Source organism: Armigeres subalbatus, chromosome 3 (assembly GCF_024139115.2).
Source record: "Armigeres subalbatus isolate Guangzhou_Male chromosome 3, GZ_Asu_2, whole genome shotgun sequence".
Taxonomy (NCBI): domain Eukaryota; kingdom Metazoa; phylum Arthropoda; class Insecta; order Diptera; family Culicidae; genus Armigeres; species Armigeres subalbatus.
Window position 1 is genome coordinate 122,080,798 of NC_085141.1, and position 116,926 is coordinate 122,197,723.

The 116,926-nt window shown below is 40.9% G+C and overlaps 2 protein-coding genes across 2 annotated transcripts; one reads left to right on the forward strand and one right to left on the reverse strand.

The window, feature by feature from the left end:
* Window positions 1-13,361: 13,361 nt before the first annotated feature.
* On the reverse strand, window positions 13,362-67,251 carry LOC134227985 (bumetanide-sensitive sodium-(potassium)-chloride cotransporter-like). The gene is made up of 9 exons (XM_062709717.1): window positions 66,891-67,251; window positions 35,435-35,540; window positions 34,584-34,962; window positions 33,980-34,518; window positions 32,941-33,917; window positions 32,617-32,870; window positions 14,006-14,228; window positions 13,659-13,929; window positions 13,362-13,590 (listed from the first exon to the last, which is right to left on the reverse strand). Exons 1-9 carry the CDS (start codon window positions 67,076-67,078, stop codon window positions 13,477-13,479), a joined length of 3,051 nt encoding a protein of 1,016 aa, XP_062565701.1. The 5' UTR covers window positions 67,079-67,251; the 3' UTR covers window positions 13,362-13,476.
* On the forward strand, window positions 51,851-55,127 carry LOC134228034 (uncharacterized). The gene is made up of 2 exons (XM_062709796.1): window positions 51,851-53,038; window positions 53,094-55,127. Exons 1-2 carry the CDS (start codon window positions 52,517-52,519, stop codon window positions 55,125-55,127), a joined length of 2,556 nt encoding a protein of 851 aa, XP_062565780.1. The 5' UTR covers window positions 51,851-52,516.
* Window positions 67,252-116,926: the final 49,675 nt, after the last annotated feature.

The following is a 116,926-nucleotide window of genomic DNA, read 5'->3' on the forward strand; positions in this document are numbered from 1 at the left end:
AAATTAGTAAGTTCTTTTAGTGGAATGTCTTCACCTGTCACAAGACGAGTTTAGTACTATTGCATTTGATTCCACCACATACTAATCTTCACAGATACGTAGTTTGATCTCCACTATAAGGACGTCCTCAGTGTCTCGTACTTGACTCAAGTCGAGTTACGTACGAGACACTAAAGACGGCTTTACAGTTGAGGTCGAAATACATAGCTGATAAGATTATTACGAGATGGAATTAAACGGAACAGTTCTAAACTGGTCGCAGTGGCACTTCCGAACAGGAAAAAAACTCGTCTTATGACAGATGGCATTTTTAAATTTTTTTTCTTACTACGGAAAATCATTCATTTTATAGGGAAACTGTACCGGTTTGGTCATGTTCCTAATTTGGCCAATTTTGCGAATAACTCCAAAAATCAATTCGCAATGGGTTTTATTAAAAATAACTAGGGGTAATGACGGGTTTGGCAGGTTTTGTTCTATTATTGGCAGGGGGTTTTTTATGACTGATTATGCTCAAATTTGCCCTAAACATTCTTTGCATATCAAAGAATATTGTGGCCAAATTTCATAAAATTCGGTCGACAAAAACCCCCTGCCAATAATAGAACAAAACCTGCCAAAGCCGTCTGTTCCCCTAATAAAAATAAATATTAAAATAACCAATTCGCAAAGGGTTTTATTAGTTCCAGCAAGAAATATATCCCTCACCCTTCAACGCTGATTTCAACTGATCGATTATTTTGGGAAAATTCAGTCACTCTCAAAATTGAGCGTACACCAGGATTAGATGAATATATTCGAAAATTTCAAGGGTAATTTAATTGTTGGCTCGGTTGTTTTTAATGCATTTCAATATTCATCCCTTTCTTCAATGTATGCGTACATAAAATGGTTGAAATTTTTGCTCTAAAGTTCATTAATTTGAAAATAATCTCAAAATACGCCTATTAGATTTGACAAAATTGAGCGTACAGCGAATTTTTTTCTACAAAATTTCTTATTATAAACACGATTAATGTATTTTAATATTGTTTTTTCGTGATTATATTTATAATAATAAACATCCGCTACTTCAACATTCAATTAAACCATGTTTTATTCAAAATGGCGAACAAGTAAGATGTATAAACAATGCTATTTAACAATTCAATGCTGCTGGGCAAAATAGATGCTTTAAGATATGGATTTCACCGGCATCGTGTCTTATATATGAAAGATAATCGAAATCGGTCTCGGTACGATCAATTTGGGAATATTCAGTCGGTAAATGATGAAAACAGATGTAAACATACAGAGAAAACGACAAATTTCGGGAATGGCATATTTCAAATTAGGTATAACTTTCTTTAAAAGTAGATGTATAGGTAGCTTATAAGCTAAGGACACTCGTTAATAATAATATTAATAAAAGAGCAGCACACGGATACATTATAAGATGTCATTTTATATTTGAAGACTCAGTCACCGTAGGAACAGATTTGGTTGAATAATTTAAATTCACCAAGAATCAAGATATCATTAAATAAGCTGCCGAACTCTTGAAAAAGTTTATTTTTACTCGCCACATGGCAATCATTCAATTGTATCCCTTATGGTAACAGATTGTGGAGTTTAATCCAAATGTAATTATGAAATTACGATTTTAAGCTATCTTATCAATATTCAATCAGTAGTGCTCTACGGGGTTGAAAAGCTGTTTTTATGTTCGGTACCTTAACATGCACCTTGTACTTTTAGAATTTGGCTGTGAATGATTGGATTCAATAATATTACTCTTAATGATAGACCTGAGACAATAATCGAGCTTTAAAACAAATTTAAGTTTAAGACATACTAAATTTGAATTATGTCATTCCTAACATTTGTCGTTTTCTCTGTATGTTTACATCTGTTTCCATCATTTACCGACCGAATTTTCCAAAATTAATCGTATGTCTCCTCGAATTCGATTATCTATCATATAAGATACGATGCCGGTGAAACATATAAATTAAAGTATCTGTTACGCCCAGCAGCATTGAATTGTTAAATAGCAATGTTCTTACCTCTCACTTGTTCGCCATTTTGGCCAAAACGTGGTTTAATTTCAAAACATTGAATGTATAAGTAGCGGATGTTTATTATTATAAATATAATCACGAAAAAACAATATTAAAATACATTAATCGTGTTTATAATAAGAAATTTTATAGAAAACAATTCGCTGTACGCTCAATTTTGTCACATCTAATAGGCGTATTTTGATTCTTTTCAAATAAATGAACTTTAGAGAAAAAATTTCAAATTTTTTATGTACGCATACATTGAAGAAAGGGATGAATATTGAAATGCATTAAAAACAACCGAGTCACCTATTAAATTACCTTTGAAATTTTCGAATGTAGTCAACTAATCCATACTGTACGCTCAATTTTGAGAGTGACTGTATGTATTTTTCAGGGTTGGCCAAATTAGGCACTAAGTTGGTCAAAACCGGTGCACTTCCACTATCTGTTTCTTTTTCGCAATGCAAATTAATATTCTTCAAGGACACTCCTCACGGAATCCAAGTTTCAAAGTGCTCGCGTTTTCGGGGGCACCACCACTCTATACGGAGGCGGCACACAACTGTCATTTTTGTTGATTTAGCTTTGCTGCGTCGCAGCATGCGTGAAAAAATAAAAATGACAGTTGTGCGTTGCTTCCGTATCGAATAGTGTGCCCCCGAAAACACGAGCACTTTGAAACTTGGATTCCGTAAGAAGTGCCCTTAAAAAAGTAACGGCCTTGAAAAATAAACATGCCAAATTTTTAAAAGTCTAAGGAATGATGAATGCAAGATTAGCGTAAACTTGCTTGATGTCCGGTCTATAAATTGATCTTGGAATACTCGTATAAGAAAACAAGTTTCATTTATCTGGTTTGGCTTTGTTTGGCCAAATATGTTATATTAATATATGGTAATACAGTATATTTGCTTTGGCAATAGCGCACACTGATTTTTTGACTGCAATAATGTTTGTGCAACGACAAAATCAACTAATTATTGTTGTTGGGAAAACTCATATGTGAATATGTACATTATGTGGAAGATATTGATTTGAAAAATGTATTGGAGGTAACCACTTTCCCTTCGATGGGACTCGAACCCACGACCCTCAGAGTACTTTGAAATTTGGATTCCGCGAGGAGTGTCCTTAAATGGAAAGTACTAAACTCGTACTAAAGTACTAGGAAAATACTAGACAGTACACGCTAAAAATGAACTACTCAAAATTGAGTCGAATCCGACTCATTTTCATTAAAAACGGGACAACTCAAAATTTGAGTAAAAGATACTACTTCAATAAAATGATGATTGCACTTAAACTAGGAGTCTGTTTGTCGTAAAATGCGCTTAGATAGATAGATAAACTTGATTCGCATCTGTCGTATTAAAATTGATGGAAGGCCAAGCTTAACTTTCGCGAAATCATCATTTTATTGAAGTAGTATCGTTTACTCAAAGTTTGCGTTGTCCCGTTTTTAATGAAAATGAGTCGGATTCGACTCAATTTTGAGTAGTTCATTTTTAGCGTGTAGGTATTTTTAATATTTACCAAAGAATTGGCTTACTTCAATAAGGAAGTAGTAGATTTTATTAAACCTTCGCATAAAAGCAGTTCTTCCTTGAATAATCATATCGATAGAAAACGCCTATTATGTAAGCATCTTCATGGAGTTCATCACGGTAATAATAAAAAATCCAAAATAGCATGGCAACTGACCATCATAATACGGTATTCGATTATCTTCATCATGTTTACCCTGAATATACCCACGATCACGTTCCTTTACTACGAACCTCTGGCGCGACAATAACAACTTCCAAGCTCCAAGGTGTAAATTAAAGTGATTTGTTTTCTTCCATCACTCTGAATTTTTACACTTGGGTGATCATTTCTGCTACTGCATAAATAGCACTAATGGAATCAACTTAGTGACCAATCATCTCACTTGGATAGCACAATTCACACATTCCCATGAACTTCATTGACGAGATTTGTCATTCCAAATCGCTAATCAGTATCCCTTACCTACTTCCCGATTGGAAGGCACGGACCGCCCTTGTGCTTATATGTAAGTCGTCCTCGAGAATGGTCCCAATTTGATGTTCGTAGTCGTAGAGATGTTTTTTCTGGAGTCTATAATAGTAGACATGAGTTTTAGAAATGATGCGCCTGTGGGCGAATTCATCGCGGGCACTGTATCGCTCGGGGTCCCCACAAGCATGCACTTTGTCTCCGACGCTTTCACAACCAGTAGGGGAAACCGGACACACATGATCCCCACACAATATAAAAAAACATCATTCGAAGAAATAATTTTCTCATGAAAGTTATCAAAAAATCGAGTTTTCTGCCCGAGCAGCACTAGTGAGTCAAAAATGGTTGCAGCAACTTGATTGTAACCAAATCTGGTCGCATATGAGTTGCAGTAACCTACGTGGAACATGTGTGCTGCTAGGGTGATCCCTTTATGAGTCTGATGAAAAGCCTGATTGGTTTATTTTCAAATCCTAACAATTCTTTATAGTCTAACATAAAAACAATCGTACAAAAATCAGATATTGTTGGTATAAAGTAAGGCAAATTCAAAGACAGTGGTAATGTTACGACAACCATGATGCTTCCAAGAGGATCTCTCTGTGTGGCCGTACAGTTATGGTACCAAAACTGGTTGATCGATACATAGAGGAGACTGGGAGACTTGATCCCCTTTTCTGATTTCCGATGTATCACAACCAAAAATAAATACACATACGCGATTTCCAGACTCTCTAAGAAATATAGTATTTTACACCCAGGTTTTTTTTTACACGGTCTGGTTTTAGTCGTTTAAGACCTCCAGTAGGGTGGCTCAAATTAGTATGGGAAAAACTTTGTTCAATTTTTTTTTGATGGGCCGCCCTCTTATCCGGTTCTATTTTATGCCCTGATGCTCTGGACAAAATTTCAGCCAAATCGGTCAAAGTTTGGGCGGTGCTAAACTCGTTGGATGTTTATCTAGAAAAATATATGCAGAAACATCCAAAACCAGTACATTGCAGCTGACCTACACAACTTACCATGAAGAACTATGATACTCACTCAGATCTTGAAGAATTTAATACAGAATGTTATGCAGAGAATCATGAGAAGATTCGAGTTTGCCCGGCTAAGTTATTAGCATTTCTCTGCAGTGGGGTTTGAGCAAATTTCGTTTCTTTTACCTTTGAAAAGAAATAAATTCACCCCCACAGCACTCCAGTAAAATGCTAATATCTGCGTAATAAACTCTAATCTTCTTGCGGTTTTCAGCATAACATTCTGTATTTTATTTTACAAGAACTGAATGAGTATCATGGTTCTTGATCGTAAATTGTGCCGTCCAACTGCAAATCACTGTTTTTGGATGTTTCTGCATACATTTTTCCATATAAACTTCCAACGAGTTTAGCACTGCCCAAACGTTGACCGATTTGGCTGAAATTTTGTCCAGAGCATCAGGGCATCACATAGAACCGAATAAGAGGGCGGCCCATCAAAAAATTTGAAAAAGTGTTTTTTGAGCCACCCTAACCTCCAGCGTCAACGAAACAATGAGTTAATCCCACGAAAAAATTCATAAAAAATCCAAGAAAATTCAAGGGGTATTTAAAAATCTGTGAAAGTTCAGGTTTACCGAGAAATTATTGAATACCAACTGTATAAAAAAAACCTGGGTGTACTTTACTGATGTATGACAGTCCTTAAATTATTGTTGTTATTGATACACAATAAATTTTTAGGAGTGCTGTTAAAAATTGAATTTTAAAATATTCTGGGGAAATTGATCCCTTTCCAAGAACTTGCTTTGATAAAATTAGAAAGATGCCCTCAGATTTTTTAAAAATATTTTTCCTTCAAAATACGCGATATTCGAATTGCTGTGCGTATACATGAACGATTTTTGTTATTGAATTCGACAGCACATGCAATTTTAAAATTTGGGAGACCCCTTTCATATTTTTTTTAATAATCTTTCGTTTATTTGGAAGGCTCATTTGCCGTGAAGCGTTACGGAGCCGGAATCAGGTTTAACAATACATTTCTTGATTCTTATACATAGTTTTAGTTTTGGGGAACCGAAAGACTCGCGGTTTAGTCGAGGTTAGGGAATACAATAATACGGTGTCAGGCCATTTGGCCGAATGCCGTTTGGCCGAACGGGTCGTGTGGCCGAATGCCGTTTGGCCGGATAGAAAAAAAATGACCATAGTTTACGAGTGGTCCTTTTTACTACTTCCTTCTTCTTTCATCTTCTTTCTTCTTCTTCCTTCCTTCTTCCTTCTTCCTTTTTACTTCTTCCTTTTTTCTTCTTTTTTCTATCCTCTATCTTCTTTCTTCCTTTCTCCTCCATCCCACTTCATTCTTCCTTCCCCTTCTTCCTTCTTTCTTCTTCCTTCTTCCTTCTTTCTTCTTCCTTCTTCCTTCTTTCTTCTTTCTTCTTCCTTCTTCCTTTTTCCTTCTTCCTTCTTTCTTTTTCCTTCTTCTTCCTTCTTCTTTCCTCCTTCTTCCCTCTTTCTTCTTCTTTCTTCCTTCTTCCTTTTTACTTCTTCCTTCTTCCTTCTTCCTTTTTCCTTCTTCCTTCTTCCTTCTTCCTTCTTTTTTCTTCCTTCTTCCTTCTTACTTCTTCTTTCTTCTTTCTTCCTTATTACCTCTTCCCTCTTCCCTCTTCCTTCTTTCTTCTTCCTTCTTCCTTCTTCTTTCTTCCTTCTTCCTTCTTCTTTCTTCCTTCTTCCTTCTTCCTTATTCCTTCTTTCTTCTTCCTTCTTCCTTCTTTTTCTTCCTACTTCCTTCTCCTTTCTTCCTTCTTCCTTCTCCCTTCATCCTTGTTCTTTCCTCCTTCTTCCTTCTTACTTCTCACTACTCTCTTCTCACTTCGTAAGGAAACGTATTTGAACTCCAATTCGGCATTCGGCCAAATGGCGTTCGGCCAAATGACCCTTTCGGCCAAATGGCATTCGGCCAAACGACATTCGGCCAAACGGCATTCGGCCAAATTACCCTAAACCCAATAATACAGTAGGAAAGGAAAGGATTTTAGGGTACTTAAGTAATTACAATGCTGATGTTTCTTCTTTCTTCTTCTTCCTTCTTCTTTCCTCCTTCTTCCCTCTTTCTTCTTCTTTCTTCCTTCTTCCTTCTTCCTTTTTACTTCTTCCTTCTTCCTTCTTCTTTTTTCCTTCTTCTTTTTTTCCTTTTTCCTTCTTCCTTCTTCTTTCTTCCATTTTCCTTCTTGCTGCTTACTGCCTCCTTCTTCCTTTTCTTTTCCTTATTCCTTCTTCCTTTTCTTTTCTTTCTTCCTTCTTCTTTCTTCTTTGTTTTTTCTTCCTTCTTTCTTCTTTGTTTTTTCTTCCTTCTTTCTTCTTTTTTCTTTCTTCCTTCTTTCTTCTTTTTTCTTTCTTCTTCCTTCTTTCTTCTTTCTTCTTCCTTCTTCCTTCTTCTTTCTTCTTTCTTTCTTCTTCATTCTTCCTTCTTCCTTCTTCCTTCTTCCTTCTTCCTTCTTCCTTCTTCCTTCTTCCTTCTTCTTATTCCCTCTTCCCTCTTCCTTCTTCCTTCTTCCTTCTTCCTTCTTCTTTCTTTCTTCTTCCTTCTTTCTTCTTCCTTATTCCTTCTTTCTTCTTCCTTCTTTTTTCTTCCTACTTCCTTCTCCTTTCTTCCTTCTTCCTTCTTCCTTCTCCCTTCATCCTTGTTCTTTCCTCCTTCTTCCTTCTTACTTCTCACTACTCTCTTCTCACTTCGTTAAGGAAACGTATTTGAACTATTCGGCCAAACGGCATTCGGCCAAATGGCGTTCGGCCAAATGACCCTTTCGGCCAAATGACCCTTTCGGCCAAATGACATTCGGCCTAACGACATTCGGCCGAACGGCATTCGGCCAAATGACCCTAAACCCAATAATACAGTAGGAAAGGAAAGGATTTTAGGGTACTTAAGTAATTACAATGCTGATGTTCACAAAGTTGATATTCCTCGCGATGTTTCACATCTGTAACGGGTCAAACAAACTTTTTTTTGGGAGACAACGACGAGAGGAAGTCATACGGAAGGGAATAACGACAGAAACTGAAATGTACAACAAGAGGAAGACATTCGTAATGGGGTTCGACAGACAAGGGAATGGGCAGACAATGATTACAGTGTTACATCAGCAACTTCCAAAAATTGGTGGACCAGGAACATGTAATCAAGATCAAGGCCCGACAACACTTTCCTAATAGGCTTTGGTTGTTTTCCTCGGACCCGGAGATGTTCAGTTAGCGCAGATCTGGGGCCACGATGCTAATCCTCGCCGCAAACACAGAGATTACCTTCCGAGAGCCCCACTCTGAAAAGATGTGCATGTGTAGTGATGTGTAGTGATTGGGCATTAGACGACACATGGTTCGAATGAAGTCTCGTCCCATATTCAATTTTTTGAACCATGAACGCTTCGATACCTGCGGCCAACTCCCCATTTGTCCATTTATGTTGCCAGCTGTTCAAGGTTTCCTGACGAACTAATGTGAAAAATTCATCGAAGGTGATTTTCCTGTCGTAAATATCATCTTCCATAGCACCCACCTTTGCCGAAGAGTCCGCTTTCTCATTTTCCGGGATCGAGCAATGAGAAGGGACGTGAACGTGGACGTGAAAAAGTGGTCAGGAGGTAGGGATGCGATTTGTTCGAGTGAATAGTGTACAGCTGCTAGCTCAGCAGTATACACGGAACTAGGCTCTTTGAGCTTAAAGTAGGCGCTATGAAAAACGTTGAAAACACCGAAACCAGTGGAGTCATCCATTTTTGGCCCATCTGTGTAAAAGCTTCTCTCCTCGTTGGCGTGCCCGTATTTGCTTGCAAATAATGGAGGTATGACCTCCGCACGAAGGAAGTCTGGTATTCCATGAACTTCCTGCTTCATGCACAGATCAAAAGTAACAGAGGAACTGTAAGAGTCTAAGAGGTTAGCACGATTGGTGTCAACCGAAGATGGGCTTACCTCCAGAGTCATATACCAGTGGTAAATACTCATGAATCGAGATTGAGGGTTTTGTTCAAGCAGCTTCTCGAAGTTGACAATGACCAATGGATTGAGAACCTCACAGCGGATGAGGAACCGGAGCCATAATTCCGCGAAGCGATTTGTCAACGGTAGTACTCCCGCAAGTATATCCAGGCGCATCGTATGAGTCGAATTCATACAACCTAACGCGATACGGAGACAACGGTACTGAATCCGTTGAAGCTTCAGCATGTGTGTTTTAGCCGCGGACTGAAAACAGAAACTACAGTATTCGAGGACCGACAGAATGGTTGTTCAGTACAACGTGATAAGATCTGCGGGGTGCGTTTATTGATCGCATGAAGTTAACCCGTTCCTGGAATTTTTGTGTCAGATACACAATATGCTTCCCGAAGGTGCATTTCGAGTCGAACCAGACCCCGAGGTATTTAGAAGACATGCTATGAGTGATTGTCTTACCCATCAGTTGAAGCGAGAACTTAGTGGGCTTATGTTTTTTTGAAAAGACAACCATCTCAGTTTTCTCCGGGGAGAATACGATACCCAGCTTTAAAGCCCAAGCAGACAAATTGTCCAAAGTATTGGTCCTTGCAGATCAACCGCTGTTGGCCCCGAAATGGATACAACACAATCATCTGCAAGCTGTCTCAACGAGAAATTTGGCATGAGACATTCATCAATGTCTCTGACGTAAAAATTGTAAAGTAGGGCGATCAAACATGAGCCCTGGGGGAGACCCATGTAGCTAATTCGTGAAGTTGCCGAGTCACCATGAGAAAAACTCATACGCTTCTCTGAGAACAAATTGTACAAATAACTGTTTAAAATTGGTGAAAGTCCACACGAGTGGACTTTTTCGGATAAGACATCAACGCAAACTGAATCAAAAGCCCCCTTAATGTCCAAAAACACTGAGCCCATTTGCTCTTTTTTTAGCAAAGGTAAGCTGAATTTCTGAATAAGAAATCAACGCAAGACAGTCGTTCGTTCCCTTGCCCCATCGGAAACCAAATTGTGTATCTGTCAAAAAACTATTCGATTCAACCCATTTGTCTAGCCGGAAGAGAATCATCTTCTCCAACAACTTCCGAAGACAGGACAGCATCGCGATTGGGCGATACGAATTATAATCCGTCGCAGATTTTCCGGGCTTCTGGATAGCTATCACCCTCACTTGCCTCCAATCATCCGGAACAATGTTGCACTCCAGTAGCTGGTTGAACAAGCTCAATAAGCGCCTCTTCGCGACGTCTGGGAGGTTTTAAGCAAATTGAACCTGATTCGATCCATCCCTGGAGCGGAATTGGTACATGGAATGAGAGCCAGTGAGAATACAATAATCGAAAAGGGACGATCCATATCATCCCTGTCAGCAAAAGCATCACGTAGCTATTGCCTCACTAGTACCGAATCCGGACAATCTTTCTTTGCGAAGTCGAGTATCCACCGCGACGAGCTTTCACGATCTTCGTTTACGCGTCAAGCATTCTTCTCCCGATGGTCCACAGAGTTTTCATTGAGGTCTCGCGTGATAAACCTTCAACAAAAGTACGCCAATATCCGCGTTTCTTCACTTTGACCAGTTTCTTGAACTGGATCTCGAGCGCAATGTACCGTTTGTGAAGTACGATCGAACGGTTTAGGGTCATTTGTCCAAATGCCGTTTGGCCGAATGTCGTTTGGTCGATTGCCATTTGGCCGAAAGGGTCATTTGGTCGAACGCCATTTGGCCGAATAGTTGAAATCTGCTTTCTTGCGAAATGAGAAGTGAGTAGTGAGAACAAGAAAGAAGAAGGAAGAAGGAAGAAATAAGGAAGAAGGAAAAACGAAGAAAGAAAAATGAATAAGGAAGAAGGAAGAAGGAAGAAGGAAGAAGGAAGAAAGAAGAAGGAAGAAGGAAGAAGGAAGAAGGAAGAAGGAAAAAGGAAGAAGGAAGAAGGAAAAAGGAAGAAGGAAGAAGGAAGAAGGAAGAAGGAAGAAGGAAGAAGGAAGAAGGAAGAAGAAAGAAGGAAGAAGGAAGAAGGAAGAAGGAAGAAGGAAGAAGGAAGAAGGAAGAAGGAAAAAGGAAGAAGTAAGAAGGATGAAGGAAGAAGGAAGAAGGATGAAGGATGAAGGAAAAAGAAAGAAGGAAGAAGAAAGAAGGAAGGATGAAGAGAGAAAGAAGATACCACATCAGAGTACCACATCAGCTTGACCTTGACATCAGCTATCTTGGCTTGACCCTCGACAGCAAGCTTATTTTCAAGCAACAGGTTAGAAGACGGTGACGAAGTGTAACGTCTTGTTGAAACTACTGTATTCTTTAATCAACCGTTGATCGTCAAGCTTCCTGTCTACAAGCAAATCATCCTCCCCGTGATCGAATATGGCATGCCGGTCTAGGAGAGCAGCGCAAAAACGCATCATCTGAATCTCTAACGGGTCCAGAACAAGTTGATGAGGATGATAATGAACACCCCACCCAGGACACGAACATCTGAGGTCCACTGTCTGGCCGGGAAAAAAACTCTGAACGAACGCTTTGGTGAGTGTAAGGACAGGTTTAGGGTTTGTTGCACCTTCTCGGACCATGATGCAATTAGGGCGCTAGTTCCAATTTAGGTTATCAAATTTTCTCGTAGTGTAAATAGAGTAGAAAGGTTATCAAATTATTAGTTTTAGGTTTTATTTTAAAGCAAACCAATGCCTAAATAGGCTGTCATGTAGAATTTTACAATGCAATTGTTTTTTATTACTATAGTAATTCTATAGAATATCAAATCAAACTAACACAAAGATGAAGAACCTTAAGGTCAACCACTTGACATGTAAAAATAATATGTACAACTCAAACTTCATACTCAAAAGTCGTATGGGAGAAATACTCAAACTTCGGACACTCCAATTTGTATGGGAGATTTTCAGAAATATTTCATTGAATTATTTAGGATAGCTTCATTCTAGTAATCCATGTTAATTCAATACGACGAAATAATTTAAAGACAGCCTGAGCTCTCTAGTGATAATTATTTGCAATTATTCTTCACAATATTGTGTAATTTGATGCTCGAAGTTTGAAACGTTGAGTCTGAAATATGAATCCGAAATTTAGCTGCTGTCCAGAGTTTGAATAAAAAAAAAACAAAAATGATCAAAGAGCCCACGATATTTTCACTTGATTGCCTGAGATAGAAATGAGCGCTTTGCCCACTAATGATCACGACCTTTTGTAGTACTGGCAACACTTATTTCCCCTCTCAAGTAACGGTGAAGATAGGCATGGCCAGGAGTAGTAAACCTCATGTGTTTGTGATTTTTGTCCTAGACTGAAATCAAGGACCAGATCTACGTTGATTCTTCTACGAAGTACACCGTAACTTCACAGATGAAAATACGTTGTGATTTTAACATATTTGGATCATGTAAATAAACACAACATTCAATCGATATCACTGTTCTTTTAAATCGAAATAAATTTAAACTGTGCTTGCTTGTAAAATTCAGTTTGATTCAATTGAATATCGAATATTAATTCGTTTGTTGGGATTGGCTGCCATTTTACTTGTCGTTAAATTTCAAAATGATTTGCTTTGTATGCTATGCTATGTAAAGACCGATTCCTGTTGAATGCAGCTTGTTGTCATTTACTTTTATAATGATACTAGGGATCCTATAATGAGAGATATGCGAAAGCGGCCATTGTAAGCCAATCGAGCATTGAGAACTGTCAAAACGTGAGCCAAATGAACGTTGTTATTGTTGCAGATTGAGACGAGGTTGAGAGGTATTGAGATAGATTTTAAGAAAAGTTTCATCGAATAAACAATTTGTTTTACTTTTGCGAGTAGAAGTAATCTAGTTTATGTATCGTGTTTCGCCTATTTGTATTGCACTTTTATTTTAGTGATAATGCTTATTTAGACACTGTTAGTGGACAGACAAACATATTCCAAATTGTTATCAAATGCAAAGTCATATACAAGCTTCAACATTATGCGCTGCGGCAAGTGCTGGAAGCGTTTGCCAACAAAAGTAACAGCGTTGCTAAATCGTCTGGAAAAGTATTTGCATATCTCTCATTATAGGATCCCTAAATGATACTACAAAGTATGTCTCGTCTTCGGTACAGGCATCGCTTCCATTTCATTCCATCATTTCTTGTTGATCATTTAAATAGCGGTTAAAATCTCTGAATGCATTAAGTAAGTCTGGCTGCAATAGGAGATTAGTTTCGTTCAACAGGTTCACGAAGAGAATACAATGGATGACTCGGTTGGCACCAAAAATAAATATCAATAAGGGATCTTTGTCATCCACCACAATACTATTTTCGAAGGCATGTATATGTATCTATATTTGGTTGGAGTATTTTCATTATTATCATCTGTACGAGGCATAGTCAATTGTTTTCGTTATCTTCATGAGACCATTCATGTTTTGAGATGAGTGACCTAAGAATAGAATGTAAGCACTGATGTTTGGTTACCCCTGACAAGTAAGAACGGCGGCATATCCTTAGTAAGCATTTCCAGCCACGACATATAGAGTGGGGCGGATACGATTCCCTGCGTTAAAAGGAAAGCATAATTATTTAATCAGTATTGAAAAAGTATATGAACATAATAAACATTACCTTTCGTGGTACGGGCATGGAAAGCACGATAAGTGCAGCGTTCTTGGAGTGCTGCTGAAGCAGTTCCCGGAGTCGCAGCTGGCGATTGGTTTTCTCCTCCAGTTGGACCTGCTCAGATGCGCTGATGAACACATTCGCTCCCTCTCCATCCATCAGGGTACCGAGCAGCGACCGGTGGGCGTGGATTGTAGCTTCTTGCGGTTTGTCCGATAGGGTGACCATAATCAGCGATACGTAGTTGATGCGAAGTTTTTCAAGCAAAATTGTCATGCTGTTGGGCGAAAGTAACGTGGAAGAACACAATTAGGTGGTGACGAATGGAAAACCGCTAGCAACTTGGTACTTACTTTGCGCGTTCTTCCTCAATTTTACTCAGCTTACTGGCAAGGGCGAATACTCGTATTTTACATTCGGACCACTTTGACCGAGTGGAAATGATGTACGGCAGCAGAACTGTGAGGCCACCGTCATCGTACAGCCACCATACATCGATGTAACCTGCCGGTTGTTTTTCTCGGAACATGCTTAGCTCTTTGGTTAGTTCAGCGGAGTTGGAGACTGGTCCTTGTGCTGAAAAGTTTGAAAAAGAGAGGAGTTTTAACATGAAACATGTTATTGAAAACATTTGCTATCAGAATGAATTTTGAGCGGTTAGAGACAATAGCTTGAACGCAAATAGAATAAATTGTCTTATAGATCACACCGGAAGATAGAAATTGTATTGTTTGAGTTAACGTATCATAGTTGACGGAAAGTATCGGGAAAACTTATGATTCTATTGCAACTGTAAGTCTCCAAAAAGCATTACATAGAATGTTTTGTAATTGTATACATATATGGGAATGGCGTGGTTGCAAGAATTATACAGGGTCCGGTAATTGAACTGCTACATAAGTGAGTAAAAATAATATAATACAAAATACGTATTGGGAATAAGTTCTACAAAACGTCGTCGAACCGTGGGCACGTCGTTATTTTGATACCAGGGGTTGGGTCTTACGATAGGATTAGACGCCGGCTCAAAAAGTGAAGAAAACCTAACTAAGGGTCATTTCGAGCTAAGAGCGGTCAGCGAGTTCGCCGGACCTGAATCCTATGAATTTCACTCTCTGGATTATGTTGGAGGCCGCGGTTGCTCTACATCTGGTGGCCTCTGGTAAAATAACACAAGAGCACTGCGGGCCCCGTACGATGCGTTCCTCGATCGTCTACGACGAGTGGTTAAGCTCAAGGACAAAAAAGATTAACTTGACGTGTAACCTTTCAAAAAGTGATATGTTTTCTTTTGAAATTTATCTCTTAATTCTAATGTAGAATTTCAATAGCCGGACCCTGTAACATTGCTATTACGGACCACCCTTGTGAGAGTGTGATTTTCTGTGCACTCTTAATTTAAGTATTACTACTTTATAAATACTACAAGCGAGCTCGACAAAGAATCCCATGGCGATTCAGATTTGACTACAACTACCTGCCGGTAGTAAAAATATAATATGCTTAAACCTAAATTGACTGATTTGTGTTGTAACTAGAAGTAATAAAGTGCTTGATTGATTTGTGTTTGGCTTAGGTTCGAACAAAGAACAGATGCCCTTAGAGTGTTCGTGATGATGATTTTGCTGGGTTTATGTGCTACGTTTGTTTGTCGGATCTAATATTTTTGCGAAATTCAGGCGTTTTCTAGTAAGCAATCTTAATCCCAAAACGCAATCGAATTACTTTCAATCAGTAGAAACATGTTCGAACAGTAGTTCCAACAGATTCGATTTGCATTTATGAGTTTTATGGCGGTCTGAAACTCTAACGCGTTAAGCAACGGAAATAACTGATTCACATTTCTCTATTGCGTCGGTCATTTGGAACGGTACACAAGATACAAACCAGATTAATCTACTTCTGCCAGATAGTGTATGCTTTGCCTGAAGAAAATTCAAATCAAAGAGCATATGATAATGATAAACCATTGTACATACATAATTACCTATTTCTATAACTCATTCCGGAAACTGTGTGAAGATTTCGGGTGAACACTCCAGTTCGTTCGAATCGCGCCGAGGACTAAGACAAGGTGATGGACTTTCATGCCTGTTGTTCAACATTGCGCTAGAACGTGTCATGCGAAGAGCCGGGTGTAATAGCCGGGGTACGATTTTCCAGTCAATTTATTTGTTTCGCGGATGACATGGACAATGTCGGCCGAACATTTCCAAAGGTGGTAGAACTGTACACCCGCCTGAAACGAGAGGCAACAAAAGTTGGACTGGTGGTGAATGCGTCAAAGACAAAGTACATGCTTGTGGGCGGAACCGAGCGCGACAGGGCCCGCCTGGGAAGCAGTGTGACGATAGACGGGGATACCTTCGAGGTGGTCGAGGAATTCGTCTACCTCGGATCCTTGCTAACGGCTGACAACAACGTTAGTCGTGAAATACGAAGGCGCATCATCTGTGGAAGTCGGGCCTACTACGGGCCGGGAAACTGCGGTCGAAAAAGATTCGCCACCGCACCAAATGTGTCATGTACAAGACGCTCATAAGACCGGTTGTCCTCTACGGACATGAAACATGGACAATGCTCGAGGAGGACTTGCAAGCACTCGGAGTATTCGAGAGACGGGTGCTTAGGACCATCTTTGGCGGTGTGCAAGAAGACGGTGTGTGGCGGCGAAGAATGAACCACGAGCTCGCCCAACTCTACGGCGAACCCAGTATCCAGAAGGTAGCTAAAGCCGGAAGGGTACGATGGGCAGGACATGTTGCAAGAATGCCGGACAGCAACCCTGCAAAGATGGTGTTCGCTTCCGATCCGGCAGGTACGAGACGGCGTGGAGCGCAGCGAGCGAGATGGGCAGACCAGGTGCAGAACGACTTGGCGAGCGTGGGGCGTATCCGAGGATGGAGAGATGCGGCCTCGAACCGTGCATTGTGGCGTCAAATTGTTATCTGTTGTGTTATCAGTGTTATCTGTTTAGATGTTAACTAAATAAATGAAATGAATGAATGAACTCATTCCGGATCCGTAGCGCTTCGCGGTAAATGAGCCTATCAAATAAATGATAGTAAAGTTTTTTTTTCTTTTATTCCCATTAATTCTCAAGAATAAGATTACATTGAATTTTAACACAAGAGTGAATTTTAGTTTGGCATTGAAGTGATACAAGTTTTGACTTTCCTGTCCATTAGCGCGAACTAACTCGTTTGCAATTCCGCAGGAAAGAACCGCGCTCTAGTGCAAAATCTCATCTATATATATAAAAACCAATCTATGTATGTATGTTCGCTAACTACTTCTGAACCACTTGGCCGATTTCAACCAAATTTGGTACACACATTCTCTATCCTCAGGGGAAGTTAACAAAGGGGGGGGGAGGGTCATTTAGGAAAGGGGGAGGGGTTTTGTTTAGAAAACGAACAATTATGTGTAACTTTCATCTCCCAGGACCGATTTCAACCAAATTTTGTACACATATTCACTATAAGGAAACAATCATATGAGAGATTTTGGGAAAGGGGAGGGTCTGGAGGGAGGGTATTGTTCAGAAAACGGGTAATTTAGAGTAAATTCTGAACCCCTGCACCGATTTCAACCAAATTTGATACACATTCTCTACCCTAAAGAAAAGATAACAAATGGGGTGGGGCGGTCATTGTAAAAAGAGGGAGGGTATGGGGGAGGGTTGTCTTTATAAAACGAGCAATTCAGTGTTACTCCCAACTTCCAGTACCCATATCAACCAAATATTGTACACATATTCACTAAGAGAAGTCGATCACATGGAAGTGTAATTTGGGAAAGAGGGAGGGGTCTGGGGAGGGTATTGTTCAGAAAACAGGCAATTCAGTGTTTCTTTTGAACCCCTGGACCGCTTTCATCCAAATTTGGTACACACATTCTCTATCCTAAGGAGAAAATAACAAAGGGGTGGGATGATCATTGGGAAAAGGGAGGGTAAGGGGAAGGGTTGTCTTTAGAAAAGAGCAATTCAGTGTAACACCCAACTCCCAGGACCAATTTCAGCCAAATTTGGTGCACACATTTTCTATTCTAAGGAGAAGATAACAAAGAAGGTGGGAGGTCATTTTGGAAAAGGGAAAGTTATGGGGGAAGGGGTTGTCTTTAAAAATGAGCAATTCAGTGTAACTCCCAGGATAAATTCCAACCAGATTTGGTACACTTATTCTCTATTTTGGAAGATGTTTATTGAAAAGGTAGGGCCAAACAAAGATATAAAAATATATTGATACAAAGGTTCAATTCTATGAGCGGTAGATCTACCTCTGTGGGTTTCGTGCTACAGCATTGGACATTTTAATTCTATAATTTACTTTTCAGTCCCTAGCAAAGCCGGATACATATAGCTATTAGCTATCTATATATCTCGGATACTTATTCAACGTATGTGACGTATGTGATTTTGTAAACAAAAATTTAAACGTTGATTTCTGCAATCTGATAGCACTCCCACGCAAACTATCGCCACATACAGGTAGGGGAGGTTTCGGCTACATGTTCGTTGTATTGGTTTGCGTGGGAGTGTCATCATATTTGACAAATCGACGTATGCATCTTTGTTTACAAAATCACATACGTCGTTTTGAATAAGTTGCCGAGATATATAAAACTCAATGTTTGTATGTTTGTGTGTGTGCTCCAGCCTAACTTCTGAACCCATTATTGTATTGTTTAGTTATCGATCAATTCAACCATTTATCGAAATCATGGTTTGCCCAACGTAAAAAGCAATGATTAATGTGTTTCCTTCTGGATGGTGAATGTGATCCCTTCTTTAAAAATAGACGTTTGCTCGGAATAAGGCATCGGTGGATGTTTGTCCTTCTTTAGAAATAGACGTTTGCCCGGAATATGGCGATTATGGGTTCGCTCCCTTTTCCAAAATCAGTCAATGTTTTCAAATGAAATCTGCCTTCTTTTGATCAAATGATGAAGTATCGATAAGATAACGCAATTATCCTGTTGACCAATTGGTTTATTCATTTTCCGATTGTGAAAAAAAAACTGCGAATCAAACTGGCAATTCCGAGCAAGGCCGGGTACATAAAGCTAGTTAGTTCATATAAAAATCATAACATAACGATAACTCTCTTGAGCAATGATATCAATCGATTTTCAATTTTTGTGAACGCATCGATTAGAAATTTTCGTAAGAGTCGATTTTTTGATCTACCGTTTATTTGGAAGGCTCATTTCCCGTGAAGCATTGCGGAGCCGAAATAATGTTTTTTAAAACAATTTTTCATGATTTTCATACAATAATGTTAGTTTTGGGGAACCGAAAGACTCGTGGTTTGGTCAAGGTTGTAACAATTAAATGCTTCCATTCAGTCGAGGGTACGAACACGTTGGATATCTTCTTGAATTTGGCCGACATTTTTTATAGTGGCTTCGTATTCTACGTCTAAAGTTCGTACAGCCACTCATAGGACTGTCCCCTGTAGTTTGTTTTGGTTGTTTGGTTCCGGAGTGATCTTATGACTTTCTTGTAAGATACTTGATGCAATAATTGAGTGCATCATGATTTGTAACTATCCTATCTATGGATGGCTCAACAATGCCTTATCGTTAAATTTTATCTCTGTCCTTCATTGCGAATAGCTACTTGGACACAGCATAGAATAATTTGTAAATTTACAATTTTAGTTGATTTATTTATGTAAATCAATCATACGTGCGATAACTTTAGATTAAAATAAATCTTCATGATCACGAAAAAATAGTACAATACCATGGTGCTTGAAAAACATATCAAATTAGATTATTTCTGGTTTACTTTTAAAAATTGGTAAATTCCCGATTATTTTTGCTGTGTACGTTGATAGATCCGAATCCAAGCAATAGGGCAATGCACGAACGAATCAGTTTCACTTTCTTTCTTCATCAAAGTTGGAAAACAACAAGGCCAGTTTTGACAGCTAGTGGCCTTGTTGTATTCTAATTTCTGTGCAGTGAGAAAGAGATAAGTTAGTTCATCCGTGCAGTGCCTTATTTAGCGTTTGGCCTACTGCTGGATTTGCAGACGACTATCTCTATTTGACGGTTGATGTCCGGCATAGATGATAACAATAATGCATAGTATTTACCGTTACCGAAATGATAACATGTCTATTTCTGGATATCAATATGAATGTCTGATTGTTATGAATCATAACTTATGATTTTATGATCAAACACTTGTACAGTGCCTGCATTAAAATAAGATGTAAACGTGCATGCACACCATTTGTTCCACTTTCAATAGGCTTATACTTCTGGACAAAACGCCCAAATATTAAACATAATGCGAAGTTTTTTTACCAACTACCAAGTAATCAATTATTAAAAATACTGTTTACCGATTTATATCCATCATTAAATTCGTTGGAAACTTCTTCAGATTTTTTTTTTAATTTTATCCGGGAATTCATTGGAAATTTGTGCAAGCAATTACTTTGGATATTCCTCCAGGAATTCCTTTGGATATTTCTCCATTTCTTGGTAACACATTACGGAGAGCTAAGCGACCTATTCCAAAGAGCGGAGACGAAATCTGCAAGCAAGTGCTAGACTAGAATCCGGCAGGACATCGCAGCCGAGGCAGAGCCAGCCAGGTGGTCAGGACACATGAGTCCAAAAATTTCTTTGAAATTTTTTGTGTTCAATCCTTCTGCTGTTCCTAAAGACATTCTTCAAGAGTTCTTTTAAAAATTCCTTCGGAAATTATTATATTATAATTTGTTCCCTCCTTAGCCGTGCGGTAATACGCGCAGCTACAAAGCAAGACCATGCTGAGGGTGGCTGGGTTCGATTCCCGGTGCCGGTCTAGGCAATTTTCGGATTGGAAATTGTCTCGACTTCCCTGGGCATAAAAGTATCATCGTGTTGGCCTCATGATATACGAATGCAAAAATGGTAACCTGGCTTAGAAACCTCGCAGTTAATAACTGTGGAAGTGCTTAATGAACACTAAGCTGCGAGGCGGCTCTGTCCCAGTGTAGGGATGTAATGCCAATAAGAAGAAGAAGAATTTGTTCAATGTAACGCAAACTCATATAATATAAAAATCCATAAAATTGAAGCATTCTACATCTGGTGTGCCACATACCCAGAAAGTTTGGTATCCTCTGCTTGATAAAGTTCATTTTGAATTCCTGCGGACAATCCTCAAAGCATTCCATCAGAACTTCTTTTATGATTTTTTTCGGTTGTTCCTTTAGGAACTCCTTCGGAAATTCCCTCAGGACTAGTCATACGACGAGTTAGTACTATCCCATTTAACTCCACTACTTGATTGTAACACATGTGTATTTTGACCTCAACAGTAGAGCCCTTTACTTGGTATTCATTAACTACGAAAAAGCTTTCGACCGAGAATATGTGGGGCGCCCTGAGACGCAAGGGGGTTCCTGAGAAAATCATCGGCCTCATCGAAGCACAGTACGAGGCCTTTTCGTGTAGAGTGCTGCACAACGGGGTCCTGTCCGACCCCATCCGGGTTGTAGCTGGTGTGAGGCAAGGCTGTATTCTATCACCGTTACTGTTCCTCATCGTAATCGACGAGATTCTGGTAAATGCGATGGACCGTGAACCAAACCGCGGGCTGTTATGGCAGCCTATAACCATGGAGCACCTAAACGACTTTGAATTGGCTGAGGACGTTGCACTCCTCGCGCAACGGCGCTCTGCTATGCAGAGTAAGCTCAACGAACTGCCCGAGCGCTCCTCTTCGTCATCAACGTCAACAAAACCAAATCGTTGGATGTAAACACGGTGACTCCTTCCAGTTTCACAGTAGCCGGGCAACCAGTGGAGAATGTTGAAAGCTTCCAATATCTTGGTAGCCAAATAGCGTCAGACGGTGGTACCAAGATCGACATATGCGCACTGATCAAGAAAGCAAGGGCTGCCTTTGCAAGTTTAAGAAATATCTGGAAAACAGGCAGATAAGTGAACGCACCAAAATACGAATTTTCAACTCTAACGTGAAATCTGTGCTGTTATACGCTAGTGAAACATGATGTGTATCAGTGGAGAACACTCAACGGCTGCAGGTGTTCATTAACAGATGCCTGCGGTATATAATTCGGGCCTGGTGGCCTCACAACTGGATCTCAAACAACGAGCTCCATCGTCGTTGTCACCAGAAGCCGATAGTAACAGAAATTCGGGATCGGAAGTGGGGCTGGGTCGGCCACACTCTACGTAGGGGCGGAAACGAGATCTGTAAACAAGCATTAGACTGGAACCCAGCGGGACATCGCATCAGAGGCAGACCCAGACGCTCATGGCGACGAAGCCTCAATAAAGAAATAAAAGAAGTCGACCGAAATCTAACCTGGCAACAGGTTAAAGCGATAGCCGGGCAACGCTCAGGATGGCGATCTTTCAAGAAATAAATTTTCGAAAAAAAAGGAATTTTCGAAAGATTTTTTAAAGGAATTTCCATAAAAAATAGAGGTGTCCATAAACCACGTGGACAATTTAGGGAGAGGGATTGTCCACGATTCATACAAATTTTATAAAATTAATATGAACAATTGTTACCTCGGGGAAGAGGGTATCGAAAACTGATCAAGGATTTTTTTAGAGAGTTCTTATAGGAATATCTGAAGGTAATAATATTAAAAAGGGGACTTTACTGTAACCCTTTCATGACACCTTTTTATGCGTATTCGAAGTTGAGTTTTGATCAGATTCCACCAAAACAAAACAGAAACAACAACAAAAATGTATTGAAATAATTCTTTTGGGAAAGCCTAGGTCGTCCACACTGTTCTGGAGTACGTATTCCGGGATATACAAGAAAATATATCAAGAAATATAATTCCCCAACATGAAAAATTTGTCGGAGTACACCGATCCAAAACGTCTTGGAATGTGGAACATTCTGTCGATCCGATTAACCAAGTCTTGAATTAATTATCCTCAAACGACTAAAAATCTCAGTAGGTCCGTAAATTTGGAATGGTATCGTTCCTTATTTTTTTAAACTACTACAGTCGTCCTGGATGATTGGTTCTATGAAATCAACAATTCTGACCGATTTGGTTGCTGCAACTCAAATGTAATTGAATTCAGATGTATATATGTGACGCTTCTCAGATATGCTTGCCCCGAAACGTATCCCAGCAGGTTCGATAAGGCAACTTCAATCCTTTCCTTTTCAAGCTACTTCTGACCTTCAAGTTTGTCCTGGACTTCAGATTGTTGGATCTCTGACATCATACAAATCTCAGATGTTATATTCATGCACCGATTAGTATCCTAGTAGGTCCGTACAGTCGAAATTAATTCTCAGTCTTTCAGCATACTCCAGACTTCCGAGATTATCCAAAACGTCCTGGAGTCCTGAACATTTGTTCTATGAAATCAATCAAGTAATGAATGTTATATTTTTGCACCGATTAATATCCCATAAAGTTCAATACGTTGAAATTATTTCATTCCTTACTCCTACAAGTTAGTTTGGACCATCAAGTTTATTTTTCAAAATGTCCTGAAGTTCAAATTAAATCCGATATCCTTAACGCTTTCGTTAATTGCATATGCCCGATGAACCTATTTTGGTATATACGGATGCTGGAAATATTGCAAAAGTTCTTGTTTATCTGGTAAATTCTTTGATTTGAAGTCAAAATTATTCCATCGGATTGTGCAGTAGACCTATGATGAGATCATTGAAAAGTTTTAGATTTATCTGTTGGATAATTTGGTATGATCTTGATAATACTAATTAATGATTTGAGTGAATTACTTCTACGTAAAGTTAAACGATTAACAATGATATGGAAATGCCAATATCATCTTCCAAACTTAGACGTACATGTTCATGATAGAATTAGAGGCGAAAGTATAGAATTGATAGTTCCGTTAGGAAACGGCAGGCATGAAGAATGTTTTTATAGAAGTCGATTTGAAAGCGAGCGGAGGGCAATATTTGTGATGGCACATATCGCACGATCTTCCTTCTGCAAAACTCCCTTTGAAAGGGGGGGGGGGGAGAATATCAGTGTGGAAGCTGATATATCGCCACTGGCAAAAGGAAGGTGGTTTGATTTGCTCATATGCCATCGCGTCCGGGCAGCAGGGACCATGTCCAAGGGCTTGACGACCCCTCCCCAGCCGTCTGTGAGTCAGGGGTTCTGCCTAGGAGGTGGTGGGGTTAACAGGGGCGCTGTTAATTCCCTCCCAAAACCACATATCCGCAAGCAAACCTTATCAAGCGACCGTGTGCCGCTTAAAGCATACAAGCCCCTAACCCCGAATCCCAAGGTGTCAGGCGACCCGTGCCGAAGGGATGAATGGCCTGGGGGGTGAAACAATTAGCCAGGTCGTTAACGGAGCCTGTGGAGGTTCCACAGAGTGAGGGCTGCTTCGGCGGCAAACGGGTGGCAGTGGGTGGTACCCACTGGTGGTGCACATGTGGTGCAAGCGAATGGGAGTTGGGGGTATTACTCGTAATACCCCTACAGAATGAGGGACCGAGTGTATGGGTGAGCACACAAGTAAGTCTCGCATGGTACGTATGGTCGGTAGTGTTAGAATGACTGAAGTCTGGTGAGGCCTGGCAGGAGTGTCGGGGAGCAGATACCTCTGCGGAACCTCAGAATTAGGGGACACGAAAGTTTCGCCATGCCTGACAGGAGTGTCGGGGGGTTGATGCTTCTGCGGCACCTCAGAAATCGGAGTCATGTAAGGTAAGTGGTGTCACCCCGTTGCAGGATGGGGCGACCATCACACTGGCTGAGGACTATCTGGGCCTCGAAATGTCAATAGGTGGGTGCTGCCTGCAAAAGTACCTTACGGAGACCTATTGACAGTATCAAAGCCTGGGTAGGTGAGTGTTAGGCACGCTTGACGTGCCGGGTGTTCCACGCCCAAACGATGCACAGGAGGTGCACAGAGTGGATAAAAATGGGAGATGGGGGTATTACAACCCCCACTGAGTGAGTGACTGAATGTCAAAGAGAGTGGTGCACAAGTGGTGCAAGCGACTGGGACTGAATGTATGAGCGAGCACACAAGTTAGACTCGCATGGTACGTATGGTCAGAGTGGCTGCTTGGGCAGTAGTGTGATCCGGCTGTCAGGGACGGAATGAGTGAAGTCTCGCTAGGCCTGGCAGGAGTGTCGGGGGCACATACCTCTGCGGCACCTCAGAAGTAGGGGACACGAAAGTCTCGCTATGACTGGCAGGAGTGTCGGGGGGTTGATGCCTCTGCGGCACCTCAGAAATAGGAGACATGAAAGGGTCTGCCTCGTAGCTGAGGTAGGAGCGGCATAGGAACCACCAACCTAGGGTCGCCTCCGGCTTGGTAGACAAGTGGTGCCACCCTGTTGCAGGACGGGGTGAACACCACACTGAGTGAGGACTGTATATGTTGTGAGATGGCGGCATGGGGAGGGGGTACCTATAAATTTGTTCCTTGCAGTCATTCAAGCGGCATAGGCAGGTGAGTGTTGGGGCACATGTGGTGCCAGTGTGTCTTGTGCAAATGTGTTGCATGGGGAGTGTCGAAGAGTCGAGGCGCATACGTGCACTTGTGTACGTCATGGAGGGGGCGCAATGCCCAATAGTCATCCCCCGAAGTATTGCTTAATTGCGGGCCGGGGGAATGACTGGAGAGGAAGGAGTTGGTTTTAGTGGGTCGGGAGTGGTGATCCCATCCCCACACTACCTGGGTTCGCCTCCCCAGGTGTCTGTTTGCAGATTTCCATTACCTTCGTTAAAAAAAAAAAAAAAAAAAAATATGCCATCGCGTGCGGAAGGATTTTCTATCAACGAGTACTGTCTCCACTGAGCAATGCAATGAGTGAGCATCTTCCGTCTACAGTGAGGTGTCCAATACTACCTGATATTCCAACATAAAATACGTTGCTCACCCAAAAACTATCTAAATGCAATACCTGCATATTCACTGAATTAACTGGCCTTTTGAAAATGTGATCTTTCACCCCTGAACATTAAATAAAATCGATTTCAAAACTAATTCTTGTTTAAACGTATTTTTAAACGTTAAATTTTTGTTTGAACGTTTAAAAATTTCATTTTCGGGAGAAAAGTTGCTATACGATCGAGCACATTTTTTTCGAATAAAACAATAAACAGTTGGTAGCTCTTCGAGAGGTACTTTCAACGACTACTGTCAATATAATCAAAGTTAATTATTGTGCTGTTGCACAGCGTCAATATCAAAATAATTACTGAGTAATTGTCACAATCACTGAAGAATGAAACCGATTGTCTTATTCAATGGTTTAAATAATCAGTACGACGTCAGTCGAGGTGTAATTTCTATATGAAAATGAATGTAATTTAAGCTTTGCTGCGAGCTTCGAAACATTTCCGTATAGCTAAACAATAAGATGCATCGCATCAAACCATCCATACTGAGGGTTGGCAATTCGGTTTAGACTGAGAAAATGTTCGGTTCGGAGTTTTCTTATCTTTCCTGGGTATAACTGTGTGGCAGTGATATAGTGCTAAGATAAACTATGCAAAAACAATATACAAATCAGAGCATGAAATATTCATCTTCCTGAAGCAACTTCACCCCGAATTTTGACAAACGTCGCATGAATATTGAGGTGGCTCAAATTAGTATGGGAAAAACTTTTTTCAATTTTTTTGATGGGCCGCCCTCTTATTCGGTTCTATTTGATGCCCTGATGCTCTGGACAAAATTTCAGCCAAATCGGTCAACGTTTGGGCGGTGCTAAATTCGTTGGAAGTTTATATGCAAAAATGTATGCAGAAACATCCAAAATCAGTGAATTGCAGTTGGACGGCACAGCTCACGATTATAAACTATGATACTCATTCAGATCTTGAGGAATTTAATACAGAATGTTATGCAGAAAACCGCGAGAAGATTAGAGTTTGCCCTGCTAAGTTATTAGCATTTCTCTGATATGGGATTTGAGCAAATTTCGTTTCTTTTATCTTCGAAAAGAAATAAATTCACCCCTACAACACTCCAGTAAAATGCTAATATATTTGCCTAATAAACTCTAATCTTCTCGCGGTTTTCAGCAGTACATTCTGTATTTAATTCTACAAGAACTGAATGAGTATCATGGTTCTTGATCGTCAATTGTGCCGTCCAACTGCAAATCATTGTTTTTGGATATTTTCGCATACATTTTTGCATATAAACTTCCAACGAGTTTAGCACCGCCCAATCGTTGACCGATTTGGCTGAATTTTTGTTCAGATCATCAGGGCATCAAATAGAACCGAATAAGAGGGCGGCCCATCAAAAAATTTGAAAAAGTGTTTTTGAGCCACTCTAATGAATAGTCAAAACATATATTGACTTTCTTGGGCCCTCCTTAGCCGTGCGGTAAGACGCGCGGCTACAAAGCAAGACCATGCTGAGGGTGGCTGGGTTCGATTCCCGGTGCCGGTCTAGGCAATTTTCGGATTGGAAATTGCCTCGACTTCCCTGGGCATAAAAGTATCATCGTGTTAGCCTCATGATATACGAATGCAAAAATGGTAACCTGGCTTAGAAACCTCGGAGATAACTGTAGAAGTGCTTAATGAACACTAAGCTACGAGGCGGCTCTGTCCCAGTGTGGGGATGTAATGCCAATAAGAAGAAGAAGAAGAATGACTTTCTCAGTTTACTTTTTCATATATTTTCTCATTTGATTATTACGCATTGCAAGAAAAGTTTGGAATTCAGGATAATTCAAAGCGACTCCAATGAATATTTTCCTGGCAAATGAACAAAGGCAGCTATTGCGAATTCTACGTTGTTTATATTTATATTTATGACATTTCTATATTTAAATCGTCCTGAATCATTCAGTGGGGAATGAACAATTCCAAAATTAGAATGTTTACAGCGCAGAAAAGATAAATTTCCGAAAAGAAAAGACAAACTCAGTTATATTTGAAGTTTGCTAGTTTTATGGGCTGTAGGGACTATGTCCAAGGGCTTGACTAACCATCATCTGGTCACTGCAAGTTGAGGAGATTGTTTAGGATGGGGTTGGGTTTGAAAAACAGCTCTGTTCAACATCTTAAAAATCTACATGTATCCGGAAGTAGACTCTACCAAAGCTACCTAGTGCTGCCTGAAGCACTTTAGCCCAAGTCATGGTGATGCATGGGTGGGACCTGACACAACAAACCTGACTCGATTGCCACCCGGCTAGAGGAGACAGGCCCAATGTGCTGCTGATAAAACCAACCCTTACGAACACATATGAGTTAAGATTAAATCGACATTGTTGTTTCAAAAGGGCGAAAGTCGCAAACGTAAACATTGACTTCTTCTGCTGATTCCAGGAAGATTAGAGACTTCTGGCGGTATTTTCCTCTTTCGTTCGATAGAAGGCGCGGAGCGCCTCCAGTGCCAGGTGGTTGTTAGCTGGAAGCGGTCCTAGTTGTTGAGGAATTTGCAGGAAAAGGCATTGTTTACGTTTGCGACATTGGCCCTTATGAAACAACCGTGTCGACATATTTATGCAGTTACTAAAGTCCATCATTATAGAATCATAGTTGTTGTAATATCGGTTTTTGTAACAAACTGGGGTATCTCCCGCGTAAAAACCTACTCCAGCGTACATTGATACATCAAATGAAAAGTCTTATGTAGTTCGGGTTAATTGTCACCTCAGACTGGAACTGATAATCTCTTTATGCCTGTGTAGGTACACGCAATTTGAATCATTGAACTTCATGTCATCTGATTTGTTTTGATGTTTTAGCTCCAACGCACACTATGTGAAATTTGTTCTATGCGGGGATTTCTCTCTGCGCGTTATTTCCGCGAAGCTATCCAAATTTTTCTTTTTCTCCGTAATACTACTGAGTACGGTAACTGCGCGCGAACAAAACATAAGTAGTCTTGATTATGCTGACATTTGCCGCTGAAAATGCACCTCAATTGAACGTCGAGAATAGATCTAGGGGAACTGTTCCGATTTCCATCTCACTGAACATATATTTATCTCATCGCGCATCAAAGTAATACGGCATCAATTTCGTCGCCTCTTTTTGCTAACATGCGTGTGCACTGCTGAAAAAATCATAAAAATAATAAACAAACCAAATACCTTTTCATTGCTTTGTTTTTCGTGAGACCAATATCGGAGCTATAAGATTAAGTCCAGGAGCAGTAACCCTATGTATGATTTTTTTAAAGCTTTAGATATATGTTCAGTTTTTCGGTAATTTTATAATTTGTGAAATTTAAACAAATACTCATTGACCTATATTCATTCCGAAAATTGACAGTGCAGAGCCGAATATGAATATGTTTAGAAATGAAGTGACAAAGAAGGCCGATGAGCTTCATAAAAAATAATAATGTTTTGAACCTATCGAAGTAGGCATTGTATGAATTTTAAATGAGAGCCACATCAATAGTAATCGAAGCAATACGAGTTGAGCAATCTCAAACTCCTGCAAGCGAGAGTATCCACACGTAAAAAAATTTAATGTTATTTATTATTAATATTCCTAATACTTTTTTGCCAAAGCAGGCGCTTGATGATACTTATGCATCGCATTCGTTACATACATTCCGAAACTTATACTTTTCATTAACTTATGAATGTTATTAGATGTGGGATCATTCATTAGGTGACATAATGAAGAGTAAGAGTAAGTATTTTCGAATGGTTTTTTGCCATAACATATAAGGTTATTTTTTTACATTCAATCATGCATGATTGAATCGTACTGTTTACATGGGCCCCGTACGCATGTCACTGGGGGACAAAGCTCGTGTACTCTGCATCGTAGCTTAGAACCAGTATTAGGGCGCAATGAATTATTATAATTTCGCAGACTATGGTCTGTGTAGTAAATAAAAGTCTTCCCCATGGCTACACGTCGTCGCCAGCCCCGCAGTATGCGTAGGATCCACAAACCTTCTTCCACCTGATCGATCCACCTTGTTCGCTGCGCACCTCGCCTTTCTTGTGCCCGTCGGATCGTTGTCGAGAACCATTTCACCAGGTTATTGTCCGACATTCTGGGAACCTGGCCGACCCTCCGCAGTCGTCCGATTTTTGTGGTGTGAACGATGGATGGTGGTCAAATAGCCACTCGTGGTTCATTCCCTGAGTAGCACAATTTAGACCGATTTGGTTGCAACAACTCATATGTGACTAGATTTGCTCAACTCGTTTTAACAGATGGGCTGCTTGGGTCACCTCCTCCATGTATTGTCTTCCATATGTACCCCGCCATAGATAGTACGCAACACTGTCCTCTCGAAAACTCCAAGTGTGCGTTGATCCCCCACGAGCATTGTTCAGGTTCTCGTGTACGCAGAGAACTACTTAGTGAGCGTTGCATAGATAGTTAGTTTGGTACGGCGATGAACTTTGTTCGAGATGTTCCTTGCGAAGTCCAAAGAACGTGCGATTTCCTGCCATGATGCGTCACCGATTTTTTCTGCTGGTATCATTATCGGAGGTTCAACACATTAATAAATTAAAAAAAATATCGGAGGTCACCAGTGAACCCATGTACACGAATTCTTCAATCACTTCGATTTCGTCACCACCGATGCAAACTAGTGGTAGCTTCCCTTTTCAGTCTGCTATAGGCTTTATACAACTTCTCAAAGTTACGTACCATAATTTTAATGTCGTCGGCGAAACCAAATGGCTGAACGGACTTCGTAAAAATCGTACCACTCGTATCAATCCCTGCCCTTCGTATTACTCTCTCTAACGCGATGTTGAATAGCAGGCAAGAAAGACCATCACCTTACCGTAATACTCTGCGCGATTCGAAGGGACTCGACAATGCCCCTGAAACTCGAACTACACACATTACCGATTCATCATCGCGCCTTGACCAACCTATCAGTTTATCTGGAAATCCATGTTTGTGCATAGTTGTTTCCATAGCTGATCTTGATCGATTGTAGCATAGGCGGCTTTGAAGTCGATGAGTTATGTATGTATGAAACCAGTAGTAAATGTAGATCTGCTACAGTCGTCTGACTATGAATATTGTGGATTTATTTCCTAATTCGGGAGGTAGGTGATAATAGTTCAGTTTTTTTTTGTGTTTATCGTGCAAATGTGTTGCTTGTTGATTTAGTTGAGAGAAGCGACGGAGATTCTTCGTTGCTTAGTTGGTTAACAGCACCACTATAGCGTACTGAGGCTCGTGGGTTCGAGTCCCATCGAGGGAAAGTGGTTACCTCCAATACATTTTTCAAATCAAAATCTTCCACATAATGTACATATTCACATCTGAGTTCAGAACATTGTAAATCAATGTCCAAAGAAAATAAGCAATTTTCGTACACTTTGATTATACTAAATATTGTTGCCGAACTAGTATTTCTTATGGACATAGTGTAAAATGTGTGAAATATAGATTTAAAAAAACAAAAAGCAAAAACCTGATAAAAGGGGGAATATGTGGCAGTGAAATACTGCCGTCATGCGCAAAGTTGTTCCATGTTTGCTGGGATTCCCTATATACATGGGACAGTTATGCGTATAGCGGCAGAATAGTGCTTAGACACGGCATACAAAAAACAAGGCAGGCTCAGCATTAGGGTGGTTCAAAAAATCGATTTTGCTCCACAGTGCTCATTTGATTCTTTACCATGTTCTAAGCGTCCTCTGAAAATTTAAGCTCATTTAGATTAAAACTGATTTAGCACAAGCCGTTTCAAGTTTGCATGCTAATTCTAGATTGCTTTGAGAATAGGTCGTATGTGCAAAAGAGAGGCTCTCTTTGTTCACGCTCTCTTTCGCTTGTACATAAGCTAGTTTTGAATATTTTGCCACATTTTCACTTCAGAACGCTAGACAAAACTATAATCTTTAGATATCTGCCAAGAAATCTGAAGTAAACTTTATTATAGATCTGTAATAATCGAAAGAGAATGGAGGCAAAGAGAGACTCTCTTTTGCACATACGACCTATTCTCAAAGCACTCTAGAATTAGTATGGGGAAATTTATTTTTTTTCGTTATACTGTTAATGACCCTACCCCATCAAGCACATGTTAAAAGAAAACCTACATAGCTAAAAGAAATACTCAACAGCTTTCACTCAGTGAAAACCGCATCTCAATTAATCGTTCCAATAATTAGTAATCGAATTTAATATATACCGTGGTTTTCTGGAGCTAATTGCATAACTCATCAACAGGCAACATTGCTGCTCGTGGCGCGAAAGATAGCACACACAAATTCAGGCTACTATGTTGCACTGCACATTTCAGTGATGCCCTCAAAGAAGTTTAACGATCATGACTAAAGATTCGTAACCTGTCTTAAAATCGATTACTAATTATTGGGACGATTTATCAACATGCGGTTTTCGTTGGGTGAAAGCTGTTGAGTATCCCTTTTAGCTATGTAGGTTTTCTTTTAATCTGCGCTTAATGGGGAAACGTCATTAACAGTATAATGAAAAAATTAATTTCCCCATACTAATTTGCATGCATACTTGAAACGGCTTGTGCTAAATCAGTTTTAATCCAAATGAGCTCAAATTTTCAGAGGACACTCAGAACATGGTAAAGAATCAGATGAGCACTGTGGAGCAAAATTGATTTTTTGAACCACCCTCTTCAGCATGCATGTAAACATTCAGTTTGAATGTAAACATGTGACGTAAGCGCTATTCAAATTAATTCATGAAAAAAATGTTACTTAGGTCCTTTTGAAAAGTTAAGCGAGAATTGCTTTGAATCTACCAAAGTAGGCATTATATGAACCTCGACTGAGACCCACATCAATAGCAATTAAAGTAATCGAGGCAAGTAGTAGTTGTCAGAGGTGAGTCAGAGGGCTGAAAACCTCTCAAATAAAGACAGAAAAAGAGGTTGTTGTCAGTCATATGAGGTGAGCCATCAGAGCCAGTAGACTCCCGATTGTTTATAACAATAATAATCTCCACAATAACAATACAAGCTATGAAGGATTACACAATTCAATGACTCTTAGTCGAAGAAAAAGCGCAAGTATCTTACCTTCGTTTGGAACGTTCACACTGATCTGCTCGTTGCTCGCTGTTATTTCGCTAAGATCCAAGTTTGAGTTGACCGGCAGCCCTCCTTTCTGGATTCGCCGTCTGTCCGGTGTATTGCTGAGTGCCATTGTTGACATGACGTTCAGTGCGGAATCGGCCAGATCCATCGCAGGGTTCGATGAAACCATATGCGAGCAATCAAGCCCGTTCGGAAGTCGAAGAATGGCCAGTGCCAATCGGTTATCAAACGCGTTGCTATATCACATAAGTAGAAATTTAAATTGTATGTCATTGCTTGAAACAGTACTATTACTTCGGTACTTACTGTAGAACGTTATAATAGGAATGAAGTTGTTCATAGCCGCATCTTCGCCAATCCTCCTTGTACCCGATCATCAGGATGTTTGGTGTTAGACGACCGAAACCTGAAGATTGAATCATTGCTCGAACATTTTCATCAAATGGAAGACCATCTAAAATGTTGTAAAACGCTTTGATTTTCAGTTCGTTCAGTGCTTGCTTGCCGGTTTGAATTAATGCCTTTCGCTGTTTGTAGTTCAGTTTCTCTTCCACCACGTTGCCCACGATCATCAACGACTGATTTTTGGTGATCAAGTTGGCAAAATTCAGTAAGCTTGGCCTATGCTGTGGGTTACCCGAAAGAACCAACAACTGTGGGTTGTAGTTCTTAACGTGATCTCCTACTTGTTCCAGATTGAGGGCGGAATTCAGGGCTGATTTGTACGCCGCAGCTTGAGTCGATGATCCCCAGTTGACATCCGGTTTGCGGTAGGTTACCATTAGGTACAGAACGAATATGATCAGAATGGTTGCAAATGTCGATACCACATCGATGAGGAACATGATGGCCACACACAGCACTGATCCAGCCATACTCAACCAGGGGTGATAATACCGGAAGGTTGGGCGCCATCCTAACGGTTTCACCGTAGCGGCGTGGAATGTGCAGAAGTTCACCAAAGCGTACGATGCTAAGAAGAAATTCGATATCAGCGGAGCAATTGTGTTGAGATCAGCAATCATTATGAATGCGAATGAGACAAGGAAAACAAGGACATAGCCACGATATGGTTCCGAATGCTTTCCGTAGCCTTTGGAAAAGAATATCAAGCCTGGATAGATTCGATCGATTCCAAGGGCTTGGATTAGACGAGGAACGGACAGAAGGTTGGTCAACGCAGTGCTGAGTGTAGCGGCCCAACATCCAATATAGATCAGTATGCTAGAGGCAGCAATCAGCTGCATTATAGAGTAGTCGTTGTTCAGTCCATAGTGACAGTTCTGTGAATATAAAAATAATACTTAATAAATAATATACTAAATTCATCGCATTCTATCCTTACGTTAAGAACTGTATCACAAGAAGTGAAATTGACTCCCACCAGATCCGTTAGATTGCCGGATGCGTCTCGAACAGCCACACTACCAGCAATGATGGAAAATCCGACGTAGGAAATTGCCGACACGAGACAAGCCAGAAGTGTTCCTTTTGGGATCGCACTGGCAGGATCTTTTAGATCTCCGCAGATATTAGCACCGCTTTGAATTCCGGTTACACTCGGGAAAAATATGGCAAAAACACTGAAGAAATTTTGCTGGATACCCTCGCTGAATCGATACAAGGGTCCCATGTTGGCTGCTACTACAGCCGTAGAGAATCCAAGAAAACCTTTGGCCCTATCTACGTCGCCAGTGGGACCCATAACTGCTCCTACGACGAACGTTCCAATAGCGATGAGGATCGCTGCCAGTAGAAAGTTCTGTGCCTTTACTTCCCAATCCATACCGATTGCACAGATAGCCACCATGACGAAGAGCGCTATAGTTCCGACAATACGAATATCATTAACACCTCCGTCTATTATCTTCACTCCGTTTGAAGCTGAAATGATTTGCCTAATTCATTAAAATGATAAACAAATTTCATTCACATCCTTCAGAACTCACCGAGAAGATCATTCAAAGAGCTGCAAAATCCGATCGTGTTCATGGACGCATTGACCGAATTAGCAAAAGCAAACACCACACCTACGGAGGCTCCGAATTCCGGACCCAACGATCGCGAAATAATGTAGTATATGCCACCACTTTTGACTTGACCATTGGTGCACAGGGCCGACAGTGATAGGGTAGTGATTACGCACACCGTATAGGACAGTATCATGATCAGCATGGTGTCGAAGATTCCGGCTTCGCCTACAACCCAGCTGAGTCGCAGGAAGAGCATAACTCCCCAGATGTTGAGAAGACATGGTGTCAGCACTCCTTGGACCCAGCCTAGCCTAATAAGGGGTCCGGATGGCTTTGTATCTTCCGCATCCGGTTCCTAAGAGGAGGAAGACAATTTTGTTCACAGTTTAAGCATAATTAATACTCAAATGAATTGATGCCGGTTGTTTTCTTACGATACTTCACTAGTTCACTATCTGTTCAACATTGTATCATGTTGTTCTAAGAGAATGATGGAATAAAGTCGACATAAACTATTCTCTAAATTCTTCAGGAATGACATATTTCAGCATGCATTTATGGACTGTTATCAAGGGTTCATTTAACTGCAGCACTAGCTTCAAGGAATGTTCGAGGAACCTAACCGACAAGCGATAGCTGTTACGCGGATCATTTTGCCAGATAACTTGAAATGATTCTTATTGAAAACAACAATATGCTTGCGAGTTCGTAACGAATATTTTTCAGGCTGGATGTTTAGTTACAGAGCACAGTTGAAGGGAATAGTTAATCTCAAATCATTTCATGTTTGATGATATTAGCTTGATGATTGGTCACCGAACGCTTACCTGTTTCTTATCTTTAGCGTCACTGTCTCCATGCAGTTCACCAATCGAGGGCCGTTTGTTTTTTCGCACCGACGTTCGATAGTGATCCAACCTTGGCAACGGGTCTCTGGAATTATAGAAGAGCATAATAAATAGCGGTTTCGTGGTGAGAAAAGCGAATAATGTGATCAAAGACAGTTCAATTAGCGACATTCTTCTATATTATATATATATATTATATATATATTATATATTATATATATATATATATATATTATATATATATATATTATATATATATATTATATATATATATATAAAAACCAATCTATGTATGTATGTTCGCTAACTACTTCTGAACCACTCGGCCGATTTCAACCAAATTTGGTACACACATTCTCTATCCTCAGGGGAAGTTAATAAAGGGGTGGGCTGGTCATGTAGAAAAGGGGAGGGTGGTGGGAGGGGTTTTGTTCAGAAAACGAACAATTCTGTGTACCTTTCAACTCCCAGGACCGATTTCAACCAAATTTGGTACAGACATTCTCTATCCTCAGAGGAAGTTAACAAAGGGGTGGGATGGTCATGTAGAAAAGGGGAGGGTGGTGGGAGGGTTTTGTTCAGAAAACGAACAATTCTGTGTAACTTTCAACTCCCAGGACCGATTTCAACCAAATTTGGTACAGACATTCTCTATCCTCAGAGGAAGTTAACAAAGGGGTGGGATGGTCATGTAGAAAAGGGGAGGGTGGTGGGAGGGTTTTGTTCAGAAAACGAACAATTCTGTGTAACTTTCAACTCCCAGGACCGATTTCAACCAAATTTTGTACACATATTCACTACGAGGAGGTAATCATATGGGAGGGGATTTGGGAAAGGGGGAGGGGTCTGGAGGGAGGGGTTTTGTTTAGAAAACGGGCAATTCAAAGTAAATCATGAACCCCTGTACCGATTTCAACCAAATTTGGTACACACATTCTACATCATAAGGAAAAGATAACAAAGGGGATGGGAGGGTCATTTAGGAAAGGGGGAGGGTATAGGGGAGGTGTTGTCTTTGGAAAACGAGCAACTCAGTGTAACTCCCAACCCCAGGACCGATTTCAATCAAATTTTGTACACATATTCACTATGAGGAGCCGATCGTACGGGAGGGAAATTTGGATAAGGGGGTAGGGGTCTGAAGGGAGGGTATTGTTCAGAAAACGGGCAATTTAGTGTAACTTCTGAACCCTGTACCGATTTCAACCAAATTTGGTACACATTTTCTATCCCTAGGAGAAGATAACAAAGGGGTGAAATGGCCGTTGAGAAAAGAGGAAGGGTAAAGGGAAAGCGGTTGTCTTTAGAAAACGGGCAATTCAGTGTAACTCCTGACCCCCAGGACCAATTCTAAGCAGATTAAATGATTAAATCATTCAACTCTATGATTAAAGATTATGATTAATGAATTATAATTTTTGAAAATGATGACTGATAATGATTAATGATTAAATTCATTTTTGACAATAATTAACGATTATGAATAATAGATGAAAAACACCGATGGATTATGATTAACGATTACCGATCGTGATTAAATGTTGACACACTATGTGTATGGTTAATGATTAACGATCGATATGATTAATGATTGATGATTATGAATGATCAAATTGCATAGTGATCCATAATCGAGTAACCTTTATTCCAAATTTTAAAAGGTATGATAATTATATGATAATGATTCAAGATTAATAAATAAAAGCAAGGTATGCAATGATCCAATGTTCCAGCATAACTTCTGTACACCTTGCCCGATATCAACCAAATTCGGAACAAACAAACTTTTTCTTAAGAAGGCGAAGATAACAGGGATCGATCAACTCAACACTTCATCGAAATCATGGTTTGCCCAGAGAAAAGCAATGATTAAAGTGTTTCCTTCTGGACAGTAAATGTGATCATTTCTTTAAAAATAGACGTTTTTCCGGAATAAGGCATCGGTGTATGTTTTTCCTTCTTTAGAAATAGACGTTTGCCCGGAATAAAAGCGATTTTGGGTTTGATCCCATTTTCAAAATCAGTCAATGTTTTCAAATGTAATCTACCTTCTTTTAATCAAATGATGAAATATCAATAAGAAAACACAATTATCCTTTTGACCTATTCCAATTCCGATGGTGAAAAAAACTGCGAATTAAACTGGCAACTCCGAGCAAGGCCGGGTACATAAAGCTAGTTATTTCTATAAAATTCGAGAAATAAGTTAAACGAAAACTTTATGTTACATATTTTGCTTTTGTACTGAATATTGGGATAAGCCGGTAAGGTCTGATTTGAATATTAAAGTGGTGCCTTATTTTTTGTTTCGATGACAATATTTGTCTTCAAACGAACATCTACAACTGTGACAATTCGTCAGTGCTCGGATTTCGGGATTAGAAAAAAATTCTTAAAGCGTTTTCGTGACAGTACGCTCAAAGCTGCAAAGAGATGTATGTTGAGCTAACAGTTCATTTCAGCTTACCAAAGTTGTAATATTTTACATTATTTTCCCCCCTTTCCAATGAGCTCACGCACTAGCACGAGACATCTTTAATAAGCAGTTTCAAATATAAGCAATTGCATGTTTTGGTTTTTTACTACTGCATGTAACCGCATAGTTTCCCAATCTTTGCTGGGTTTCCTATTCATATGGGACAGTTATGCGATTACATGCAGTATAGAAGTGATAAAACAGAAGGGTTTTTAAGAAAGTTGACTTGCAATTAGTCAAATAATCGAAAATGTTGAAATGGGTAAGGGAGGTATTTTGGACCACTTTAGGAGATGGCCGAACAATTTTGTCGAATAAAAGTTTTTTTTTCCTGTTCGGGTGTGCCACTGCGACCAATTATTAGATCTATTGTAGCGTTACCCGTATCCTTAGTGTTTAAGTGCATATCGAATTACTCCAGTGCGTTTGAGAAGCAATGCAGTATCGGTTTCGATACAGTTGTTATTTTGTTTTCTCAAGACCATGACAAGGTCCCGCTATTTAGACCCTTCACAGAGAGCAATCCCACTGAAGGCGCGCCCTTTATCGATAGGAAATCAATCCTGTCTTGAGAAAACAGAACAGTGATACTGTTTTTGGCCATGCATCGGAGCCCTAGCTACATCCTTGTCTTGCTTCTAGAATATCTACAAGACCATTTCAAGCAAGAGAATTTGTCAGTAATAAGAACTTCCGTGTGTTCCTCTCACTACCATTTTCATCAGTTCAAAAAGAGTTAGTACGTATTTAAACCCCTAACTCGATTTTTCCAGCAGTCATTCAGCCTAGGGATGGGTACCGAGTTTTTTTTAACTAATTGCTTGAAAAGTTGTTTCCGCTGCATACAGTTTAGCCTCAAACCAGAGGAATTCGAGTCTTTCAACTGTCTGCAAGGTAACATTAATTATGTTTTATTTCTGAGACTGCTGTTGGTAGCGGGGACTAAATACGTTGAATCCTTATTTACCACTACTTATTGCCCTAGCTAGAAAAATGGATTAAGTTAGAGCTCTGTTTGGTAGATCTTACACCGCAACACACTACGTCAAAGTGATCTACCGTGTTACGGGAGTTAGATTTTGTAATAATGCTTGATCAATTCTCTATGCAACTAAAAAGTGGTGAATGCTAGGTTGGATTTGTAGGTAAAAATGTTGTAAATCCCACAGAAAGAACCAAACTATTGTAAATTCTGATGATATGTAAGATTTAATTTTGGACCACCTGTTTTTATTTTGGACCACCTATTGAACATATTTTGGACCACTCGAGTAATTTTGTATTGCTTGCAAAGTTATGTTACTATTGGATTAAGTTAGTGATCTCCAGCATTTTCGGCGTTTTCATCCTAAAAGTCCTTGTTAAGCAATACAATTTTATAAGCACTCAAAAGGTTAGAACAATATCTACAAGCTAAGGGTATTGAAACTAATATCAATTTCAGTACCACTCGGTACAGCATCATCAAAGCAAATCAAACGTGTGGTATTCTTCCAAAATCTTTGTCGTAATAACGTGGTTTCTGAGTAATATGACATGAAAGCGAGTACTCCATGCAGCAAACACTGCTGACGACGTCCTTCATTCTGATGACTCCGTTTTCGTTCAAAAATGGTGAATTATTGTATAAATGATTTGATTTTTCAATGTAGATTCACTGTTCGTGTGGAACTTCAGCATTTCTCTTTGAAATACGCACCTTATCCGGAAACACAGCCTTGAGCGATTCACCACAACAGACATTCTACTTTTGCCAATTCATGTTGCTGAGACCAACCAGGACTGCTGGCGTTGTTGATATAGTCAAACCTTTATGAGTCGATATTAGATGAACCATCGACTCATGGAAAGAGATGTGGTAAGTAACCCAGAAAATATTTTTTGATTTGGAAAAAGTTTTTGGGCAACACTGTTGGGTACAAGTGCGAAATCTATTTAACCCCAAATTAAATGCAAATTTTGAAGTGTTCTGAACCCTTTAAAAAAAAAGTTTTTGCTAGACTTGTTGAACTAGATTACTAGATTCTAAAGAAAGTAAAATTGTGCGAATTAAGAAAATACAACCGCAGAAACTCGATCATAAATCTCGTAGAACTCTTATAGCAACAAATAATAGCTATTACGTTCATTGTTTCGGTATCATTTCGCGGTATATCTCTAGTGCGACGTGAAATATTTCGGTGGATACTTGTAGCGTAGCTGCCTGCCGATACAGTGTTAGTGTGCATTGTGCGACATTCTGTACACTCTCATTATGTCTAGTCAGCGCCGTAGCGTGTGGTTGGCCAGGTTGGCCCCCGCCAAGGGCGCCAGGCCTTAGGGGGGCGCCAAAATCCAGAATTGAACTATAGGAAATGATGACAAATCTCATCAAGGTTTTTTACGCGGTTGGATGGATACCTACCACTTGAATTTCGTTTGATTTTTTTGTTATTTTTTGTGGTGAGGTTAATTCCTTGTTTTACTGATGCTGAGGGTCTCAATAGGCTAAAATCAAACCGTGTTTAAAACCTTGGTATATTCTCAAATTTATCGATTCAAAGTGTTTCAGATTCAAGCTTTTAACAGACGTTTCCCTCGGGGACTACATCCGCAATCAACCGTTGAACTAATTTTCGAAAGGCCTTTTTCCGTCAATAACTGAAAGGCTTTTTTCCGTCAATAACAGAACGTAGGCTCAGGGAGCATCTTCACTGACTATTTTTATCATTTACTTTAAGGAGAAACAGGTGAAAATTGAAAGGAACAGGAGAACATTGGATTGGAAGATTGGAACAAGTTTCTGAAGAGGAAGCCCTAGTTGAAGACTTAAGCACGCCAAAGGCAAAACACAGAGTAGACTGTAAAAAACGCGTATAATTTTTGTTCGTGAATAGTAAATCAAAGCCATTTCCAAATAATAGATGTAGTGATAGGGAGTTTATTTTAATTTAAGAAAAAAATCGGACCAAAACGATCGCACTTGATCCTGTGAAATTTTCGATTCCTTTCAACCAGACAATTGTATAAGGGTGAAAAAACATACAAAGGTGTTCAATATTCGATGATATTTTAAATTTGATTTGACATGCTGAATACGAGAATCTGCATCGACGGATCTCAGTAATGATGGCAACTGATCTATTTCAAAGTTGATATTTATTGGCCTAACCAAGTCAACCAATGCCATCAAACTACCGATAGGCCCACTCTAGGAACTGATATATCTTGATCCAAATAGGCCCGGAGTTGTGTTTTTTATACGACTTGGTCAAATCACTATTCTTACCTTCTACCAATTCTCTCCAAGTTGAATTTCATTTAAAGTCCAGTAGTTTTTTTTAATTGTCCGTTTTGGTTTTTTACTTATCCGACGTTGCAGCTGTTGTATGTTAGAAAACAAACCCAATCTTAAAATCACTATTCCAAAATTCTACAAAAAGCAAACATGAAAGCACTTTCTCCACCACTGATCAAAAGTGGTTTACAACTATCTACGATAGACGATAGACTATACTAACCTTCGAAAAGGCTACAACTCATCGGCTGAAACGTCGGGCAAGTAAAAAAACCTCGTCCTGATTTTTTAGACTGAGAAAGCCAAGTTCCGAGTATTAGATCTCATCCCTAACACCATGAGTCCAGTAGTTCTTTCAAACCACCGACCAAGGTCTAATTCAGATTCCGACGGTTATTCAATCTACTCCAAAGTAGGATTCTTCTTGTTGCGACTACGTCCGAAAGTAATCCAATTGCTGACCGGCACACTTGAGAGATGGATTTTATTGGCCTAGCTAGATCCACTAGTGCGTGAATTCACAAGGAAGTCTGGATTTTGTGTCGGAAACACACGCACTACTGAAACTAGTTTTTATTGCGTATGTTTATTTAATAACTAGCAGACCCGACGAACTTCGTTTCGCCTAAAATTGATTTATTTTCTGATTAGATCTCGAGTTATGAAGAAATTGGTGTTTCATTTGTATGGGAGCCCCCCTTTCCAAAGCGGGGAGGGGTCTTGAACCATCTTAAGAACCTTACCCGGCCCCAAAAACCTCCACATATAAATTTTCACGTCGATCGGTTCAGTAGTTTCCGAGTCTATAAGGCACAGACAGACAGAAATTCATTTTTATGTATATAGAAGATATATAGATTTTTCAGAAAATCGTTGAAATCTCTATAAAAGGCATTTTTAAAAATGTTCTGGCCTTTTTTTAAATCTTTGCACCTATTGGAACACATGCAAGTCATAGAGGAATTCATAAAGCAAACATTTATTAAATCCACCACGCTAAAAATGGCGATTTTGAAAAAAAACAGCTCTTAGGGTAAAAGTTCCGATAGTCGTGGGTGCTCCTATAGTTGCGGTAGTGGTGTTTTTACACAATCTACGTATTTAACGCAGCAACCCATATAGTCTATCAATTTGTTGACTTGTCATTACACGAAATACAGGAAAACATGTTAAGAATTGCGGGCAGCAGGGACTATGTCCAAGGGCTTGACGATCCCTCCCCAGGCCATCTGCGAGTTGTGGGGCTTGCCTAGGATGTGGTGGGGTTTGACAGTGGGCCCTGTTAAACCTCTATAAAAAGCTGCATGTATCCGCAAGTAGGCCCCACCAAAGCGACCGTGTGCCGCTCAAAGCGCACAAGCCCAAGTCCTGGTGTTAGGTGGGACGCTGAACAGCCCTGACACGACGGCCCTCCGACGAGACAGGAGGTTTGCGCAGGCCCAATAAGCCGCCTAGAAAACCAATCATTACGAACAATATAAGAGATAATGCGACTCGATATAATCGGCAAAGACCTAGGCGACGAATACAGGATCACGATTGGAAGCTTGGAACATGGAATTGCAAGTCGCTAGGTTTCGCAGGTTGCGACAGGATGATCTACGATGAATTACATCCCCGCAACTTCGACGTCGTGGCGCTGCAGGAGATTTGCTGGACAGGACAGAAAGTGTGGAAAAGCGGGCATCGAGCGGCTACCTTCTACCAAAGCTGTGGCACCACCAACGAGCTGGGAACCGGCTTCATAGTGCTGGGTAAGATGCGCCAACGCGTGATTGGGTGGCAGCCAATCAACGCAAGGATGTGCAAGCTGAGGATTAAAGGCCGTTTCTTCAACTATAGCATCATCAACGTGCACTGCCCACACGAAGGGAGACCCGACGACGAGAAAGAAGCGTTCTACGCACAGCTGGAGCAGACATACGATGGATGCCCACTGCGGGACGTTAAAATCGTCATCGGTGACATGAACGCACAGGTAGGAAGGGAGGAAATGTATAGACCGGTCATCGGACCGGATAGTCTGCACACCGTATCGAATGACAACGGCCAACGATGCATAAACTTCGCAGCCTCCCGCGGAATGGTAGTCCGAAGCACCTTCTTTCCCCGCAAAAATATCCACAAGGCCACATGGAGATCACCTAACCAAGAAACGGAAAACCAAATCGATCACGTTCTAATCGACGGTAAATTCTTCTCCGACATCACGAATGTCCGCACTTACCGCAGTGCGAATATTGAATCCGATTACTACCTCGTTGCAGTATGCCTGCGCTCAAAACTCTCGACGGTGTACAACACGCGTCGAAGTCGGACGCCGCGGCTTAACATTGGGCGGCTACAAGACGGTAGACTAGCCCAAGAATACGCGCAGCAGCTGGAAGTGGCACTTCCAACGGAAGAGCAGCTAGGCGCAGCGTCTCTTGAAGATGGCTGGAGAGATATTCGATCCGCCATTGGTAGCACCGCAACCGCTGCACTAGGCACGGTGCCCCCGGATCAGAGAAACGACTGGTATGACGGCGAATGTGAGCAGTTAGTGGAAGAGAAGAATGCAGCATGGGCGAGATTGCTGCAACACCGCACGAGGGCGAACGAGGCACGATATAAACAGGCGCGGAACAGACAAAACTCGATTTTCCGGAGGAAAAAGCGCCAGCAGGAAGATCGAGACCGTGAAGAAACGGAGCAACTGTACCGCGCTAATAACACACGAAAGTTCTATGAGAAGTTAAACCGTTCACGTAAGGGCCACGTGCCACAGCCTGATATGTGTAAGGACATAAACGGGAACCTTCTTACGATCGAGCGTGAGGTGATCCAAAGGTGGCGGCAGCACTACGAAGAACACCTGAATGGTGATGTGGCAGATGAAGATGGCGGTATGGTGATGGACCTGCAAGAACGCGCGCAGGACAAAATTTTACCAGCTCCTGATCTCCAGGAAATCCAAGAGCAGATTGGCCGACTGAAGAACAACAAACCCCTGGGGTTGACCAACTACTAGGAGAGCTATTTAAACACGGTGGTGAGGCACTGGGTCATTACCAAGATTTGGGAGGAGGAAGTTTTGCCGCAGGAGTGGATGGCAGGTGTCGTGTGTTCCATCTACAAAAGGGCGATAAGCTGGATTGTAGCAACTACCGCGCAATCATATAGCTGGACGCCGCCTACAAGGTACTCTCCCAAATTTTATGCCGTCGACTAGCACCAACTGCAAGGGAGTTCGTGGGGCAGTACCAGGCGGGTTTTATGGGCGAACGCTCCACCACGGACCAGGTGTTCGCCATTCGCCAAGTACTGCAGAAATGCCGCGAATACAACGTGCCCACACATCATCTATTCATCGACTTCAAAGCCGCATATGATACAATCGATCGGGACCAGCTATGGCAGCTAATGCACGAACACGGATTTCCGGATAAACTGACACGGTTGATCAAAGCGACGATGGATCGGGTGATGTGCGTAGTTCGAGTTTCAGGGCATTCTCGAGTCCCTTCGAAACCCGCAGAGGGTTACGGCAAGGTGATGGTCTTTCGTGTTTGCTATTCAACATCGCTTTGGAAGGGGTAATACGAAGAGCAGGGATTAACACGAGTGGTACAATTTTCAATAAGTCCGTCCAGCTATTTGGTTTCGCCGACGACATAGATATTATGGCACGTAACTTTGAGAAGATGGAGGAAGCCTACATCAGACTGAAGAGGGAAGCTAAGCGGATCGGACTAGTCATCAACACGTCGAAGACGAAGTACATGATAGGCAGAGGTTCAAGAGAAGACAATGTGAGCCACCCACCGCGAGTTTGCATCGGTGGTGACGAAATCGAGGTGGTAGAAGAATTTGTGTACTTGGGCTCACTGGTGACTGCCGAAAATGACACCAGCAGAGAAATTCGGAGACGCATAGTGGCTGGAAATCGTACGTACTTTGGACTCCGCAAGACGCTCCGATCGAATAGAGTTCGCCGCCGTACCAAACTGACAATCTACAAAACGCTAATTAGACCGGTAGTCCTCTACGGACACGAGACCTGGACGATGCTCGTGGAGGACCAACGCGCACTTGGAGTTTTCGAAAGGAAAGTGCTGCGTACCATCTATGGTGGGGTGCAGATGGCGGACGGTACGTGGAGGAGGCGAATGAACCACGAATTGCATCAGCTGTTGGGAGAACCATCCATCGTTCACACCGAGAAAATCGGACGACTGCGATTGGCCGGGCACGTAGCCAGAATGTCGGACAGTAACCCGGTGAAAATGGTTCTCGACAACGATCCGACGGGCACAAGAAGGCGTGGTGCGCAGCGGGCAAGGTGGATCGATCAGGTGGAAGATGACTTGCGGACCCTCCGTAGACTGCGTGGTTGGCGACGTGTAGCCATGGACCGAGCCGAATGGAGAAGACTCTTATATACCGCACAGGCCACTTCGGCCTTAGTCTGAATAAATAAAATAATAATGTTAAGAATTGCATACAAATTGGTAAAGTATCAATAAAATACCTTTCCCTTTTCTCTGCTTTGCACCAATAGTTGCGGTAGTGTTTCTATAGTTGCGAGTCCCATATGAAAAGAATGGGATTCGCAACTATACGAACACGAATTAAAACATACTGCAACTATTAGAACACTGTACCAATAATTAGAGGTATTATTTTAGGTAACAATGATGAATGCTACTGCAACCAGGACCCCTTTCGCATCAAATGTAATTAATAAACTTCCATGTGCACCCATGAGGTAAGTGAAATGAAGTATAGGCTTGGTATGAACCAACAAATAGTGGTGGAACATGCTTAGTTCCTCCACTATTGGGTCTTTTACCCTATAATGGCATTTGTTTTGAACATGCATGAAAGTAAGGGGCGCCCAATAACGTTTCGCCAAGGGCACTGGGAGTCCACGATACGGCTCTGTGTCTAGTACTGCTCGCTCGTATCTGCGTATCCTGGGGAAAAGATGACAAATAGAAAATGTTGGAATGCATTTACTGTCCCAAATGTGAGCATCTGAAGTGCAAAAACATTATTCGACAAGAGGTACGAAAGCTACGAGAGCGACCATATTTCTGTTCGCTTGATTGTCAAGAATTTCACCACAGAGAGATGAGCATTGCTTCCACCCAGTCCCAGGTATTGCAAGAACTGCAACCAGTGTTGACAGAAGTGAGGGAAACAAAAACGGAGTTGCAGGGTTTGAAAACAACCATTTCAGAAATCCTAAAATTTCGTTTCTCAACGTTCCTCAACGTTGGATGATCTATTCACAGATAAGTTACAACGCTGAAGACAGATTATGGAACTCTGAAGGCACACGTTTTTAAGTAATACCAGAAGGACGACTCACAGAAAAGCAGAATGAACAGTTTGGAAACTATTTTTTGACGTAGGATTACGTCTTTCCGGAACATTGGGGGGTCATTCTGCAGTTTCAAATTTGAGACCGTCACGAAAAGTGGTCAGGAAGTATGGGCTAATAACTCAGCCGTCTTTCAACCGATTTTAAAGATTTTGGTGTGAGTCGATCGACGAACTGTTTAAGATTTTGCTGAGCTATAGAGAAAATGCATTCAAAGTGCGGAACTATTGAAAAATTGAATTTTACTAGGCACTGAAAATCGGTAAACCAACCAATCGCGATGTGCATCGCAAGCACAGACATCAAAATCGTGCAACCTACGGGCTCGACTCCAATCCTCAGTTCAACTAAATTTTCTCGGAGAGCGGGCACAACGATGACGCCCGTAGGAGCAGTCTCAGCAGAAAGTGGAACATCGAGAGGCCATCGCTAAAAGCAACAATCTTCGGACTATCGTTTAGTTACTGTTAGTGGCGCATTTTGGAAGAAAACCGGTTCTTCTCAGGACCAAAATTTTATGAGAAGATAGAGTTGATTGCAAAATGGCAGCGATTACGGTCCCCGCATACCAGTGGCGTCACTGAAAATGTTTTCTTAATAGTGACTATTTAGCAGAAAAGTGAACTTTTACAGCAACCTACGGACTATCGTTTGTTTGCTATGATTGATTAGAAAGGCGCATTGTGGATCAAAATCAATTCTTGGCAAATGTACTATTAAGAGGTAGAGCCAAAATATTTTCTTCAAAGTGCACATCATAACCGCTTGGCGACGGTAGAAAGTTGGAATCTGCTATCTATTAAAAGTGCGGGAATTAAACAATGATGACGTCTCACATCATTGAGTTGCGTCAAATCAGATTTTCCCAAGATTCTGATTTCGGCGTACTTGCTGTTTATTATTGGAAAGGCGCGTCATTGAAAACAAAATCATCTTTTTACACGGGAGAAGGTTGAACCGAGACAAAAATCTGCAAAAAATGCAAATTATAATCGCTTGGTGACGGGCAAAGTTCTTTGGCTGTAGCAGCCGATGCGCTCCTTGCATGGAGACGTTCCAAAACAATGTATTAGGATGGATGACTTCTATCGTGTTCCAGCGGCAAATTCTAAATTGGCTGACAGTGTGGCATCAGTAGTGGAAATTCATTACAAAATTTTGATTTCCGGCGTGCACGGTACGAAAATTCCTCTCCTCTTTGAGTGAGACTGTGGCCCTGAAAAGGGCCGTTTTAAGTGAAGCTACTTCCTCGTTCATTCATTAGGAGCTGACTTACTTGGTGACGACTTTGGAACCCTCCGAAACGGCGGGCTTGGCCAGCTCGACACGCACGAAGATACTCGACGCCTTCGATGAGACGCCCTTCTTCTCAGCCTTTTCACCGTCGGTGATTTCTGGTCGGCGCTGCGATGTAATTGTCCTGCCGAATTTCCGAGAAGTAGTAGTAGTAGTTTATTACTACTGATGAGACGCCCTTGATGATGTTTCTTCTCAGCCTTTTCACCGCCGGTGATTTCTGGTCGGCGCTGCGATGTAATTGTCCTGCCGATTTTCCGAGAAAATCAGACTTCGGCTGGTCAGAATACGTTTGCATGGACTTCGAGGCCCCGCCCCTTTGAGCGCCGTATCATTGGCATCGGCTTGCTTGCTCCGCCTTTCTTTCGTTCGATGCCAATGCATTCGTACATAACAAGGGCCTCTTCTTCTCCTTCTTCTTCTTCTTCTTCTTTTACAAATCAAATTGCAAATTATGATCGCTTGGCATCGGCTTGTTTGCTCCGCCTTTCGTTCGTTCGATGCCAGTGCTTTCGAACATAACCAGCGACTCTTCTTCTTCTTCTTCTTTTACTTCTTAAAAGTGCAAATTACAATCGCTTGGTGTCGGCAGCAGCGCAAGCGCTCTTCGGAGGGATGCTGCGAAAATTGATTCGCATGATGGCGTATGTCGCGTTTTAGCGGTAACTTATCGAGCGGCTGACATTGGGGTCGGTAGCAATGAAATGAATTTTTTCTAGATTCTGCTTCGGTTTTGTTGCTGCTTGTGATTGGGAAGGTGCATTACTGAAAACAAATGGGTTCTTTTCAGAATCATAATTTCACACGAGAGAAGATTGAGCCGAGACAAATGTTTTTCAAAGTACAAATCATAAGCTTTATTGCTGCTTGTGATTGGATAGGCGTATTGTGGAAAACAAATTGGTTCTTATAATAACTATCATATTACATGGGAGTATTTTGAGCTGAGACGAATTTTCTGCAAAGTGCAATTCATAATTGCTTGAGAGCAACAGAACAACGCCGTATTTAAATAAATATGAAAATTGCTAACATTTGAGTAAATTTTCAATCGAATATCATCTCTAATCCCAGCACCTACTAAACAGGGGTATTCTTGAAATAAACATTTTCTCACCAGGTTCAACTTGGCATTCAATATGCATGCATTCTCTAGCACAGACATCACTTTTCAATAGCTAACGTGATGCACTTTTCATATTTTTTTCGATATACAGTTAGTGTCTCGTATCACATCGGTGAAGTGAGAAACATTAGTTGTGCTTAGAAGAAGTTTATTCGATACTAGTGAATACAGTGCGATGTCGCAATACTTGGCAGCGAAGTATAAACGCAATTCCAGGAAGCGTGAAAGGGATCAACAATCGGACGCACCCTCAAAGCTTCCAAGGACGGACGCTGAACGGGCACGGAGTTATCGGGCCAAGTTGAAAGCGGCCAAGGGTAGTACGTCGTCGGCTACCGGTTGGGACGCTGGCGAAGGGCCCTCAACTCGAGGTAGGAAGTTATTATTAGCAGCAAATGTGTAAATACATATCAATAATGTGAACTAATCTTCAAATTCTATGATGACAGTATAGAAATTTTGCATTTTATCATTTTAAATAGCAGATTTATCTATAAATGTGAAATTATCAACGAATATTTTCTATTACCTATTTTCTATTACGAATACCTCTATTTCTCTTTGCTTGTCGTCGAATGTATTACATTGTCATTACACATAATTTATATATTATTTTCAATAAATGTAGCATTGACAACATGGTAAGTACTTTTAACGGCTGAAGTTCTTCAAGTACTTCGAAATATATACTGCAAATGTTTACTTATTAGCTTATTTAGCCTGAATTGTTTGTTGGGTTTTATAAATCGCTAAACGATAAATGGAACAATATAATTCCAATCCCAAAAGCCCAAAAGTTCTTAGATATTCAATTTGTTAATATAGTTCCGAATTCATTCACTTGGTAGGTTACATTAGCCTGCCAGTAGAGTTGAAATCACACAATCGGTAAGATTTGGTCCTTTAATTTGGTGTTGAATTAAATTTGCAAATCGATTGTGTTTGAATTTTGCATTCATATATTAATGGATAAGATTTGAACCGAATTTCTATTTTGTCTTGAGTTTGAATTTCGATATATTTTTCGGACATATTATTTAATTGTTCTGAATTTGAGTATGATTCGGATTAAATTTGAATTAAATAGTTGGAGCTTCTCAAATATTATTTTTATTTAATGAATTATTGGGTCGTATTAAATCTACGGTGTCTTTTACTTGTTTATTATTTGATTCAATTGAATTTTGAATTTAATATTTGGAACAATAACATATTAGATTCCAGCGAATCGCAAAATTTTAACAAATAGATTTTTATGACATAAAGTTAAGATTTACTTAAACTTTTGGATAGTGTGTTTTGTACAAATATACATATCCTTAACACATGCTACTTGAATTTTATATTACTATGCTATTGTTGTTTATAGTACGCTTGGCAATAATTTTTCATTTCATCTTTTATGTTTTTAAATGTCTTATTGTACTTGGTACAGTCATTTTAAATGCGAATGCATCTGTCAATTATGTATATCTGTCTGTCAATAAGGATTAATCTTCCCGTGTTACAATTTCTTCGAGTAGAATTCAACTTAATCCGTGCTGATACGGTCGTAAACTCTGATCATGAAGATTCCGACGCCGGTGAAAATGTTGTGATGCAGTCCGCAAGAGCAGATGTCGATGATGAGCGTGGTGACTTTGAAGAAAACGTGTCTGCTGTCGATGATGATGGCGAACATATTTCTTCGCTTTTAACACAAGACAAACCCAATTTCGATCGGGCTGATCTGAAGTTCCAGAAACGTTTCGTGGAAAACGATTTCGGTTGCGCTTGTGATGTGTGTGCTAGAATCTGGTTCAGGAATGATTTGAAACCAATCTCCGACTCAAATGCTGCCGTGTTACTGGCGACAAATTATTTCGAAACGGTGGAAGGATTTTTGGCGTGTGCTACTTGTCGAACAAGCCTGAACCGCGGATCAATTCCCACATTGTCGCAATCGAATGGCTTTACATATCCCAAGTTTCCGTCCAATTTGCCTCCGCTAGACCCTCTCACCACAAGACTGGTGTCTCCCAGGATCAATTTCATGCAGTTTCGTCGTTTGCGGCATACTGCAGGTTTGTGGAAAAGTTATTTTAACTTAAAAATGTATTACATCAAATAAATATATGATTTTCCTAACCTATTTTCATTAACATGCAACAGGTAGTTTGGCAATAATCGGCCAAATTATCAACATTCCAGTCGACGTGGCCCAGATGGTAGGCGAACTTCCCCGCCACCTGGATGACGACTATGCTATCAACGTGTGCATCAAGAAACACTTCATACACAAATCAAGTTACTTGTCCGGCTACGTGAAGAAAGGTACCGTTAAAGCATGGCTGAACTATCTGGTTACTACACCGCTCTACAGGCGGAATGGAATTGTTTTCAATGAAGAAAACTTGGCTGCGATCGGACAAACAGAGCAGACGGATATTTCGGAGGAACGTAGGGCAGTAGACCTTGAAGTCGTCGACGAGATGAACGAGGTAGAAATGATGATTGGACAACAACATACGCTCATGTGGAATGAAGACAAGTGTCTGGAACTTGCACCGGCACAAAATCAGAAACCGCTTTCCATTATCTCCGATGAGTTTGCTGAGGAGCTGTCTTTCCCCGATATTTATCTTGGTCATCCGAGATGCTTCAACCGTGAAGTCCATGTGACAGCGTTCATGATGGCTACTAGCGAGGTGCGACGTCGGGATCGGCGGGGCGCGAGACCGGAGCATATTTTGTATATGGCCATGAAAATCATGCGGCTGCGGGTATCGGAAGGATTGAACAATACCTTTAAATGCATGGGCACGGCCAACATAACAAGGGCGCAGTTGCAAGATCGGGAATTTTGGAAAGCTGTATTGAGCGTAACCTCTCTTTTCTGAAATCTATTCCGAACTCCGTTCAATATTGGCAGCAAAGAAAACGGGATGTTTTCGCCATGATCCGGCAGCTGGGGAAACCCACGATGTTTTTGACGATGAGTGCAAATGAAATTAGATGGCCTCACCTACTAAGCATTCTGCGGAAGCTTTCTGGTGGCTCTAACATTGCGGAAATGGACGATATTGTGCAACAGTTGTCTGCACTCCAGCGTGCTACACTTGTCAGCGAAGATCCTGTCACGTGTTGTGCATATTTTCACAAGTTGGTAAACATCTTTCTGCGCCTTCTGTCATCGACCAGGTTGAGCCCGTTCGGAAAATACCACGTTGTAGATTATTTTAAGAGGATCGAGTTCCAGCATCGTGGCAGCCCGCATGCACATATTCTGCTCTGGCTGGCGAACGATCCCCGTGAGGATGTTTCCGAAAGAATGCCCGCTACTGTTGAGTTGATCGATTTTCTGTGCTCCATCAGATCGGAAGATCTGCCTGAGACCTATGGCAATCAGGTGGGTTTAAATTTCGCATAGTTTCTAGCAAGTAATCACTCACAATGTCAAACCCTTTTAGGTTCATAAACACACGTTTACGTGTTTCAAGCGAAATGATAAACGTTGCCGGTTTAATATTCCGTACTGGCCAATGGATCAAACCAGAATTCTGATCCCTATTACAGCCGGGGATGGCCGACTTCAACAGCTAAACAGAAAGGCAGCGAAAATGCGGGAAGCTCTTGAAACGAAGGTCTACGATAGCCTTGACGCGTTTCTCGTTGATAGCAGTTGCACGTACGATTACTACTTGGACGTGATTCGCTCTTCCATTCGCCGACCAACAGTTCTGCTGAAACGTTCCATGACGCAGCTTTGGACCAATCCATTCAATCCTTGGATCGCTGAGAAGCTCAAATCCAATATGGATTTGCAGTTTGTGCTGGAGGAGTTTTCATGTGCTGCTTATGTTGTGGAATACGTAAACAAGACCAACAGAGGCATAAGTAGTTTACATCGTGACCTCATAAAGCTCCAGGAAGAGCATCCAGACCAGGACTACAATGGATTGTTGAAGAAGGTCAGCATAAAAATGTTAAATTCCGTGGAAATGTCTGCCCAGGAGGCTGCTTGGTATTTGCTTCGGCAACCGATGTCAGAAGCCAGCCGCAAGGTACCATTCATCAAATGATATAGTTTTCACAATTTAGAATTCAATTTCGTTTTAGGTTGAGTTTATTGCGACAATGTGGCCACAAGAGCGAATAAAATCCAAGAAGCGGAACAAACAGATGGACGAAGAGGATCTCGACGACAATTCCACCGATGTGTGGACGCTAAACATCATCCAACGGTATGAACTGCGCCGAGGAATGGATGATATCTGCTTGGCGGATTTCGCAGCATATTATTCGGAAGAAAGATCCACGAAGCATTCATATAGACTCCGTTTAGTTCCCCGTGTATTGCGTTGGTGCTCATACAGTATGGCGGAAATGGTCGACTATAAGCGTGAGATGGTTCTCCTCTTCCTACCGTTCAGGAATGAAGTCTGCGATGTACTTGATCGGAACAAGTTCCTGAAGTTGTATGAAGACAACGAGGCCGCCATTTTGGCAAAGCACAAGGAGTATGACTGCGAAATGAACTTGGATCAGGTTGTGGAGGAATACATCCGCATATGCAGCGAAGACGATGAGCAGCAGGTGATTGCCGACCAGAAGCGCGATGAGTTCGTCCGCACGATCGTCATGGAGCCGAATGATGACGATATTCACAACTTGCCAACAGGACCCTTGGCAGCTGTCGTCAAACAGCGATCAAATGTCTTGTCAAAGCAAGAATATTGTGAAATGGTGCGTGCCACGAATGCAGAGCAGCGGGATTTGATTGTGCAAGTAATCCACAGCTTGCATTCCTCTGAAGAAAACTGCAAACCAGTGCAAATATTCTTCACTGGCCCGGCGGGCTGTGGCAAAACGTTCACTTTGCGCATTCTAATGGAGACAGTGAACCGGTACAGCCAAGCTCATAATAAGCAGCACAACGCTTATGTAGCATGCGCATCCACTGGAAAAGCAGCGGTTGCAATAGGTGGAACAACAGTGCATTCCGCATTCCGGATTTGCATGTCGCGTAGGCAAAGCTCAAAGCTGAGTTTCGAGGCATTACAACTGTACCGGAACGCCTTCGCCAACGTGAAGCTCATCATTATCGACGAAACAAGCATGCTGGGTGCTGATGTCCTCAACACAGTACATGTCCGGCTTCAAGAAATCACGGGGAACTACGACGATCCATTCGGTGGAATGCCGATCGTATTTTGCGGCGATCTTCGTCAATTGCCACCGGTCAATGCACGGGCGGTGTTTAAACCGAGCATAAACTCCATGCATGGCGCCGTTTTATGGCAATCTCTCGACTTCTACCCATTGGTTCAAGTTATGCGACAAACCAACGAGCAGTTCTCCAGCATTCTCACAAAAATTGGCAACGGTGAGCGGATGTCGTCTGAGGAAATCGAGCTTATTGAAAGCAGGTTCCGTACGGAGGAGTGGTGTCGGCAGCATGTCCCTCGAGGGATCCGGTTATTCCATCGCAACGCTGATGTCGAACGGTATAACTCTGTGGCGTTGATGGATCGAGAGGCTGTCGAATGTACTGCAGATGACCTATACTCTGGTTATAAGGACAATTCCCAGCTGGCCAGTGCTCGCACAAAGGTGCATAAGATGAGTGTAGTAGAGACTGGTGGCTTACCGTATCTGTTGCGTCTTGTTCTTGGTACACCTTATATGCTGACCACCAACGTGGATGTCGAAGATGGCATCGTGAACGGAGCGATCGGAGAGCTCATGCATGTTGAGTACAACGAAGGAAACTCGCAGCAACAGGCAATCACGAGGCTTTGGATGGCATTCGAAAATGAGTCCATTGGGAAGATGTTGAGAGTGAAGGCCAGACCGCTGGTGTATTCGAGACCTGGGGTGCTACAAACAGGCTGGACTCCAATCGTCAAACGATCGGCGAACGTAACCCTTAACGGTGGTGTTAAGTGCAAAAGAGTTCAGTTTCCCGTTGTAAGTGCGTGTGCCCTCACAGTCCATAAGTCCCAGGGAGGCACATTCTCGGAAGTCGTATATAATTACGATAAGGGTCAGGAACAGCAGCTAGTTTACGTTGGTCTTTCCAGGGTTACATCAATCGACGGATTGTATCTGACGAATGCCAGTAACTCATTCCGGTTCCACCACGTTCTATGACCCCTAGAATGAACGACCTTCGGACGGAACTTGAACGTTTGAGTAACCATCGTATGCGCACCATTACAGACGATATCATGGAAGCTATAACCGCAAACAAGTTGGCTTGTACGTTGATGAGCATCAATGTACAAAGTTTGAATGCACACTCGTCGGACATTGCAACAGATCGGGTGCTTACCGCCGTTGATTTGCTTGCAATGAGCGAAACTTGGCTTGACAACGGCACAACCACAAACATCAATGGATACCTTTGTGTTTGTCAAGAGAAGCGTGACGGAACAAGAGCGGAGGAGTGGCAATATTTGAACGTGCTGGTTCGTCGACTATGGCCGTTTCTCACGCCATTACGAAGCTCAATGAAAGCTATGACCCAGCATTGAGTGTAGCAGACGAATATGGGGACTGCTGTGCTGCAGAGGTTTCGATCATGGAAACCCGCACGTTACTGTTTGCGGTATATATTTCACCAGGTATAATCAAATAGTAGTTGTGTTTGTATTTAAGTGTGTTGCATTAAATTTTGAATATTTACTAGGTACCACCCTGAAGCAAAAGAAATATTTCTTAGTGCGCAACCTCATAAAGTACACCCATGTTGCCATGCCCGTGGTAGTGTCAGGAGACTTTAATATAGATGTGACGATAGAGAAAAACAAGATATCATGTGGTTCACCAAGCAGTTTCTCTATCTGGATTGTGCTTCGGATCCAACTATAGCGACTACTCTGGGTGGCACATGTCTCGAACTAACGTTCACCCGGAACGTAAGTGTGGAATACAGGAGATACTGCACGTACTTCTTCTACCACCGGCCTATTTTGTCGATTCTTGCGGTGTCCCGAGGTAAAACTAATGATTTAGAATTAAACATAGTTCTCTTCATCAGTTATGTTATTTTATTCTAGAACCGATGCCATCCCAGTGAAGTGAATTAACGTCACTGATCGTCGTTGGTCCGCTAGTTCATCTGCCAAAACGTTCGATTTCAACCAGAATGACCAATCATTGACATCAGCCGGACAGTCCGTAGCAAAAATAGATAATTGATCCTGAAAATGAAACATGAGTATTTGGTAACTAAATTTATATTTAGATCATAATGTATTTAATATGAAACATTCTTTCCGTTTTGTTCTTTTCTTTGTTTTCTACAGATTCCGCCCAACAGTGGATTGATGCATCCTTTAACATTCATCGGGACCACGGCGTACATCACTTCAAAAGGCTTCAAGCCAACATAAACAAACGGCCCTTTTCAGGGCCACCAAATATTCATGGAGGAAGATGTTGTTGAGGCTGTTGTTTACCGATCTTCTGTTTCTTTAATACTCTGCTTATAGTTATAAACCGAAATGAGTTTATAGTAACAATCGGGTTTTCGCCTATTTATTTCCAGGATATGCGACATGTCGAGGATATTCCAACCCAGATTGAATATACAGCCCCATCTTCAAAAATCAGCACCAAGAAACATATTTAGAGTTTCAAAATAAAATCTTCTACACTTACGTTATCCTACGTCCAATTGGCGTTCGTGTCTCGGATACAACCTTCTACTTTTTTTTCTTTTTTTAATTGGTAGGCACTCTGTGTTACTTAACCGCTACTGTGCCGGGATCTACTGTGGTATTCTACTGCCAGAATCCACACAGAATCTATTTTTAGATTTTTCATTATTCATTGTTGTTGTCGTTGCTGCTCAATCTCACAGTGAGTCCTTTGTGTCCATTTTTCCGTGTCGTGAATCCAATGATCGTTGTGTGCATTGTTCGGTTGCCATTTATTCGGGTACGTTGGAGAATTGCCTCCGAGAAGAACAATTTGTCAGCCGTCATCAGGCAGTCGTAACGGTAAGGGCGCTCCTCAATACGCCACCGTGCAGGCTGCGCATCCGGCGAGTGACGAGGGTTTGGTGAAGGGGCTGGGAATCGAACCCATGACTATTCGCTTGCAAGGCGAACGTGTAGCCAACTATTCTACGCCCCCCCTAGAAGAGAGACTGATTTTGATAGAATCAACCGAATGGCAATATCGAAGAATGCTGTTCTTCTTGGCATCCCGATGAGGAAGAATGAAGAATCTGAGCAAATTGTGCGTAATGTTGCTGCTGCTGTTGGATGTGAGCTGGGGGTTGAGGCGGTAATGGAGGCACGACGTCTAGTGAAAAAAAAAGGTTATGTTTTTAACATAACCGCGAGTAGACGTAGGACTTGTTTAAACGTAACGTATTTACATTTAACTTTTAACTTTTGGATCTATGGAGTTTGATCATAGGTATTGATATTGGAAACGACTACTTCCATTATGTGTAGAATTATTAGCAATTTGTTTATTCAAAACTTCTGGAAAGAAAACTAATAATTATTAGAATTGCTTTGTTTCTAACTATTAAGCCCTCATTTACTCAAGCAAATGTAGGGCATTTATAGATTTCTTATTGATCATAGTATTTAAAAATAATAATAAAATATTCAGACTTGGCCAAAATGTGCTATTTTTGGGGAACTGTCCCGTTTTCCAATCAAAGAAATACAGCACCAATTTCGTTGCGTCTTTTTGGTTAGCAATGCGTGCTTACTGCTGAAAAAATCACAACAATAAGAACAAGTCAAGGAGAAGTAACCCTACTAAAATAGAGGAGGTACTGCTAATACGTCAACGAAAAATTTTTTAATGTTTTGATTCCAAACTACGAGTCTACGTCAAGTTTAATAATATAATTTCTCAGAAAATGAAAACAAAGAATAAGATATTGTTTATTTTAATTTTTTTCTGGAAATTATTGTTTGCGGACTTTTTTAAAAGATTCACATGTAATACAGCGGAATTTTCTAATCTAAAATGGATATTAACACTATTGCTGATTGTGCATCTTTAATTGCGAATGCTTTTTGCGAATAAATGAAAGTGATTATTGCCGATTTCACCAATTTGAAGAGTTATGTGTAGATTGTGATTTGCTAGCTTCTTTTTCTCACTTTTATCTACTTTGGCAATTAGTGGGAGCCCGTTTGTTTGGTAATTTCACGCTGAACATTCCGATGGGTCCCATCATCAATTCTGTCTGTTTTACTTTTTGTCTACCAGGGTTTTAGAACATAGTTTTTCATATGATTCTAAAAATGTATTGTTAGATAATTCATGCCATTGCATTCTAAGCATGAAATGCTGAAGAAAACGCGAATGAAAAGTAAAACGTTACAAACATTATTTTGTGTTCGGAACTAACGGAATGTTCACGCAGAATCATACCAAAACAAAACATTAGAAGTAAATAAACGGGCCACCGCGAAACGTCTCATAAAATGCCTTATTCCCGCCATGATTTGACGTCTATTTGTTTTCAGATTGGGCACTCACACTCAAATATTATACACGGGAAATCAAACTTTTTTGAGTGTATATTGAGTGTGAAAAAAAAGATGACTGTGAGAAAAAAAATCTCGCAGAACTCTTATAAAGTGCAAAAAGCGCAATATTTCAATCAAATTTTTATTTTCATCAGTTTAGTTGATTTTTTCTGCTGGGGAATCAGAACTGTTCTAGTACAACCATGTTTTTATGTACGTGTCGTTTAGTACCAAGCACAACTTAACATATGGTCAGTCATATGCCATGACTCGTACTCATCCCGGGATCATGTGGATTATGAAACCAATCACTTTTCGTGGATCAGCAGACCGCTGCCCTCGCTGCCTCAGTCATCATCGGTCTCTAGCCGTGAACTCCGAGCGATGTGATGGGCGATTGCATCCATACCAACCGATACCACTGCATCCGACCATCGCATCGTCAAGCACAGAATGACAAAAAATGCGCTCACTTCTTTTCATGCATATTCGCAGACCCACCGGCAGTTTAACCGCTGTCGACTGCATGCTGTGTAGGTTAACACAGCGAACGAACGAACGAAACGAAAATGCGCGAGCAAAATGCACATCAGTACGCGCAGCTGTCACCAATTGTAATGACTCGCACACGGCAGGGACTGCTTCTTTTATATAGAAAGAAAATCTTGCGGTGGACCAGAAGGCCCGTGACATACCGCATTCTGATGTCCGTGTTAGGAATGGATGGGATAAGTTACATATGAAATTTTTGCTGGCTTTGTAAAAATTGGAATTTTCAATAGCTTAATATTCTTAAGTTTCAATGAAATAGGCAAATTGCTGAAGAGTGTCCGAGACGATTGATATATAAATCTCAAATATCCATTGAAAGATAAAGGCGCTAGTAACGTTCGAAGATTTCAGCGTAACGCTCTCTCAGCATTGTAATTAATTAAGCACCTAAATTCCCTTCCTTTCCTATTGTATAATTGTATTCCCTAACCTCGACCAAACCGCGAGTCTTTCGGTTCCCCAAAACTAACATTAGTGTATAATAATCATGAAAAATTGTATTCCGGCTCCGTAACGCTTCACAGCAAATGAGCCTTCCAAATAAATGATAGTTTAAAATAAAAAAGCGTAACGCTCTCGATTTCCAAAAACCTAAATGACACCCAGTATAGTAAAGAAAGGCGTAAGCCCTATGGTAAAACATCAATGATACAAAACAAATGATATTTTAGTTACCAGATAAACATTGTCGCTGTCCGGAACATCTTTTGCTGGCAAGGTTTCCTGAAAATTTTTTTTGCAAAAAAAAAATTTCTTCTAGAAATGTTGTCTTTGGGGAGGAGTTTTATGTTCAAAACCACCCCCGTGGCTAAGCCACTGATCGGGATAGTTGAGGTAGATTACAACGTATTTATCATTCTTGCTCCAATTATTGCGGCTTGCAGTTTCAATCGATGTGTTGAAGTGGGCTTCAAAAGGGCCACTTTCGCTTTAGAACTGACTAAAGAACAGGGTGGTATATATCGGGTGGCCCAAACGGCCGAGTTTTGCGAGTGTTGGTGAGTGTTTTGCCGTTGAAACGGAAAAAATTCATCGAAAATTTGCCATAAAGAAACCGAATCAGCTGTTGTTTACTTTTTGGAAGTAACAAATTTGAGCAAAATGTTGAAAATTTTCAATGAAGGGATGTGTTGTCAGCATAAATACGACGGAATCTTAGTACTGCATGAGAAAAATCTTGTGCAATACTTAAATATCGACGGACATTTTTTCTTTGTTTTGGTTAGTTGCCATAAGAAAGCCGAATCGTGAACATTTTGCCATAAGAAAACCGAAAAGTTCACTGGGTGAGTACAAAATTCACCAAGCTCGGATTACCAATACAACTACATATCTTCCCACCCGTAATGTAGAGCCCTGACTAAAGAACAGCGCACATCCACTTTTACTTAGCAGTGCAAATAAGTCACGCAACCATATGCGTCATACCCAGCATCGCAGAAAATGTGTAGTTGAATGTAAGTTGCAGCCTCGATGGAATCATTTTCGAAAAAGCATCATGGAACCTTCATCTTCTCAATATGTCTGGTCTTGTCTTGTCTTGTCTTAGCACATGCACAGCCAGTAGCATCCTGGAAATGTCGGTTGTAAATATTTCCGAGCATTTTCTTGTCTGCATTAATATTTGCAGCATATCATAAATATGACGCAAGTATTAAGGTGATTATACAATCAGGCCAAGTGGTGAATTTCAAATTCACCACACGTTTTTCTACTCCTATTATCAAAAGTTCAAATCTAGCGTAACAATTTTCGTACAATGCTGAAATTCAAGTCGATTGTTTAGCATAAGTAAGCAAATGATCTACGGATGTTTCATGCCCATGGGCGTTGTGGTTCTCTCAATTCGTGCCCTTGAAAAATCACTAGAAAAAGCACGTGGTTTCCAAGATGGCCGATTTGTGGCTTTGTTGTATAACCACCTTAAAACGGCCAGGCTCACCGTGCAGGCTTGAATTTGGGAGATAATCCATAACTCCCCGGCAATCAGATTGTTTAATAATAAATAACATGATCAACGAAGAGAACCTTCATCTTCTCAATATTTGACAAAAGTTATTTCCAGCTTATTCATCTCTTGAAGATATCCTCCGTCACCGGTTGATCTCATTCTGTCCTGCTTTTCCAAGTTTCCTGTTTGACGATCTTGCCGTGCACCAGTAGTGGGAAAGAAACCCACTCGGATGTAGAAGCTCATGACACACTGCGAAAACATCTTCCTCTGGCTTCCAAAATACGCTTACCGATTCCTCCATTTTTTCGCAGTGCAGTGTCTCCGATCTTCGACCTTCTTCTTCCAAAGCAGCGAATACTCTTGGTGATTGCGGAGCCGAACGCGTGCAAGAATTCGTTGAATCAAAAAAGTCATCGACATAGTGTCAACTAACGATGGCGTCCGCGGCGTCTGGATAACGGCCCGCATGCTTTCGGGCGTTCTTATCCTATACTAGTGGACCCGGCAGACGTTGTCCTGCATAGTAGGCGAAAATGCGGGTTGTGGACTGCCCATGTGAAATTTCCATACGAATCTACATTTTGATTTTTCACGATTTACTAAGCTAAGTCGCAATTTTCGTAGGAAGAAATATCATATGAACCCGTCGGAAACAATAACGAACATATCTGCTGAAGGAATGAAGAAAATCCATCCAGCCGTTTTCAAATTATGCGGATACGAACACAGACCATTTCATTTTTATTAAATAGATGTAGTGTGCACTACACGTGTTCCTCCTCTGCAAAATAAAAACCCGAGACTGTCACGGACAGAGCAATCAGACCCCAGAAGGCAGTAACACCTACGATCTTCGAAACCGCAGCAGGAGTGGAAAGCGTCACATGGAAATATCGCCTTCTCTAGACCAACATTTGAAAAGAGCGTAAAAGACAAAATTTATTCCTTCTGATTCTTCGTCTACATACATCATAAAAATATAGCCCTGTTTTACTCATTGACTCGCCAGGCGCGATGCCTTCCATGCCAACTCTGACCAAAGATGCCCTGGAGCTATCCGATGAGCCTCTGGCGGCAGTCGACATGGACCTCGTCAACCCTCGGGCAAGTATCAATCCTTTCATATATTCCGTATACACAAGAAAACCTACTCCCGCATCGAAACTTTTAGAATACCAACAATCGGTTGACGCAAATCGTTTCCTGGAAATATCAGCGATCAACTACACTCAGGGTATAAATGCATCCTAAGAATTCAAATAATGGACCAAACAGAAGAAACAGGCAGCCTTTCTAACCATTCGAATCATCGCCCTGCAACCCCTCAAGAACGTACAGCAAGAAGACCATTATCCTTACCAGTCATTAACCCAGAAACATATCCAGAAGCCCCGGAAAACGAAACTGATGTACTACAGACGACGGCCCGGAATATCATCGTCCAGAGCGTTTATTGCACGAATTCCTCTCTACCGCTGCTTACGATCGGATGTACAACATCATCACCAAACCATCAACAAGCCGAAGCTAACTGCCAGCCAAGCATACTGATACGCTATACGCGAGGCCTTCCATGCCGACGCTGACCAGAGATGTCCCGGATTTATCCGGCGAACCTCTGGCGGCATGGACCCTACCTGGCAAGTACCCCTCGGTTTTTTACCAACTTCTGAAACCCCTACTTCCGAACCACCCCTTTCAAGCACTTCTCAATTGCACAACAGCCTGGATTCTTCACCAGAAAGTACGAGAAAACCCAATTTACCTTACAGCGGCACGACGAATAGAACATTGTCCCTTCAATGGAATATACGTGGACTACGAAGTAATTAAAATGAACTGAATAATCTTGTACATCGCAATGAACCCATTTTTATAGGTCTTCAGGGTCTGTCTCATTTGGAGAATTAAACTGAAATTAAACTTAAAAGTGACATACCAATAATTATCGAATAACCCTGGTCGCAGAGTAAGATTACTTTTGACAGATATCGAATCATTTTGCATCGATGTCTTTTTGGAATTGCTGGATAGCACCAGCCATTCTTATGAGCGGATTATTTGCTAAAATTTTCGAACTGTCACTTTTAAGTTTAATTCTCCAAATGAGACAGACCCTCAGAACAGAGACAGTACACAGATAAAAATGTAAAAGCGAGTTAGCTTATTATTTATTCAATACTAATATTTGTCAACTTTTATTCCCATCAATGATTAAAAATTAAGCCCTTTTATAAGCACTGAATTGCTTTTCTATAATATAATCATTGAATTGATTTTGAAATAGTAATTTCTAATCTGAAGACTTGCCAAAATATTTTCACTTAATTTTTGCGAGGCGACGCTGCACATTCGTTTCCGTTAGTTTAGGAATATTAAAGATATTTAATCTCCCTGATAATTGCTCATTCTTCGATAAAGTCAACGATTGACAGACAAGCAATGAGGACTAGTCGATTTTTTCTGCAGGAACATGTTTCGCTGTGTGCACAGGTAAATCTATTTTTTTTAACAGACCCTTTCCAAGTAAAGCTACATTTACAATTCATTCCTTTCACAGGTTGATTATAGCTCATCCAGATTTTGGTGGAGTGACGGAGCTGGCAAGCAAAACTTCCGGCTCTACCTAAGCAACATGAGTCGCAACGAACAGTGACGAAAATCTTCCTCCTGCCATGGTACCTCGATGTCACCAGCAGCAACAGCATGGCGAACACTAAGTTTATCCGGTACTGGAAGTCTTGACTGGACCATCGGAGAAGTAACAGATTACAGATTCTGTGACCGATTGACATTATGGAATGCTTTTACCACAGAATGCTCCTCGTAATACTCTCAACATGTAATACACACAATAAAAATTTAATAAATACAGACCGTTAAACGAGATTCTTAGTTTCGTGCAACATTTTCCCATTTCTGATGTTTCAATTCGTTTATTTTGATCGCTATGAAAAGTCGATTGGTTGAATAAACTTAATTTAATCCTCACTAGATAAACTTTGATTAATCATTTCAAATGATTAAACTTAAATTAATCATTCGCAGCTTATTATCATATTAAGAATTACAATGAGTGGATAAATCGAATAGGGGTTTAGATTAAAATTTAATCTATTTAGCTTTTTATTTTTTATCCGTGTAGGAAAGGAAACCGAGGGAGGGAAACCCTCCAAGCATTTTCTGCCATCTACTCGTCGTAACTATTAGACGACGCAGGCAATCCACTGGAAAAGCAGCAGCAATACCAGCTGCTGCAGGTAGAACCATAGTGGAAGGAGAAGTGCCCTTCTGTGTGCCCGCCATTGCATTAGTATATATCTTATGTGGCAAGTACAATGGATACACTATCACCAGGGAGTCTAAAATGTTTCCCACCCGAAAACATTTAAGACCGGACCGAAAATCAAACTCGGATTGGAATCCTACTCTACGCTTATGAACGCAAGGCAATGTTACAAGCACAGATTATTTTTTTCGATTGAAAAGAACAGTAAGATCGATTGGAGAGGCGAACGTCAACATCCCGAACTTTCGAACTACCAACTAGGGGATGTAATGTGGCCATCGCTCTTCGCTACAACATTAATTGTCGCCTGCTGCCAAGCTTCCAGCTTTGTGTCATCGGGGTCATCATAGGTGCTGAAGCTTCTACTTCTGTCGGCACAATCGCGCACATCGAGGCATACAGCCCGTCTACCAGGAGCTCAGATCACTACCCGGTGATGACGGAAGTGGGCTCCTCGTTTTAACGGAAGCAGCACTCCCGGCGAAATCACAATCGAATGGACTGGAGTCGGTTCCAAAGGTGCGTGGATTACAATATGGACTGCGACCAGCGTCATCTGGCAACATCGGAGGAAATCGACGAGCAGCTGCATACCATCTAAGAGGCGCTGCTGGCCTTGGTCCGTGAATTACACGTTCTAATGGCTCGGCAGGTAAACAACAATGGCTCTAAGGATCATTTGATCCTAAGGATTCCGCAAAGAAGGTCACAATCTTGCACAGAACATGTCAGTCTGTACGAACGATCAACTCGTTTTTCATCTTTCGCTGATCTTTAATCAGATCTTTAATCAGACTCCGACTTAATTGCTTCCCATTGTCCTGGAAGTCGGCGAAATCATCCCATGTGGAAGTCTGGGAAGGATCCTTTCTCTCCCAAAAATTATCGTCCTATCAGCCTTCTATCTGGGTTGTTCAAGCTGTTGGGATGGCATGTAAGGGGCATTCGACGATATTTCCCTTCCTTGTTGTCCATGAGGACATGGCCCGTGTAATATAATCTGTGACTCTCAAAACACGCACATTCACAAGTCCCAAACTTCACTGAGCTGAACTAATGCTTGCTAGTTAAGAAGCATCCGCATAAATTAGGCATCATGCTTATCATGTGCAACTGTATTTAATAACACTTCGTCAATTATCAGTTTAGCGATTTAGTACGATAAATTTACAGAGACTTGTGATTGTAATACTTAATATCATGAAAAATTATTCAATGCCTATCACTTTGAAGCACGACAAATGTATACACGTCGTTTTTTGCATTACAATTTCGGCATTCATTCCATTACAAGGGTTAATGACCAGTGCAAGGTCCAACTGTGCGATGTATACTATCAATACCAAAACAATTCGCTGGGTTGGCTGTAATAACAAAATTAAGCATTTACTTTCGTAACAATGGCTTACATCCATTAGATACCTACAGCGCTGATAATGTAAATATAATGATAGCACATCACTGTAAGCGTTGCTATTTTGTTTGAACAAATGTTAGACGTTTGACAATTTTTGAGAGAAACTCATGAGCCAACTTGAATCAACAACTCATGCAATAATAATGGCTTCAAAAATAAAAATGTAGCTGCTTGGCAGTTAAAATCTATTGAAATTGTGTGATGCACTCACCGTGTCGTTAAACTCTTTTGACCTTTATCACCTATGCATAATTTCAGAACAGATGGTTGGCCTCTGATATCTGACCGATATTATAATATTGATCAAGTTAAACTAGACAAGATCAAAAAGCGATTCCGTCGTCGGGGTGACAATGGGTCAAACGGGGTGAGAATGGGTCAAAGATATTCTCTCCAGTTTTTGATATTGATCTGCTGAAGACCGCAAATATTTTCCGTTGGTCTTCCAGACTCACCATATGGTACGTTCTCCAGAGGGACTCTTTAGAGCATAGTATCTGCAAATACAGATTTCAGCGCAGCATCGATAAAAAATGCACGTCGACAAAAATTCGACTCGGCTAAAACAATTGCTAGAGCTGGACGACAAAAAGTCTTGCACTTTGTAATGTGACCGGTGTTATGAATCGAGTATTTGAACCAAACATTTTAATAAGCATTATAAATATTATGATTTTGAACATTATATCAAATGATGATTTTTTCATTGTTTGACTGAATTTATTTAACCAAGTATGATTCTGACCAAATAAATGCCTATCCAATCAGACAATAACACTTCAATTCTCAATTCGCTTCAAACCGACATTGTTATCATTGATGTCTGGTTATTCGTTAGTATGATCTAGAATTTTCTAGGATTTTCAATTTGTGTTGTTTTTTCGATGACTGTAGAAAATTGCGTTGTTTTGCTCGTGTTGTTGTTCATAGCATTCATATGCCACATTTACCCAAAAAACCCATGATCACACCTTCTCATACGAAACCACACTGCGGAGACGGTGTTAATTATGGTGATTTGTATTTCATGAATTGTAGTGATGTTTTACACTTGAGTGATTATTTCTGTCGCTGCATAAATAACACTAATAGAATCAACTTAGTGACAAATCATCGCACTCAGTCCTCACGAACTGCGGATCACAATGAACTTGTTTCATGAGACTTGTCACTCTAAACCGCCAATCAGTATCATTACCTAGTGACTCCCATGATACTGACGCGGCGAGCATCGGCCGACTCGGGTGCCGGAGCCACCCTGTTGCGGTTTTTCAGATCTGGCACATTCACCCTCACTTCGTCATCTATGCGCCGGAACTTGGCCGTTGGTTCTGTGCCATTTTTAATTTGTATAACAGTTTGCACTTTGAATCGATTTTGCTCCATGTTTGATCGCTATGATCGAGTTTGGTTGAATCCGGTCACTGAGCACCGCCACAAATGGTATTTTTTTTTCTAGCACAGAACAATTTATGATCATATCCGATATGTAACGACCCGGAAACACACCGTAGCCGGTGTTCAACAGAACACCAAACAAGCGTTATAAGACGACAGAACGAGCGCGATGTACCGACGAAATCAATTCAAAACTAAAAATTCTCTTCCGATCATGATCCTCTTTTATAGCTTATCTTTTGGAGTAAGTTTGATTAGATTATCACGATCTACAACACCTCGATAAATTTGGAGTGAGTGCTTAATCAATTTGAAGATTTTTTTCTGCAGAGTCTCGTTTTAGACAGCTCAAAGCAGTTTATGCTACGCGCAAACCAAACCGACATTAGTAAACCGGTGAGAAAATTTGCTTGAGCAGAAACTCAGTGTCACAGAAGGTGTCAATAAAACTTGTAACAATTTTGTTTAAATTGGGTTTTTGGCGTAGTATTTTTGCAGATATGCCAAAATAAAACTGGTGTAATGGTTGCATTGCTTTCTATTAATACTTTTATATAGCAGACACTGGAGCTTGAAAATTTTAGTTCGGAAAATCGAAACAGTTGAGCAATTGACCTATGGTCGGGGATTATAATTTTGGTGTAAGAGGCAAGGGTGTTTTGAAATGGCATAGGGATAGCTTTTTACGCAGAAATTTTTTATTAATTCTTCGTTCTTTACCATTTTTTTTTTTATTTTCGTTTATTTGGAAAGCTCATTTGCCGTGCAGCGTTCCGGAGCCGAAATCAAGTTTAACAATACATTCCTTGATTCTTATACATAGTGTTAGTTTTGGGGAACCGAAAGACTCGCGGTTTGTTCGAGGTTAGGGAATACAATAATACAGTAGGAAAGGAAAGGATTTCAGGGTACTTAAGTAATTACGATGTTGATGCTCACAAAGTTGACATTTTTCGCGGGACAAACAAACTGTTTTTTGGGAGACAACAACGAGAGCAAGACATATGAGGGAATTAACGACAGACATTGAAATGGACAAGAGGAAGACATTCGTAATGGGGTACGACAGACAAGGGGAAAGGCAGACTACGGTTACAGTCTTACATCAGCAACTTTCAAAAATTGGTGGACCAGGGACATGTACACGAGATCAAGAACGAGAGGCCCACTCTGAAAATATGTGCATTTAAAGTGTAGTGGTTGGACATTAGACGACACATGGTTCGAATGAAGTCTCGTCCCATATTCAATTTTCTGAACCATGGACGCTTCGACTTCTGCGGGCGAATTGAATACAGCCATCTACCCAACTCCCCATTTGTCCATTTCTGTTGCCAGCTGTTCAAAGTTTCTTGACAAACTAAGGTGATTTTCCGATCGTAAATATCATCTTCCATAGCGCCCACCTTAGCCAAAGAGTCCGCTTTCTCATTTCCCGGGATCGAGCAATGAGAAGGGACCATGATGAATACGACTGATACGTTTTGATAAAGCACTCAAAGCTTTCCTTATCCCACTAAGAAGAAACGCTGAGTGCCGAACAGCCTCCAAGGAACTTAGACTGTCGGTGAAGATGAAGCTCTAACACTGCTTGTGAATTGAATCCCATGAACTTCCTTTCAGATAGTTTTATTTCAACGGACGAAAGAATAAAATGCCTATCTACGGTTACAGCTCAGAGGTAGCTTGCAGGGAGAAACGTGTGATGCCTGATTTTTCTATTGATCTTCTTCTAGGAAACCTGTGTTAATCGTTAGCCATTAGCCGACCCCAACAGGAAGTGATTGGGAGTCAACACCGGATCATCGTTGTCATCAATCGGGATGTTGGTCAGAAGACGGCAGTTCACGATATTCTCGATCTTCATGAACGTATTTTCCAAGACTTCGTGAGAGGGCAGTCTGCTACATTGCAATCATGCTCCGCCCATGTGTGGAGTGACCGGTGAGTTGAAGTACCATGCGGTTCGGTTGGTAGTAAAGTCCTTTATCAGTGCATTGTGATCTAGGTTGTCTTCTGCGTTTCGCAGCTCTTTACTTGCAGCTCGAAGATATGTCCCTCGGTCACTGCATATTGCTGCAGGAATGCCCCTTCTAGCCATGATGTTCCGGATGGCAGTTATGCAGTCCGTGGTTAGTGTGTGAGCGATCTGTAGATGGATGACGCGAGTGGTTAATCAAGTGGCGAGAGCCCCCCACCGTTTTTCTGTTCGTCTTCCAATGGAAATCAGCAGTAGACCGAAGTAATCCACGGCCATGTGGGTAAAAGGACGAGCGAAGGTCGATAGTCGAGCTGATGAAAGGTCACCCATGGCCGGGGGATGTGGTTTTGCGAGGATCACTTTACATTTTTACAATCTTTTCGTATCTGGCTATATGCAGCCTTCAGGCGAGGAATGCGGTAGCGTTGAAGAATTTCGTTTACTGCCGTTTCGTGATTTATTATTGGTTCAGCTGCATCTCGGTCGATACAGGCACATGCTTTTGTACGGCCTTTGACTCGTAGGGTGTCAGGCCATTAGGCCGAAGGCCATTTGGCCGAAGGTCATTAGGCCGAATGGTCATTAGGCCGAACGGTCATTAGGCCGAATGGCCATTAGGCCGAAATAGCAAAAAGAAGAACAAAGTGAAAAATGAGAAGTTCTTTCTTCAACCTTACCTCTTTCTTCCTTCTCCCTTCTTGCATCTTCCTTCTTCGTTCTTCCTTATTCCTTCTTCCTTCTTGCTTCTTGCTTCTTCCTTGTTCCTTCTTCATTCTTCCTTCTTACTTCTTTACTTCCTTCTTCCTTCTTTCTTCTTTCTTCTTCCTTCTTCCTTCTTACTTCTTCACTTCCTTCTTCTTTCTTCCTTCTTTCTTCTTCCTTCTTCCTTCTTCACTCTTCATTCTTCCTTCTTACTACTTCCTTCTTCCTTCTTCCTTCTTTCTTCTTCCTTCTTCCTTCTCCCTTCTTCCTTCTTCTTCCTTCTTCCTTCTTCCTTCTTACTTCTTCACTTCCTTCTTTCTTCTTCCTTTTTCCTTCTTACTTCTTTACTTCCTTCTTCTTACTTATTACTTCTTCACTTCCTTCTTTCTTCTTCCTTTTTCCTTCTTCCTTCTTTCTTCTTCCTCTTCCTTTTTCCTTCTTCCTTCTTCCTTCTTCTTTCTTCCTTCTTCTTTCTTCCTCCTTCCTTCTTTCTTCTTATTTTTTCCTTCTTCTTTCTTCCTTCTTTCTTCTTCCTTCTTCCTTCTTCACTCTTCATTCTTCCTTCTTACTTCTTCCTTCTTCCTTCTTCCTTCTTCCTTTATTCCTTCTTCCTTCTTCCTTCTTCCTTCTTCCTTCTTCCTTCTTCCTTCTTCCTTCTTCCTTCTTTCTTCTTCCTTCTACCTTCTTTCTTCTCCCTTCTACCTTCTTTCTTCTCCCTTCTACCTTCTTTCTTCTACATTCTTCTTTCTTCCTTCTTTCTCACGTCTTCCTTCATTCTTCTTTTTTCTTTCTTCTTCCTTTTTTCTTCTTTCTTCTTGTTTCTTCCTTCTTTCCTCTTTCTTCTTTCTTTTTCCTTCTTCCTTCTTCCTTCTTTCTTCTTCCTTCTTCCTTCTTCCTTCTTGCTTCTTCCTCCTTTTTCATTTTTCTTCTTCCGTTCTACTTCATCCTGACATCGCACTACTCACTTCTTACTCCCCAGTTCTCATTCGGCCTAATGACCGTTCGGCCTAATGACCATTCGGCCTAATGGCCTTCGGCCTAATGACCCAGCATCGACTCGTAGTATGCTGTTCTCACCTCGAAACGCAAAACATTGATATATGTAGTAAACTAGATCTGGAGATCTATTTCACTGGATTTCTTAAAGAACTGTTTTTACTTACTTCTGCGTCGATAAAGTCTACTTTATTTAGTGGCCCAGACACTCGTGGCTTTCCGCGGCGGCTTCGTTTCAGGTTGTTGATGAAACGAAGTGTGTAAGCCGTTACCCGTAGCAGGTCGGCCCACTTCGAGAAATTTTCCGGAAGAACTGCTGGTTCCCTAGTTTGCGTGTGAAGTAGCAGATGTGGTCTTATCTCCTCGTTGGTGGATTTTCTAGTGAATGGATTCACAGGCCAGTCATCTTTCTTTTGTATAAGAAACTCCGGTTCGTGGAACCAGTGGCTTTCAGCAGCTAGGTTCGGCGTACGTTTCCACTTGGTACCTTCGTCTGCGACATTGTGTTTCGTTGGCAGCCAGTGCCATTCGTTGACATCCGCTGTCTCCAGTATCTCGCTGACGCGGAAGGCAACGAATTGGTTATATCGTCTATGGTCTGATCGAAGCCAACAGAGTACATCTTTGGAATCCGTCCAGAAGACTCGCTGACTGATGTTGATCGAAAAAGATTTGGATACGGTGTCCGCAAATCGGACACCAATCATGGCCGCTTGCAATTCAGATCGAGGGATCGATAGAAATTTGAGAGGCGCAACTCTTTTTTTGACGCCCACCAAAGCACAGTCGACAATACCGCAGTGTTCGAGTCTCAAGTACACGGCTGCAGCGAAACTGACCTCGCTCGGATCGACGAACGTATGCATTTGTGCGCTGGTGTCATCTCTTACGGGTGTTAAAAGTCTATAGCAACGAGGAATTTAGATGGATGTTATCTGAGGAAAGATAGCCAGACAATGCATCCATTTTTCGAACTGCGGATCTTCGATCGGATCGCCCAACCTACCGATGTTCGCCATATTTCCTGAACCAATACATTCAGAAACATCAAGACGTGTGCTATGAGCCCAAGTGGATCGAAAACCATCATCAGCGTACGTAGAATTTCCCTTTTTGTTGCTCGACGGTTGCCAGAGATCAGTTCCTCATCGAATCGTCTATAGAGATCTTGTAGGTGAAACAATCTTTCGATATCCCACCACATCCCGAGGACCTTCTCAGTGGTACTTTCATAACCAATGTTAAGATTAAGGTACACTGGGGAAGTGAAAAAGGGGTAAGTGTAAAAATCGACTCGAAAAATTGGAACTGTACATACTTTACAGTTTTTACCACATCATAACATTATGCAAGAATATACTTTGATTCTCACACTAATACTATGTTGAAATTTGTATAATACATACTCTAACACGGTTAACGCTTGAACTGTAATTTAAGGTTTCACGAAAAGTTGATTTTTGCATTCATAAAATCAATTCTTATTTGCACCAATTGTCCCTTTTTCAAGTGAATTTATATCACAGGTTACTATTACAATACAATTAAACTAATCCCATTCAATTTGTAGTGGTTTGTACCATGAAAGCAAATAGTTCAAAGATTTTACACTTACCCCTGGTATCAAACACTGCGGGGAAGTGGATAATGTTCTAATTACGCATTTTTTCTTCCTTCAGGGTTCATTTCGATAGCTGTGAATCTTAATATGTTCCTTCTTTGTTATCATTGTGATTCCAGTGGTGATTGGACTAATATAAATGAGAAAATGCCTGATTAATCAACCTATCGGTATTGATGCCTATCACATGTTTTACATATAAACAAAAAAATGTATAAAAAAGTTAAAAATAGCACTGATAGGTAAATATGTTCTATAATTCACATTAATTTTTATTCATAACAAGTATCGCCCTTGAATGCAATTTTTTTGCAAACAAATTGGTTAAGGACAAGTGCTTAAAAATAGCTGATAATTTTGAACGTGCTTTGCGCACACACATACATACAAATACGCACATACTGACATCATCTCAATTTGTTAAACTAAGTTGATTAGTGTATAACCCTATAAGTCCCATTTTTCCTTTAAAAAGTTCATCTTTGGGGCGAACATATAGATTTTTCGTTAACTTAGTGTTCGAGAAGGCAAAACCAGCCCTCCCTAGCTATTATGAGAATTCTTTGAGGATCTATTCCGTTAAAGTAATGAAATTATTCCACAAAAGATACTCAGAGCAATTATTGTATTGATTTTAGTTATATGTAACTACTCATCACAATTGAAGATCAAGGTAAAATGGGTTTTCCACTTACCCCATCCCACTGGGTTAAGTGGAAAAATAACTCCTTATTTTTAAATCTCTTTCCACAATTATCAAGCGACCAAAATGGTATGAATTACCGCACAGTTGGTGCAAAATTGACTATTTATGATAGCCCATTTTGATTGAACCCATTTAGATCATTTAAACTGGCTTTATGCTAATTCAAACATGGACTATCGATTTTTCCTTTTCCATTTCCCCCAGAGTACCTTATGTCTCTCTTGCTTACGGCGGACAAGACAGTTCGAGAATTTGAAATCCAGTTCCGCATTTCGAATCCAGCGGATGCGGTTATATCGCTTACGAGCTTAATTGCCTCTTCGGGTTTTGACAGCAATCGGTTCGTAGTTTTCCCTCGCTTGATGGCATGTGCATTTATTTATTTATTTATTCATTTATTTATTGGAAGCAGGGAAAAGCCCGCTTGCGTTGAACCATTAGAAATTCATTAGCTCTCACTCACACAATTAATATCCAAATGATAAAATTCGGCCTAAAACTACATCCAACAATAAACTTAAATCTAGGCCTAGGTACTACTGAATTTCGTTTAGAAGGTGAGAAAAGTTCGTACGGAGAGTGTTACGAGATGAATGGAAATCGAATCCAGTTATTGAATATTGTGACCATAATTAGTTCGTGCACCATGAAGAAAGAGGAGAGAACGAAAGCGAAGGTTCCTATGGCTAATATTGATATTTAGCATGGACAGCAGTGGGGGACAGTCGAGTATCGATTGCAAGAGAGCTGCAATGAATATCGCCCGAGAAGTATTGCGACGGACTGTTAACGGCAAATTGTTTAGGTCTTCTGAATCATTCTTTTATAGTAGTTTTATAAAAAACACATGAATATTAGTGCTTGGTACTTTTTTCTTCTAAGTTCCAAACTCTTTGAAACCAAATCCACAACCAACAGTAAAGGCTGGATCGCAATAGCGCGTTGTGTAGGCTGACCATACGTACCGTATTTAACGGGACAGTCCCGTTTTTTAGGCCTTATTAAGCTGTCCCGTCGTAATCTAAAAAATCCTCAATTTGTCCCGTTTTTTCATTGATTCTTCCAAAGATTTTTGAAAACTTTATTTTCGTGATTTTTTATGGGTATAAGTTCTTCCAAAGAGATCCAAAATATTATTCAAACAAATTCAACATTTTAGGCAGAAATCTAAAACTAAATACAAACAAAAGTGGACGCAACCCATAAAAAGTGTGAGATGTTATAAGTGTTGCTTTTAAAAGAATGCTATTTATGCCGTTATGTATTTTGAATGGATCGACTTTTCTCAAGGTTTTAGACAGATGACAACAGGTGACAACGGGATATTTTTTCATATAGTTTCATTTCAATTACCTTTTTCTGCTTATTTCGAAGGCGTTAAAATTTGGCCAATTTCATGAGTGGATTGATTGGAACCAGTAACTTGGTAGGAAGTATATCCTGAAAATCAGGTCAAATTGAGTCAATATAATGATGCGCAGGGACATCGATTTCAATCGATTGATTCTTTTTGAAACATTAAGAATTATTCAAAGTCTTCCCGAATAATTCTGAATATATTGAAATCATCCACTGTGAAAAAACGACGACATACAAAAATAGTTTATAGGTGAATCAGCTGAATAAAATCGTATTTAAGGCAGTTTCAAACCGAGGGAAAATTTGTTCGGATTTCGGACCTTACGTACTTTGAGGCTAGTTTACAGATCAAGAGCTTGTCTGCAAATTTTGCTTCCATATGTGAGGGCGGGATTTATTGGATTCTGTTGTAGGAAATTAGAATTTCGGCCCGATTCAAAATACAATCCGGTGGAAATCTCCGAGAGACCGAGCTGTAAACCCGTCTATAAATTAGCCACGGTTTGTTTTACTTTTCACCTCGAAATTGCACGAGTCCCGCCTTTTTGGAAGCACATGGGAACAAAATCAATGGACAAAATTCCCGAGGTGTGAGGCTACTTTTAGCGTCATTTAAATCAATTTCGATCAAAAAGGACTAAGAATTGATTAGATTTGACATGTGCCAACCATATTCTTGGAAATAAATAATATTACATTTTATTAAAGTTCTTTCCTTGTTGAGATTCTTGTTATTCTTATCCGTAGATTTTCCCGCACTTATATTCATGAAGAAGGATTTCAGCACGGGAAATCAATATTCCACCCTATTGCTCGTCTCGCATTTGTCTTTTGACATTTTTTTTTCTTAAAATTATTTTTTCTTATCTCTCTAATGTCCAGACCGGCTTTAGACAGAGTTACTTTGACTTTTTTTGTCATTTTCAATTGTTTAGAATTGGAAAAGTTTTATATTGGTCAGTAATAAAATCCATGTTCAAAAAGAATAAAATAAAATATTTCAGAATACCACATTTTTTTACAATTTTTTGAAAAATGCTTAATATGTTGTTTCTTTGTGTTTTTTCCGCACCCTTTTGAAGAGTGAAATGTTTGTAGTTTAGTATTATTCCACAACTAACTTAACCCTTAAGTCACTCTAGAAAACTTCTTCAAAGGTTTTGAAATTTCCCCAGCTCTTGAATTTTGTCACAAGGTTTTTTGACATGTCCCGTTTTACAAGTGCGTTTGTCCCGTTTTTTCGCCGAAATGATCTGGTCAGCCTAGCGTTGTGCGTCAGCGTTTTGTACTAAAACGCAACGCCAATAAACGTGACGCACTACGCCCGGATTCTTTAGGAATGCCTCCAGCAAGTTCTTCGGCAATGTCTTCATCAATTCCACCATCAATTTCGCCGAAAATTTCACCATTATTTACCCCAAGAAATCCTCCACGAATTTCTTTATAAGTTCTCCAGGGAATTCTTCAAATAATTATTTCGTGCTGTTTCTCATAAAAATGTCTGAAAAATTGCACCCTGGAATTCCTAAGAATATTCCGTGGAAATTCCGCAGAATTGCCAGTAAACAATTCCATTAAATTTCCCGTGAAAGTTTCGAATAATTTCTTGTAAAAATTTCAAAGAATTTCTCCAGGAATTCCACCGAAATTTTATACAGAAATTATAGCGAAAATGAAATCAACACTGAAATTTTCGGAGGAATTCCTATATTAATTCCTTAAGAAGAAAGAATTACGATGAAAACTTCAAGATTTCCACTGGGACACACTCCAAGAGTTTCTCCGAAAATTCCTTCGGTAGTTCCTCAGGGAGTTCTTCCAGGAGTTCCACCAGCAGTTCCTCCAAGAATTCCTCCAGGATTTCCTCCGAGAATTATTCCGGTAGTTTTATCGGTAGTCTCTACGGGGGTTTCTCTGAAAATTCTTCCGGGAATTTGTCCAGAATTTCCTCCGGGAATTTATTCAGGCTTTCTTTCTGGTAGTTTCACTGGCAGTTCCTCCGGGGGTTCCTTTGAAAATTTTCCCGGGAGTTTCTTCAGAAATTCCTCCGGGAATTCCACCGGAAATTACACCGGGAGTTACACCAGTAGCTCTTCCAGGAAATCATTCAGGCTTTTTTCAGGAAATCATTTAGGCTTTCTTCAGAAATTTAGCTGGAAATTCCTCCCGAAGTTCTTCCGATAGTTTCTCTGGGAGTTCCTCCAGGAGGTTCTCTAGGAATTACTCTACGAGTTTCTCCTGAAATTCCTCAGGGAGTTCTTACAGGAGCTCCTCCGGCAGTTCCTATGGGAATTCCTCCACAGTTTCTATGAGCATTTCTCCGGGAGTTTCACCGGCAGTTCCTTCGGGTGTTCATCTGAGAAGGAACTCCCAGAGTACTTTCCGGAGCAACTCCCCGAGGAATTTCGGGAGGAATTCCCGGAGAAATTATCAGAGGAATTTTCGGAGGAACTGCCGGTGGAACTTCTGGATGAATTTCTTGAAGAACTACTGGAAGAATTTCCGGAGGAAATCCTGGAGCAACTCTCTTCAGAACTCCTGGATGACTCCCATATGAACATCCGTAAGAATTCCAGTAGGAACTCCTGGAAGAATTCTTGAAGGACCTCCCGGAGGAACTCCCAGAAAAAAATCTCCGAGGAACTACTGGATTCATTCATTTATTTAGTTAACATCTAAACAGATAACACTGAATCAACAATTTGACGCCACAATGCACGGTTCGAGGCCGCATCTCTCCACCCTCGGATACGCCCCACGCTCGCCAAGTCGTTCTGCACCTGGTCTGCCCATCTCGCTCGCTGCGCTCCACGCCGTCTCGTACCTGCCGGATCGGAAGCGAACACCATCTTTGCAGGGTTGCTGTCCGGCATTCTTGCAACATGTCCTGCCCATCGTACCCTTCCGGCTTTAGCCACCTTCTGGATACTGGGTTCGCCGTAGAGTTGGGCGAGCTCATGGTTCATTCTTCGCCGCCACACACCGTCTTCCTGCACACCGCCAAAGATGGTCCTAAGCACCCGTCTCTCGAATACTCCGAGTGCTTGCAAGTCCTCCTCGAGCATTGTCCATGTTTCATGTCCGTAGAGGACTACCGGTCTTATTAACGTCTTGTACATGACACATTTGGTGCGGTGGCGAATCTTTTTCGACCGCAGTTTCTTCTGGAGCCCGTAGTAGGCCCGACTTCCACAGATGATGCGCCTTCGTATTTCACGACTAACGTTGTTGTCAGCCGTTAGCAAGGATCCGAGGTAGACGAATTCCTCGACCACCTCGAAGGTATCCCCGTCTATCGTAACACTGCTTCCCAGGCGGGTCCTGTCGCGCTCGGTTCCGCCCACAAGCATGTACTTTGTCTTTGACGCATTCACCACCAGTCCAACTTTTGTTGCTTCACGTTTCAGGCGGGTGTACAGTTCTGCCACCTTTGCAAATGTTCGGCCGACAATGTCCATGTCATCCGCGAAGCAAATAAATTGACTGGATCTGTTGAAAATCGTACCCCGGCTGTTACACCCGGCTCTCCGCATGACACCTTCTAGCCCAATGTTGAACAACAGGCACGAAAGTCCATCACCTTGTCTTAGTCCCCGGCGCGATTCGAACGAACTGGAGTGTTCGCCCGAAATCTTCACACAGTTTTGCACACCATCCACCGTTGCTTTGATCAGTCTGGTAAGCTTCCCAGGGAAGCTGTTCTCGTCCATAATTTTCCATAGCTCTACGCGGTCTATACTGTCGTATGCCGCCTTGAAATCAACGAACAGATGGTGCGTTGGGACCTGGTATTCACGGCATTTTTGAAGGATTTGCCGTACAGTAAAGATCTGGTCCGTTGTCGAGCGGCCGTCAACGAAGCCGGCTTGATAACTTCCCACGAACTCGTTCACTAATGGTGACAGACGACGGAAGATGATCTGGGATATCACTTTGTAGGCGGCATTAAGGATGGTGATCGCTCGAAAGTTCTCACACTCCAGTTTGTCGCCTTTCTTGTAGATGGGGCATATAACCCCTTCCTTCCACTCCTCCGGTAGCTGTTCGGTTTCCCAGATTCTGACTATCAGTTTGTGCAGGCAAGTGGCCAGCTTTTCCGGGCCCATCTTGATGAGCTCAGCTCCGATACCATCCTTACCAGCTGCTTTATTGGTCTTTAGCTGTTGAATGGCATCCTTAACTTCCCTCAAGGTGGGGGCTGGTTGGCTTCCATCGTCCGCTGAACTGACGTTATCATCTCCTCCGCTGCCTTGACTTTCACTGCCTGTACTCTCAGCGCCATTCAGATGTTCCTCGTAGTGCTGCTTCCACCTTTCGATCACCACACGTTCGTCCGTCAAGATGCTCCCATCCTTATCCCGGCACATTTCGGCTCGCGGCACGAAGCCTTTGCAGGATGCGTTGAGCTTCTGATAGAACTTGCGTGTATCTTGAGAACGGCACAGCTGTTCCATCTCCTCGCACTCCGCTTCTTCCAGGCGGCGTTTCTTCTCCTGAAAAAGGCGGGTCTGCTGGCTCCGCTTGCGTCTATAACGTTCCATGTTCTGCCGGGTACCTTACTGCAGCGCAACCGCCCGCGCTGCGTCCTTCTCCTCCAGAATCTGTCTGCACTCTTCGTCGAACCAATCGTTCCGTCGACTTCGACCCATATACCCGACGTTGTTCTCCGCTGCGTCGTTAATGGCTGCTTTGACTGTAGTCACTCAAGCAGTCCTCAAGAGGAGCCCCATCGAGCTCACCCTCTTCCGGCAACGCTGCCTCGAGATGCTGCGCGTATGCAGTGGCGACATCAGGTTGCTTCAGTTGCTCTAGGTCGTACCGCGGCGGTCGTCGGTACCGAACATTGTTGATGACGGATAGTTTTGGGCGCAGTTTAACCATCACCAGATAGTGGTCAGAGTCGATGTTAGCGCCACGATATGTCCTGACGTCGATAATGTCGGAGAAGTGCCGTCCATCAATCAGAACGTGGTCGATTTGTGATTCTGTCTGCAGTGGTGATCTCCAGGTGTACCGATACGGAAGGCTGTGTTGGAAGTAGGTGCTACGAATGGCCATATTCTTGGAGGCGGCGAAATCAATTAGTCGTAGGCCGTTTTCGTTCGTCAGCCGGTGAGCGCTGAACTTTCCAATAGTCGGTCTAAACTCCTCCTCTTGGCCAACCTGAGCGTTCAAATCTCCTACTGGAGGAGATTGTAAATAAATTCCCAAAGAAAGCCTAAATGAACTCCTGAAAGAAAGCCTGAATGAATTCCCAGAGAAACTACTGGTGGAGCTCCCGGAAGAATTTTCAAATAATTATATTCAAATATCCAAATATCCTATACTTGGAGGAATTTCTGGAGAAATTCCTAAAGAAATTGCTAGAGGAATTCTTGAAAGATATTTTGAAGTAATTGCGGAAAGAATTCCAAAATGATATCCTAGAGGATTTCGCTATTGAATTCATGGAGGTATTCCCGGAAAAAAATCCTGGAAGTTACCAGGAGAAGGGGGCATAGAGTGCGATCCTCTCGTTTAATAAACAATGTGCACTCGCTTGACTGTGGATATAGAACAGTAAAGCACATGTGAGATTGGACAAATCAAGCATCCGAAAAATATTCAATTTGCAAAGAAGAGCTAACCGCGGTGGAGGTTGGTACTCGGATTCTGATGGCTTTTCCGCAAACGTGACCTTTAAGTGGTCTTGTTGTGTAGGGGTTATCACGCCTATCTAGAGGGTAGGAGGTTGAGGGTTCGAGTCCTTCCAAGACACGTGGATTCTTTTTCGCAAATTTCATATCAATTTGTCCATTTCGAAACATGTGCTGTGCATATGTACAGCCAAGATATTTTACAAAAAAATGGTTTTCGTACGGCCGAGTTGCCGAATAATATGCAAATAATTGTATCCTGGAGGAATTAAAGAAAGAGTTCCTGTAGGGGAAGTTTCTAGAAGAATTTCCGAAGGAATTTGTTATAGATTTACAAGTGAAATTATGGAGCGAAATCGGAGGATTTCCGTCATAAATTTCTGAAGAAACTTCTAGTGGAATTTTGGGAGGAAATTCCGTGTGTATTCTTGAAGGAACTCTAGAATGGATTCCTGAAGGAAATGCCGGAGATTTTTCTGGAAGAATAGCCGAATAAATATCTAGAAGTAAAACTTGGAGAGAAGAAAAGAAATCTTCAAGGAATTTCCAAAAAAAATGGTTTTCGGTAGCTGTTACGATAATGAACTGATTCAGAGGTTCCACAATCCATGATAAATTTCTTTTAATAAGCCCCAATTGTGGGGGACGCCGGTTCTGATGATGCATTTCAACTTGTTTTACACGTTGTGTGAAAAAAATTATGGTCCCCAAAATAATATGAGCGAGAAGAACGCGTTTCATTAAACCCCCTCGGTGGGGGCCTCGTTGGTCCATACAGCATGACCGGAAAGATTCTAAAAAGAATATCTGATTGCCCTTGGTGAACATTACAGTTGAGATTCGTTCTCCTCGTCTCTATCTGTAATTTGTTGGTCTCCACTACTGTCCGCGGTGAAGGCCTTGGAGCTAAATGCTTTTTGGCGTTGTGTAGTAGAGGGTGTTGAAGAAACTCACATCCGGGAACTTTTCTCTTCGGGAACTGTTGAACAAATGAAAGTTCAGAAAACCATCTTTTTTACCTTGCCGACTACGTTGCTCGATGCTACTGCTATAGATCATGGCTGTGCTAGCGTCCTCAGCGGTGGTGTAGAGCCATAGCGCTGAAGTCAATGAGTGTTGGGTTCGGCCTTCCCCGAGAATATTTTGCCCAATCCGTCTTGAGTGATGATGGGAGCCTCTAAACTAGCTCATATCTTAATGAACCATTATAAACAAAGCCGCCAACCTCGCATCGTTGTGACGAGTCGTGTCAGGTCTGTATAGGGTTCCACCTAAGATCATAAGGACTTGTGCACTTTGAGTGGCAAACGGTCGCTTTGGCGCAGCCTGCTTGCGGATATACGCAGTTTTTTTTATAGAAGTTTAAAGAGTGAGTGAATTTAGTTTTGGATTCTGTGATGCTTGTCCTCGACAGAGCCCACTGTCAAACCCCGCCACATCCTAGGCAGGTACCACAACTCGCAATTGGCCAGGGGCCAATTGTGCCGTCAAGTCCTTGAACACAGCAATAACAATTAAAGACAAATAAAAGGTTTCCAATTTGCTTTGTTTTTGTTTTAGATTTTTTTTCAGCAAAGTGCACGACTGATAGCGTGAAAAACGACACAAATTAGGTAGAAACCTTTCATTTTGCGAATGTTATTGATATAGGAGCATGTTATTAGTTCTGGAATAAATACCCTACTATAAAACGGATGTTTTTCAGAAAAATCTGGAAAAAAAATCACGTAATGGACGATTTTGCGTTTCAGAAAGCCTTTTCATAAAACGGATTTGGCTCAAAATTGGTGAATGGCCTCCAAATTCAACAGAAATAAGCTTCTTAGATTATTTTTTTGTGGTCATACGTGAAATAAATTTCCGTTCCGAAATTGAAGTTGGCCGAAAAGCTTAAAGGCGGTATTTTTCCCGAATTAAATGTTATAATTGATCCATATTATAAAAACTTTCTACAAAAACAATTAGGGTATCTGTTCCATTATTAATAACATGCTTTTATATCAATAGCATTCGCAAAATAGGCTATTTAGGCTCAATTTGTGTCGTGTTTTGTTGTTAATCACAAAAATGAGAAATAAAACAATTTGCGCACTAATTCTTTGTTTTCGAATGGTATAGATTTGGGTACATGGTATGAATTCAAGGAGCAGTTTCCCTACCACTAAATTCCTAAAATAATCAAAATTCGAATCGAATGGGAATGTCTTGGACACGGTGTTGAGCAGTTGGATGGAAGTTCTAGCCATAATGTCTGATGGAGAAACCACTTGTTTGCACAAATGAGGTAACTATAGTGCTATATATGCTTGACACGGTAGTATGGAAATCAATGTCAATGTCAATTTGCATTTTACATCGAGAAGAACAAATGCAGTTTTTTTTATGCATTATGGTCTTTTGCCTGTTTGTCATTTATTGACTCAATTATATAACAGTTTTGCAATTAAACACATGCGTTGATCCTGGAGCTTTCTTAGCGAGTTCAGTCAAAGAGTTTAATCTTTTCGATAGCCTGCTTAATGCCTTGCGTATCAATATTTCCTTGAATCAACATATCATTCCCTTGTCACGCATGAAAGATTGCACATGGGTATCATTTTCACCTTGAGCGTCCGCGTGGATACCCGTTTCGTTAATCAAGCGAATTGCCATCATCGTTCCTACTTATGTTCAAAGGTGCAACCGTCTAGATTTAGCCGTATTAATGTCGATTAGATGTGACTTATCGCTTGAGGGCACATCAGCCAACCATAATTAGGGAAAACGGTGCTATTAAACAGAAATGTGTGATAAGATTATGCGGCACAGGTGATGCTGATTGACGGGTGGTCGTTAAAAGTTTAAGCTACAAGGTGAATTGTAAAAGTACTAAATTTGCTTGCTCACACACTATTCTTGGGTGACATCATGTGGCGTTGTGGGATGAAAACTTTCATACTTGCTTTTTCGCACACAGATACTCCGCGCTACCTTTCATATCAATATTATATTTATATTATTATGAAACAGATAGGTAATTACGAACACTTTAAAGCACTTAAAGATAAAATATCTTCTTCTTCTTCTTCTTCTTCTTATTGGCATTACATCCCCACACTGGGACAGAGCCGCCTCGCAGCTTAGTGTTCATTAAGCACTTCCACAGTTATTAACTGCGAGGTTTCTAAGCCAAGTTACCATTTTGCATTTGTATATCATGAGGCTAACACGATGATACTTTTATGCCCAGGGAAGTCGAGACAATTTCCAATCCGAAAATTGCCTAGACCGGCACCGGAATCGAACCCAGCCACCCTCAGCATGGTCTTGCTTTGTAGCCGCGCGTCTTACCGCACGGCTAAGGAGGGCCCAAAAGATAAAATATATTGATAGATGAACTGGTTTTTACTGGAGTAGAATTCTAAGAAAAATGTTTGAGACTGCCAAATTTTTCCACAGTCACATGGGGTGCAAATGAAAGAATAAATTTTAGAAAACCATTGGAAAATGTTCGAAAGGATTAAATTATTAGCTAAAAAGCTTTTTCATTTTTCTCCGTGTACGTCACGCAAAAATGATCATTTCTAACCCACCGTCGCGCTTCACAGAACCCTGCATTCTCCAATAAGTGTGACAAAATTCATGAAGGTACCCTAATCAAATTTTTACTTAGATGAACAAAACTAAACAGTTGATGTTTTTTTTAAATATGAGTGTAAATGCTAACTAGTATGACCGCATAAATTATTCAAAATGAGTATTCCGTACGCCACCTCGTAGTACCGCGAATATAAATTGTTTCCATGCGGTTGAAATAGGACAATTAAAATATGTGTGATATTCTCAGATTTTGCTTTCCATTTAGCTTCCACCGTCGATATTCATCCTAAATGCATTTAACTCTCGAGATAACTATATTTATTGGTATATAATATTCACCAATGAAAGCCAATCAAACCCAATTACGATGAAACCACAAGGAGAACAAACCTTGCCGAAAGAATTAGATCACTCCTCGATGAGTAACGGCAAAAGTCCATGCAAAGCGGACTGGCCATAAACATCTTTTTCTTTTAAATTGAAATTCAGATAAAAACGTGGTTGATCAGAGCAACGAAGAAAACCAGCGCCGTTCAACGGAAACAAAAACAGAGTAAAAAGTGGTTTCGAATCTCTTCTTTTGGGATTCCCAAGCATCTCTCCAGCATACTTCCCACACGCACCGCACCGAATGAATTTCCAGTTCATTCCGGTGTCGAAAGATTACCCATTCGGATTTAAAAGCCTTGTCCTCGATCATCGGGGCTCGATGCTTGTACTTTGCAAACCCGCAGTCCGCAGTTGCTGCAGAAATGATTCGTTGTCTGTGTTTGGCTACTACAACGGAAATCACGCGACAAGTTGGATAAGAAATATTTTGAATATTGAATGAATCAGTGCTGTCTGGATATTTCGATGAATTATGTAGAAAAATCCCCGATTGGCCACTCAGGAACTTTAAGCTTCTTAGTAAATTAAACTTTATTCTATATCCTAAAATTGCTATGGAATTGTAATGTAAATTGCCGAAGTTTGCTGAATTTGAATTTAACCCGGGTAACCATTTGCAAAAAAAAAACAATCTTGTGCAAAAACAAATTTGGTGATAAACATCATATTTTCTTAATTTTCACCAACAAAATCGGAACGTGGACATTTACCATACACTCCCTTCCCTCCTTAACTATCTACGTATATGGACTGGACAGCCCCTTACGAGCCTCTTGAAAGGAGCGTTCCGAGACTCTTGAAAGGAGCGACCTTCAGGCTCAAGATTTTAGTTACGAAAAATTTTCTTGACATATTTTCCAACATTGTGTTTCGAATAGGTAGATTGCATTGAAATGTTTTAAATTTGTTCATTAATAATTTTCTTTTTGATTTTTTGTCACACTGTGCTGGTTTTGGAGGACAAGATATAAGTGCATGTTGAATAACTCCAGTGCTATTAAGAAGCAATGCAGTATCGGTTTCGATACAGATTTTTGTTTTCCTCATAAGCTTCAGAAGGAGTAAAGTATTGTGACAAGGTCCCGCCATTTGACAATGACTCCGAGGTTTTTTTTAAACTAATTGCTAGAAAGTGGTTTCCACTGTATACAAGAGAAATTTGAGTCTTTCAACCATCTGCAGGGTAAAGTTATTTTTGATATACTTCAAAAAATGATATTGGTATAGAGGAATCCCTGAATTACCACAACTTATAGCCCTAGCTCGAAAATTGATTAGGCTAGGGCTCGGATATTGTTTTGAAAACTAACAATTAAGTATAACTTCTGAACCCCTCAGACCAAACATAAATTCCTTAGACCTGTGCGCCGGTCATGTAATCGGCGGCGGCGGCGTGGTGGTCACTTTTGCCCCGGCGGCGGCGGCGTCACGGCGGCGCGCCATTAGGTTTTATCGGCGGCGGCGGCGGCGGCGTGAACCGGCGTGGATGAAAAAATCAATGGCTGAAAAAATTAACTTAACGCGGATTTTTGGATTCACACAATACGAATAACCCGTATAAAAATCGACTTCAATTAAAACGACACTGTTGTTTCATAAGGGCGAATGTCCCAAACGTAAACAATGCCTTTTCCTACAAATTCCTCAAAAACTAGAACCGCTTCCAGCTTACAACCACTTGGAACTGGTGGCGCTCCGCGCCTTCTATCGAACGGAAGTTGAAAATACCACCAGAAGTCTCTAATCTTCCTGAAATCAGCAAAAGAAGTCAATGTTTACGTTTGCAACTTTCGCCCTTATGAAACAACAATGTCGAAAATTGAAATATTATACGGTTGCCGATCATCAAACAGCACATTCAATAGTCAATTGCTGACGTACCTGATTACAAAATGTTGTTGAAATTAACATAACTGAAAATGCGCACTGGCTGAGTAATACTACTGGTACACGATGGCCAACCAAAATGAATATTATCCCTTAAATTTAGTTAAATATGCCAAAAAAGTTCTTAGTGGAGTTCCTGAAAGAATTTCTGGAGGAAACCGGGATTTTTTTAAATTCCTAATTACTTAGAAAATGTCATTCCTTGAGAATCTAGCATTAGCATTCAGCAATTCATAGGTGGTACAAACATAGCCTTTTGTAAGAGACTATCTCTTAGATGGAAGCAAGGCACTCTACAACAGGTGACATCTGCCCTGGCCACGTCCTTGGGAATGCTGAGGAAGAGGAAAGATTTTTAGTTGGACACCTATTTAAAAAAGATTTAGAGAACTCTACTCATAGGTGTCACGGAGCCGAGCTCGTCTTGGTAAAACCCTATGAGAATTTCTGTGAAAAATCATATAGGTGTTCTAGGTAAAATCCATTCAAGTTCTCTTTTGGAAATTCATTTAGTAAAATCATATATTCCTGCTGGATTTCATTCGGAAATTTATTAAGGAATGAAATAGTTTTTAAAATTTTTGAAGTATTTTCCTGAAGAACTGAAGACGGAAACGGAAAGAATTCCCGAAGAAAAATCAGAAGGAACCTTTCAAAGAAATTTTGGAAAAATCCCTACAGACATTTAAAAAAAATCCTAAAAGAATTTCTGAATGCATCCCAAAGGAAATTTTTGAAGGTATTTTCAAAGAAATTTCCAAAGGTATTTTCGAAGAAATTTTCGAAAAAAATTCTAAAGCGGTTTTGAATGAATTCCCGAGGTCCCCGAAAAAAAAATCACAAGAAATGGAGAATGTTGTAAAGAAATCCTGAGGGAAATGGTCAAAAATTTCTTCCTGTAGTTATCAAACATACTGGAATTTTCTAAAGTAGTTCTAAGGTAGTTCTGAAGGAATTCCTATGGAGATTTCAGGAACAATTGTCAAGTAGCTTGCTAAGTAATTTCTTAAAAAAATCCGAAGGAATTCCTAAAAGAATCTTCCAAAGCAATTCCCAAATTAATTTCCGAAAAAAAAATTATTAGCAAATTTTCAATGCCTAAAGAAATTTCCAAAGGAATCCGTTAATGAATTTCAGAAGGATTTTTTAGAGAATTTTTGGAGGAATTCTAAAATAATTTTCGAAGGAACTTCAAAAACATTTTCTGTGGATATTTCAAAAGAAATTTGTGAAGGATCTTTGGAAGGTATATACGAGAGGAATTACTAAAAAAATTGTAAAGGATTCTACAAAGCAATTTCTGAAGGAATTCCAAAGAAATTTAATAAAAAAATCCTGGAGGAAATTTTTACTTAGAAGATTCCTGAGGGAAGTTCGGGAATATTTCTTAGAAACCCTTCAAATTTTTGGAGAAATATCTTGAAAATTTCAACATTTATTTAATTTCTAGATTTATACCCTCAAAAAATTCGGTAGATTTTACAAAGAAATCCCTGGAGGAATTTCTGAACGACGTCTTAACGGAATGTCCAACGGAATTCTCGAGAAAATCTAAGATTGTCGGAGTTGCTTAAAGTTGCTTAAAGTTGCTTGGAATTCTTAAGGATTTTTTTGAAAAATACCTAAATGAATTTTTCATGGTTTTCCTTTCCTTCCTGAAGGAAATTCCGCAAGAATTTCCGAAAGACTTTCAGGAATTCGATTACGGAGGAGTTTTGTGGAACTCCTTGAGGCAATTTCCGAGGAAATTACCGGATGAAAATCCAAAGGAATTTCTGGAGGAAATTGCGAATAGATTACTGAAAAATCCCGAAGGAATTCCTGAAGAACTTTAGGAATTACTTCAGAAATACCAGTAGGCATTTCCTATGAAAACGGATTAGGATTTTTTTTCGTAAATACCTTTGAGATTTTTCTTGATTAATGACTTGTGAGGTAAGTCAGATTTTTTCGTTTATCGGAAAAGATGTTCAATTTTTATACACACAGTTAAGTTTGCCATTTAAGGTGTATTTTTATGCTAAATTGCGAAAAAAGATTCGGAAGGAAGGCTGTCGGAAGGACTTGAACCCACACTTTTCTATTGAGTGCATAGATGTATTACCAATTATACAACAGCTGCCCTTGCGAGAAGCTGTTATATAAACAGCTAATAACAATGGGATATCAGTCAATTCCCCGTATCCATCGAATCGACTTTGGTAACATACATTTCACACCTTTTCTCTCTACCCATCAACAAGCCTTTGAGATTTCCTGTAGAAATTCCTTCAGATTTTTTATGGATTCCTCTGGAATTTCCTCTAGGAAGAGGAAGGGAGGTCTTTTAGAAATACCTACAAAAACTCATTTAGCAGTTCTTTCTGGAATTATTTTCGAAAATCCTTTCAGATTCTTTTTAGAAAATGCCTTCAAAAATTCATTTGGAAATTCCTGCACCCTTCAAAACCCTTCATGAATTTCTTCAAAAACTCCTCCAAAAATTTGCTTGAGTACTCCTCCAGATTTTTTTCCTTAAATAATTTAAAAATTACGTCCATTACTAATCAAATTTTTGAAAGAATTACTAAAATAAACACTAAACAAAAAATTTCTACGAGACGAGCCAGCCTTGGGCTGAAATAAAGACATAAAAAAAACTAAACGAAGAAAAATCAGAATGTATTACTGAAAGATTTTCGGAAAGAATTCATGAAGGCATTTTTGAAGGAATTCCTGCAGAAAGTTCTGAAAGAATTCCCGGAGAATGTTTTCAAGGAATTGCTAGAAGAAGTTCTGAAGAATTCCTTTAGGAAAATTTTGAAGAAATTCCTTATGCTATATTTTGAAGAATTTATTTAAGGAATTCATGGGATAATTGCAAAAGAAATTCCAAAACGAGAAATTTCCGAAGGAGTTCTCATAGAAATTTCCAAAAGTATTGCTTTAAAAAATGAAGGATTTCCTAAGCAATTTTTGGAGAAACTCCTAACTCCTTAAGGAGTCTCCAAAGAATTCCCAACGGAATTTTCGTAGGAATTCCTGTAACCATTTTCGTATACATTCCTTAAAAAATCCGAAGGAAATTCGTAAAGGATTTTCTGAAGAAATCGTTAATGGAAATTCTGAAGAAATCGTTGAAATACATAATACAAGAAATTTCCAAAGAATGTCTGAAGTAATTCTCTAAAGAATTTAAAGGAAACTTTTCGGAGGAATATCTGAAGGAATTTCCAACGAAATTTCTTTATTTATTTCCGAAGTAATTTCTGGAATATTTTCCAAAGGAATCCCAGGAGGAAATTCCGAAGGAAATCTTAAATGAATGTCGAAACGATACTTCTTAGAATATCTTTGAAGCATTAAACAATTTCAAAAAAATAAAATCAAATTAAAATTTCGTAATGTTTGAAACTGCCTGACGATTCGACTAAATAATTTTACTAAATACTATGCGGCGAGGCGAAAACTTCCCAGTTCTGGTTTACAGTGGCAGTTAATAAAAAAGAAGGGTTTTCAACTGATGCTCGCAATATACAAAGCGGTTTTCATATTCAAAAATTAATTTAAAATTTAAAATTTGTTATTCGGGACACAAAGAAAATATTATCAAGATAATGAATGTTCTACTAAACTTGATATTGCTGAGCTGCAATGATTTGCCTACAACAATGCCAGATCGTATATTAATTGGGGAGGAGCTTTGGGCATGTATTCAGGCCCTCACAAAAGCATATGTACCACAACAAACATATTTTGCGAGTCACATACAAGTTTAGGTGCCCGACAGAATGAGGCTTTGACTTAGACGAATTCCAAAAACCAGTTAAAAAATTTATGTATTATTTTACTAGATAAAGCCTCATTCAAACTCTCAATCTAATCAACCAACTAATTGATTAACCAAGATATTATATGTCACTACATCGACTTAAAGACAGCATCACTTTTGGTAGATTTGAAATTTAATTCTGACGAGTTCCACCTTAGCATTATTTTTGAAATGTCATAAGACGAGTTTAGTACTATTTATTGCTTTAGAGATACGTATTTTGACCTCAACTGTTTGGCCATCTTCAGTGTCTCGTTATCGGCTCGACCAAAGTTAATTGATGTTTTTATTGCTATTGGTCATCGGCGTGGCAAAATTATGACCGGCGGCGCGCCGACCCAAAATCGTCGGCGGCGGCGGCGTGAGTAAAACCACCGGCGGCGGCGGCGTGGCGCGGCGGCGCACAGGTCTAAAATTCCTTATTCTTTAGTTCATCCGAGGATCTTTGAGATTGTACAATTCCCCGAAATCCAGTTGCCCAACATTTCCCCAACAATGACCTGAACGAGAATGGCATTTCCACGAAAATGACACTCCTCCGAAACTGACATTTTCCCGAAACTGACATTTCCCCGAATATGACATTTCCCCGAAAATGATATATCCCTGAACTGCCGTAATCTGAAAAAGTGACGTATACGCAATTTTCCAAAAATGGTGTTAACGAGTACTACTCATCGAGCTCTTTAACAGAAAAATGGAAAACATGCATGTTATAAAATGGCTGTTATGTCACTTTTCCATATTACGGCAGTGAAGGAAGCGGGCCATTGGCATAACGTCATACGGCAGAAAGGGCATTTGATGAAATTATGAACAGCATCAAAAGTGATGGTTATTTGGCATAATGGAGGTTTGATATAATTTTTGTCCTAATCCTTTCGTAGAAAATATGCATTACCAGGCTATAAAGCAATGATAATTCTGTGGACCGATTCCGAACATTCTCAAAAAGAAATATCGGACAACCTTGGAAGCGATGTCAGAAGCAGCGGAGATGACGATGACTGCCTGCGATTCCTGCGGAACAACTTCCGAAGTTGACGAACAGATGATTGGGTGCGATAACTGCGACCGTTGGTTCCATATGCGGTGCGTGGGCGTTACGGCAGAGGCGGCGAAGGAGAATAAGTGGTTCTGTCCGTCCATCGAGTGCCAACAGCAGTACAGTGAGTACCTAAAGAAGCTAGAGCAGAAGGAAAAGAAGAAGAAGAAGAGTAGTAAGAAAAATAAAGCGGTTGGGGAAGAATTCGACAGGGCTAGTAATGAGTCATCAAGTCAGTCAATGATTCCGGGTCAGAGTTGGAAAAGCGTTTGAAGGAGTTAGTAGATGAACAGCAGGCGAAAGAGAGGGAGATGGAGATTGAGATGATCATTCTTCAGAAGCGGATTGAGATGGAGACGGCGTTAAAAGAGAAGAAGATGAAGCTCGAGAACGCTATTTGGGCGAAACAGCGGCATGATGAGAAGGTGCTCATGGAGAAGGCCCTATCAAACGAGAAGAAACATCTGGAGGTGTTGCAGAAAATGCGTGATTCTTTTGAAGTGAAGATGTGTAGTGTGCGGAAGGAAGTAAAGCAAAGGCTCTGGGAACGCCTCTCAGAAATCCAGAGGTAGCGGTACCGAAGCAGTTAGAAAAGAAGCAGAAGGAAAGGAAGAAGATGGTCTCTCGGCACGAGGAAGAGTCAGATGACAGTGAGGAAGACTCCGAGGAGGAAGAAGAAGACAAAAAATTTTTGAACGATAAATTAGATCCAAAAACACACAGAATCAGTAACTTTAGAAACGGGAAAGACGGCTCTATTATTGCTGAGTGTGCAACAGGATACAATGTAAATGTTGTGAAAAATGGCATTCAAAGTGATCTGGGTGAAAGCTACAATGCTGTTGTTCCCACTTCGGTGCCAAGGCTTAAAGTGATGGGCATGTGCGATAAATTATCCTCCGATGACTTCATCGAGATTTAAAAAAATCAAAATGAAGACATCGCTATAAATGAAGTAAAGGTTATCAGGACGTACGAAAATCCACGTTTCAAGTACAATAGACACAATGTTGTGATTGAAGTCGATAAGGATACTCATAGTTGCTTGTTGACCGCAAAGAAAGTGAATATAAGGTTTGATCGGTGCCTTGTAGTTCCTGAAGTAAGTGTTCTACTAAGATGTTTCCAATGTGGAGAATTTGGGCACATGAGTACGGAATGCAAGAATAGTATTGCGTGCTCTAAGTGCAGTGAAGGTCACAAAACATCTGATTGCACGTCAACTGCTTTGAAATGTATCAATTGTTTGAAAATGAATAAAGAACGTAAAATGAATTTGGACGCAAACCACGGAGCATTTAGTACTGAGTGTAAAGTTTATAAAAGGTTATTTGATCGTAAAAAGAGCAGCTTACGTTTCAATGAATAGCAACCAAGTTCCAGTAGAAATGTGAATAATTTAGATATTTTGTATTTGAATATTGCTGGTTTGTCTACAAACTACGTTGCACTACGTAAGATTGTAGAAGATAAACGTCCACTTTTAGTATTTCTATCTGAAACTCATATTGTTAACTTAGAAGCATTTGATCAATATAGTATTCCGGGATATAGTGTTGCTGCTTGTCTATCACATTCGAGACACACCGGCGGAGTTGCTATTTATGTCAAAGAATCAGTTCAGTTCAAGCTTCAATTGAACGAAGTTTTCGATGGCAATTGGTTCTTAGGCATTGCAGTTGTACGTGGCATGAAGTTGGGTAATTACGGTATTTTATATCACTCTCCCAGTTCTGATGACCAGCATTTTTTTGGAAATTTTTGAGAACTGGTTAGAGTCGTTTATAGATCCTAGTAAATTAAATGTAATTGCTGGCGATTTTAATATCAATTGGTGTGACGATTCAAATTCGAACCATTTGAAGCGATTAGTTGACTTTTTTAATTTAAAACAAAAAGTAAATGAATATACGCGTATTTCCCGGCACAGTAGAACTTTGATTGATCATGTTTACTCTAACTTTGATTCTGTCACTAGTGTTACGAGTTGTGATTTAAAAGTGACCGATCATGAAACACTAGTCATTAGCATTACAGATGACAGTAGTAATAATAACGATTTGGTAAAACTTAAGTGCTGGCGGAAATATTCGAAACAAGCAATTACGAGCCTTATCGAAACAAACGTGGATTTTCGAGAAAATACTGGTAATTTAGATCAAAGAGCAGCTGTTATCACGGACGTTTTAAAATCCTGTACCAATCAATTAGTTGAACAGAAGTTGGTAACTTTGTATAATTCAAACAGCTGGTACAATCTAGATCTTTTACGTCTTAAACGCAAAAGAGATAAGTTGTATAAAAATTTCGTAAAAGTAATAATGAAAATCATTGGAATAGGTACCAGGTTGCGCGGAATAAATATTCGCAATGTTTAAAGCATACTCGATGCGAATATATTCAGAGGAAAATTTATCAGCATCAAAACAACAGCAAAGAGTTATGGAAAATATTAAAATCTTTGTTAAAACCTAATTCTTGTAAACCGCGATCCATAACTTTTAATGGCACATTAGAAGAGTCAGAAGAAGTAATTGCGTCTAAATATAATGATTATTTTGTCGACAGTGTTTCAACCATTAACCGATCTATGGAGTTAGTGGATGAACCTGACGAAATAAAACAACCAGTCAACAGTAACTTGAGATTCGAAAGTTTTCACCCCATAACATTTCAAGAACTTGAAACGATTTGTTTTAATATAGGAAAAACGGCTGGTATTGATAATGTTAATGCTAAAATTATACAAGATTGCTGTCATGTCATCGGACACAACCTGCTGGACCTGATAAATGAATCACTGCAAACAAGGCACGTGCCGCAAGTTTGGAAGGAATCGTTAGTGATTCCAATTCAAAAAGTTGCTGGAACGATTAAAGCCGAAGAGTTTCGTTCCATCAACATGTTGCACACAGTAGAGAAAATTTTAGAACTTGTTGTGAAAGGCCAGCTACTTATGTATTTAAATAGTAATAGCTTGTTAAGGTGATTATACAATCAAGCCATGTGGTGAATTTCAAATTCACCACAAGGTTTTCTACTGCTATTGTCAAAAGCTCAAATCTAGCGTAATAATTTTCGGAACATGCTGAAATTGAAGTCGATTGTTTAGCATAAGTAAGCAAACGATCTACGGATGTGTCATCCCTATGGGCGTTGTGATTCTCTCAATTCGTGCTCTAGAAAAATCACTAGAAAAAGCACATGGTTTCCAAGATGGCCGATTTGTGGCTTTGTTGTATAACCACCTTAATACCGGAACAATCGGGATACCGGGAGGGTCACTCCTGCGAAACCGCTTTGAACTTGGTATTAGCTAAATGGAAAGAAAGCATAGAGCGTAAAGATACGATTGTTGCTGTGTTCTTGGATCTGAAACGCGCTTTTGAGACAATTTCTAGGCCCTTATTGTTGAAAACTATAGAGCGCTTTGGAATTTCGGGTTCTGCATACAATTGGTTTAAAAGCTATTTGTCTGACAGAACTCAACGGACTGCTTTTAATGATTCTGTATCCAATCCCGTGGAGAACACCCTCGGAGTGCCACAGGGAAGTGTATTGGGGCCCCTTTTGTTTATTATGTATATAAATGACATGCGACGGGTTTTACGTTTTTGTTGTATAAACTTATTCGCAGATGATACTGTGTTATTCATTGCAGCTAGAGACTTAGAAGATGCGATTGAACGCTTGAATGAAGACTTGCATTCTTTAAGTAGATGGTTGAAGTACAAACAGTTGAAATTGAATATTAGTAAAACAAAGTATATGATTATTTCGCGAAATCGTTCAATAGATAATGTCTCTGTGAAAATTGATGACGAGACACTTGATCGCGTACGGGAAATTAAATATCTTGGCGTGATTATTGATGATAAATTGAAATTTGACCAACATATTGACAATGTCATCAAGAAAATAGCCAAGAAGTATGGAATCCTCTGTCGACTGAAAAACGAATTAAATATTGCTAGTAAAATACAGTTGTACAAATCAATCATCTCTCCTCACTTGGACTTTTGTCCTTCCATTTTGTTTTTAGCAAATCAGACACAAATATCGAGATTACAGCGTTTGCAGAATAAGATTATGCGTTTGATTTTGAGATGTAGCAGATTCACTTCCTCAACTTTTTTGTTGGATGCTTTGCAGTGGCTCTCGGTGAAGCAAATAATTGTGTATTTGACAATGGTGTTCATTTTTAAAGTAATTAACGGATTGCTGCCTCGATATTTGTGTGATCGAATTGAAAGAGGAAGTGACATTCATAGATATAACACTAGAAACGCGGAAGATATAAGAACACCGTACTTTTTGCATGGAGCTTCACAAAATTCTTAGTTTTTAAAGGTATCAATTATTTCAATTCGATGCCTACACATATCAAACGATGCAACTACACTATCACATTTTAAGAGACTTTGTGTTTCACACGTAAAAGCAGCCTTTTAAGCAGCTACTTAGTTGACTTTTTATAATTCAATAATTTTGTATCTTGACGAAGTTTGACCTACGGATTGTTTGTTTGGACAATTATATTTTTTTTATTTATTGAGGCACTGATAAACTACTTTGTTCGCCTCGATGATGATGATGGATTTTATATATATTGACGTAATTGTAATTTGACTTTTTTTGTGTGGTCTACAAAAGTTTGAGTCTCGCGCGCGCAAAGCAGATATGAATATATTTTTAAATTTATGTACAGACTCGCGCATTTTCAACTGTTTGAATGATTCTTCGGATTAGTAATGGGCTATCTGGTAGAGTTTTGTTCCCGTGGTTGATACCGAAGCTTTTGATATCGACGGAGCGGTAACACAAGTTTTAGTTTTGTTGACGACTTAGATTATTAATTTTATTGATGCTTATGAGTGACAAACGTTAAGTGGGCTTGTATAAACATGAAACGCGATTCTTGGTGGAACTTTTGAAATCTGTGCGAGAGGTATCACAAGTTTTGCATTTTAGTATAAACTCGAAGTATCACTACCGATGCTTATGAGAATCTGTAGATGAAAACAACAGTTTTTTCTTAATTTTTTTTGCTGGATAGTAATGGAAAGTTATGTAATTCATATCTGTGATGGTAATCAGATCGTTTTTGTTTTTTTGCAAATCTGATTAAATTGTTATATCAAATTCAATTAATTATCTTAAAGATAAATCGTCTAGCTCAAACCTTTGTAGGGGTATGTGGCGGGACCATCATCATCATCATCAAATCATGTAACTGACATCGTAGTACCATATCTTCTTCTTCTTCTTCTTCTTCTTCTTCTCTTATATATAAAAATGAAATGGTCTGTGTTCGTATCCGCATAACTCGAAAACGACTGGATGGATTTTTTTCATTTCTTCAACAGAAACATTCGTTATAGTTTCCAACGGGTTTATATGATATTTCCTAATGCGAAAATTACGAGTAAAGTTGAGCAAATCGTGAAAAACTAATATTGTGATTCCTATGCGAACTTTGCATGGGTAGTGCGGAACGCACATTCTCGCCTACTATGCAGGACAACGTCTGCCGAGTCAACTAGTTAACAATAAAAATAATGTTCGTTGGTCTGATGGCCCTTCAAAAAATAATTTGATAAATCGTACATAACTTGTGATAGAAAAACATACACCTGATATTTTTGGACACAATGTACAATATAAGCTAAGCTTTCCATCGGTGTATTGATATTCAAAATCGATGGTTGCGAACCTGGCGGAAAAATAGTTTTCAAAAAGAAATCCAAGATGGCGGCTAAATTCAATACGGTTGCTTCTATTTTTACTTTTGCAAATTGAGGATACACTCTTCCTCTTTCGAACGATATGCTGATCTCTACGATCGGTTGAGAAATGTTGGAGTTATGATAGTTTTGGTGAGTCAAGAATTGACAAAAATCGAGGGGTCCATTAAAATGATTTCGTGTATAACTAACGAGGGGTTCATCTTTCTAAAGAATTTAACTCGGATCCTTAATATACTCGCCGAAAGCTTTTGAAAGAATATAAATTTTGACATTTTTAAGAACCTCGTGTAAATAGTGGCCCGGTTTCAGCGAGAATTAGTCATGAAGAATGTCGTCGAAAACGGGCTGGGGCAGCAGCGCAGTACGCCGACAAGGGCACAGATGGCGGCGAGGAACGGAGTAACAAAGAAGCTCCCGGTGTTCACAGGCAGACCGGAGGAATTGCCATTGTTTATCGGCACGTACGAGGCATCCAGCAAGGCGTGTGGATTCACCGACGTCGAGAATCTCGTGCGGCTGCAGGAAAGCCTCAAAGGGCCAGCATTGGAAAGTGTTCGAGGGCAGCTGTGGTTCCCGAAATCTGTTCCGAAGGTGATACGTAAATTGAGACAGCTGTATGGTCATCCGGAGCAACTACTACAATGTCATCTGGAGAAGGTGCGTAGGCTGGAACCGCCGAAGGCTGAGAAATTGGCGACATTCATACCGTTTGGTACATCAGTGGAGCAGCTCTGCGAGCACGTAGAGGCCACCGGGTTGAAGCAACATCTGGTTAACCCGCTGTTAGTGCAGGATCTGGTCGACAAGCTTCCTTCCGGCGATAAGCGCGAATGGGTGCGGTACAAGAAGCGGAAGAAGACGGTGACGCTCCGTACCTTCACTAATTTTATTTCGGGAATCGTTGCCGAAGCCTGTGAAGCGAACGTTTCTGTCGACTTCAAGGTCGAAGAGAAACCAGGAAGCTCCGGATTCGAGAAAGGGCGGAATAAAGAGAGAGGTTTCGTCTATAATCATTGGGCTACAGAGTCGGTTGTGTCCAGACTTAGGGCTTGCAAGGTTTGTAAGCGGACGGACCATCGGCTGCGATTCTGCCAGGATTTCAGGAGCATGACGCCGACAGACCGGGTGAAGCTCGTGCGGCAGTGGAATCTCTGCGAAATATGTCTGAACGACCATGGCAACGCAGAATGCAGGTTCAGAATGCGGTGCACTATTGGAGGGTGTACAGAAAGGCTCAATCTGTTGCTGCATCAGGGGTCCGGAGTGATCGTCATGAACGCCCATATCCGGCAAAACAGCAGCATGTTGTTCCGGATGCTGCCAGTGACACTTACGGGACAAATCCGTGACTACCCTAGCATTTCTGGATGAAGGAGCATCGGTTACGATGGTGGAAAAGGCCCTGGCAGACCAACTGGGCGCAGAGGGTGTCCGGGAGAAGCTCGAGATTCGGTGGACCGGAGACGTTGCCCGCGTTGAAAAGGACTCGAGAAAAATCAGCCTAAAGATTTCAGCGGACGGAGGAACGCAGCAATTGCTGATGAATGAAGTGTGCACCGTAGAGGAATTAGCGCTGCTCGGGAGATAGGGCAACGGTATGAACACCTCCGTGGTTTACCTGGTCATGATGGTCACCTCACATCGTACCGAAGAAGCCGATCAAGACTCCTGATCGGACTGAACAATTTACATACGATGGCGCTTATCGACGCTAGGTTAGGTGAACCTGGAGAGCCTATAGCAGTAAATTCGCCGTTGGGGTGGAGTATATATGGCCCAAGGCGTGGATCAAAATCGTCCAATCCGCATATGGTCGGACACCACAATAAAATTCGACATGAACAGAACGAACGACAGTACGCGCTGGAGGAGTCGATGATCAGTAAATTGAAAGAATCCACGGAAGACAGGAGAGTCCGGGAAAATCTGGCGATGACAACTGTTCGAGGGGGAGATCGCTTCCAAACCGGGCTGACGCGGAAGTGACTACGTCGGTGCACGCAGTTGGAGAAATTACTAAAAGGAGGAAGGCACAAAATCTACGTGATGGACGTAGCCACGTTCGGTTCAACATGTTCGTCAAGCTCAGCGCGGTTCATCAAGAACAAGAACGAGTTGGAGTTCACGGCGGAGTTTCTAGATTCGGAGAATGCGTGGCCTATGCCGAACGCTCCGGTGGCTAGCACGATCCAGGAAATGCAGGCCTGTGGAAAAGCTTATGGAGAGCCTATCTGGATGAGTAAAACTTCTGAAGGATATCGGAAAAGAGCCAGAGCATCGGTGAAGACGTTCCTGGAACCGCTCCCGCAGAGCGTGTTCCAGTTAGCGGATATATTGCGAGGCGTATACCGCAGTTCGCAATACTTGGCGAACAGAATGTGTGAGCGATGGTACAAGGGGTACTTGCCGGGGATCAACCGGTGAACAAAATGGTTCGAAGAGCGAAAGCCGCTGAGCGTTGGTGACCTCGTGTTCGTGGTTAACGGTCAGAACCGGAAGACATGGATCCGGGAAGTTGTGGAGAAGCTAATCGTAGCGGCGGATGACAAGGTGCGGCAGGCACAAATCAACAGAGGTGTGTTTCGGCGGGCAATAGCGAATTTAGCGATGTTAGAAGTGACTGGTGGTAATTCCGATGCAACCGATGAACGGCTGCCGGAGTTACGGGCTGGGGAGTGTTGACGGCGCCGAGCTCTTCCAATAGTTCCATTTCATCATATATAGTTTGTAGAATAACCATACGGGGTTTTTTTTTCAGGGCGAAACAAGTGTGTCTAAATTAAAGGATAGCCGATAGAAGACTGTTGTTTTTGAAAAAAAAAATGTGTTTTTCTCCAATGTACTCATAAAATGAGTTCTTTGTAGCGTTATTTACTATTTTAACGGACATTTCAAGATGAACTTTCAGTTTAAGGTATGTTAGATCATATCATAAAATAATATGTAAGTTTATTTGAGTTGTATATGCACTCTAAGCATATTTTAAAAACTTGTTCAGGCACGAAGATAATTTTTCTTAAATTTCAAAATTAAGTTTTCGTTGTGAAAAAAATAGATTCAAATTATGAAACCAGAACAGATTTAAAGATAGTTGTTCCACGCTTCTATTGCTGGCAAGAGCTCATCCGAACTCACTGGCGGAGACAGAGGTGGGGCACCACGCGATGCAATCACACCATTGTTCTCGAAGGCTATTGTTCTTACGCTTAGTGGTGCCCCACCAAAAAACAATAGCTGGCTCCGCCAGTGTCCGAACTCACCCCCCAGAGTTATACTAGTTTGAAGAAAAAGTTAGATTTTCAGTATTATTCTTTTGTAGTACATAGGAATCGCCACGAAATCCAGATTTTCATTATGTATTATGATGGATTGGTTATATTCAAAACTGTTGATGTTTGGTGTTTTTTTAGATAGATCGCCAATTTCAAATACATGCCATATACCCTTAATCAAGCTAAAAATCAAATGTTGCCAAAATGATCAGAATCAATTTGTAACATTTGTTACATTTCATACAAATGTAAATAACATCAATGAAAGCACTAAATAATTCTGGCCAGGAATTTACCTCATTTACTCCTATGTGCGTCGGCCAAAAAACAGGTTTTGCCTAACGCCCATTATGCCAAACGTACATTCTGCCTAACGTCCTCATGCCTAACGTGCTTATGGCTATCGTCATTGTAGGAGAGAAAACACGTCTTGATCGCTTGGTAGTTTGAACACAGAGAACAGACGTTCATCTTCATTCGCATGCTTGTGTAAAAGTTTTACTGGTCATTTTAAAGTATGTCGTTATGCACCCGTTGCGCGGTGCTAGTGTGCTGATGAATATGGTTAAAATTTGCCGTGTTTTACTTTTTAGCGCTAGTGTTCATTCCGAGTTGCTCCTAGGCTCGCTCCTAGGTGGCAGCACTACATTGTTTATGAAGTGTATGCCAACGCCATCACTTAGTGAAATTGAGTTTTTATGTCGGGCAGCCTGCGTTGGCGGCGCTGAGGTGTGATTTAAATCTTTACACACGTTTTTAACGAAATTTTGTTCGAGCATCCATGTCTGTTCTCTGTGGTTTGGATAATAATGATTAGTTTATTGACAATCATATTTAGTCATAGATCTTCATATAGCAATGGCTACTGGGATCCTACATTCTCTCCCTTTTTTCATTACTTAATATTTATTATAATTATTTAGTTTGAATTTAATTTATATAGTTTATAATCATCTAAATGAGCTGGTTTCCGTTTTATTCTTCCACTTGCTCTCTGCACTTCTGTTATTGGAGCTTCACTAGATCGTTTCCGATTTGCTGTCCGGTTCTTTTGTTGCTCGTTGTTTGATTGAGGTGTGGCTGTTGTCGTATTCCAGCCGAAAACGGCTGAATGGAATCCGCCGTTGAAGAGCGGTGCGACTGTTGGTTTTAAAATTCGACAACAAACTGCCGGTGCAATCTTCATCGTTGCTACTCAACCCGATGGCGCTACCAACACCATCTCATACTGCGGTGACAGCAATGCGCTAGCATTGCCATACCCCGCCACGCAACCTCTCCCAGCCCCTCACAAGCTACCGATTCATTGGCACACGCTTAAATGAAGCAAAGTTCGTCAGAAAATTCAATATGTTGCTCTCCATACTCTCAAATACTCAATCATGCACAGATTCTTTCACGATAGAGATCAGTATTAGCGCATATGCAAAATTGAGAATTCGAATCAAGTCTAATGTAAAACTTGCCACATTGTACGGTAAATTGGAGCACGTGAAATATGTGATTTCACGATTGGTATATTTGATTGCTTATGTTTAATGTACAATCCGCAATAGCAGAATCAATTCATAGTCTAGAATCACTTATACAAACTAACATCATTAGCCGCTTGCTCTGAATACTACAGCTGTGATTTCGACATCTAGACCATCTGCAATAGATCGTATTAATAATATTTCTTTAAATTTAAAAGATATGATAGATTCAATTGAGATACCATTTTGGAGAAAATTCTGAGTCAGGGAGTTTTGATTAAGAAGAGGATTCTGACAAATTAGTTTCTTCGCTTGGTTGCCGTGCCTGTTACAGACTACTCCGGTATCTGTATTCTGCATATGCAATATAGTTTCTGTTCTATTTGTAACCAAATATAGCTGAGGATTGAATGTAGGTGTTAGTTTGTTCTTTTGACTAAGTTTTGACACCAACTGTGTCCCCAACATCAATGTTTGACATCTTAGCCCGTCGTTTCTTATTTGTGTAATTTCTCCCTTTTCCTTGGCTAGTTTATCCTTTACCAGTGCTTGATTAACGTTCATTTTTCTCTGATTTCCCGGTGTTCTCTCACGTATATTCCAGCCGAACATTGGTTCAGATGGTGAATAATTCGTAATTGTGTGTGGTGTAGCACGATAGGCGTGTAAGAAATCTTGTAAGTCTGTTCTCTAGTTTCTTCCCATTGTGACACTGATTTGAATTGTTTTGAGAACCGTGCGGATTTGCCTTTCAACTAATCCATTTTGGAAAGGAGCATACGGTACCATGTGGTTTATCGTTATCCCGGTCAAGCGACAAAAAATTGAGAATTCTTCTGAAGAAAATGGCTGTCCATTGTCACAAACGAGGTGTTCAGGGTAACCGAATCTTGCAAGAATTTCACGCAGTTTAGTCACTGCATTCTTTGCTGTCATTGATATTACGATTACTGCTGCAAGATTTTTTAAAAAATAATCCGTGATTACGAGAAGATGCAGTCCACCATGACCTGTTAGGTACTTATATCCTTCATATTGGTTCAGTATTTGGCTCTGACACTAATACACATTCTGTACAGTCTTGAACAAAGCTATCTACCATTTGATCCATGCGAGTCCACCATACTTTTGATCTCAATCTTCGTTTCATAGATGATGCACCCAAGTGAGGGTTATGTGCAAGCTGTAAAATACGGTTCTGCAAAATCCTTGGTATCACGATTCTTTGGTCCTTCAGAAGTAAGCTACCGTCGCTAGTCAGACCATCACTTATCTTCCTATATCTATGTAAAGTCTTGGGCCATCGTCGCGGTGGAAATGGTAACCATTTAATTAGTTCTTGCAGTTCTATGTCCATTTTTGTGGCAGCGATTATGTCATCGACGGTTATTGAAATCGGGCACGAATCGGCGGCTACAGCTCTGATGATTCTCTCTGGTATCACGATTCTTTGGTCCTTCAGAAGTAAGCTACCGTCGCTAGTCAGACCATCACTTATCTTCCTATATCTATGTAAAGTCTTGGGCCATCGTCGCGGTGGAAATGGTAACCATTTAATTAGTTCTTGCAGTTCTATGTCCATTTTTGTGGCAGCGATTATGTCATCGACGGTTATTGAAATCGGGCACGAATCGGTAGCTACAGCTCTGATGATTCTCTCTGATTCCTCATCGAAACAATTCCCTCTGTCTGGAATGGATTGACACAACCGAGACAATGGATCGGCTATATTGTTTTTACCAGGACGATACATGACTTTATAATCATAAGCCATCAACCGTAGTTTCCATCTTTCAATTCGTGGTGAAGGCTTTAATCTATCTCCAAAAATGGCAACCAATGGCTTATGGTCGGTGACCAACCAAAAATATTTTCCATATAGATAATAATGGAACTTTTCGCATGCCCATACGAGAGCTAGGGCTTCGCGTTCGGTTTGCGCATACTTCACGCATACTTCACCTTCCATCACGGATTACGAAGAATTTAGTTCTTCGTGTCTTGCCATCGTACTTCACATCGGTTTCAACTTCTCCTAGCACTGTGAGCGGTTTGTTGGAGCCTTAACTGATGAAGGTTTTGCTGCTACCCTTTTTGATCGTATATGCTTCGAATCCAACGTTTTTCAGGATACGCCAATCCTCTTCACTCAGAATATCTTCATCGGCACCAGTGTCGATTACAAACGCCACAGGTACTCCTCCAACATCGATTTTAGCTGTTCGTTTACCGCCAAGATGGAATAGGTCGAAAACATCATCTTCATTATTTTCTGGGACAGTTTCATGTACTTCACGGACGAATCGTTTCTTCTTGGGGATTTCCGCGTTTTCGGTTGGCCTCGCCTTTTTCTTCTTTAGGAAACAACATCGTGCAAAGTGTCCAACTACTCCACAGCTTCGACATTTCTGCATCTTCGCTGGACAGGTCGGATCGCTTGATGAGTGTTGGTTGTCACATCGGGTGCATCTTGTACGAGCATGAAACTTTCTTCCGGTGTTGACTTTAAGAATGGATTCATTAATAGGATCAGTTTTGAGTTCAGCAGGTTCCATTTTCGGTTTCGTTACGGTATCCCAGACAGCAAGTTGCAGATCAACAGACTCGTGTGTGCGCCCTAAGGTCAACACTTGATCGAGCGAATAATATTTTTCCAGAAATTTTCGCCGAAGTTGAGCATTTCTTGTTATAACAATCACCTGGTCTACTAGCATATTATAAGATTGGTCGCAAAAATTGCGATAGGTCGCTTGTTTATTCAATCGAATAATGAAAGTGTTCTCGTTTGAACCCGGTAACATTTGACGAAACTTCTGCCTTTCATACGCTTTCGACATTCGTGGGACAAAATATTCGTCGAGCATTCGCGTCGCTATTTGATATCGATTTCCCAAAACATGGTCTTCATCAATTTGAATTTTTGATATTATTTTGCGGACATCCGGACCACCGAACAACATCAAGGATTTGAATTTTTCTTCGTGGTCGTCGACATCCTTCCACATCAAATACGCATCGAAATGCTCTCGCCATTTCTCCCACCGTAATGCAGTCGAGCCTTCTGCATCTTCGACAAACGGCGGTATAAGATGGTTCACCTATTTTAGGAATGTTTTGGAATGTTAAATGCCACCGAGGATAGGAAACAGTAGACGAAAATTATTATCATTATGCAACGGAGCTACCCACACAAGTTATGTTTACGACTTTCGGGTTTTCCTCCTGCTCAACCTTTCTTGGTATCTTGCACAGAGTATTACCATCGGTTTAGGAAGGGCTCATTGAAATAAGAGTATCAATAACTGACCTCTTCAACTTCAACGATCACAACCACTCTCCTACAACCATGGCCCGTGAGATTTTATCAATCTCGCATTTTATTCGAAACATTCAGTGAAGAGGTTTCACACTTCTACTCTGAGATTTCATTCATATTACAGTCTCATAGACTTGATCACTGGCTCCGGTTCCCCAAAAGAACATTATTTCTTAAAGAGTACTTCATCCCTAAGAGAAGTGTCAAAATTCAACGAGAAATCTTTCCTCAGGGTACCAAGTATCCTTTCCTCTCAGGAAAACTTTGTGGTCCGTTTTTTTCCGACAGCAAACATCATTTTGAATATCTACCATTGGCCAAGCCATCGCTCCGAAATAAATTTTCCAATTGATCCTAGTCGCCAAAATGTAGGAGAAAACATGTCTTGATTGCTTGGTAGTTTGGATAATAATGATTAGTTTATTGACAATCATATTTAGTCATAGATCTTCATATAGCAATGGCTACTGGGATCCTACAGTCATGGAGAATGGCCGACACGCCGTGGAAGAGCCTTCTTCGGCTTTCTAATATGGAGGCAGTGCACGACAGAACAAAGTAAATGGACACTGGCAATCAACGTGGGTTCGTTGAAAAGTGGCATTAAATGATGAAACATTGAAAAATATAGGCAGAACATTTTGTAAATGGTGGAAGTCTAATAACGTGCAATAATAACAGGTGAAAGGCGTATTGCACCTGTAAATAAGGTTTATTACAGTTTTTATAACCAACTAGCGAAAGAAACCCAGCTTATCCCGGGTGTTGCAAATGTCACAATGAATTATTGGCAGCACCGCACTCAAGATCAATTTTTTGCTTTCGTTTTGTTTTTCTCAACAGCTGACCCAAAATTGTGTTCTAATGATTTTTTACATTTCCCCGATAAATTCACCAACTTTTTGTATATACAAACCTTGCGAATCTCAAAACGAATCGATTAGGGAAAAAATCTTGCAAATCGGTCAACCCGTTCGCGAGTCAGGAAGGAAATCTCAACTCATTTTTATTATATAGAAGATATTCGAAGTAGGGGAACTGTTCCGTTTTTCATATCAGTGTACATATATTCATCTCATCGCGAAACAAAGAAATTCCGCACCAATTTCGTCGCTTCTTTTTGTTAACATGCATGCTCACTGCTGAATAAAATTACAAAAATAATAAACAAACAAAATAACTTTTCATTGCTTTGTTTTTCGTGAGAACAATATCGGAGCTATAAGATGATGTCCAGGAGCAGTAACCCTACTTGAAAGTAAGGTGCCGCTGATAATATATGGTGAAAAATGTGCTTAAAAAGGAAAACTAGTTCTTGCGGTTAAGAAATAGGGTAACGGTACCAATAGTTAGGAAGGGCTCATTGAAATAAGAGTATCAATAACTGACCTCTTCAACTTCAACGATCACAACCACTATTAGTAGATCCACAAAAGAAAATATTTTTAAAAAATTGATAATTATGGGAAATTTACAGCTTTAATATCTTTGCCAATAGATAAACTAATAAATTTGCTAACAAAAATGAGATTGATGTCATTTAACATCAACAATTACCAAATATTGCTTGCACCACTATGGGTACACTGTTCCTTTAGTGGCGGTAAAAATTAATTTTGGTTCCCAAAGTGGTGCTATCCATTGATTTCTTATGGGACTCGCCACTATTGGTACAGTTGCACCACTATACTGCCGCTAACCGCAAGTCGAGCACATCTGTATATGAGCCTCCATATACAGATGTGCTCGACTTGCGGTTAGCGGCAGTATAGGTGCAAGGGAGTCAATTTTATTAAGGAAAATCATTGTTTTTAATAGTTTTTCAAGCGAAATTTGAGGATAAGTTGCATTTAACAGCATATTTAAAGCACGACGCATCAACTGAAACCATTGTAAATGGTATATTTATGATAAATCTCATTAAAACCCCACTACCTCCACTATTGGTGCTACCTCCACTAAGGGTACGGTTACTCTAGTTATTGTTAAGCTTGAATATTATGCGAAAAACTTCGGTGGTAGGGGTAATGACGGCTCTGGCAGGTTTTGTTCTATTATTGGCAGGGGGTTTTTATGACTGATTATGCTCAAATTTGGCCCAAACATTCTTTGCATATCAAAGAATATTGTGGCCAAATTTCATAAAATTCGGTCGACAAAAACCCCCTGCCAATAATAGAACAAAACCTGCCAAAGCCGTCGGTTCCCCTATATACACGTTTTCCGCATGCCGTAGTTGCGGCAAGCGAAGACAATATTCCTTAGAGAACCCTGAACATGCCTTAGGTACGTGGTACACCACGGGCAGGATGGATAGATGTAACACAAACGGAAAATTTCTCCTGGACTAATAGGGGAACGGTTCGCCACTTCATCTCATAGCTCCTATTTCCATCCCATCAAAAACGAAGCAATGGGAATTTGGTTTGTTTATTATTTTTGTGATTTTTTCAGCAATGAGCACGCATGTTGACAAAAAGAAGCGACGCCGTATTTCTTTGTTTAGCGATGAGATGGATATATGTACAGTGAGATGGAGATCGGAACAGTTCCCCTAGTTATTAAAATGAGCTGAAAATTCTTACTCGTTTATGTCAGTACATTCACAAAATTGGCAATCACAGGTTTTACGTATCTGTAAGTCCTGCATTCTCTATTAAGCGACAAGCATGTATATTCGATTTTCAAGGTTTTTTTTTAATAATCCTTGCCACACTTTTTGTTGAAATGGTATCATACAGCCGTATGCTAGTAACATTGATTTCATGAGTAGGATATATTGATTGAGGTCATTATTCATCATAACCTACATATGAGCAATCATTGAATATTGACTGCACCATGTAAATCTTCAATTATCATCACATACAGCTGACGAGACGGCTTACATTTGCTGTAGAAGGAGGATGGTTCAATAACTTCCTATACGCTTGCAGTCTGGTGCTAGAAGCTTGCGCTTACTGCAAATCAGACACCGTAAAGTTTCCACCGAGCAATGACATTTATCGAGCTGAATAGCCTCCAACGGCCACCACACCGGCGGCATAGTGTCATCATTGGTAAGCAGCGCCCAAATCCGGAACTAACCAGCAAAAGCTGCCGATTTGTCTCTCTGTTTTCAAACTCTTCAAATCGAACTTCTACACCCAATCATCTTTCCATCATCCCTCTGCGTTGGCTGCGTTGCTATCCAGCCATACATACTAGGAAATTAAATTTCCAGTTCATTCCGGTGTCAAATAATTACGCGGCAGCAAAACTTTTACGAACATTACGCATTGTAAGCGTACTACTGGCTGCCGAAGTGTGACAAGAGGTTGTTTATAGCGCAAGGTTACATTCTCTTCTATATTGAGAAGGTGTTATTCAAAATTTCCGATAAAAAAGTGCGTTACGTTGGCGTAAATATTGTCGAGTGTCAATATTGTTTTGCATTCCGAATGAATGGGAATGATAAGCGTGATCTCGTTTGAGTAATTGGAATCTGTATTCGATTTTCGTTTTGTTATTCTGTGTGAAGTAATCGTAGGTGATATAATAAGTTATAGCCATTTTACATAATCAGGGCATTTTTATAATCAGGGCGATTTTTATTTTTTAATTTTTTTAGGGAGCAGTAAAACATCATGCACTACACTGTTAACCTCTTAAGATTTGAGGATAATGAATAAGGAGGGTTAAGGACGATTAATCAGGTTTTTTGGTTAACTTTTTTTTTCAATTTTCATCTGAGTTTTTCAATAATGCCACTTTAATTGAATTTGGCGACGAACACAATTTACATAACATTTTGAGGGGGAGAGTTATGTCTTAACGTTGCTCCTAATTCAAGAAAAAAATCATCTATCATATAAAAAGCGTTACGCAGTGAGAAGGTAAGGGGTTCAAAATTTACAACTTTGACATTGCTGCACAATAGAAGCGAATTATATAGTAAACCATAACGTGTTTGATGAATAGTGTTTTGAATAACTCCTTGCCAAAATACCTTTTTATAATTAATTGCATTTTAATCGGCAACTAGGCCGTACGAAAACTAAAACTCGCCGTACGAAAACTCGGATTCTGATGGCTTTTCCGCAAACGTGACCTTTAAGTGGTCTTGTTGTGTAGGGGTTATCACGCCTATCTAGAGAGTAGGAGGTTGAAAGTTCGAGTCCCTCCAAGACACGTGGATTCTTTTTCGCAAATTTCATATCAATTTGTCCATTTCGAAACATTGTGCTGTGCATATTCACAGCCAAGATATTTAACAAAAAAACCTTTTTATAATTATGAAAGAAATCTCAATGAAATATTAAATAAATGAAATTCTATTTCGTTGATGTCACAATATGACGGTAATTGAATTCTACCTTCCTTTGTTAGTTTTTTTGTTAGGCTTTGTTAGGCTTTTTTGATCATTTTAGGAAATCTGTGTTGCATCAATTTGTCTGTGACACGAATATACTATTAAACCTTTATATGACCATTAGTATTTTATCCAGCATCAAACAGGCTTATTGCAACCAAAAAAGTTACCAAATTCCGTTGGTTTTGTAAAATATGACAAAAATCAATACTATGCCGAAAATTGGTCCTATACCATTGAAGCCTCAAATTTTTTTTTTTCTTTCTATCTATGTTTTCATGATGAATACAACCATTTATTGCAGGATTAATAATTTTGGCCAAAAGTATGTCCTTTTTTCCTATTGTGCCCTGGTGAAATATTTAGTTCGATTTGAATGCGACTGATTTCGGTTGGGGCCGAACTCACGACCCCAGTCTGTTAGATATGTGCCTATATTGTTAGCAGTTTGGGCTAAGCTGCGGAGGACGATGCAAAGAAAACCGTAGATAACAAAAATTGATTGATCCACAATTGTGTGCAAAATTAAACCTTGTCACCATTATGAGTCAGTGCGCGGTTCAAATCAGATGAGTATAATTATAAAATAAATAAAATGATGGGATACAAAAATAGATTCAAATCTGTAGTATTATTGTTTTGACAATTCGATATTTTTTGCGTAGGCGTGATTCATGTTTGTTTTAAAAATCGTTATTAAATGCGATGCATATGTGGGAATATTTTAGATTTTATTATGGTGGCTCTCCCCCTTCTTTCGAATGAAGATAGACATTTCACTGCCAACTTGCCATTACGTCTAACACAGGTCCTTTTAACTTACCGCTGTGTACTTTGAAAATTGATATGGCTCTACCGTAAACGTAACATTGATAAACGAAATTGGCTGAGTGCAGCAGCATCACTGCACTGGTGAGAATAAATTCTTTCGGTAAAATTGGTATCAAAAAGTCGAATATCAAAGACGAAGCTTTACTTTCCTTGTTATCGCCGTGGGTGCGCTGGTTTTCATGCGCAAATAACATATCAATAGCTTTATGAATTTATCACATGGCTTCATTAAAGTCATAATCATTGTGTTTATGATACATAGTACTGTCGGTGTGGCAGTAATCAAGAAGTATATATGACAGAATATTTAGAAGAAATGATATAATGAGTAGAATAAAAAATATCTAGCATTAGCATTAGCATTGAACAATTCGCATAAATTTTAGGTGGGACAAGCCTGGAATATTGTATTAGAGTAGAATCACTTTCATCCGTTACCACAGATATTGATTTGGGACTAATCATTATCTCTTAGATGGAAGCAATGCACTCTCCTCCAATAGTCGGGATCTGTCCTGGCCACGTCCTTGCGAATGCTGAGGAAGGGGAAGAGATGGTTGGTTGGACACACAGGAGTAGGAGGAGTCGTTTCGGTAGAACGTGAAACACAGAAAGAGCTTAATTAGAAATACAAAGTAGGAAAGGGACGAGCCTGGAATTGAACCCAAGACCTCCTGCTTATAAGGCAGAAGCAGTAGCCAATGAAAACATATCTTCAAGCAGCTTTATGGCGAAACGGTGATAGACAATAATTTGCGGACCGGAATAAACAGCCCTCCGGAAGAACATGTTCATTTCATTTTTCATTTATTTAGTCTACATCTAAACAGATAACACTGAATCAACAATTTGACGCCACAATACACGGTTCGAAGCCGCATCTCTCCACCCTCGAATACGCCCCACGCTCGCCAAGTCGTTCTGCACCTGGTCTGCCCATCTCGCTCGCTGCGCTCCACGTCGCCTCGTACCTGCCGGATCGGAAGCGAACACCATCTTTGCAGGGTTGCTGTTCGGCATTCTTGCAACATGCCCTGCCCATCGTACCCTTCCGGCTTTAGCTATAGCTAAAGAAGATATATACATGTATGTATGTATGTATAGAAGATATATCTTCTGGATACCGGGTTCGCCGTAGAGCTGGGCGAGCTAATGGTTTATTCTTCGCCGCCACATACCGTCTTATGCACACCGCCAAAGATGGTCCTAAGCACCCGTCTCTCGAATACTCAGAGTGCTTCAAGTCCTCCTCGAGCATTGTCCATGTTTCATGTCCGTAGAGGACAACCTGTCTTATTGGCGTCTTGTACATGACACATATGGTGCGGTGGCGAATCTTTTTTGACCGCAGTTTCTTCTGGAGCCCGTAGTAGGCCCGACTTCCACAGATGATGCGCCTTCGTATTTCACGACTGACATTGTTAGGGGTGATTCAAATATGACGTCCACTACTTTTTGGGATTTCTAGACCCCCCTCCCCCTCTGTCACGCTTTTTTGTATACTTAGCACATGTACTGTCACAAAGTCTTAGACTCCCTCCACCCTATAATATGTGACATCATTGTTGAACGACCCCTTATCAGCCGTTAGCAAGGATCCGAGGTAGACGGATTCCCCGACCACCTCGAAGGTATCCCCGTCTATCGTAACACTGCTTACCAGGCGGGACTTGTCGCGCTCTGTTCCGCCCACAAGCACTTTGTCTTTGAGGCATTCACCACCAGTCCAATTTTTGTTGCTTCACGTTTCAGGCGGGTGTACAGTTCTGCCACCTTTGCAAATGTTCGGCCAATGTCCATGTCATCCGCGAAACAAATAAATTGACTGAATCTGTTGAAAATCGTACCCCGGCTGCTACACCCGGCTCTCCACATGACACCTTCTAGCGCAATGTTGAACAACAGGCACGAAAGTCCATCACCTTGTCTTAGTCCCCGGGGCGATTCGAACGAACTGGAGTGTTCGCCCGAAATCTTCACCCAGTTTTGCACACCATCCACCGTTGCTTTGATCAGTCTGTAAGCTTCCCAGGGAAGCTGTTCTCGTCCATAATTTTCCATAGCTCTACGCGGTCTATACTGTTGTATGCCGCCTTGAAATCAACGAACAGATGATGCGTTGGGACCTGGTATTCACGGCATTTTTGAAGGATTTGCCGTACAGTAAAGATCTGGTCCGTTGTCGAGCGGCCGTCAACGAAGCCGGCTTGATAACTTCCCACGAACTCATTCACTAATGGTGACAGACGACGGAAGATGATCTGGGATATCACTTTGTAGGCGGTATTAAGGATGGTGATCGCTGGAAAGTTCTCACACTCCAGCTTGTCGCCTTTCTTGTAGATGGGGCATATAACCCCTTCCTTCCACTCCCCCGGTAGCTGTTCAGTTTCCCAGATTCTGACTATCAATTTGGGCAGGCAAGTGGCTAGCTTTTCCGGGCCCATCTTGATGAGCTCAGCTCCGATACCATCCTTACCAGCTGCTTTATTGGTCTTCCATCCAGTGGGCATCCTTAACTTCCCTCAAGGTAGGGACTGGTTGGCTTCTATCGTCCGCTGAACTGACGTAGTCATCTCCTCCGCTGCCTTGACTTTCACTGCCTGTACTCTCAGCGCCATTCAAATGTTCCTCGTAGTGCTGCTTCCACCTTTCAATCACCATACGTTCGTCCGTCAAGATGCTCCCATTCTTATCCCGGCACATTTCGGCTCGCGGCACGAAGCCTTTGCGGGAAGCGTTGAGCTTCTGGTAGAACTTGCGTGTTTCTTGAGAACGGCACAGCTGTTCCATCTCCTCGCACTCCGCTTCTTCCAGGCGGCGTTTCTTCTCCTGAAAAAGGCGGGTCTGCTGTCTCCCTTCCGTCTATAACGTTCCACGTTCTGCCGGGTACCTTGCTGCAGCGCGACCGCCCGCGCTGCGTCCTTCTCCTCCAGAATCTGTCTACACTCTTCGTCGAACCAATCGTCGCTGCGTCGTTAATGGCTGCTATAACTGTATTCCAGCAGTCCTCAAGAGGGGCCCCATCGAGCTCACTCTCTTCCGGCAACGATGCCTCGAGATGCTGCGCGTATGCAGTGGCGACATCAGGTTGCTTCAGTCGCTCTAGGTCGTACCGCGGCGGTCGTCGGTACCGAACATTGTTGATGACGGATAGTTTTGGGCGCAGTTTAACCATCACCAGATAGTGGTCAGAGTCTATGTTAGCGCCAAGATATGTCATGACGTCGATAATGTCGGAGAAGTGCCGTCCATCAATCAGCACGTGGCAGATTTGTGTCTGTCTATAGTGGTCATCTCCAGGTGTACCGATACGGAAGGCTGTGTTGGAAGTAGGTGCTGCGATATATTCTTGGAAGCGGCCATATTCTTGGAAGCGGCGAAATCAATTAGTCGTAGGCCGTTTTCGTTCGTCAGCTGGTGAGCGCTGTACTTTCCATTAGTCGTTCTAAACTCCTCCTCTTGGCCAACCTGAGCGTTCAAATTTCTATGATGATTTTGGCGTCGTGGCTTGGGCAGCTGTCGTACTCACGTTCCAGCTGCGCGTAGAATGCGTCCTTATCATCATCAGTGCTTCCGGAGTGTGGGCCGTGGCCGTTGATTATGCTAAAGTTGAAGAACCGGCCTTTGATCTTCAACCTGCACATTCTCTCGTTGATCGGCCACCACCCGATCACGCGCCTTTGCATGTCGCTCATCACTCTGAAAGCTGTTCCCAGCTCATGTGTGTTGCCGCAGCTCTGGTAGATGGTATGATTACCTCTAAACGTTCGCACCATTGATCCCTTCCAACAAACCTCCTGCAGCGCTACGATGCCGAATCCACGATCCTTGAGCACATCGGCGAGTATGCGTGTGCTCCCGATGAAGTTGAGAGATTTGCTGTTCCACGAACCGAGTTTCCAATCGCTAGTCCCTTTTCGTCGCAGTGGTCTTCGCCGATGGTTCCGGTCCGTACTTTCTGTCGGATATTAAATAGAAACCACCAGTACACTTTTCTAATTTCTTTAGTTTATTCCACGAATCAGTTATCCAACACTCCCGACGAATACACACTTGCTCGTAGCTCGCACAACACTCTACTCTTTCGCCGCATCTTCAGTGCTGCCAACCTACCCCATCTATCTTACATATAATCAGGGTCGTAGTTAAGCACGATCCGACACCCCCCTATAATCAATAGTCATAAACAGCTTTAGTTTGATAGTCCTTCAAATATGTGGGGGCGCGTAGTAATCGCATTGGCCGCTGTTCCGACCTCGAATATAAAGTTGATCCTGGTTAGTTCGTATCCTTAGATCTCGCCATTGTCTCGTGATCTTCAGGTGGCGTTTTACTCAGCAGCGGCTTCAGATGAGCTACGATGCGGTGGATCATGCGTTTTGATTCAGTTGACCGCATTGTTGCATCCGAACCATTCATTTTGATGATCTCGAACTCTTCCGGACCAAAAGTCGTTGATAATTTGTTGCTCTTATGCATTCGCTTTGCGACAACTACATCTCCCTCTTTGAGTTCGGAAAGCTTTGCTTAACGGCGAGTGTCACTGTATTCCGCATCTTTCAGTTTTTCGACCAATCTCTGTCCCGAATCTCCTCTGTGTTCATTCGAAACCTTCTGTGGTCCATACTTGGAAGCTTGTCACGTAAAACCCTTCCGAACATGAGAGAGGACGGCGCTTCCCCGGTTGTCGCATGCGGTGTAGAGTTATACATTAGTAGAAACGAACGTAAATCCCAAACCCAATCCACGCTTCCAGATTCCTGGCTTATTTTCAAGTGTTTCAGAATAGTCTTATTCGCTCTCTCCACCTCTCCGTTTGCCTGCGGCCAATAAGGAGTAGTTTTCCGGAGCTGGATGTTATATTCTCTAATTCATCACTTATAAATTGGGGGCCATTATCCGCCTTAATTGTTTTTGGAACGCCGAATCTACAAAAAGATTCATGAAGTGCTTAGATGGTACGCTTAGCGGTAATCTGCATCATCACTATGGCTTCTGTGAATCTACTAAATAATCCACGAGATCCAAAAGGTTGTGACCGGACAGTAACGGACCCAAAAAATCCACAGCGATGTCAATCCATAACATCCATAACACCCAACGAAGAGACCATTGTGCATAGTTTACACTGTTTAACACAGTTTTCTACACTTTTATCCAACAAAGGCCACCATACCTTTTGCCGTAGCCTGCGCTTCATCGCAGCGATACCTGGATGCGCTTCGTGAGCCAGTTCTATTACTCGATTTCTTAGAGTCTTTGGAATCACTAACCGGTTACCTCTGAGCAAAACTCCGTCCACGCTGCACAATTCAGACTCATATGGTTTATATTCTTTTGGAATGTCATCGAATCGTCCAATCTCAAGAGCCTTGATTGCCGCTTGAATGTCCGCGTCTTCCAGAGTTCTTTGCGTTATTTCTGTGAAGGTTAGTGCAACTGGTACCGCTTTTTCGGCTACGCAACGGACATATTCTTGAGCGTCAGAATCGTATTGCTCCGCGGGATGAACTGTAAGTCGTGAAAGAGCATCCGCGATGTTCGCTGCTCCTGGTATGTGTTCGACATTGTAGTTGAAAGCCTGTAATCTTAAGACCCATCGTTCTATACGAGCACACGGACGAGATCTTGGACTAAACAAAAACTCCAATGCTTTGCAATCAGTCAGTAAACTGAACTTTATACCCTGCAAGTATAGTTTAAACTTATCTACCCCCCAAACAAGTGACAACGCCTTTCTTTCCGTCTGAAAGTATTTCTTTTTAACATCTGTGAGTGCCTTGCTGGCGTATGCAATCACTCTGGTTCTTCCATCAGAATCCTCCTGGAGTAGCACTGCTCCGAGTCCCGTTGGACTTGCATCCGTAATATGTTTTGTATGGTCTTTGGGATTGAAGAATCCTAGATACTCTATTTTAGAAATGGTATCCTTAAGTGCCTTAAAATCCGTCTTTTCCTGTTCTGCCCATTCAAATCGTACTCCCGTACGAATAAGTTGCCTGTGGGAATCAGTTCTTGAAGCCAGATCCGGGATAAACCGCCCAACGTAACAGACCAATCCCAGGAAGCTTTTCAATTCGGCCACATTTTGTGGTTCTCTAAACTTCTTAATTGCATCAATCCGACTCTCCGTTGAGCGAATACCATCAGTTGATAGTACGTGTCCAAGAACCTCGAGTGACCTTACATTATATACGCACTTCTTATCATTCAAAAGAACTCCGTACTCAGTCAACCTATCTTGAACCGCTTTCAACCTTTCGTCGTGTTCTGTTTGGGTTCGTCCGTGAACAATAGCATCATCTAGATAAACAATTATTAACAATAAACAAATAGTTCCGGTGCGCAACTAACCCCAAACATTAACCGTTTGTACCTATTCCAGATTTGAGCAATGAATAATAAGGAAAAAGTCAAGAAATATTTATTTAGGTTTTTTGTTAAAAGTTAACCAAAATTTATAAAAAATTATTGCAAAAACGAATCTACCTGAACAGGCCCTGCTTGGTGATAAAAGTTGTGATCGGCCTTGACTTCTCAGAGATCTCCACCTGATGGTAGGCGTCCTTAATGTCGATCTTTGAGAAACACACTGCACCGTTCATCGAGCTCAGTAACTCATCAATCAAAGGTAAAGGATGCGTCTCTCTCAAAACTGCTCTATTCGCCTGGCGCATGTCGATACATAATCGAATTTCTCCTGAGTCTTTGGTAACTGGGACCATCGGAGAGACCCATGGAGATGGTCCCTTCACCCGCTCAATGATGTCCTGTTGAAGCAGCGAATGTAGCTTTTCTTCTATATGCTTTTCGAATGCAATCGGAGGACGCCTATAGGGTTGTTGTACCGGTTGTACATCTGCATCAATCGGTATTTCAACGATAACATTACGGAACTTTGGAAAATGTTCGTCCTTCTTGTCCGTTACTGCTCCAACGTCGAAGCCATCCTTTAGAACTTTCAGGTTTTTCGCTGTTTTATCGCCGAGTAGACATTGTTGACCGGCTTCCACAACATAAAACTTCGCGAAGTCTTTGTTTCCTCCCGCTTCAATTTCCGCCTGGAACATTCCTTTAATAACCATGGGTTGCTCTGTTGCGTACGCGATCAGATTTCTATCAGTCTCC

Bases quoted from the DNA above. Each gene is read 5' to 3' on its own strand.
- LOC134227985 (XM_062709717.1), bottom strand. From the start codon at position 67,078: ATGGAGCAAAATCGATTCAAAGTGCAAACTGTTATACAAATTAAAAAT. The intron at 33,918-33,979 runs GTAAGGATAGAA...TTATATTCACAG, and splicing joins CTTGTGATACAGTTCTTAAC to AACTGTCACTATGGACTGAA. The intron at 14,229-32,616 runs GTAAGATACTTG...CAAACTTTTCAG, and splicing joins TGTGAACGTTCCAAACGAAG to CACAAGGACCAGTCTCCAAC.
- LOC134228034 (XM_062709796.1), top strand. From the start codon at position 52,517: ATGGATCAAACCAGAATTCTGATCCCTATTACAGCCGGGGATGGCCGA. The intron at 53,039-53,093 runs GTACCATTCATC...ATTTCGTTTTAG, and splicing joins TGTCAGAAGCCAGCCGCAAG to GTTGAGTTTATTGCGACAAT.